The sequence below is a fragment of the Homo sapiens genome, chromosome 17 (genome assembly GCF_000001405.40).
Source record: "Homo sapiens chromosome 17, GRCh38.p14 Primary Assembly".
Lineage (NCBI taxonomy): Eukaryota > Metazoa > Chordata > Mammalia > Primates > Hominidae > Homo > Homo sapiens.
Window position 1 is genome coordinate 76518772 of NC_000017.11, and position 133613 is coordinate 76652384.

General features: G+C 50.3%; 5 protein-coding genes, 1 long non-coding RNA gene, 3 other non-coding genes and 1 pseudogene across 26 annotated transcripts, besides 26 other annotated features; 5 read left to right on the top strand and 5 right to left on the bottom strand.

The window, feature by feature from the left end:
- Positions 3262-3419: a silencer, noted in NCBI's record as "fragment chr17:74518115-74518272 (GRCh37/hg19 assembly coordinates)". NCBI's record gives its function as "represses an EF-1alpha promoter that drives an FKBP-Casp9 reporter gene in an ReSE screen in K562 erythroleukemia cells {active_cell/tissue: K562}" and the evidence as "EXISTENCE:reporter gene assay evidence [ECO:0000049][PMID:32094911]".
- CYGB (cytoglobin) lies at positions 8585-32422 on the bottom strand. 3 transcript variants are annotated; one of them, NM_134268.5, is made up of 4 exons: positions 18629-18938; positions 12689-12920; positions 12208-12371; positions 8585-9840 (listed from the first exon to the last, which is right to left on the bottom strand). In NM_134268.5, exons 1-4 carry the CDS (start codon positions 18769-18771, stop codon positions 9807-9809), a joined length of 573 nt encoding a protein of 190 aa, NP_599030.1. In that variant the 5' UTR covers positions 18772-18938; the 3' UTR covers positions 8585-9806. The 3 variants fall into 3 exon arrangements, with proteins under 3 accessions (NP_599030.1, XP_016879605.1, XP_005257062.1); XM_017024116.2 differs by lacking the exons at positions 8585-9840; positions 18629-18938 and adding exons at positions 9847-11250; positions 32091-32422; XM_005257005.4 differs by lacking the exon at positions 8585-9840 and adding an exon at positions 9847-11250.
- Positions 8815-34809, top strand: PRCD (photoreceptor disc component). 8 transcript variants are annotated; one of them, XM_047436658.1, is made up of 9 exons: positions 21273-21444; positions 21734-21802; positions 23782-23862; positions 24258-24350; positions 25032-25161; positions 25461-25599; positions 26759-26865; positions 27125-27360; positions 34338-34809. In XM_047436658.1, exons 1-3 carry the CDS (start codon positions 21371-21373, stop codon positions 23801-23803), a joined length of 165 nt encoding a protein of 54 aa, XP_047292614.1. In that variant the 5' UTR covers positions 21273-21370; the 3' UTR covers positions 23804-23862; positions 24258-24350; positions 25032-25161; positions 25461-25599; positions 26759-26865; positions 27125-27360; positions 34338-34809. The 8 variants fall into 8 exon arrangements, 7 of the variants coding, with proteins under 7 accessions (XP_047292614.1, XP_016880503.1, XP_016880502.1 ...); XM_017025014.2 differs by adding an exon at positions 28535-28601 and having other exon boundaries at positions 25032-27360; XM_017025013.2 differs by having other exon boundaries at positions 25032-25599; positions 26759-28601.
- Positions 9036-9185: an enhancer, noted in NCBI's record as "active region_12810". NCBI's record gives its function as "activates an Ori minimal core promoter by ATAC-STARR-seq in GM12878 lymphoblastoid cells {active_cell/tissue: GM12878}" and the evidence as "EXISTENCE:reporter gene assay evidence [ECO:0000049][PMID:35858748]".
- Positions 11136-11869: an enhancer, noted in NCBI's record as "H3K4me1 hESC enhancer chr17:74525989-74526722 (GRCh37/hg19 assembly coordinates)". NCBI's record gives its function as "activates a minimal SCP1, AML or CMV promoter by ChIP-STARR-seq in naive H9 embryonic stem cells {active_cell/tissue: H9 hESC(naive)}" and the evidence as "EXISTENCE:reporter gene assay evidence [ECO:0000049][PMID:30033119]".
- Positions 11870-12603: an enhancer, noted in NCBI's record as "H3K27ac-H3K4me1 hESC enhancer chr17:74526723-74527456 (GRCh37/hg19 assembly coordinates)". NCBI's record gives its function as "activates a minimal SCP1, AML or CMV promoter by ChIP-STARR-seq in naive H9 embryonic stem cells {active_cell/tissue: H9 hESC(naive)}" and the evidence as "EXISTENCE:reporter gene assay evidence [ECO:0000049][PMID:30033119]".
- Positions 28539-29042: an enhancer, noted in NCBI's record as "H3K4me1 hESC enhancer chr17:74543392-74543895 (GRCh37/hg19 assembly coordinates)". NCBI's record gives its function as "activates a minimal SCP1, AML or CMV promoter by ChIP-STARR-seq in naive H9 embryonic stem cells {active_cell/tissue: H9 hESC(naive)}" and the evidence as "EXISTENCE:reporter gene assay evidence [ECO:0000049][PMID:30033119]".
- Positions 38024-38123: an enhancer, noted in NCBI's record as "active region_12811". NCBI's record gives its function as "activates an Ori minimal core promoter by ATAC-STARR-seq in GM12878 lymphoblastoid cells {active_cell/tissue: GM12878}" and the evidence as "EXISTENCE:reporter gene assay evidence [ECO:0000049][PMID:35858748]".
- Positions 38613-39413: an enhancer, noted in NCBI's record as "NANOG-H3K27ac-H3K4me1 hESC enhancer chr17:74553466-74554266 (GRCh37/hg19 assembly coordinates)". NCBI's record gives its function as "activates a minimal SCP1, AML or CMV promoter by ChIP-STARR-seq in naive H9 embryonic stem cells {active_cell/tissue: H9 hESC(naive)}" and the evidence as "EXISTENCE:reporter gene assay evidence [ECO:0000049][PMID:30033119]".
- Positions 38814-39073: an enhancer, noted in NCBI's record as "active region_12812". NCBI's record gives its function as "activates an Ori minimal core promoter by ATAC-STARR-seq in GM12878 lymphoblastoid cells {active_cell/tissue: GM12878}" and the evidence as "EXISTENCE:reporter gene assay evidence [ECO:0000049][PMID:35858748]".
- Positions 38993-46577, top strand: SNHG16 (small nucleolar RNA host gene 16). 4 transcript variants are annotated; one of them, NR_038108.1, is made up of 4 exons: positions 38993-39086; positions 40174-40272; positions 42517-42631; positions 44348-46577. It is a non-coding gene; the product is annotated as a small nucleolar RNA host gene 16 (long non-coding RNA). The 4 variants fall into 4 exon arrangements; NR_038109.1 differs by having other exon boundaries at positions 42517-42627; NR_038110.1 differs by lacking the exon at positions 40174-40272.
- Positions 39414-40215: an enhancer, noted in NCBI's record as "NANOG-H3K27ac-H3K4me1 hESC enhancer chr17:74554267-74555068 (GRCh37/hg19 assembly coordinates)". NCBI's record gives its function as "activates a minimal SCP1, AML or CMV promoter by ChIP-STARR-seq in naive H9 embryonic stem cells {active_cell/tissue: H9 hESC(naive)}" and the evidence as "EXISTENCE:reporter gene assay evidence [ECO:0000049][PMID:30033119]".
- On the top strand, positions 40019-40098 carry SNORD1C (small nucleolar RNA, C/D box 1C). The gene has a single exon (NR_004397.2). It is a non-coding gene; the product is annotated as a small nucleolar RNA, C/D box 1C (small nucleolar RNA).
- On the top strand, positions 42337-42422 carry SNORD1B (small nucleolar RNA, C/D box 1B). The gene has a single exon (NR_004396.1). It is a non-coding gene; the product is annotated as a small nucleolar RNA, C/D box 1B (small nucleolar RNA).
- Positions 42862-42935, top strand: SNORD1A (small nucleolar RNA, C/D box 1A). The gene has a single exon (NR_004395.1). It is a non-coding gene; the product is annotated as a small nucleolar RNA, C/D box 1A (small nucleolar RNA).
- Positions 46578-46605: 28 nt separating the features above from the next.
- Positions 46606-67089, bottom strand: ST6GALNAC2 (ST6 N-acetylgalactosaminide alpha-2,6-sialyltransferase 2). Its single transcript, NM_006456.3, has 9 exons — positions 66913-67089; positions 59985-60045; positions 55594-55768; positions 54424-54592; positions 53866-54004; positions 51794-51897; positions 49942-50025; positions 48682-48781; positions 46606-47500 (listed from the first exon to the last, which is right to left on the bottom strand). Exons 1-9 carry the CDS (start codon positions 67035-67037, stop codon positions 47333-47335), a joined length of 1125 nt encoding a protein of 374 aa, NP_006447.2. The 5' UTR covers positions 67038-67089; the 3' UTR covers positions 46606-47332.
- Positions 47987-48487: an enhancer, noted in NCBI's record as "H3K27ac hESC enhancer chr17:74562840-74563340 (GRCh37/hg19 assembly coordinates)". NCBI's record gives its function as "activates a minimal SCP1, AML or CMV promoter by ChIP-STARR-seq in naive H9 embryonic stem cells {active_cell/tissue: H9 hESC(naive)}" and the evidence as "EXISTENCE:reporter gene assay evidence [ECO:0000049][PMID:30033119]".
- Positions 48488-48988: an enhancer, noted in NCBI's record as "H3K27ac hESC enhancer chr17:74563341-74563841 (GRCh37/hg19 assembly coordinates)". NCBI's record gives its function as "activates a minimal SCP1, AML or CMV promoter by ChIP-STARR-seq in naive H9 embryonic stem cells {active_cell/tissue: H9 hESC(naive)}" and the evidence as "EXISTENCE:reporter gene assay evidence [ECO:0000049][PMID:30033119]".
- LOC122455342 (testis-specific serine/proline-rich protein) lies at positions 50026-50877 on the bottom strand. Its single transcript, NM_001395979.2, has one exon. It carries the CDS (start codon positions 50875-50877, stop codon positions 50026-50028), a length of 852 nt encoding a protein of 283 aa, NP_001382908.1.
- Positions 50746-51247: an enhancer, noted in NCBI's record as "H3K4me1 hESC enhancer chr17:74565599-74566100 (GRCh37/hg19 assembly coordinates)". NCBI's record gives its function as "activates a minimal SCP1, AML or CMV promoter by ChIP-STARR-seq in naive H9 embryonic stem cells {active_cell/tissue: H9 hESC(naive)}" and the evidence as "EXISTENCE:reporter gene assay evidence [ECO:0000049][PMID:30033119]".
- Positions 66846-67185: a silencer, noted in NCBI's record as "silent region_9022". NCBI's record gives its function as "represses an Ori minimal core promoter by ATAC-STARR-seq in GM12878 lymphoblastoid cells {active_cell/tissue: GM12878}" and the evidence as "EXISTENCE:reporter gene assay evidence [ECO:0000049][PMID:35858748]".
- Positions 67236-67525: a silencer, noted in NCBI's record as "silent region_9023". NCBI's record gives its function as "represses an Ori minimal core promoter by ATAC-STARR-seq in GM12878 lymphoblastoid cells {active_cell/tissue: GM12878}" and the evidence as "EXISTENCE:reporter gene assay evidence [ECO:0000049][PMID:35858748]".
- Positions 67236-68075: a biological region, named in NCBI's record as "H3K4me1 hESC enhancer GRCh37_chr17:74582247-74582928".
- Positions 67394-68075: an enhancer, noted in NCBI's record as "H3K4me1 hESC enhancer chr17:74582247-74582928 (GRCh37/hg19 assembly coordinates)". NCBI's record gives its function as "activates a minimal SCP1, AML or CMV promoter by ChIP-STARR-seq in naive H9 embryonic stem cells {active_cell/tissue: H9 hESC(naive)}" and the evidence as "EXISTENCE:reporter gene assay evidence [ECO:0000049][PMID:30033119]".
- Positions 68076-68756: an enhancer, noted in NCBI's record as "H3K4me1 hESC enhancer chr17:74582929-74583609 (GRCh37/hg19 assembly coordinates)". NCBI's record gives its function as "activates a minimal SCP1, AML or CMV promoter by ChIP-STARR-seq in naive H9 embryonic stem cells {active_cell/tissue: H9 hESC(naive)}" and the evidence as "EXISTENCE:reporter gene assay evidence [ECO:0000049][PMID:30033119]".
- Positions 82316-82610: a silencer, noted in NCBI's record as "tiled region #4376; K562 Repressive DNase matched - State 5:Enh". NCBI's record gives its function as "represses a minimal TATA promoter and a strong SV40 promoter by Sharpr-MPRA in K562 cells {active_cell/tissue: K562}" and the evidence as "EXISTENCE:reporter gene assay evidence [ECO:0000049][PMID:27701403]".
- Positions 82316-84081: a biological region, named in NCBI's record as "CDK7 strongly-dependent group 2 enhancer GRCh37_chr17:74597314-74598513".
- Positions 82461-83660: an enhancer, noted in NCBI's record as "CDK7 strongly-dependent group 2 enhancer chr17:74597314-74598513 (GRCh37/hg19 assembly coordinates)". NCBI's record gives its function as "activates an origin of replication core promoter dependent on BRD2, BRD4, P300/CBP, MED14 and CDK7 cofactors, with strong dependence on CDK7, by STARR-seq in HCT116 cells {active_cell/tissue: HCT116}" and the evidence as "EXISTENCE:reporter gene assay evidence [ECO:0000049][PMID:35650434]".
- Positions 82987-83534: an enhancer, noted in NCBI's record as "H3K27ac-H3K4me1 hESC enhancer chr17:74597840-74598387 (GRCh37/hg19 assembly coordinates)". NCBI's record gives its function as "activates a minimal SCP1, AML or CMV promoter by ChIP-STARR-seq in naive H9 embryonic stem cells {active_cell/tissue: H9 hESC(naive)}" and the evidence as "EXISTENCE:reporter gene assay evidence [ECO:0000049][PMID:30033119]".
- Positions 83535-84081: an enhancer, noted in NCBI's record as "H3K27ac-H3K4me1 hESC enhancer chr17:74598388-74598934 (GRCh37/hg19 assembly coordinates)". NCBI's record gives its function as "activates a minimal SCP1, AML or CMV promoter by ChIP-STARR-seq in naive H9 embryonic stem cells {active_cell/tissue: H9 hESC(naive)}" and the evidence as "EXISTENCE:reporter gene assay evidence [ECO:0000049][PMID:30033119]".
- Positions 87220-87740: an enhancer, noted in NCBI's record as "NANOG hESC enhancer chr17:74602073-74602593 (GRCh37/hg19 assembly coordinates)". NCBI's record gives its function as "activates a minimal SCP1, AML or CMV promoter by ChIP-STARR-seq in naive H9 embryonic stem cells {active_cell/tissue: H9 hESC(naive)}" and the evidence as "EXISTENCE:reporter gene assay evidence [ECO:0000049][PMID:30033119]".
- Positions 92328-92834: an enhancer, noted in NCBI's record as "OCT4-NANOG-H3K27ac hESC enhancer chr17:74607181-74607687 (GRCh37/hg19 assembly coordinates)". NCBI's record gives its function as "activates a minimal SCP1, AML or CMV promoter by ChIP-STARR-seq in primed H9 embryonic stem cells {active_cell/tissue: H9 hESC(primed)}" and the evidence as "EXISTENCE:reporter gene assay evidence [ECO:0000049][PMID:30033119]".
- Positions 93343-93849: an enhancer, noted in NCBI's record as "H3K27ac-H3K4me1 hESC enhancer chr17:74608196-74608702 (GRCh37/hg19 assembly coordinates)". NCBI's record gives its function as "activates a minimal SCP1, AML or CMV promoter by ChIP-STARR-seq in naive H9 embryonic stem cells {active_cell/tissue: H9 hESC(naive)}" and the evidence as "EXISTENCE:reporter gene assay evidence [ECO:0000049][PMID:30033119]".
- ST6GALNAC1 (ST6 N-acetylgalactosaminide alpha-2,6-sialyltransferase 1) lies at positions 98636-124986 on the bottom strand. 6 transcript variants are annotated; one of them, NM_001289107.2, is made up of 10 exons: positions 124737-124986; positions 118829-118965; positions 110241-110940; positions 108644-108812; positions 108296-108467; positions 107880-108018; positions 107518-107621; positions 107235-107324; positions 107048-107147; positions 105992-106756 (listed from the first exon to the last, which is right to left on the bottom strand). In NM_001289107.2, exons 3-10 carry the CDS (start codon positions 110673-110675, stop codon positions 106559-106561), a joined length of 1407 nt encoding a protein of 468 aa, NP_001276036.1. In that variant the 5' UTR covers positions 110676-110940; positions 118829-118965; positions 124737-124986; the 3' UTR covers positions 105992-106558. The 6 variants fall into 6 exon arrangements, 5 of the variants coding, with proteins under 5 accessions (XP_011523298.1, XP_011523297.1, NP_001276036.1 ...); XM_011524996.3 differs by lacking the exons at positions 105992-106756; positions 118829-118965 and adding an exon at positions 98636-99619; XM_011524995.4 differs by lacking the exons at positions 105992-106756; positions 118829-118965 and adding an exon at positions 100242-100387.
- Positions 108166-108667: an enhancer, noted in NCBI's record as "H3K4me1 hESC enhancer chr17:74623019-74623520 (GRCh37/hg19 assembly coordinates)". NCBI's record gives its function as "activates a minimal SCP1, AML or CMV promoter by ChIP-STARR-seq in naive H9 embryonic stem cells {active_cell/tissue: H9 hESC(naive)}" and the evidence as "EXISTENCE:reporter gene assay evidence [ECO:0000049][PMID:30033119]".
- Positions 132638-133314, bottom strand: PTMAP13 (prothymosin alpha pseudogene 13; annotated as a pseudogene).

The window sequence follows — 133613 nt, forward strand, 5'->3', positions numbered from 1 at the left end:
GCCATCACACCCGGTCAATATCCCCTCCTTTTCTTTTTTGAGGACTTCCCTCCAGCAGTCTTGCCCCCGCCTCCTGGCCCCCTGCATTGCCATCTCTCTCTCTCTCTCTGTCAGGGATCAGGCCACACAGAGGGGCTGTCATCTCCCTCTCCTGACCCCATGTCCTCCTGCACCTCAGCCTCCTATCTCTCCCTGACCACCATCGTTTACCCATACTTCCCACCCAGACCTCTCCCCTCCAGTCTCTGAATCAGCCAGGTCACGGTCCTGGGAACCACCCTGCCATCTGTCCTCACTGCTCTGGACCTAAGCAGAGTGCCCACACAGCTGCCCACTGGCCCAAAATGCTGTCCTTGCAGCCTCCTGGTTTTCCTCCCCCTCCCTGGCCCCTATTCTCCATGATGCCCCCTCCTCCATCCTCCCTCCCACTGACCTTCTCCTTCTGATCCCCTATCCCCCTGGCTTCCCCCCCACATCCTTCCTCCACCTGGCGTCCCCTCCCCCTGCTTCCCTCTCTCCCTGGTCCTCCCTCTCCTTGCCCTCTCCCTAGTCCCCCTTCTCCCTCAGCTGCCCCTCCCTGGTGCCCCCTCTGCCTGATCCTTCCTATCCCCCCATCTCCCTGATCCTCCTCCTTCCTAATCCTCCCTCTCCCGATCCTCCCTCTCCCTGGTCCCTTTATTCCGGACTCAGGGCTGATGGCTCCAGGGCTCTGTCCTCGCCCCTCTTTTCTTCCCACACTCTTTTCTCAGTGAGCTCATCCAATCCCAAATTTAAATCCCAGCCCTGACGTCTCTGTCCTGATTCAGGCTGGAGCCTCCAGTTGCTTCCTGGACCCTCATGCTTCGTGTGGACAAAGCGGAACCTCTGCCAAAGCCTCCTCTCCCCTGGCTATTCCCCCTCGAAAGTGGAGACTCTGTTTGCCAAGTTAAACAGGCCAGAAGCCCTGGAGTCCCCCTCAACTGTCCTCTCTTTCACCCCTCACATCCCATCCATCAGTAAATCACATTAAACGGGGCGTGGTGGCTCCTGTCTGTATTCCCAGCTACTTGAGTGGCAGAGGTGGGAGGATCGCTTAAGCCCAGGAGTTCCAGGCCGGCTTGGGCAACATAGTGAGACCCCATGACTATTATTTAAAAAGAGACTGGCCGGGCGAGGTGGCTCATGCCTGTAGTCCCAGCACTTTGGGAGGGCGAAGCGGGAGGATCCTGACCTATGAGGTCAGGAGTTTGAGACCAGCCTGGCCAACATGGTAAAACCCCGTTTCTACTAAAACTACAAAAACTAGCTAGGTACAGTGGCATGTGCCTGTAATTCCAGCTACGTGAGAGGCTGAGGTGGAAGAATTGCTTGAACCCAGTGGGCGGAGGTTGCAGTGAGCCGAGATCGCACCACTGCACTCAAGGCTGGACAACAGAGTGAGACTCTGTCTCCAAAAAAAAAAAAAAAAAAAAAAAGACTAAATGAGGTCCTGTTTCTCCTCTCAAACCCCTCCATGAGAGAAGAGGGAGGTTGCGTACATGGACGTGGACACCACAGAGGAGGGGGCTTGTCCAGAAGGGGAGTCAAAGAAGGTTCTGGGAAAGAGGCGCAGAGCGGCTCAAGGCTCCGTGAGGAAGGGAGACCATGTCAGCAGTGGAGACCCTGGGGGCGAGTGAGCAGAGACTGGGAGCTAGAGAAAGCCAAATCTGTGACGAAGAACATGCCAGGTAAGACCAGGCAAGTGTGTTGGCGCCAGGTCGTGGGGCCCTCGATGGCTAAGGAGCTGGGACTGTCTTTGGGAGGTGACCTGGAGCCACTGGAGATCCTGGAACAGGAGCAGTGGTGGCCACAGAGCTGGCGGCCTGTGCAGGATGGACTGGGGAAGGCAGGGAGGCCACCCCGTGCTTAGGCCTGAAGCAACCAGGGCAGTGGAAGGAACAAATAAAGACGGGCGGACAGGCTGGTAGGACTGCAACTGGTTGCTGTGGGGTGGGGGCAGAGAGGACCTATGATCAAGAAGTTAAAACTGCCGGGCACAGTGGCTCACACCTGTAATCCCAGCACTTTGGGAGGCCGAGGAGAGTGGATTGCTTGAGCCCAGTAGTTCAAGACCAGCCTGGGCAACACAGCAAAAACCCATCTCTACAAAAAAACACAAAAATGAGCCGGGCATGGTGCCACGTGCCTATAGTCCCAGCTACTTGGGAGACTGAGGTGGGAGGATTGCTTGAGCCCAGGAAGTGGAGGTTACAGTGAGCCGAGATTTCGCCACTTTGCTCCAGCCTGGGAGACAGAGTGAGACCCGGGGGATGATGTCTCCGTTCTTCCCCCAGGAAATAGTGAAATGGGACCTTGGTACTGGTGCGGTAGTAGGGGGCAGTTTCTGGACCACATGGCCAGGGCTGATCAGACCCCAGGTGGGCCCCAGGCAGGCTTACAGGGTGGCCTCCAATGAGAGCTTTGTCCACCCCAGCCGCTGAGAAAGGCTGGATCCAACAGTGTTTCTACAGCGTTTTTTTCACAGAGGAGATTGAGAGCTGGTCACTCCGTGATGGAAGGAAGGGAAAGTGGAGAAGCCCGCCCAACATGAGTGGTGTCCCAGGGACTTAAGGCTGCAGTGGGGGTGCGCAAAAGACAATGGGGGCCCTGATAATTATCAGAGGGTCAGGAGATGGTTGGGCCGGGAGCTGCCTTCCCCTAGTCTGCTGTTCAGTTCCCAGGCTCCTGGGCAGCTGCGCCGGTCTCTCCTTCTAGCAAGGCTGGGTCATGTGGCTTTCCCTGATCCCCAGAGACTGGACTCCCTTATTTCCAAGTATGTCTTTACTGTGCACTCCCCACACTCACTTTGTTTTTTGTTTTTTTGTTTGTTTGTTTTTTGAGACAGTCTCACTCTGTCGCCCAAGTTGGAGTGCCCTGGTGCCATCTCGGCTCACTGCAACCTCTGTCTCCTGGGTTCAAGTGATTCTCGTGCCTCAGCCTCCTGAGTAGCTGGAATTACAGGCGCTCACCACCACGCCTGGCTAATTTTTTTGTATTTTTAGTAGAGACGGGTTTCACCATATTGGCCAGGCTGGTCTCGAACTCCTGACCTCGGGTTTCACAATGTTGGTCAGGCTGGTATCAAACTGCTGACCTCAGGTGATCCTCCCGCCTCGGCCTCCCAAAGTGTTGGAATTACAGGCGTGAGCTGCCGTGCCCAGCCTCCCCACCCTCACTCTGGGAGCCCAAATAGGCCTTTGCTCCTTGCCACCAAAAGCTCCTGCCCCAGTGTCTTCAGCCCTAAGGGCCAAGTCCAAACTCATACTCTGCTGCAATCAATTCTTTTACCAAAGGCATCCAATGAGCAACTATGAAACCTGCTGCCCTGTGGGTGGGTGGGGGCGACTCTCTGGAGGTCAAGAGGAGTGTGTGCTGGGCACGGTGGCTCATGTCTATAATATCAGCACTTTGGGAGGCTGAGGAGGGAGGATCGGTTGAACCCAGGAGTTTGAGGTTGCAGTGAGCTGTGATCGCGACACTGCACTCCAGCCTGGGCAACAGAGCCAGACAGTGTCTCAAATAAATAAATAAATAAGATTTAAAAATGAGTGTTCTTTGGCTGAGGTCCCATGAACGTGCTACAGTAAGACACTACAATAAGACAGAACCTGGAATAGGGTGCAGCGAGTGAGGTGCTGGCCTGGGGCCCAAAATTTAAGGGGCCTAGTAATCAAGAGAAATAATATTGAAATACAATACTTAAAAAAATCAATGTTAAAACAAAAATATCAATGATGAAGAGAAATTGATTTTACTTTTTTGTTTTTGAGATGGAGTCTCGCTCCGTCGCCCAGGCTGGAGTGCAGTGTCATGATCTCAGCTCACTGCAACCTCCCCCTCCCGGGTTCAAGCGATTCTCCTGCCTCAGCCTCCCCAGTAGCTGGGACTACAGGCTTGTGCCACCACGCCTGGCAAATTTTTGTATTTTTAGTCGAGACAGGGTTTCGCCGTGTTAGCCAGGATGGTCTTGATCTCCTGACCTCATGATTTTCCTGCCTAGGCCTCCCAAAGTGCTGGGATTACAGGGGCGAGCCACTGCGCCCGGCCCAGATAAAATCATTTTACTTTATTTTATGTTTTGAGATGGGGTCTTGTTCTATTGCCCAGGCTAGAGTGCAGTAGCACGATCACAGCTCACTGTAGCCTGGACCTCCTGTGCTCAGGCAATTCTCCCACCTCGGCCTCCCAAAGTGCTGGGATTACAGGCGTTCTTTAAAAAAAAATTGACCATTTATTAACTTTTTCCACTTGGTTCCAACTATGGGGGTGACATTTTCCTGAGTGTGTACAAGGCTGCACAGAGAATCCCCCACTTCCTTCTCCTGCAAATAAACTGGGAAGGGATTCCTCCAGCTTCCTCGGTCTCAGGCTGCAGCGCGGCTGCAGCTCCCGAAAGTGAGGGAGCAAGTGGTCACCCCAGGAGGGTAATGGGATCCGCGGCGCAGGAGGCGGCTCCCGGGTGAGGATCCCTCCGCGGCCAGCAGGGGACGCTGTGGGGCTGCGCCGCCAGGACCGTTTTGCCAGGGAAGAAGCCATCGCGCACCTGGGTTCGTGACACCCGCGTCGCTCACAGCCCCAGCTCGCCCGGGGAGCTGACCCACTTGCTCAGCTCCTGGGCGAGATAGCTAACTCTGGGTGTAGAGAACAAAACCAAAGCCGAGACGTTGCTCCTTACCCACTAGTCCCCTGCACCCAGGCATAGCCCACCCAGAATACCACACCTTCCCCCAGCAAGGCCTCTGGGGTATCCTGTTTGTCCCAGGTCCAAGTAGCATCCCCAGCCCGGGTCTGGCTGATTCGCTAATTGCCAGTGTCCTCTCTATTGGGAATGGAGAGCAGGAAGAACCTTCCAGAAGGGCCACATTCTCGAAGGATTCCAGTTTTGATGAGTTCAGAAGCCCCTTCACCATTCTCAAGCCAAGTGGTATGAAATGAGGAGGGGGGCCTTTCTTCCCTGATCGTCTCCCTCACCCCCGACCTCAGATGCCCCTTTTCCTCTGATAGTCCCTACGGCCCATGGCTCTGTGATCCCCATTGGCTCCGGTTCCAGCTCTGGCTTGCCTGGGCCCACCAGGGGCCCTGGGCCCAGGACTTAGAAGCTCTCCTGGGTTCCTTCTATTTCTTTTCTTTTCTTTCTTTCTTTCTTTTTTTTGTTTTTGAGACAGAGTCTTGCTCTTGTTGCCCAGGCTGGAGTGCAATGGCACAATCTCGGCTCACTGCAACCTCCGCCTCCTGAGTTCAAGTGATTCTCCTGCCTCAGCCTCCCAAGTAGCTGGGATTACAGGCGCCTGCCACCACGCCCGGCTAATTTTTGTATTTTTAGTAGAGACGGGGTTTCGCCATGTTGGCCAGGCTGGTCTCGAACTCGTGACTTCGTGATCCTCCTGCCTCAGCCTCCCAAAGTGCTGAGATTACAGGCGTGAGCCACTATGCCCAGCCTCTTTTCTTTTCCTTTTTCTTTTCTTTCTTTTCTTTTTTTTTTTTTTTTTTTTTGAGACGGAGTCTCATTCTGTCGCCCAGGCTGGAGTGCAATGGCGTGATCTCGGCTCGCTGCAACCTCCGCCTCCTGAGTTCAAGTGATTCTCCTCCCTCAGCCTCCTGAGTAGCTGGGATTACAGGCGCCCGCCATCACACCTGGCTAATTTTTGTATTTTTAGTAGAGACAGGGTTTCAGTAGAGACACGGTTTCACCATGTTGGCAAGGCTGGTCTGGAACTCCTGACCTCAAGTGATCCACCTGCCTCGGCTTCCCAAAGTGCTGGTATTACAGGCATGAGCCACCGCGCCCAGCTGGTTCCTTCTATTTCTTTTGCTTTGCCTTCCGACGTGGCCCTGATGGCCTGACAGTCACTGTCCCCTGCACTGTGGCGTCCATCCTCCTCCTCCTCGTACCTGCCTTGCAAGGCAGGCTTCATGTTCACTCCTGCAGTGAACATGAGGCAGGAAGAGACCGCATAAGTTAGAGGTGACTGTGGCTCAGAAAGGCTGCGTGACTTGCCCAAGGTCACATAGCAGTGAGAGATGGAGTGTGGGCCCAGAGCCAGCACGCTGTCTTTTGGCATTGCCTCCCTGGAAAGGCGGGGCCCGCACTGTCCTCTCTGCCCTGCACTGTTTTAGTTCACACAGCTCACTCTTGGCCCGTGCCGGGTATTTGTCTTGCTTTCTAAGAGTGTTTATTTATTGATTCTTTGGATTTCTACTTAGTTCCTCCCCTGTGCCAGGCCCAGGAGACAAAGGCGGAGGCTGCACTCAAGGAGTTCATGGTCTGGGAGACAAGACTCTTCCTGCGTGTCAGCTGAGTCTTCCCAGGCAGCCCGCAGGACTCCCAAGGGGCAGAGGCTGTTTCCTGCTTCTCCTGCAGCCCACCCGGGGCTGGTGACCTCCTGGTCCCTTCTCAGGGAGCTGCTGCTGCTGCCGCCTCCATCGTCGGGTGGGGGCTGGGCAGGCCTGACCCAGCAGACTATGGGGTGAAGGATAGAGGGCTGAGGAAGGGGTCTGGGAGCTGAGAGCTCAGGGAAGGTGTTGGGGGTTTAAAGCTGATGAAAGCAGTCTTCCTTTCTCAAACACCCAAGGGCTGATCCACCGCATGTAACTTGAGCAGCAGGGCCGGGCCCTCAGCTTTGCCTGTGCGCAGCCTCCGGTGTTCAGGTGTAGAAGGTCAAGGTTCAGGCCAGGCACGGTGGCTCACGCCTATAATCCCAGCACTTTGGGAGGCCGAGGTGGGCGGATCACCTGAAGTCAGGAGATCAAGACCATCGTGGCCAACATGCTGAAACCCCGTCTCTGCTAAAAAATACAAAAATTAGCCGGGCGTGGTGGCACATGCTTGTAATCCCAGCTACTTGGGAGGCTGAGGCAAGAGAATCGCTTGAACCCAGGAGGCAGAGGTTGCGGTGAGCTGAGATTGTGCCATTGCACTCCAGCCTGAGCAACAACAGCAAAACTCCGTCTCAAAAATAAATAAATAAATAAATAAAAGAAGGTCAAGGTTCAAGGTTCAATCCTTGGATCTATCACTAAAGCACTGGGACAAACAGGGCCCTTCTGCCTTCTGTCTGGATATCTCGCCTCTGATTCCTTCATCTCTATTGTACCCTTGCTGGGAGGCGATTTCCAGAACCAAATCTTAAAAACCTCCTGACTTTTTTTTTTTTTTTAAGACGGAGTCTCGCTCTGTCCCCCAGGCTGGAGTGCAGTGGCCAGATCTCGGCTCACTGCAAGCTCCGCCTCCCGGGTTCACGCCATTCTCCTGCCTCAGCCTCCCGAGTAGCTGGGACTACAGGTGCCCGCCACCACGCCCGGCTAATTTTTTGTATTTTTAGTAGAGACGGGGTTTCACCGTGTTAGCCAGGATGGTCTCGATCTCCTGACTTCGTGATCTGCCCGCCTCAGCCTCCCAAAGTGCTGGGATTACAGGTGTCAGCCACCACACCCGGCCTTGTTTTTTTTTTTTTTTTTTGAGACTGAGTGTTGCTCTGTTGCCCAGGCTGGAGTGCAGTGGCCCGATCTCAGCTCACTGCAACCTCCTCCTCCTGGGTTCAAGCGATTCTCCTGCCTCAGCCTCTTGAGTAGCGGGACTACAGGCACGCGCCACCACGCCTGGCTAATTTTTGTATTTTTAGTAGCGATGCGGTTTCACCATGTTGGCCAGGATGGTCTTGATCTCCTGACCTCAAGTGATCTGCCCACCTCGGCCTCCCAAAGTGCTGGGATTACAGGTGTGAGGCACCGTGCCCGGCCTTGCCTCCTGACCTTTTAACAAGGCTGACCTCCCCCAACCCCCACAAAACCCCAGTTCCAGTTTCCAGCCCTGCGTTCCTGATGAACCAGGTGAGGAACCCACAGCAATCTTAATCCCCAATTTAGAGAGAAGCCCAGGGGGAGCCAAAGGTGAGACACAGGGGATGGGGCGCCCTTGGTGTGGGACAGGGGATGGGGCACCCTTGGTGTGGGACAGGGGATGGGGCGCCCTTGGTGTGGGAGAGGGGATGGGGCGCCCTTGGTGTGGGACAGGGGATGGGGCGCCCTTGGTGTGGGAGAGGGGATGGGCCGCCCTTGGTGTGGGACAGGGGATGGGGCGCCCTTGGTGTGGGACAGGGGATGGGGCGCCCTTGGTGTGGGAGAGGGGATGGGGCGCCCTTGGTGTGGGAGAGGGGATGGGGTGCCCTTGGTAGTGGGACAGGGGATGGGGCGCCCTTGTTGTGGGACAGGGGATGGGGCGCCCTTGGTGTGGGAGAGGGGATGGGGTGCCCTTGGTAGTGGGACAGGGGATGGGGTGCCCTTGGTAGTGGGACAGGGGATGGGGCGCCCTTGGTGTGGGAGAGGGGATGGGGTGCCCTTGGTAGTGGGACAGGGGATGGGGCGCCCTTGGTAGTGGGACAGGGGATGGGGCGCCCTTGGTGTGGGAGAGGGGATGGGGCGCCCTTGGTGTGGGACAGTGGATGGGGCGCCCTTGGTGTGGGAGGTCAGGGGAGGACTTTCAGGAAAAAGGCCTGCGTCCAGAACCGGGGATGGGGGACAGAGGTGAGGGAAGGTGGCAGGAAGAGACTGCACGAGTGTGCACAGGTACAGCAAGAACGGGTCTGTTTAATGACACAGCTGGGTCTGGTTACAAACATCAGAAACTAGAAAAGGAGGACGGGCGGTTGCACAGATGAGGATGAGGATGAAGATGAGGATGAGGATGGGCCAGGAGGGGACACAGCAGGAGCCACAGCAGCAAAACATCCTTGAAGACGACACACGTGACCAAGGGGCACACACGGGGGGCCCCCCTGGCAAGCCTGACGCAGATGAATAGACAGGGCCGACTGCCGGCCAGGAGGAGGGTGGGGTGGGGAAAGCCCTCGGCCCTCGGAGCTGAGGGTGAGACCCAGGCATGTGGTCCCGCCGACCTGCTGCCCAGCAGCCCGGATCCCCCGGGGCTGCCCTGGTGGCCAAGGCAGGTGGAGCTAGCGGTCGAGGTTTCTGGACTGAGGCCCCTCCCCCAGTGCGGTCATCCCACCCAGAACTTCGCTCTGCCCCTGCCCATTCTAGGACAGCCGGTGAGTCAGTTCCTCTGAGGGAGTAGGGGGAGCCCACTCCTTTCTGCCTGGAAGTGGAATTCAGGAATGTGGGGAGCTGGTCTGAGAAGGGGCTGGGCTTTGCCGCCAAGCCGGGTTGCCCCAGCCCTGCCCCTCCAGGCCCAGGTCCTCTGCGCTGCTGTGGGATTTCCTCTTTGCCAGAACACTCTGTTCTCTGCACAACCGGAACCCCTCCCTGCCCCACTCACAGGTGGGCCAAACCGAGGCTTCTGGGCGCCGCGGATACACATTCTAGATATGTATGTGTGTATATATATATGTATATATATATTTATATATAGCTCGTATATAGAATATATCTGTATATATGGTAGATGTGTGCGTGATACTCTAGATGGTGATGTGGAGACCTGCATGCTGGCCGGGCTGATAGAAACGGGGCTGGTTTATTCCCTAAGGGACTCCTAGACCTGTCCCGCTTCCTGCCAGCCGCTCAGCTAGGTCTCTCTCTAACAGTGAGTAGAAAAGCTAAGAAGAGTGGGCCCCGCTCTGCCCGCCGCGCTGGGGTCAGCATCCAGGCAGCCAGCGCCGCCTCCCAGCAGCTCCAGGGGGGGACCCTGGCCGCCACAGAGGCCTCCTTCGGGGAAGTTGAGTCAGGGATTCCTCCAGCTTCCTTGGCACCCAGAAATGGAGCGTCAAGGAGGGTCTTCAGAACTCGGCCTTCTGCTCGAGGTGCTGCCAGGGAGGGGGGTGGAGTTAGGGGTCCTACGGCCCCGAAGAGGGCAGTGTGGCCGGTGGGCTGTGGACGAGATAGGAAGGGAAGGACAAACGTTACCAGAGGCAGGGAAGGACCCTCGGGGGAAAGGGGGAGGACCTGGGGCTGGCGAGGCTCACTTCCTGCCAAGAGATCCGGCACAGTGCAGTTGAAAGCAACCGTGAGACCCAAGTTCTAGTCTCCGTCCTGCTACGAACGTGCTGTGTGATCTCAGGCAAGTCTACTGGCCCATGGGAGCTCCGGATCTTTTTCTCTAAAATGTGAATAATGTCTGTCTTGTGACATAAACTGGGTAAAAAAGTGTTTCACAAACTGCAAAGCACGATACCAATGTGAGCTCTTTTTCCATTAATTCTGAAACGTGGCGCATTCTGTCCGGCCTGTCTCGTCCCTCCTCGGGCCACCCATCTGTATTCTCGTATTCTCGGTACACACAGCGCCCCCTGCAGTCATTGCGCCCCCCCCCCACCCCCCACCCACGCAAAGGCGCACACCCTGGAGCAGAGACGGCTCAATAAACAGTGGCGCCTGGCCCACCCCTGCTTCCCTGATAAGAGAAGTTGGGCGAGGGCCTTCTAGGACTCTACTCTGTAACTCCATCCTACCCTCGAGCCCATGGGGACCCTGGCAGCAGGGAGGCTCTGCAGGCTCAGGCCAGGGACACTAGGGGTGGGCTAGAGGGTGTAAAGGGATGAGGGGACCACCCCACCACTTGACAGCTGGGAGTAACCCCCATGGGGTGCCAGTTTCCACGGTAGCCCATCTCCATTCAGTCCACAAGGAGCAGAAGTGGGCGGAGGAGGAGACTTCGGCCGTTTCAAAATGTTTGGGGTTTGGAGAGATCTTAGTCCCTAGGGCAGGGTGGGGAGGGCAGGACGGGCAGCGTGCTGGGGAACTTGGGCCATGTGTTTCTGATTCACTGGGGCTCGCGCCCAGCCAGCTCTCTTTCCAGTCTCTCTTGGCCCTTGTAAAAAAGCCCTTTTCTCTGGAAGCAGGAAGTCTTGTGTCCTGGCTGTAAACAAACTCATCTTTGGCAGCAGAGCCTGCGTGGGGAGAGGGGTGGGAGGGCAGGCAAGCCCCCTCCCCTCCTCTTCCCCTGTCTTTTCCCTGGACCCTCTGGGTGACAGCTGGTGGGGGGTGAGGGGGCAACCACTGCTCTCCACGCCCTGCCAGTGCCCTCCTCTGGTGGGCCAACATCTGCTTGTTTCCCATTGACTCCCAGGTCTCAGGCAGGCCAGGGCCCAGCTGTGCACATCTGGAGTTGGCTTGGCTCCAGCCAGCAGTTCCCGAGGACTCCACTCTCTTGGGGTGGTGCTGACGGGAGAGGGGGGAGGGGAGCAGGAGCCAGCCCGGGGCCAGTGTGGTCAGCAGCAGGAAGGGCAGGAGGCCTGGCGTCCCCAGCTGCCCTCAGGGGACCTCCTCCAGGAGCTGTGCCTGTGAACAGAAGGGCCGGCAGTCTTGGGGGCCCGTGCAGAGCCCGGCGGGAGACGCCGCCTTTTCCATGGGAAACTGCTGGGAATGTTTCTCTACCACGGGAATGTTTCTCTACCACGCGTGTCCCGGGCTGCTGGCTGACCTCTGCTTCCCATTCCCGCCTCCGCTCCTCTCCTCCTTCCTACTCCAGCCCTGCCTCCGCCTCTCCATTCAGCTCCCAGAGTCAGCCTCCCCTTGGGGGCCCAGGGAGGCCGAGTGTTCCCAACCGCCACATCTGGGGGCTAGCCCTCCCCTCACGCTCCGAGTCAGCAGGAGTCACAGAGGGCGGCCACCCTCCTTGAGCCACCTCCTGGGCCCAGAACTGGAAGCCCAGCCTCCAGGTCAGCCTGGAAGTAAACATGCCCCTGCTCGTGTGCGTGTGAGCGACACCCATGTAGCTTCCTCGTGGGCTGGGGTGTGTGTGTGTGTGTATGTGTCCTCGTGATCCTCCGGGCTCTAGCCCTATTGAGGCAGAGGGCATTTAGCAGCACTGGTCGGCATGAGATGAAAAAACAGCCCCTTGTGATTGGCACCCAGGGAGGAAGTGGCTGGGCTGACCTGGGCTGCCTCCGAGCCTGATGATCGGACCTTACCGCCAGGAGCCTCTGGCGCCTCTCTGCCTGGGCAGCTGTGGCTTTGGGTGCTCTGAGCTCTCCCTGGCTCTAGGGAAGGGGAAGGCTCTTTGGGAGGATTTTTGCTCAGGGCTCATGGCTCTGAGCAGCCTGAAGTCACAGGGGAGCCATCTTGAAGGCCTTTCCTATTATGCCTGTTCTTACATGTCAGACCCCAGGGTTGGCCTGCCTCAAGTGTGCCTGCCCAGGTGATCAGCCCCAGGGCCTCAGGAGATATGGGAGACCTCGGGGACAGCAGAGGACATGGCGGGGAGGCTGCCCAGCCCACCCTCGCCCGCCTCCTCACGTGGTGGCGTTGGGGACCTGCTGCACCCAGCCCACTTCCTTGTAGGCAGCGGTCACGTGGCTGTAGATGAGGCCACGCAGCTTGGCCCAGGCTCTCTGCGTCTCAGGTGGGAAGTCACTGGCAAATTCCTCGGCGACCACCTCCAGAATGACCCCAGAGAGGATCTGGGGGCAAAGGGAGGAAGGGGGAGTGAACGCCCGGGCGCCCTGCGTCCTGCAACCCCCAGGCCCCTCCGCCCCACGTGTGGCCGAGAGGATCATTCCTAACGCAACAGTCTGGCAGCTTTGGGAACCCCGTGCTCTCAGGACAAGGGTTGCCCTGGACCCAGCCCCTCCATCCTGCTGCCGGGCACTGCCCCTCCCTCTCGCAGCCACTCCGGGGATCACCTCTGTTGCTCCAGAGAGCCGTCGCAGAGCCTGCGAGCTGCAGATGGCCATGACGCGTGGGCGGTGGGGGCTCTGCAGCAGATGGGGGCGCATACCTTGAAGTACACCGGTTCCACCTTGTGCTTGAGGGCGTGGGCTTTCCCCACAAGGGCGAGCACAGAGGACACCTTGTCGGGGTCATGCAGGTTCTCCACGACAGTGTTGAGGGCCCCCATGACTCGGCAGGCGTGCTTCCGCAGCTGGGGGCTCCGCTCCATCTCCAGGGGATCCTCCATGTGCTTGAACTGGCTGAAGTACTGCTTGGCCGAGGGGAAGTTCACAAAGAACCTGGCAAGAGGAACAGGGGTGGTCGCTGAAGCTGGAGGCTGCCTCGGGCCCACCCTGAAGCTTCCAGGATAGTGGGGGCTGAAGAAGTGGACCGCAGTGCTCCCCACCCCCGCACCGTCACTGTTTTCACTACCATCAGTAGACCTCAGCATAGACCCTCCTCCCTCTGGCCAAGCCGGCTCACCCCTACCAAGTCTGGCCATGTCTATCTGCCAGGCTTGCTCAGGCTGGCGGCTTCATCTCCTAGGCCTCTGTCTTCCTCGCTTCTTGCTTCCTTCCCAAACTCTACACCCCCTTCAAGCCCTGCTCTAGTCATAGCCGAGAGGGTAAGAACTCAGGTTCTGGAATCATGAGTTGATCTGAAATTAAATCCTCTCTAGTTGGACTGAAATTGTTCTGACTCTCCCAAAATACTGCTTTCATGAAGTCATGCTTATGCTCAAAAACATTCAATGGCTCCCTATTGTCTGCCAAAGTGAAACTCCTTAACCGGGCATTCCAGACTTCTGAACTGTCCCCCACCCGCTTCTTCAAACTCATGTCCACATTCCCCACTATACTCGCATCATCCCTGTCCTGGCTCAGCGGCTTTACTTACAGTTGGGAAAATGTTCCTCGGGTGAGCCACATTCCTTTCTACTACCCTTTTCCTGTGTCAGACATGCCTTACCTGGAGCAGGCTGGCCCAGGGGAAATGCTTTGCCCCTGAGGCCATTGGCACTACTCAGGTGACCTTCCCTGCCCTCCTTCCAGCGTGTCAGACTGGATCCCAAGGCTCTCACGCACCCTCTGACCCCCTGCCCTAGCTGGGGCCCTGCAGTGTGAAAAATGACAATGGCTTTTTTTTTTTTTTTTTTTGAGATGGAGTCTCACTCTGTCATCCAGGCTGGAGTGTGGTGGTGCAATCTTGGCTCGCTGCAACCTCTGCCTCCTGGGTTCAAGTGATTCTCTTGCCTCAGCTTCCTGAGTAGCTGGGACTACAGGCATCCATCACCACGCCCGGCTAGCTAATTTTTTGTATTTTTAGTAGAGACAGGGTTTCACCATGTTGGCCAGGCTGGTCTCAAATTCCTGACCTCAGGCGATCCGCCTGCCTCAGCCTCCCAAAGTGCTGGGATTACAGGTGTGAGCCACCACGCCCGGCCGACAATGACTTTTTCACCTCCCCTCCCTGTCGGGGCTGGATGTCATGTGAGACATGGGCACCGACTCAATCAGAACTTAAATAACTTAAGTGAATCCCCAGAAAATGTATGGAGTGGCCTGGACCTGTTCTTCCAGGTTGTTCTGCCCCTTCGTGTGTCCCCTTTGCGATCAGAGAGAGCTGATAATTTGCGGAAGTAGCCCTTTGGCCAGGAGTCGAGTCTCAGATGTGAGGGCTGGAACAGATGCGGAGAGGGCATCTGGCCGGGTCATCCCTGCTGCTGGTGGAACTGCTATTGGCGGGGAAGTTTGCACAGTGACCAGGGCACAGTCTGTGTGGAGACTCAGGAGGGCCCCTCTCAGAGGCCAACTGTGACCTTGGGCAAACCGCTTCACAAGCTCCCTGTTTGCAGAAGGGCAAGAGGAGGGCCCCCGCTCACTGCTTCATGGATACACGGGTGAGGACACGTGAGGCGACGGGTCTGAAAATACATTGAATTTTCTGGAGAAGCACTGTAATGAGGGACAAATGTGAAAAACCCAATTTGGACTTAAACAAGCATCTCAGACTTTGGAGGTTTTACAATTGCAATAAAAAATAATGATATGGCCGGGCACGGTGGCTCACGCCTATAATCCTAGCACTTTACGAGGCCGAGGCGGGTGGATTGCTTGAGCTCAGGCATTTGAGACCAGCCTGGGCAATGTGGCAAACCCTGTCTCTACAAAATACAAAAAATTAGCCAGGTGTGGTGGCACACACCTTTGATTCCAGCTACTCAGGGGCCTAAAGTGGGAGGATCACTTGAACCCGGGAGGCCAAGGCTGCAGGGAGCCAAGATTGTGCCATTGCACTCCAGCCTGGGTGACAGAGTGAGACCCTGAATCCAAAGAAATAATGATAATAATAATAATAAAAGGTCAGGTGTGGTGGCTCATGCCTGTAGAACTTTGGGAGGCCAAGGCAGGAAGATCACTTGAGGCCAGGAGTTTGAGACCAGCCTGGGCAACATAGTGAGATCCTGTCTCCAGAAAAAAAGAAAAAAATTGGCTGGGTGTGGTGGTGCCCGTCTGTAGTCCTAGCTACTTGGGAGGCTGCAGCAGGAAGATCCGATCGCATCACGAGCCCAGGATTGGAGGCTGCCATGAGCCATGATGGCGCCACCGTACTCCAGCTTGGGTGACAGAGCAAGACCCTGACAAAATAATAACAATGATATATATATTTGCCTGCTGTGTTACAATGTTATTGTACCTTTTTTCTTTTTCTTTCTTTCTTCTTTCTTTCTTTCTTTCTCTCTCTCTTTCTCTTTCTCTCTCTCTCTCTCTCTCTCTCTCTCTCTTTCTTTCTTTCTTTCTTGAGACAGAATCTTACTCTGTTGCCCAGGCTGCAGTGCACTGGTGCAATCTTGGCTCACTGCAACCTCTGCCTCCTGGGTTCAAGGGATTCTCCTGTCTCAGCCTCACAAAGTTAGCTGGGATTACAGGTGCCCGCCACCACACCCGGCTAATTTTTGTGTTTTTAGTAGAGACGGGGTTTCGCCATGCTGGCCAGGCTGGTGTCGAACTCCTGACCTCCGGTGATCTGCCTGCCTCGGCCTCACAAAGTGCTGGGATTACAGGTGTGAGCCACGGTGCCCGGCCTGTTATTGTATTTAATTGCCACAGCTAAGCGGGTATTACCTCTATTTTACTGATGAGGAAACAACAGGGAACATTTATTGAGCACTTACTGTACGATCTCACGAATCCTTGCAATTCTCTCCTGAGGTAGGCACTGTTTTAATCCCCATCCTATGAATTAGGAATTGATGTCCAAGATTGCCCAACAAAGTAGATGGCAGTGCCAGGAAGGGGCCCAGGCAGGCCCGCTTTGACAGTTTCCCTACACTGCCTGGAGAGACAGCTGTGCCAGGGGATCGTGGCCTGGTAACCAGGTGTCTCCTGCCTCAACACCCACCACCGGGTTGTGGCCCTGAGGAATGACAGTCTCAGGGAGTCCCCACCCAGACCCTCCACGGTTCTGTGGCCCCTGGGGCCCATGTGCCTGGCTCCTTCCTCCTGGCTCTGCGGTGTTTCCACCTGAGACCCTCCCGGTCTCAGCCTGTGCTGCCAGGGAGGAGCCTCCACAGCCAGCCCTGGGGAGTTTCTCAGCTCCCAGAGGCATCTGGGCTTCCAAGAGAGCCTGAAATAGGCCTGTCTGAGTGTGAGGAGGAAGGTGTCAGAGTTACAACCAGCAGGGAGGGTGGGTGTTCCCTCTTGGTCTCCTCCCTGGCAGGGAATGGAAGTGTGGGGTCTGCCTCAGGCTCTAAAGCAACGCCTCCTCCACCCCCACCAATGTGGCAACTTCTCCAGGTTGGGGGTGTGGAAGTGCAGCTGCCTCCTTCCTGCCCTGCAGGCTCATAAGGGCTGAGGGTGCTGGCCTGGCGCAGTGGGGAGGGCAGAGGTGAGAGTGCTGGCCAGAGGGCTGCAGCTGGGGTCTTGACCTTGAGGATGTGTATGTTGTGTGTGGGAAGACAGGGTGCTGTGTCAAGACTGACGGGCCCAGGATCTGAGAAGGGACCTTCAGGAGCCCTTATCCCCCTTTCTTCCCCTTCCCCCACTGACCAGGCCCTGGACAGAGACAGGAGGAGAGAAAAAGGAAAGCAAGGCCCTGTGGGGCTTGGGCTGGCAGGGAGTGGCTGAGACAAAGCTGGGCCAGGCTGTCCTGGGGCTGGGCTCTAGTCCACAAAGAAGTGGAGTCAGAGTGGTGAGGGGTTACTCTGGGCACTGAGTGCATTGGTAATGACCTCCCCCAGCCCAGGCCCAGGCCCCTCTAAGAGACAGGAGTGGGGAACTGGAAGAGGGGTGTAGAGAGAGAAAGAAATCCTTGCTGAAAACTCGGACTGCCCAGACATGGCCCTGGCCTCGGTGTTTCGTTTCTCCCTTGGCATCTGCCCTACCCTGGTCCCCTTCCTGGGGAGGTTCAATGGTGTTCCATGATGTGGACGGTGAGCACTTCCTCCACGTATCCGCACAGGTACCTGGCAGGGGTTGGGACACAAAACCTCCAAGGTCCTGAGGACCCTGCCTCGCTTCTTCATGGTGACCCATGAGTGTGCCAGACGCATGCAAGGCCGGTGGGCTGCAGGTGCTGACACACGGCTGACGGCACCCTCCGAGGACGCAGTCTGGCACATCTGCGGCTCTGCTACCCACAATGTGCTTGTGTGGGTGCCAGCACCTGTGGGGATTGGTGGTTCCGAGCGTCTGAGGCCCTAGTATCCCAATGTCCCTCTTAGCTTCCTGCCACTCCCGACTGTGTTTCTGGGCTTGGGGGCTGCTGAGATAGCTGCCCCATCCTCAGGAGCGCTCCTCTAACTCCTTAGAAGTGCTTCCTGCTCTTTTTCCTCCAAAATCTGCTTCTGAGTTGGAATCAGGGCATATCATGGTGGAGCTGGGTCGGTCCCAGGCTTGGGAGAGGCCACAGGGAGAAGAAGCTGGAGATGGAGCAGGCCTGGTAGTCAAGGATGCACTAAAGCTGCCCTTCCAGAGCGAGGCTTCACCCCATCTGCACATGACAAGGCTGCCCTGCTCTGTCCTAGATTTGACCGCTTTCCTCTGCCAAGAAGAGGGGCTTGAGGGTGAGCATGGTCTGGGGCTCCTCTGCCTGCACCCCCAGGGACCAGCACGTGTGGAAAGAGAGCATGGATTTGTAGCTAGAGTCAGTGACTAGCTTTCGAGACTTGGACACATCACCTCTATAAGGATGGTGTGTGTGCTCTAAGCCTAGGTGTGTGAAGAACGGGGCGCTCTGTGTTTGTGGGTCTCTTGGGGGCATGTAGTGCCTGAATGACCCCTAAGCCCAAGCCACTGCATTTCCTCCCTAGGTGGGAGGTTTTAGGGTTAGGCCCTGTCTCCTGAAGCTTCTCTCTTCTTCCCCTCACCCTCCAAACTCAGCAGGGATTGTATCCTAGGGGACTGTTTGCTTCTCCACTCACCTGTGCCTGCCCTGGGCGCTCCTGCTGGCCCGTGCCCTCCAGCGGGAAGGGGGCAGCTGGGAACACTGGACCCCCCGGGCTCTCCTCTTTCTCAACCTCTGCTCTTTGCTCTCTGTTCTTCCAAGAGGCTTTGAATCCCGCAAGCCGCTGAGCTGGAGACAGGGTTCTGCTCCTCTTTGTCCCGCTTCTTGGCTGAGCCTCGGTTTTCCCATCTCTAAAATGGGGAGCCCCTGCTATACTACCTTTGAAAGGCCAGAAAAATGTGTGTGTCTGACAGTTTGGCTGGGTGTCTGGGGTGGCTGGCCGAGCAAGGAGTTCTGAGGCCGGGGAGAGGAGGGGGACCGAGGTGCTCTCCTGCATCTGGTTCCTAGATCCTGGTGAACACCGCGCCGGAGCCAGGGAAGGCTCAACCCAGGCTTCGTTCACCCCAAGGCGCCCCACGCCGCCTGCTCCGCCGACCTCGGACCGGCCCCATTCGCGGCTGGGGAGGTGGCGCTGGAGCTCGGACCCGGGCCCAGCCCTCCTCTGCCCGGAGCCGCTGCCGCCCTCCCTGCCCAGGGCCCGGCCGGGCCGGGCGACACCTACCTCACCAGGATGGCCACCCCCACGTCCTCGCAGTTGGCATAGAGCCGGGCCCACATAGCCTGCACCGCCTTCCTCTCCGCCTCGGACAGCTCCTCGCTCCGCTCCCTGCGCTCGATCTCCATCTCGCCTGGCACTTTCTCCATGAGCAGCTCCAAGCCCAGCCCGGCTTTGCTCGGCGGCGGCGGTGGCGGGGCGCGGGGCGCGGGGCGCGGGGCGCCGGGAGCCGGGGCCGGCTGCGTGCGCGGCGGGCGGGCGAGGGGTAGAGCGCGGAGGGAGGGAGCGTGTGTCTGTGCGCGCCGGGTGTGTGTGTGTGTGTGCGTGCGTGTGTGCAGGGTATATGTGCGGGGGGCGGGGGACAGCCAGCGGTGGGGCGGGGATGTGGTCTGCTGGAAAATGTTTAAAAAAACAAATCCGCTCCAAACCCCCAGCCCCGTGTGGGTAAGAGCCAATGCCGGCAAGGTGAAGGCTGCGCGGGGTGGGGGCGACGCGACTGCCGCCCGCCCACCCGCAGGCCACGGCGGAGTTGCACCGCGGGGCGGGGCTCGGGTAGGTGTGGCCGGGGCGCTGGGGGTCCCGGGAGGAATGGGCGGTCACGCGGCGCTGGGCGGCGCGGGCCGCACAGGAGTGCGCTGGGGCGGGCGCGGGCCGGGAGCGCTGGGTTCCGGGTCCCAGTGCTTGCGGCGTCGCGAGTGTGCGCGTGCGGACCCTTCCCGCGGCGGGGAACTGACTCAAAGTCCAACACTCCCGAGCTTTCGCGGCGAGGCCGACCGCCAGCCCGCCCGTGGGGGCGAACAGGAGCCCCTCCGGCGGCCGCCGTGGACCTAGCTGGGCTCCCCTCGCCCGGGCCTCTCCCCGCGCCCCCGAGCCAGCCGCTGGGGGCCGCGGCGCCACTCCCACGGCTCTGGACGCCCAGGCTCTGGGGGGTTAGCACGGGGGTCGTCCCCCTGCCCGCCCACCGCCCCGGCTGTCGGAACTTGAGCGCACCTCCGACCTCGGGCGCCAGAGGCCTGCGCCCCCTCTCCTTCCGCCCAGCACCTCCATGCCCTCGGTGCACGAACGCGGCGGCGGCGGCCAGAAGTCCCCCGTGGCTTATGAATGACACGGACAGGCAAGAACCAGCCGCTGCCCTGAATTCTAGCCCAGCTGGTGGCGGAGGAAGTCCAGAGAGGCACCGGATAGGGCAGACAGGACCTGGCAGACAAAAAGTCTTGAGGAAGGCGCAGGCTGCTGGGGACATCTCAGCCGCCACCAAGGGCCCGATTCCGGGCCTGGGGGAGGCAAATCCTTCCTCCTGGTGGGCCCTATCCAGGGCAGTGTGAGATTGGGCCAGAGGTGGGGGGAGAATCCCATGGTGCCTGCCCTGCAGCGGCTGCTCAGTCCTGGGGACAGCCTGAGGCCAGACAGGGCCTGGCAGTGTTGGGAAGAGATGTCACTCAGGCTCCCGGCGACCCCTGTCCTCGCTCAAGACTTGATGTCCCATTGCCCAAGCATTGCTAAGGGTTGGCTCTGCGCTTTCACTATGGTTCATGTATTTATTCTTAAAATCCGACTTTAAGGTCCGGGGGAGGCGAGGAGAACTCACCCTGGCCAGCCTCAGCTGCAGCCTGGGCCCCTCCTGGGAGCTCAGGGTTCAGGTGCCTGGGGGACCCTGAGGCAGTGCCTCTGACACTGTCTCCCCCTTGTTGAGGGAATGAAAATCTAATGCCTCCTGGGGGTCTTGGAGGGGCTGGAGGGGAGCGGGTGGGTTCAGGTTCTCACACCACTCCCAGACCCATGTCTCAGCGTGGCCATGGCTGGCTCCATGCTCCACACACACACTGAACAGCTTCTCAAAGTTGGTGTGACCAAGTGGCTGCCCAACAGGTCCCCTTGGGATGTGGAAAGAAAATAGGAGAAATCGTGTAACTATTTCTTTTCATCTCATCCTTTGCAAATGTAATATAGTCGTATGGTGTAGGAATGAATCTGTACAGTAGTCTAGCATATAATTTGTAAGTGGCTGCACCTGTCTATTTTGTGAGTGCACACTTGAATTCTGCCTTTTACTGAAGAGGGCGTGTAATCAGAAAAGTTTGGAGAGGATTGTCCAGAGGGTAAAACTGCCAGCCCTTCACTGTTGAGTCTCCCGTCTCTCTGGCTTCATTATCCAATATTCCTCCCCTTTCTTCCTCCTCTCCTGATGCTTCCACGGTGACATCATTGCTTCACCTCCATTCACCTTGCAGTTACTGGCAGATGCTCCATGCTTTCATGTCAGTAGCTTCGGCAGCGTCTTCTGTCTGAGGGCTCATCCTGCCTTGTGCACTGCAAATTCAGAGGCCCTTGCTCCTCTTTAAACGTTGCCCTGATGCCTGCAACTCTGAAAGTGCCCTGTAGGCGCCTTGAATAACTCCTGGGTCACTCTACTGCAGTCATTGTACTTGACAGCACATTTGTTTAGAGTGGCAGCTCCTTGCAAGCAAGGCCCAGTCTCATCAGATCGAGACTCCGAATACGTGCTCAATGCCACAGTGCATGCCTTGACCCTACCGCTGGAGGGGAGAACCTGGGCCCAGTGAGCTTAATCAGTCCTCACAAGGTCGGGGCCGCTGACCCACTAATCAGCTTGAGCCTCCTAATCCATCCCCAGCAGGAACCGCAGGACAGACGGCAGTGGCTCCTGAGAGCTGGCTGGGGCCATTTTGGCCCCTCGCCTGTGGCCTTCTGCAGACTTGGCCTGGGAGGGGATGGGGCAGCTGCGCCATGTGCACCACCCTTTTCCTGCTCAGCACCCTGGCCATGCTCTGGCGCCGCCGATTTGCCAACCGAGTCCAACCGTGAGAAACTGACCGGGCTATGGCTGGCGGTTGGTCGGGGGGGGGGGGCATGGGGCTGGGCTGCCACCAAGCTGAAGGTGGGCAGGGGCTGCGTGAACCTTCAGCGGGGCTGGGAGGGCATTTTGAGGAACCCTTGAGAGAGCACAGTCTCAGAGCAGGGGGACTTAGAGCTTCAAAGGCTCTAGTTGCAGCCTCTACTCCCATAGCCCAATGCGGCCTGGACCTGTGGAGGGACAGTGAGGGGCTGGGCACAGCCATAGCTCTTCCTCCCTACTCTTGCCTCCCACAGAGAGCCCAGCGACGTGGATGGGGCAGCTAGGGGCAGCAGCTTGGATGCGGACCCTCAGTCCTCAGGCAGGTAAGGCAGGAGTCTGGGCTGGGGGAGGGAGGGTGCTGCCAAGGAAGCTGTGGCTGTGCATGCCTGGGGGTGCACGTGTGTGCCTGTGCGCGCCTGTGCGTGCACCGTATCCTGGCCCTTGCCCTAAGCACCCTGCTCCCTGTCCGCCTGCTGGGCAGGCTGGATGTCTGTTTTCTGCGGTTGGGAATGGGAACCCTCAGCTCGCTCCTCTGGACCAAAGCCGCTGTGCCTCTCATCTCCAGCACGGGGCGGTCCCCCGGGGCACCTTCTGTCAGAAGGCACAGGGGAGTGGAAGGAGGGATGAGGCAGGAGTAGCTCTGTGTGGCTTTGCTCGCCTTTCCTTGCCCTTCCCCCTCCTCCTCCTCTGCCCCCGCCCTGCCTCAGCTAGGCTGCCTGAGCCTCCAGCAGGATTCGCTGTCCAGTCCCCAATAGAAGGCGCGGGAGGAGCATGACATCATCAGCATAGAGTGCCATTGGCTGGGCAGACCCTGCGGGCAGGACGCTGTCTCCAGTGGCCAGAAAGTTAACTCTTCCCTAGGCTGGAGCCATGTGGTCTTTAGGGGGTGAAGTTGGGGGAACTTCCAGACTTTTCCTTCCCTGGGTGACCAGTGTCGTTCGATGATAGGGGCGCCTATCCCAACCAAACACTGGAAAAAATCAGCAAATCTTTATGAAGTTCCCATGCATGAGGGGTTCCTTCTGTGCCTATGGACTCACCTAGCGTGGGAGACCTGTCTGAAGAGTGACTTTTTTGCTCCCAGTGAAACAAAGAGTAAAAAAGATCCGATGACATCTTTGGGTCAGGGCGCACTGGCAGGAGGGTGTCTCCACACAGGGAAGACTCAGGTGGCGGGTACTGTGACCATCCATGTCTCTTTCTGAGTGGGGACCTGCCAGCAATGTGTCCCTTAGATATGCGGAAACTGGCAACCGAGAGAACTTCCGTCTTTCTGTCTCCTGTCGTCTGAGTCCTGGGATTCTGAGTCCTGAGATTCTGATGATCAGAAGGCCCAATGGGAAGCCCTGGGCCTGTACAGGAAGCGGAGGCATTTCTGCGACACCTCAACTCGATAGGCCAGCTGGCATCATCATAATAGTGCCTAATTGATATCACTAGTTAAATCAGCTACAATGACCACCCCTGGGCCTCCCCCGATAGGAGGCCCTCAAATGCTGGGTGGTCCACGCTATTGAGCCCGGGTCTAGAGTTGGGCAGGGAGAATTTAAATTCTGGCTTCCCTCTTACTAATGGAAAGACTATGGGGGAAATTTATGCAATCAGTTTATTTATATGTAAACTAGGATTAATAACAGTGGTTGTGAGGTTTTGGTGAGGGTGCAGAGTGATTGCTCCATAAATGCTAGCAGCTGTCTTGTTTCATGCTCGGGACCTGTGCTTTAGTTTTCTCCAGAGGTTTCCTACCTATTAAGTCACTCGGGAGGCTCAGTAACCCCAGAGGATTGGCAGGACATGTGTTTTTAATCTTTGGTTAATGGTTGTGGAAACTGAGGGACAGGGAGATTTAGGTGGCTTGCTCCAGATCATCTATCTCATTTGTGGCTAATGCGGGATGCTCAGGCCCGATTCCAGGCAGGGTCTCTTCTACATGAAATGGGCCTGGACCTCCTGGCAGGAGAGAAAAGGCCAAATCTGAGGACCATCTGGCCAGGCCTGGCCTGGCGTGACTTAGCCAGAAGGAAGCAGTTGCCTATTAACTCCTTGGGACCCAGTTAACTGGAAAAATTGGTCTGACATCGAGGAACCACCTGCCGATGGTGGCTGCCGTGGAAGGCTGGCAGTGGGGGTGACATTTCTACTCTCCAGTCACACTGTCCTAAATGCCAACTGATTCCTTAGGTGGTCCTGCCCCTCAATATTGGGGTGAATTGATAGGGATGGGAGGAGGAGGAAGAGGAGAGTCAGAAACATGGGAAGGTCGTGCCCTTCAATCCTGACCCCAGTGCTTTCCTCTGTTTAGGGAGAAAGAACCTCTGAAGTAAGCCCTCACCTCTGCAGGTGGGGCTCAGGCCCAGAGACTGGGATCAGCTGGCTCAGGCAGGTAGGGCAGGGCTGGGAGCCGGGGAGGGCAGAGGGCAAGGCTTGGGACAGGCAGGAAGCAACAGGCAAGTCCCGGCCATGTGGGAGGATAGCAGGCAGTGTTCAGCTCTTGCCACTGATGGAGGTTCAAAGTAGGCGGATGGACTCATGCCTTTGGCTGCTACCTTGAGCCTGTTGTGGTCCGGGCCATGGGGCAAGGATGAGTTTGAAGAGAACCAGGTGTAGTTTGACCACATTTTCTAGGCTTGGGGATGGCGAGGTGGTCGTGCTGGGGCATGAGGGCAGTGTCGGAGGACGCCCAAGGGAGAGGCGGTGCTCGGAAACATCCACTCTGAAATGCGAGTCCCATCCCCAGGTGTGGGAGAAGTGCTGATCTGCTCTGGTTTTCTGTTTCAGCTCAGGTCCTGGTTCGTCCCCTAGCCCAGGAGGATGCTGTGGGAGCTGCAGCAGCGGCAAGAGGGAGAATGGGGGGAAGCAGCACTAGAGAAGGTAGACGCCTCCCTCTCAGCCCGGGACCTGCCAGTCTCCCCTTCCCCCAGGCCCTGGGTGTGGGCTCCTGAGCAGGACCTGGCTGGGCCTGGCAGAAAGAGCAGACGTGCTCGCTGCTCTCGGACGGGCTTCCTTCCCTCTGAGTTCCTGAGGCTCCTCTGAGGGACTGCTGAGCCTGAGAAAGCCTAGGATGAGGGACTTGCTGGGTCCACCAGGCTAATTCTGGGGCAGCCAGCAGCCCAGGCAAGAGGCAGGAATAAGTAAGGAGTGAGGAGACCCCAGAAGCAAGGGACGGCTGATAGCTCACATTTACTAAGCAAGGGCTTCCATTCATTCTGTAATTTAATCTTCAGTCACCCACAGAGCCTGGTAATGTTATTATCCACAATTTCTAAATGGGGAAACACAGAGACAGGTTAAATAATTTGCCCAACATCACCTAGCTAGGAAGTGGAGGCTCCCAGGCTCACACTGGAGCTGCAGAGCCCACGCTCCTACCCACCATGGCAGGCGGCCTCCCCCTGGAACCTAACAGTTTGCAGGGGTTGGGGGTGGTTTGCTGGCCTGGCCAACTGCCTGTCAGCCCAGGAGCTATTCTGTTAAGCCGCCACTTGTGGTCCGAGGTGCTGGTGTCGGTTTGCCACAGTGGCACTCGCTTTTGTGTCATTTGCCTTTCCCCAGTTCCCAGAGCTCATCCTGTCACTGGCTGCTCTGCTGAAATTATCAATAAGAAATGCCAGTTGGATCTGTGACATGTCTGCCTGCAGCTGGATGGGAGCAACGGACAGCTTGTCCTCCGAATGTGTTTTCTGTATGTGTGCAAGCGCGTGTGTTCCAAACGGGCAGTAGCGTGTGGGAAGGAAAAAGCCTGACACTTGTTTTTATCAATTTGCTGATGCTCAGTCCCGGCGGCTGCCTCCTTTGCCCCCAGCTGCTCTGCCATTTCTCTCTTTTCAATCCTGCATGATCCTGAGCAGAGATAAAAGCAGATTTCCGCTTCTGCTCCCAGATCCAGGAGCAGACCCTGCAGGCAGCTGCTCCTGATGTCTCACAGCTATTAGTCTTCAAAAACCCCCCGTGCCTCTGTGCACACGCGTCTCTCCTCCCCAGCCAGCCCCCCTCCCAGCCCAGCGGCGATGTCTCTGCCTGGCTGGCCCGTGCCCTTGACTTCCAGGCAGTAGAAGATGGAGTTCTCTAGACAGCAGCACTTCAGCCGCCACTCTGCCTCTGAAGGGAAGGAAGGGAAAGGGTGAGGGATGCCGCAGAGCAGAGGGAACCGCTGGGGAGGCGCTCAGGGTGGGGGAGGAGGTGCACCCCGCTGGGGAGGGCCTGCTGGTACCTCGGGGAGCCTGGCTGGGGTGTGTGCGAAGGCAGTTCTGTGGGAGCCTCTCAAAGTAGGGCAGGCAGGAGGCAGGGGGAAAGTCACACTAGGGAAGGAGCCTGCAGAGGCAAAGCCAGAGCGCCAGCCTGACCCAGGCCGTGAGCCCGTGATCGCCTGTCTCAGCTCCTGTCAGCCTGTCTCTCTCTTTGGAGGCATCGGCCTTCCTGGTGACAGGCCTGTCAGGCTGAGGGCCAGAGGGCACTGTTCCCGGGACCCAGTCTGTGTTCCCCGATCCTATCTGCATTTATTCTCTATTTGCCATGTTCCTGTCACCTCATCCTTGCTGCCATTTCCGAGTTGCTCATCTCCTTCCACTGGTCTGAGGAATTGTCAGGCCAAGGTCATGGAGCTGGCTCACGGCCCAGACGCACTTCCCCAGGGCAGCGCCCCTCCACGCCACTGTTCCGAGAACCTGCGCAGGAGGTGGTGGCTGCTCCAGGGATCCATCCAGAGGAAGGGCGGGAAAAAGAGAGGAAGGGGCTGCTGGCGGCCAGCGGGGCTGTGGCTGCCTGGGCTTGGAGGTTGCCTGGGCAGCTGGGGTGCCATGTGGGCCGGGTGGGGGGGCTGTCTCCCCCAGGGAGCAGGCTGGCTTTGGTGGGAGCAGATTGTGTTTACACCTTCCCCGCACACCCAGCCCACGCTCGCCTCTTATTCCCGGGGCCTCTCCCACCCCTGGGCTCTCTGCGCAGTCTGCACATTTGCAGCTCCTGCTGCAGAAAGTTACCTCTCTCAGCCTAGAGCTCCCCACAGAAGGCTCCTGGGACCCGGGTGCCCCTTCCTTGGCCCACTGGCTCCCATCACAGGGCTTAGTGTGAAGCTCAGGGCAAGGGTGGACCTTTAAATGGGGGAATTAAATCCTGACTATGACACTGTCCCCACTGAGGCTGAGTCCTTTTTCATCCCTTTCCTTGCAAAGAGCCGCTGCTTGGGAATGGGAGCAGGAGTGCTCAGGGGCTTGGGAGAGGGCAGATAAAGGGCAGCTAGAGAGGGAGAGCTGAGCCAAAGGGTGGGGTCCCTTCTGGTCTAGGGTGCTGGCTACTGTGAAATAACAAGAGTCCAAGAGCAAGGTGTCCAGAGTCAGAGCTCCTGGGTTTGAACCTTGTTCCACCAGCACATCCTACCTCTGTGGCCTGGGTAAGTTTCTGAACACCTCTGTGCCTCAGTTTCTTTAGCTGTAGGATGGAGATCCTACTGGTATCTGTCTCTTAGAGTTGTAAGGGTTGATTAGATAACGTGTGGAAGATGCTTAGCATGTTGGGTAAGTGTCCCATATATGTGAGCTGGCACAATCCGGTTTGAACTGTAAATTACTGAACAGTGGTAGATTCAGGACGGCTAGAGTTCCTCACATCCTCACTCTCTGGTCCTTCCTGCCGTCTCTCCACATACACAGAGCTGGGCGACCGGTAGTTCTGCAACAGATCAGAGGATGGCAGAGGGTGGCATTGCTGGGGTGGGGAAGCCCCCTGTAAGCCTGTACTGGAGAAGACCACCACTGCCTCTCTGTGCCCAGAACCATGTCCCAACCTCCAGTGGTGACCTCGACCTGGACAGCGCCACTCCCAGCTGGCTCTGCTTCCGGAATGAACCTCAGCTCCTTGACAAGACGGGAGGCGCTGCCCTGCTGTGGTACCTTCCTCCGTGTGAATGCTAATATCTCTGCTGGGGGAGCCTGAGTGACGGGGAAAGGCTGCTTGGAGCTGCAGGGCGGCTGAGGGCAGCAACCAGGAGCAGGGAGGTGCTGCTCCTGCAACTGAGGCTCAGAGCGGCTGCCAGTCTCTCCTGGAGACTGGAGCATGACCAGGGAACTAATGAGGCGGTGGGGGTGTGGTGGGAGCCAGGGAAGTAGCCACTGCAGCTGTGGCTGTCCACTGTCACCCTGGGGTGTAGATGTCACCTTGGGGAGTACCCACCCATTCCAAGTGTGCGGTTGTGTGTGTGTGTGGTTTGTGTGTGTGTGTGTGTGTGTGCGCGCAGTCCTGGGCAAGGGCAAACAGTACAGGTGGTGGGCCAAGACTAGATGGGTAGGGCACAGTGCCCACTATGAGACAGGCACAATGGCGAGAGAGCAAACCCTGCTGGTTCCTCAGGCTCCCGTAGCCTCTCTGTGGGGGGCCTCACTGTTAGGAAGAAGCCCAAGACCTAGAGCTAGAGGAAGATAATGCTTCTTTGTGAACCTCAGAAGAACAGTTTGGTTCGCACGGAAGCTTATGTTAACATAATGATGATACTAATCGTATGATTAATAACCACTAACATGCATTGGGCGCTTACTATGTGCTAGGCACTGTGCCAGCTGCTGTATTTTACGCACTGTTTCATTTATGCGGCAGGAACTGTTATCATTTATCCAATAAGGAAAGTGAGGTTCACAGAACTTGCTCAAGGTCACTCATAGCTGGCAGTGAAGCCAGGACCTGAGCCTGGGAAATCTGACACCAAAGCTTGGGATAGAGGGGGCCCAAGTCTCGAGTTGGGGGCCGTGAGGAAATTTTGATTGTGACCTGTCTACAAGGCACAAGGAATGGAGCTGTGGTCCCGCCCAGCCTGCCTTTGCAAGTGGGCTGGTGTTGGCCAGGGTCATTGCCACCAATCTGTCTTCAGGAACTCACATTCAAGGGCAGACCAGACTCTAGGCCCTGAGAGGCTGGTTCTTGCCTGCCAGGTGAGGGGGAGAGGAGAGCTGCCCCTTTAGGACCCCTCAGTCTTCCTCAGGAAGGATGTGGTGGCCTCTGGCAGGGATGACAGACAGCGAGGTCATCACCCACAGTCACTGCAACTGCCACTCTGTTGCCTCCTTCAGCCAGGGGCAGGGCCCTGGGGAGAGGACAGGATGGCAGCCAGCAGCCCAGCTGGAGATGCGGAGCCTGGTGAGGAAGGTTGTTTTGATTTGTTTTTGCAGGGGGAGGGTGCAGGCCATGGAGACCAAGGAGGTGGCTTTCAGGGGGATCCGCTGACAGTGGGAAGCCAGTCCTTGTGCCTAAGGAGCACAGACCCTCTCTGTGTGACACATGTGCCCCCTAGTGGGGATGATGACTGTAGTGGGGGACTGAGAAAATTTTTAAAAATTTACTAACAGACTCAGCCTGTGCACCTGGGGAGGAGAGGCCAATCCTGTCCCTATGTGAACACACACACATTCACACACACACACACACACATATTCACACACAGAGACACCCACATTCACACACACAGACACACACACACAGAGACACATACATTCACACACACACATACACAAACACAGTCATATACCTATACAAACATATAATACACACACAGACATACACACATTCACAGAGACACACATTCACACACACACACACAACACACATTCACACACACACAGACATACACATATACATATTCACACACATACACATACACACAGACACACATAACACATTCACACACACATACACATATACAAACATATTCACACACATATACACACACATACACATAAACATACACATACATACACATTCACACACACATTCACACATACACATGCATACACAGACATACACATATACGAACATTCACACACATACACACAGACATACATGTACACACACAAATAAAACAGACACACAGAAACACACACACATAATCACAGATACACATGCATACACAGACATACACATTCACACATACACACACACATATACACCGACACATACACATTTACACACATACAGACATATACACTTATAGACACACATAGCATACACATACACACAGTCACACACACAGATACACATAAACATACATACACACAGAGAGACATACACATACACAAATACACACAGTATCATATGCAGAGGCAGAAGCCATTTGAACTAAGCATTAAAATAAATTAATGTGTTCATTTGGTCATTTATTTAACAAGCGTGTCCTGGGAACCTGCAATGTACAAACCCTGTATCAGGTGTCAGGAGTGACACTCGAGGAGAGACAGACCCTGCCCTGCTGGTTGGTCCTATAGGAAGGCCCCAGCCTCGGTGGCCTAGTTCTGCCAGCCCAACCCTGCCTGTCCCTGTGACCTTTAGTTCTCTGGACCTCGGTTTCCTCATTTGATAAACATTTGTCAAGCCCAGGTGGGCTGGAGTGAGGACGCAGAGGACTAATGATCTCCTCAGGAAAAGAACAGTTTAGTAAAATGAAGGGGATGGACCAGAAGCTCTCTGGGGGCCCCACCGACTTTCCCAATCGAAAGCAACTGTAATGAACTGTGTCTGGAGTGCTGTGTGCCAGGCACTGTGGATCCAGAAACGGATTAAGACCTTCTGCCACAAACAACCAGAAAACTGGGCAAGATATAAGCAGCAGACACTTGACAACAGGCAGCACACAGGACAGTGACCCCATGACTGCCTCAGCTTCTGCCTGGAGACAGTTCCCTGACTGTGCCTTGGGGAGGGGAAACCCAAGCGGACCACAGTGGCTTTGCTAAGGTGAGGAGGAGACAGAATCAGAGGTCAAGACAGTGTGAGATTCATAAGGATATACACACAGATCAATGGAATCCAAAAACAGATGCAGAAAGGCAATCCAATGGAGAAAGAAAGGTCCTTTCAACAGGATACAAAAAGCACTAACCAGAAAAGAAAAATCAATACACTGGACTTTATCAAAATTAAACCTCTGCTCTTGGAAAGACTAGGAGTAAATATTTGCCAAACAAAAATCTGAGAAAGGACTTGTATCCGGAATACATAAAGAACTTTTACAATTCGATAATAAGATGGCCCAATAAAAAAGTGGGGAAAGATTTTAATAGACACTACAACAAAAAATAAACATACAGCTAAAATACATAGAAAGTTGTTCGACATGCGGCTGGGCGCGGTGGCTCACGCCTGTAATACCAGCACTTTGGGAAAGAAGAAAGATACTCCACATGCAAATCAAAAGCCCAATGACATACCACTACATGCCTACCAGAGTGGTTACAGCTGAAGGCCGACCATAGTAAGTACTGTCCAAGATGTCACCCTGTCATACACGGCTGGGGACTGGTGAAGTGTTACAACCACTTGGGAAACCAGCATGGTGGTTCCTTATAAAGTTATCCCAGAGGAATGAAAACTTACATCCACAAAAAAGACTGCAAAGATGTTCATGGCAGCTTTATTACTAACAGCTCCAAACTGGAAACAACCCAAATATTCCTCGACGTGGGAACAGATAAACACACTGAGATATATAAAGATAGAATAATACTCAGCAATGAAAAGGAAATGAACTGCTGATGCCGACGACATGGGTAAATTGAGAGAAGCCAGACACAAAAGAGCCCCTACTGTGTGATGATGACATGTACACGGAATTCTAGAACAGGCAGAACCGACTGATAGTGACAGAAGGCATCAGTGGTTGACTGGGGCCGGGGTTAGATATTGTGGGGGTTGACTGCAAGGGTAAGAAGGTTTTTGTTTTTTTGTTTGTTTTTTTTTCTTTTTTTTGAGATGGAGTCTCACTTTGTCACCCAGGCTGGAGTGCAGTGGCATGATCTTGGCTCACTGCAACCTCCACCTCCTGAGTTCAAGCAATTCTCCTGCCTCAGCCTCCTGAGTAGTAGGGACTACCAGCTTACACTACCACGCCCAGCTGATGTTTGTATTTTTAGTAGAGACGGGGTTTCATCATATTGGCCAGGCTGGTCTTGAACTCCTGACCTCAAGTGATCCACCCGCCTCGGCCTCCCAAAGTGGTGGGATTACAGGTGTGAGCCACCGTGCCCAGCCTAGAAGGTTCTTTTTTTTTTTTTGAGATGGAGTTTTGCTCTCATCACCTAGGCTGGAGTGCAATGGTGCGATCTCGGCTCATTGCAACCTCGCCTCCCAGGTTCAAGTGATTCTCCTGCCTCAGCCTCCTGAGTAGCTGGGATTACAGATGCCCACCACCACGCCCAGCTAATTTTTTGTATTTTTAGTAGAGACGGGGTTTCGCCACGTTGGCCAGGCTGGTCTCAAACTCCTGACCTCAGGTGATCCACCGGCCTCAGCCTCCCAAAGTGCTGGGATTACAGGCATGAGCCACCGCACCCGCCTAAGAAGGTGCTTTTGAGGTGACAACAGTGTTCTAAATCTTAACTGGGATTGTGGTTACATGGGTCTATACACTTATTGGACTACTGAACCATACATTGTAAATGGTTATACTGTATTGTATGTAAGTTACACGAGAATAAAGATGATTTAGAGAGTTAGAAACAAAACAAGAATGAAGAATGATGCTTGTTTTGCTCACCATCTAGCAGAAAAGCCAGACATACAAATAATCATCAAACAGTGGGATGAGTGTTCAAAGTATGTTGAAATAACACGAACTCCCATTTATCAAGTGCTTACCTTGCGCCAGGCGCTGTGCTAAGTGCCCCGAAGCACTGATTTAACGAAGTCCCGTGATGTTTGGATGATCCTCCTCCTCCTCCTCATTTTACAGATGAGAAAATAAGACTCAGAGAGAAGTGAGGTGACCTTTGCCAAGGTTACTCAGCTAGAATCAGCAGAGCTGGGACTTTCCTCCAAGTCCTCCTGGGTTGCAGACAATGTGCTAATCCACCTGCCACCAGGAAGGTGCCACGATGAAACAGCTCGGGAATTGTTGCAGCGTCTCAGTCAAAACTTCGCAGGAAGTATTTAAGTACAAGCTGGAATTTGCAGAGCAGAGAAGAGAATGCAGTGAAGGGACTTTCAAGGCAACAGGAACAAACACCACCACAAGCAAAGGTTATGCAACAGCTGTGAGAAGGCAAGGGTTTCTGGGCATGGAGAGACATGCCCAGGAAATAACAGAAGAGATCCATGGAGCATTATATCGTCTTCAAATTCATTTATTTTTATTTTTAAAAAATCAATTTTTGAGTAATACTCTAGAGGCAGTGGCTCTGCCAAGCAGGGAAGTCAAATGCATCGCTTTTTTTCCTGTACACTGTTGGCAAGCACAGATAATCCACAACTCCAACGCCATCTATTCTCAATGCGTAGGGTCTGTGTTATATTTCTCCTCTTCCAGAAAGTTAAAGCTCGGTGAAACTTAAAGCAGTGATCCCAGGTTTTTAAATTTTTATATTTTTACTTTTCTTCCATCTGCCTGGTCATCTGCATGATCCCAGCTTTCTGAACAGGATTTGTGACACTGTTTCACGGTCCTAAGAACTCTCAGGAAAAAATCCTCTATATTTTCATGACAGGTTTTCTAGGTGGGTGAATTAAAGTCTCTGGAGTTAAGCAAAAACGGTCCACTGTCATAGCGTAATTTTTTTAGGAAACATGGCATGGTGGCTGAGACCATGGGTTTTTAGGCTGGATTGTTTGAGTTCAGATCGCAGTGCCTTCACTTATGAGTTCCTTTAACCTTTCTGCACCTTGACTTCCTCAGCTGTGAAATGGGAAGGTGGGGGGGTGGGGGATAATGACAGGGCTGTCATGAGAATCAGATGAGACAGTGAATAAAAGGTGCTTCCAGAGTACCTGCCACAGAGTAAACACTTCATATACACATAGCTGTTATGATTTCCGGAAGGAGGCTTGCACACATGAGCTCATTTTCTGTATTCTGCCATGATCCATTCTTCTGGGAAGAATTATTTTTAAAAGATATCATTTAGGATGATTTGACTGAAACAGAACACCCAACTTAAAATGACTTAATAAGATTTCTTTTTAAAATCTCACTTTTTATTTATTTATTTTTTTTGAGATGGAGTCTCGCTCTGTCGCCCAGGCTGGAGTGCAGTGGTACGATCTCCACTCACTGCAAGCTCTGCCTCCCGGGTTCAAGCCATTCTCCTGCCTCAGCCTCCTGAGTAGCTGGGACTACAGGCACCCGCCACCACGCCTGGCTAATTTTTTTTTTTGTATTTTTAGTAGAGATGGGGTTTCACTGTGTTAGCCAGGATGGTCTCAATCTCCTGACCTCGTGATCCACCCTCCTCGGCCTCCCAAAGTGCTGGGATTACAGGCGTGAGCCACTGCACCCAGCCTAAAATCTCACATTTTGTAATTCACTCAAACTGAGATGCCATTGCTTGTAAGACACATCCTGCATTTTAGAATATGAAAATGCGACCAGCTGTGATGGCTCATGCTTGTGATTCCAGCACTTTGGGAGGCTGAAGTGGGTGGGTTACCTGAGGTCAGGAGTTCGAGACCAGCCTGGCCAGAATGGTGAAACTCTGTCTCTACCAAAAATACAAAAATTAGCTGGGTGTGATGGTGCACACCTGTAATCCCAGCTACTTGGGAGGCTGAGGCAGGAGAATCACATGAATCCAGGAGGTAGAGGTTGCAGTGAGCTGAGATCATGCCACTGCATTCCAGCCTGGGCGACAAGAGCAAAGCTCTGTCTCAAAAAAAAAAAAAAAAAATATATATATATATATAAAAATATATATATATAAAACATGTATATGTGTATATATATGTATACATGTATACATATATATGTGTGTGTATATATATATGAAATGTATAAATGTGTCTCTGAATCAAAACGAGGTCTGAAGTTCAGGGGTGTTGGGACTGGCGGTTTCTGCGGGTCAGCAGCATCACTGAGGACTCATGTTCTTTCTTCTCTCTACTCTGCCATCGCAGTCCTTCAGCTCCTACTTAATGGAAGCCTCGCAGATGCAAGATGGCTCCAGCAGGCCCAGCATCACTTCTTCTCAGTGTCCCAAAGCCAGAAGAGAGGCTGTTGTTTTTAAAAGCAGGAAAACTTTCCTAAACTTGGCCAGAATTGCATCACAGACCCTTTCCTAAAACAATTTCCAGCAAAGGGAATAGACTTACCATGTCTGGTACAGATGAATCAAGGTTTGCCCCTGGGGGCTGGGGAGGGGCTTGTCCCGCTGAAGCAGACTCTTGCCCAGCAGCTGAACGAAGCCTAGGTTCACCAGACGGAGGAAGAGACTGGCCACTAACAGTGCCTGACACACAGATGTGCTTCCTGTGATATCGCTGCTGCCACCGTTCCAAATGTAAGCAGTTGGCTGTCTGGGATACTACCTACCTTCTTTTGTGTTCTTATTAATAAAATTAAAGATTGCTTTCTGGGTAGAGAAATTAACCTCAATATTCTAAAGACTGTTTTATTTTTATGTATTTATTTTTTTGAGACAAGGTCTTGCTCTGTCATCCAGGCTGGAGGGCAGTGATGAAGTCATGGCTCACTGCACAGCCTCAATCTCACGGGCCCCAGCAATCCTCCCACCTCAGCCTCCCATCCAGCTGGGACCACAGGCATGTGCCACCACACCTGGCTGTTTCTCATTTTTTATTGGTAGAGACGGGGGTCTCCCTATGTTGCTCAGGCTGGTCTTGAACTCCTGGGCTCAAGTGATCCTCCTGCCTTGGCCAACCAAAGTGTTGGGATTATAGGCATGAGCCACTGCGACCAGCCCAAAGACTGTTTTCTATTACTGTGGGTTTCAGATACCATGTCTTAAACGCTGTCAGTGACCACCCCAATACAGCAGGCCAGCTGACTGGATTTTCCCTTTGTACTCAGAGCCTGGGTCCCTGAAAAGCGCTGGGGACTTTTGCTTTCCTGTTTGTAAAGAGTCACTAGACTGTGACTCTTTCCATGTCAATAAATAGAGGTCTGCACTAGCCTGGTATAAAGGCTGTATAATAATTCCACGGTAGGTAAAACTCAAATGTCCTAGCTCTCACCAGCAATGAGTGCAAATGAGATCACAGTAACATCCACATTTCAGTCTCAACAGCTCTGAGCCCTTGCCGGCTCATTCAGGAATTCTGATGCATTCTCTGAAGTCCCCCTAGTTATTTCTGGGTTGGCTGCACAGTGTACTTTACATGTGCTCGGCACAAGGCCTCTCATTGTATTTCGCTCCAGCCTCTTGGCCACTGCCCAGCTGCCCTGGCATCCCCATCTGCCATGAACCTGCTGTTGGGGAAGCGATGTCCAGTCAGGTGTGAAAGCAACTTGGTGGCCTGCGGCAGAGTGAAGAGCTGTAAAGAATGGCCCTCACTATACACTGGGTGGCATCCAGGCCCAATACAGCCCTGCTAGAGCCCAGAGCCTCCATCTTCCACACATCAGCTCTGCAGCCTCCCATCCTCACTCTTCCTGCCACGAAGTGGCTCAAATGGCAGAGCAGGTGCCCATTGTTCCCCCTTTCAACCTCATTTCTGATTTTGTCCCCAACCACCCCTACAAACACATGAAAATCTTCTTCCTTCTCCCTTCCTCCCCGAAAACAAAAGTCCTTATACATAAGGTCACCTTATTCATTAGCGGTAAAAGCATGGATTCTACAGGCTGGGAGCAAACCCTGACCCTGCCAGTTACTGGTTATGTGAATTTGGGCAAGTTACCGAATTTCCCAGTGCTTCTGTTTCCTTATCCGTAAAATGGGGACAGTGATAGTGTTACCGGAGAGGAGTCCTGATCCAGACCCCAAAAGAGGGTTCTTGGATCTTGAGCAAGAAGGAATTTGGGATGTCTATAGACTAAAGTGAAAGCAAGTTTATTAGAAAAGTAAAGGAATAAAAGAATGGCTACTTGGCCAGGCATGGTGGCTCAAGCCTATAATCCTAGCACTTTGGGAGGCTGAGGCAGGCAGATCACTTGAGGTCAGGAGTTCGAGACCAGCCTGGCCAACATGGTGAAACCCTGTTGCTACTAAAAATACAAAAATTAGCCGGGCGTGGTGGCGTGCGCCTGTAATCCAGCTACTCGGGAGGCTGAAGCAGGAGAATTGCTTGAACCCAGGAGGTGGAGGCTGCAGTGAGCCGAGACAGCAGCACCACTGCAGCCTGGGTGACAGAGCGAGACTCTGTCTCAAAAAAAAAAAAAAAAAAAAGGCTACTCCACAGAGCAGCCCTGAGGGCTGCTGGTTGCCCATTTTTATGGTTATTTCTTGATTATATCCTAAACAAGGGGTGGATTATTTACGCCTCCCATTTTTAGACCACATAGGGTAACTTCCTGATGTTGCCATGGCATTTGTAAACTGTCATGGCGCTGGTGGGAGTGTAGCAGTGAGGACGACCAGAGGTCACTCTCATCGCCATCTTGGTTTTGGTTTTGGTGGGCTTATTTACTGCAAACTGTTTTATCAGCAAGGTCTTTATGGCCTGTATCTTGTGCCGACCTCCTGTCTCATCCTGTGACTTAGAATGCCTTAACCGTCCGGGAATGCAGCCCAGTAGGTTTCAGCCTCGTTTCACCCAGCTCCTATTCAAGATGGAGTTTTCTGGTTCCAATGCCTCTGACAGTAGTACTTCATCGCATTGTGAGGATTAAACGAGTTCATACATGTACAGAAACCAGTATAGGGAATGGCACCTGGTAAGTGCTATGAAGTATTAGCTATCATTACTATCTTGTCTACAGTAGGTCACCAGCCCGCTAGCAGCTTTTGGGAAATTCCACACTTAGAATTCCCACTGTAAGTCTCAAATGAAAGGAACTATGTTTGCAGGGATAGAACACATTCTTCCTTTCAGTATTACACAAAATAACGTGTCTTCAAGGGTAAGGTAGAGAAACCTAATGGCCAGAATTACTGCTGAATGAATTAATGATTATTTGCTGAAGACTTACTGTGAGCATAGCAGGTAAATACCAAACCCTGCACTGTTAAGAAATTAAAAAGAAAAAAATAAAAATAAAAAGAGGCTGGGCGTGGTGGCTCACGCCTGTAATCCCAGCACTTTGGGAGGCTGAGACGGGTGGATCACCTGAGGTCAGGAGTTTGAGAACAGCCTAACATGGAGAAACCCCATCTCTACTAAAAATACAAAATTAGCTGGGCGTGGTGGCGCATGCCTGTAATCCCAGCTACTCAGGAGGCTGAGGCAGGAGAATCACTTGAGCTTGGGAGGCGGAGGTTGCCGTGAGCCGAGATCGTGCCATTGCATTCCAGCCTGGGCAACAAGAGCAAAAGTCCATCTCAAAAAAAAAAAAAAAAAAAAATAATAATAATAATAAAAAGAGACTTCTGCTCTTGAAGAGCTTACAATCAAATGAAAGGAGGTAAACATAAGCAAATGTGGTAATTTGAAGATAAGTATCTGCAACATATTACCATCTGCAGGACAATATAACCCACACCGAAGGCCACAGAGATCACTGTTAATGGGTGGATGAGAACAGGGAGACTGGAATGGAGAAAAGGCTCTCGGTCTTGCAAACTTAAACTAGCTTTCAAATAGGTGCAAATTCTGGCCCTGATTGTTGATGTCGTTTTTGCCTTATTTTTATTTCAAAAACGAAGCCAGACCGGGCGCAGTGGCTCACCTTTGTAATCCCAGCACTTTGGGAGGCCAAAACAGGAGGACTGCTTGAGGCCAGGAGTTTGAGACCAACCCGGGCAACATAGTGAGACCTCATCTCTGCAAAATAAAAATAATCAGCTGGGCGTGGTGGCGCTCGCCTGTCGTCCCGGCCACTCAGGAGGCTGAGGCGGGAGGATCACTTGAGCCCGGGAGGTCCAGGCTACAATAAGTTATGATTGCACCACTGCACTCCAGCCTGCGTGCCAGGGTGAAACCTTATCTCAAAAACAAACCAAAAAAACCCAGAAACAAAAAAAAATGAAGCCAAGGTGTTTGCCTGAAAAATAACACTCAGAAGAGCAGTGGGTGTTACATCATTCTCCGTTCTTTTCGTAATTCAGCTCGTGACACTTGCCTTTTTTTCTCTTCTCGGAATGCCCCGGGCCCCTGGGCAGCCGCGGAGGCCGAGCCCCGTCGCTCTCCAGCGCTCCTTGCCGCCCGCGCCTCGGCTTCACCGGCCTCGCCCCAAACTTAAAAACACCTGAGCAGGAGGTTGAACGATTCCCTCGGAATCTCTCCTCTTCACTAACCCAGCGAACCACCCCAAATGCCCCTATCCTCCCCCAAATAAAATCCGCAGAGCAATTAACAAAGATACTCGGCCAAGCCCCGGTTTCCTCATCTGTCCCTGCCCCCTCGAACTTTCTGTGCTTCCCCAGTCTCGACCAGGGACAAACTGTGTTGAAGCTCAATGACTTTCTGGCAGAAGTGAACCTCCAGCTTCGTTTTCTGACAGCCGTGGTTCTTCACAGGCCTGGTTTCCCACTCCGGACCCTCCACTGCCCCTGGTGGCGGCCACCATCTTACCCCCAGCTCCAGGGTCGCGCTGAGGACGCGGCCAGCCCCCAGCCGCCGTAGTTTTGAACTACATTTCCCACCAGCCCTTTCTCAACATCGCGAGAGTTCCGGAGAGATTGCCGAGAAGACTTGCGCGCAGGGGCGGTCTCGCGTTCTTTTCGAGGTCGGCCGCGTGGCTGGAAGACATGGCCACTCCAGTCGGTGTTGAGCACGGCGAGCAGTCTCAGGCCTTTAGTGATGATGGTAAGGCTGCCTGGGTGGGAAAACGGGGTCTTCCTTGACACGACACTAACATACTTGGCTTCCCTTCCTCAGAGACGAAGTGGTGACGATAATCTCGGTTTCTCCCTCATAGGGTGGTTAGGAGGGTTAAAAGTACTGGATGAGAAAATGCTTTCCAAACGTTGAGAAAATGTTACTATGTGAAGGGAGAGAGCTCAAGCCCGTCCTCGGCGTCATAGGGCCGGCTTCTGCGGGGGAGAGCGCCTAACAACCTGGGCAGCCCCGTGCGCCTCCGCCGCGCGTGTGCTGAGCGTCATGCCCAGGGGTCTTCGGTGCCCGCGCACGGGCAGACTCTGACGATGGTGGTTCTTAATTCAGCATCAGGAGTGTTAACGTGTGAAGACGTGATTCCGCTTGGAGTGTCTTGAGGACGGCCCCAATCGGTAGTTCATATTTAGCTTTACAGATAGGAGTCAATAGGATTGTAAACTTCTGGAAAGCCGTAGTTTTAACAACGAGCCTTTTTTCCTCCCCCAGAGGCCTTTCTTTGTTTGGCATCTGCAGAGACGGTGAAAAGCAGAGCTCCAGGTTGAAGGATCAGAGTAATAGATGGAGCCCTTAACATGAGTAAGAGTGGGTGCAGGCAGGGCCTGAGTGGTCACTAGAAATGAGAAAGCACAGTTGGTGCCATCACATACATTCACCTCCTGCTTTATTCTGAAGTTCAAGTATGAGAATACGTGTTGACATACAAGCCAGCTATGGTAAGAAATTACTCAAAATTCAGAATGCTAATTATTTTAATGATAAAAATGAGTAGCGTCTTTGCCCGTGTGATTTGGGGCCACTAGGTGTCATTGTAACCAGCGTGGATCCTCGTTAGGGCATGCAGGGATGAAAGAGACATGGCAAATGAATTTTGGATCGCTAGGATTTAGGAATCTTTGTTATTGGCTGAGCTGAGGATGATTTAAAGTTATCCCTGTCTGAAATGGTATCTTTTGTGAGGAGGTCTGACTTGCTGAGGCTCAGCTGTTTAATACAAATCTGGAGAATAAACCTTAAGGTGGTTTCTGTTAGAATGAAGCCTGTTATCCTTCTCTTTTAGATTAAAGGTGGTGGCTGTGGCCTTGAAAACAGTCATGTGAAAACTCATCACCTTAAGGTGTTAAGTGTAAGGATCTTCATGATGAAATTTCTGTAAATGGTGAGATTTTTAGTACTTTCATAGACTTGAATATGCTTATGGTCCTCTTTAAGTATTGGTTTGTTAGTTTTGGGGATGTGTTGGTCTTCCAGGGTTACGATTGCCCAGATAATGGAAGTAGTATGGAATTCCTTTTGATAGGGTCCTTGCCAAGCACTCTCATAAAGAGCATTTTTTGTTTGTTTGTTTTGAGACAGAGTTTTGCTCTTGTTGCCCAGGCTGGAGTGCGATGGTGCGATCTTGGCTCAGCGCAACCTCTGCCTCCTGGGTTCAAGCTAGTCTCCTGCCTCAGCCTCCCAAGTAGCTGGGATTACAGGCATGCACCACCACGCCTAGCTAATTTTGTGTTTTTAGTAGAGACGGGGTTTCTCCATGTTGGTCAGGCTGGTCTTGAACTCCCGACTTAAGGTGATCTGTGCTGGGATTACAGGCGTGAGCCACCTTGCCTGGCCATAAATAGTATTTCTAATATCAACCCCATATGAGGTAAATTTTTTTCCCCACTCTGCTGCTGAGTAAGTAAAAGTGAGGCGTAAAGAGTTCTTTTGCCCAAAGTTATACAAGCAGTTACTGAGTTAGACTGGCAGTTCTGAACTGGGGAGCGATGGTGTTCCTGGCATCTGGTGAATGCTACTATTAATAAATACCCTGGCTGGGCCTGGATATTTATCTCATGCCTGTAATCCCAGCACTTTGGGAGGCCGAAGCAGATGGATCACCTGAGGTCAGGAGTTCGAGTTCGAGACCAGCCTGGCCAACATGGTGAAACCTTGTCTCTACTAAAAATACAAAAATTAGCTGGGTGTGGTGGCGGGCACCTGTAATCCTAGCTACTTGGGAGACTAAGGCAGGAGAATCTCTTGAACCCAGGAGGCAGAGGTTTGCAGTGAGCTGAGATGGCACCATTGTACTCCAGTCTAGGCGACAAGAGCGAAACTCTGTAAATAAATAAATAAATAAATATCCTACAATGCATACAACAGCCTGCATGAGGAATAATTGATCCACCCAGTATGTCAGTAGAGCTGAGGTTGAGAAACTCCTGTATACCACACGTTAGGCTAACTAGAGATCTGAGCTCTAGTCTCAGCCTATTTTCTCACCAGAGTCTTGTTTCTTCATTTGTGAAACAGGGTTAGTGATTTCCAAACTTGATTATTACATCAGAGCCACCTACAAAGTGTTAAAATATACACATTCCTGGGCCTCACCTCCAGGCATGGGTGAGAATGGCTCTGGAGTGGAGTCCAGGAATCATGTGGCCAGTCCAAGAGCAAGTGGGTAGTAACTAGATCAGGGGTGTCAATCTTTTGGCTTCCCTGTGCCACATTGGAAGAATTGTCTTGGGTCACACATAAAATAAACTAACACTAATGATAGCTGATGAGCTAAAAAAAAAAAATCTCATAATATTTTGAGAAAGTTTACAAATTTGTTGGGCTGCATTCAAAGCCGTCCTAAAGTTTACAAATTTGTGTTGGGCTGCATTCAAAGCCGTCCTGAGCCACATGCAGGCTGTGGGTTAGACAAGCTTGAAGTAGATGATCTGATCTGTTTTTAGTGCAAGGATTTTATTATAGTGAGATTATAGTGCTGGCTATTTTTAAGTAGCTCTTGGGCAAATCTCTAATCCTCTGTCTTAAAAAACTGAAAGCCTGGAGGGCACGGTGGCTGACACCTGTAATCCCAGCACTTGGGGAGGCCGAGGCAGGTGGATCATCTGAGGTCGGGAGTTCGAGACCAGCCTGACCAACATGGAGAAACTCCGTCTCTACTAAAAATACAAAATTAGCCTGGCGTGGTGGCGCATGCTTGTAATCCCAACTTACTTGGGAGTCTGAGGCAGGAGAATCACTTGAACCCGGGAGGTGGAGGTTGCAGTGAGCCGAGATCGCGTCATTGCACTCCAGCCTGGGCAACAAGAGTGAAACTACTTTTCAAAAAAAGAAAGTCACATGCTTGCTCCACAAAGAATTTGCGTGAGGGAAGTGAACAATTTGATGAGAAAAAAATAGTTTGCGTGTGCTGTGGCTGTTAGTGCTATGGTCCAGCAGGTTGGTGGGAGCTGAGTCCATGATGATTTCAAGTTATCCCTGTCTGAAGGCAAAGAAAGGCCTTTCTGTGTGGAATTTGAATATCTGAAACTCAGTTTCCCAAGTTTGCCTTACAGAAATTTTAAGTTACTTGAGAGTTACTCTGTGTGTATCTTCTTAAGTAGTTTTTTTTCTTAATTTCTCTTCCCAGGTGCAGTCAGCCTCAGTTTCCAAAGCCGGAAAAGGATCCTCTAGTAGCCACGGTGTGGCAGCTGCTCTGAACCAGGACCTGGACCCGGACCCAAAGTGCCATGTCTTTAATGTGAGTAAGTAGACGAACTGGTAAACAGGCTTGGTTTGGTTTGGGGGAGTGGTAATCTTTTTTGCTTCCCCTGCTCTGGACTTAAAGCAATGGGGGCAGGGAGACTTTAGTAGCATTTTGTTGCTAGGTGTCTGCAATAAGAGACGAAACTGAACTGCTTTGCCGGAAACAAGTGAAATGATTGCTTTCCTGTTTGTAAGATTTGTTTACATCTTTCGTATCCGTAAGAAGTCCCACAAGCCTATGATGGTTAGTTATCCCTGTCTGAAAATCTGGACTGAGGGAAATAATCTATTCTGAGGCTTAAGGGTTTGGCTCCATGGTTTTTTTTTTGTTTTTGTTTTTTTTCCCCTTTTTTTTTCCCTCAGCATATCCTGCTGAGAGCCCAGTCTAGAGCATCATTCCTCTAAAACGTGAAAAGCAAATGAGTGATTGTCCTGCTTTCTCTAGTCCTTTGATTATGGCTCTGAGGATACAGGCTGTATGAGGTGGCAGGAATGCACAAGTACCCAGGATTTGATTTATGCCCTTATTGTGGAATGAAAGTGCTTGTTACATATTTCAAGAAAATGAATGCGCTCTTAGAAACAGATTGGAATGTAGGATGTATGCCAGCTTGTGGCAATGAGAATGCTTAATGACTCTGACCTTGCCTCTGCTCCAGGGTCCTGACATTTAGGGGAAACCACGGCTGTTTGGTTTCTATGTGCTTTGTTAAGGACGCCAGGGAGGTCTCCTAAGTTTGTAGCTTAGATCCTGTCTGAATGTCACGACTGGCATGTGAGCAAGAAAGAAACCAAGTGGTGCTGGAGAGTGGGGTGCCCAGCTTTGTTCCCACTGGAATGCCAGGCTTGAAGTGCACACAGATTGCCTTTCTTTTCTGTTGAAAGGGGAGGTGTGGGCCGGGCGCGGTGGCTCACGCCTGTAATCCCAGCACTTTGGGAGGCCGAGGCGGGTGGATCATGAGGTCAGGAGATCGAGACCATCCTGGCTAACAAGGTGAAACCCCGTCTCTACTAAAAATACAAAAAAATTAGCCGGGCGCGGTGGCGGGCGCCTGTAGTCCCAGCTACTCGGGAGGCTGAGGCAGGAGAATGGCGTGAACCCGGGAAGCGGAGCTTGCAGTGAGCCGAGATTGCGCCACTGCAGTCCGCAGTCCTGCCTGGGTGACAGAGCGAGACTCCGTCTCAAAAAAAAAAAAAAAAAAAAGAAAGGGGAGGTGTGTGCAAACTCTTTGTATTTAAGGTTGTGTTTTTGCTGGACACCAAAGAAGCTGTATTCTGGGTGAGATTTAATGAGCCTAAAAACTGGCCCCAGTAGTTTACAGCCTGCAAGTAAAACAGTGAAAAGGGTAGCTTATCAAGTGGTTATTGTCTGCTGAGTGGACTTGACTACAGAACTCAAGTAAACCATAAGATTTGACTTGAAATGTTTCTATCCAGAGGGAGTGCTTTCTGATAGTTGTTTACTGGCCTCTTACCAGAAACTGCTCCCTCAGAGATACTGTCTCCTTAAAATGAGTCATCCTGGATCTCCACCAGCCTGCACCAAAATGGTGTGATAGTGCCCCGTTACGCTCCCCCAACGCGCACATGCCTGCCGGTGGTGAGAGTGAGTGCTCTTGGACTGACTGCCTGTTCTCCCAAATTAGTTGTTATATAGCATTCAGTTTTGAGTCACTTCCTTGGCTGTTACTTCAAATTATTCTTCTGTTTTATAGGTTAGCTCCCAGCGATGCCAGATGGGATCAGCACAGCCCTGCCTCTGCTGCTAATTGTTCCTCTAAAGTAATCGCCATGCGTTCTTTGGGCTTCATCTTTAAAGGAATGAAGCAACTGAGATTATTCTGGAAAACCTTTTGGCAGTTAGTGAAATTAGAGTACAACTAAGAACATTTTCAGACCTCCACTGTGGATGACCTGGGTATAATCTCACAAATCGATGGGACTGCAAGGATTGTAAACTGAAATGAACATGATTATACTCTGTTGGAAGAGCCTAAGAGGAAACTGATGCCATGAGTTTCAGAGAGTAATGCTTAACCCCAGTTACACAGGATGCCGTCTTGTGTTTCCTCTTGTTTAGTTACCCACTACAGTGATTTTGTGATCTGCTAATGGGTTGCCACCCACAACCATTGCTTTAGCACTTTTACTTCAAATCAATGAAGGATTGATAAAAGTTCTCCTGGTGTCTCCGCAGAGTGCCTTCCAGGAACAGATCTTTGCATAGAATATCAGTGGTTTCCTTTTTTGTTTCAAATAGTGGTCAGAAAATACCCAGTGTTGACTCACCAAGGCAATCAGCTTCCTTTTTCCCTTTTTTTGTTTTTTTTTTAACATTTTATATTTTTGCTTTATTTTATTTTATTTTATTTTATTTTATTTTATTTTATTTTATTTTTTGAGACGGAGTTCCACTCTGTCGCCAGGCTGGAGTGAAGTGGTACAATCTTGGCTCACTGCAACCTCCACCTCCCGGGTTCAAGCAATTCTCCTGGCTCAGCCTCCTGAGTGCTGGGACTACAGGCGCGTACCTTCTTTAGTAGAGACTGGGTTTCACCATGTTGGCCAGGATGGTCTCTATCTCCTGACCTTGTGATCTGCCTGCCTCAGCTTCCCAAAGTGCTGAGATGACAGGTGTGAGCCATCAGACCCAGCATTTTTTTTTTTAATTTAAATTTAAATTTTTTTTCATTTTTTTGAGAGGTTTTTTTTGTTTTGTTTTGTTGTTGTTGTTGTTGTTGTTTTTGAGACAGTCTTGCTCTGTCACCCAGGCTGGGAGTGCAGTGGCATGATCTCTGCAACCTCTACCTCCCAGGTTCAAGCAATTCTTGTGCCTCAGCCTCCCAAGTAACTGGGACTACAGGTGCACGCTACCACACCTGGCTGATTTTTTTTGTTTTAGTAGAGACAGGGTTTCAACCATGTTGCCCAGGTTGGTCTCAAACTCCTGAGCTCAGGCAATCCACCCGCCTTGGCCTCCCAAAGTGCTAGGATTACAGGTGTGAGCCACCACACCCAGCTATTTTTTCTTTCGTTTTTTAATTTTAAAGTTGGGGGGGGGTCTCAATTTGTTACCCTGGCTGGTCTCGAACTCCCGGACTTAAGCGATCCTCTGGCTCCAAGCCCACTACCAGTCTCAGGTTTCTTTACTAAAAGATCACTACCTTTTTTTCTCTTATCTGCTGCCATGTGAGATGTGGCTTTCACCTTCCGCCATGATTGTGAGGCCTTCCCAGCCATGTAGAACTGTAAGTCCAATAAACCTCTTTTGTAAATTAAAAAAAAAAAATCACTATTTAAGATACTAGGATGGATTGTGACTGTTGAGGAGTACTTACATATCCTACATTTGACTACATTATTTCCAAACCAAGTATTCCATCCAAAGGAACATACTGCTATCATAGAGACCAAGGAGGGACTGTTTAAGGTTGCCAAGGTGAAGCGAGCTGAGAGGCTTTGTCCTCGTGCCAGTAACTCTGAAATCTCTCTTAATTCCTGCTGTCCAGGCAGCAGAATGCCATGGTTTCCCCAAGTAGGTAGCTGCTTTAGCAGTTAAAGCCCAAATGTCTGTTCTGTTGATCAGAGGTCTCTGAATTTCTGAAGTGGTGTTTCGTTTCTGGTGACTGAGTTAATCCTTTACAATCCCTCTTGTAAAGTGTGCTAATAGAAAGAATCCACCTTTCAAAGCTGCAGAACCAGACCGTGCCCTAAATTGACCAACGTAACTGATGTGCCTCAGGAAGTCTCTTGCCAGCTGTCCCTGTGAAGACCCCCCTCCTCCCCCCCAGCTGCTGCCTTGCACACTGAAGCATCTCAGACTGTGCAAAGCCGTGTAGTCATCAAGACAGTAAATCCCAGGGCTTGGTTAAGTGCTGTGTGATAACTTGTTTGGATGAGACTTAACTTAAAACCACTTACAATAAACTTGGGAAACTACCGTCAGCTGAGTTCAAATTTACTGACGCCATGATATGAGGATGAAGGTTTATTACCTGGTGACATCATCCTGTTGGTGACAAGGTGGTGATACATCTCTAATGGGACTTCCCTCAGTGGCAGGCAGGCTGCCAAGCAACTAACCCCCATCAAGTGCCAGACCCTCCCAGTGTTCTGAGAGTCATCTCCATGCTAAACAGCCTGCGTTTTATATGATTTCTCTACCCAGCCAAAAAAAAAAAAATGGTCCATCATGTACGCAGTTATCTAGTCTTAAGTTATATTCTGGCTTTTTTCTCCCACTTTATTATGGAGCAGAAGTAAGCCTATCATGTTCTTAGAAAGGCTCTTAAGAGGTGTCCTGGAGTCCTTGAATCACTTTAGCATCTGGGGTAGGATGTGCCACCAGGAGGATTTGGGCTGGAGCGTGTGTGTTTGCCTTTGACCTGGACTGCTGTCTGATCTTGCTGAACACTCCACCGACATTTCCTAAAGTTGCTCAGTGCCAATCCAGCAAAGCAGTCCATTTTCCCTTGGCCAAGATTGAGATGTATTGTTTTAGATACAGAAGAGTTCTTGGATGAGCCAAGGACAAGCTGGGGTGTCCTATATTGAACAGACCTCGATGAAAATCTTGAATTCACCCCAGTGCCCTCTGTTGGCAAGGGAAGGTGAAGATTGAAAAGTTAAAAAAGCTTTTGGCCACTTGAGAGGATCAGGGCCGCAACTCTTGAAGAAGCAAAGGGCTCAGTGCATTGGGGTCAGCGCTGGTACAGCTGAAGGATGCCGGCCTTGTGCAGGTCCCTCCACAGGGCAGCTTCCAGGGACAGATCGTGGTTTGCATAAAATATCAATGGCTTCATTTTTCGTTCGAAATAGTGGTCGGAAAATTTCCAGTAGTTGCTTGTGATGAATCCATAGGCACTGACCTGGGCAAGGATAGTCGCTGGATTAGTATTTGTTGAGCGTCTAGTGTGTACAGACACTTGGGTGAAGTGACATGAGTTTAGAAAGGTGTCCGTCTGCTGAGGTGAGGATAATGGTCTAGGGCTTATTCCCACTTAGCAAGTGGGGAGATGGATTCAGGGGTGACTCACTGTGTCCCCACTTGGCATAGCTGGTGATTGCCAGAGCTGGATTTGGAACTCAAGGGTGGAGGCAAAAGCCCATTACTACTCTCTCCATCCTAACTGGGGACTGCAGTCAAGACACTCCTGCATCAGAATAGGAAAAGGCCCTGTGTGGTGGCTCACGCCTGTAATCCCAACACTGGGAAGCTGAGGTGGGAGGATCACTTGAGCTTGGAAGTTTGAGACCAGCCTGGGCAACATGGTAAGACCCTGTCTCTACAAAAAGTAAAAAAAAAAAAAAAGAGCTGGGCGTGGCAGTACATGCCTGTGATCCCAGCTACCCAGCTACTTGGGAAGCTGAGGCAGGAGGATCATCACACCACTGCACTTAAGCCTGGGTGACAGAGTTGAGACCCTGTCTCAAAAAAGAGGGAAAAGATTTAGGTGTGAGTCGTGGAGAGGCATTTGGCCCCCAGCTCTCCATACCAGCTTTAGCATGGGTCACGGCCTCTCCTTGAAAGCTGCTGCTTGGCCCCTGCCTCCATGAGCTTCACGTGGGTCATATCCCATCAGGAATGACTCTTAACGGTGATTTCAAAGTAGTTGCATGTGGGAGGCTAAACCTGCTGCCCTACCCCAGCTCTAGGATGTCCCCATAAAAGAATGTCCCTATTTGGCCCAGTATGTTGAGGACTTTGGCTTTCACAAGGGCAGTTTGATGATTTGAGCCTTAAATACCATACTGAGTGGCTGCCTTGGAGAAGAGTGAAAGAAGGAAGCCTGGGGCAGGTGTCAGGAGCCAAGGCAAGCCTGAGGCAGGTGTCCGGAGCCAAGGCAAGGCTGGCCCAGGACCTGTCCTTCAAAGGCCCCAGGGTTGTGGGCAAGGAAGTGAGCAGTACCAGCAGCACTCTTGGAACTGGGGATTCCACGAACAGAGGCCAAGAGTCCCAGCTCCGAGGTAAGGGATATCAGGGGATCCTGTTGGGTTCTGTTATCCTGTGTTCTGCCGGCATGGGCTTCTGGAAGAGAAGGCCTCTTACCTGGTCACAGGTATGCAAAGCTGTCAGCAGCATGAGAGCCCCGGTACTAGGCATATATAGGTCTCCAAAATGTGTGTTAATCAACTTTGATTTCAAGAACCTGGAAGCAAAAAGAGACATTTCAGCTCACTAGCTTGATGGCTATCATCACACTTCACAACTACACATTCAAATAGGTGGGAAAACTTCAAAAACTGAGGGCCTTCTACTCCAGTCAGTTCTTTATTCGGTCCAAGTGGACTAAATACAAAGATCTTTGAGACCTTAGGTAAGGTTGGGGGAGGGGGTGGTGAGAAAGGAACCACAGGTTCCCCCTTTTGGCAACAGCTTGTTTTCACCCCAAGCTACTAAGTAACCACACTGCCAAGGGCATAGGTGGCCTGTTTATTTAGCCTGAGACTGCAGTTTCTCTCTACTCCACATCTTGATTAAGTAGGAATCACGTGTGAGGGACAGGGAGCTCAGACCCTGTGACCGGACCCACACAGTCCAAGAGTGAGGCCAGGGTGTGACCACGGGCTCTGCCCTCAGGCCTGAGTTCACATCGAGCTGTGCCAGGCCGATCACCTGACCTCTCAGAGCCTGTCTTCCTCTGTAGCACGGGACTAATTAGAGGGGCTTCATTTGCCTCCCCACATCCACACACCCCTCTCCAACTGCTCCCTGCCCTGGGATTCGAGCCTCTGGTCCACAGCAGGGTTTCTCAGTCTCAGTGCTGTTGACACTTGGGGCCAGGTGCTTCTTGTGATGTTCAGCAGCATCCCTGGCCTCTACCCACTGATGGCACTTGCCGCCACCACCCTTGTGACAACCCCAGACGAGGACCATATGCACATCCACATTGAGAACCCCTGGCAGGAGGGAGGGAAGGGGGTTGAGGCTGGTCCCCGGGTTCCTTCCGGCACCTTGTGTTGGCTGTGTTTGGGCCTGAAGGTTCTGATGCCCTGCTGCTGACGGCGCCACTGCTGCTGTGCACCTTATGGTCCCAGCTCCCAGTCTGTGCCTTTGTATAAACCTCCTTGAGTTATCCTGAGTTTCCTGTCCATTTCCTGGTGACTGACATATATCACCCTCCCTCTATCAAGGTGCTAAATAAAACAGTAAATGAAGTGACAGTGCTTTGCACACAGCACTCGGGACAGTGGAGCTCTGGTTATCGGTCAGTGCGTGGGGCTCGTGCGAGGGCGCTGACTGGATGTGGGTGGGTGTGTAAAAGGGGGAAGGAAGGGGACGCTGTTCTTCAGGCACCCCACTCCGTACCTTTCTGTCAGGTAGCTGATGAAGTCCGGATGTAGCAGCTTGAATTTACTGGCAGAGGCTTCTGGTCCAAAATAGGCGTGCGGCCTAGGACCCATGATAGAAGTGGACAGAGCGCCCAGAGCCGTCGTATTGCAAGGGGGAGATGGAGGGGAGGGTCAGGGCGCCGGAGTAGCCGCGGTACCCTGAGCGGTAGGAGCGGGGCTGGGAGTAGTAGCGGGAGAAGGGGGTGTAGAAGGTGGCAGGCAGTACGTTGGGGACCACGTGCGGCTTCCCGCTCACCAGGACCTCCACGGGCGGGGTGTAGGAGAGAGAGGAGGGGGGCATGAACAGACCGGGGGGAGTTGGGAAGGGGCAGTTAAACTGGGGGTGGTGGGGGGGCGGGGGAAGGAGAGGTAAGTAGAGTGAGTCAGGAGGGGGTGGGGGCTTCCGGGCAGGGCAGGGAGAGGGACAGGCAAAGCATGGGTTTTGGGGAAGTGGTGCTGTGGGGGGCTGGAAAAAGGGGGGCTCCTTCAGAAAGCGGGGCACATAGGGGGTGATATAGGACGGGATGTTCTGAATTGGCCCGATATAGGAAGATGAGGTGGCAGGGCTGTAGAAGGAGGACTTGGGGGGCACAGCGGGGGTTAGGGAAGGGTTTCGAGAGAGGGATTTGAAACCAGACTGGGAGGGAGATTTGGAGGTGGGTGGGGTGGGGGTTTGGGCAGCCCCGCGGGGCACGTGTTGGACCTGAGGACTGGGGTTCAGGGACGAAGTCCGGGAAGAGGGCTGTGAGGCATTTGGGGTGGGAGGGTGGGAGGGGGGCCGGGAGGAAGAGCCCCGAGTGGGGGAGGGGGAAGGGGCAGGCTGCTGGCCTGGAGGGGTGACAATGTTGTTGGAACGGGACTGGGAGGGAGACTGGGTAGGGGATGGATTAGGGGTGTGGGAAGGGGAGCTCATTGGTGTTGGGGAGGCTTAGGTCCACCCGATGTCTCTGAGGCAGCCCCTAAGGGCCCAAGCCCAGCGTGTCACAAAGCCCAGCTCAGACCAGCAGTGGAAGCAATTGTTGGGTAATCACCAAGCGGGGGTGGGGTGGGCCTGGCTTTAGAACCCTTAACCCATAAGGACCACCTGTAAAGCTGCTCTGTGGGGGGTGGGGAAGATGTCCTCAGCGAGACGCCGAGATAGGAGGGCTGGTTGTCTGGGCCACAGCAGTGGCGTCGATTTTTAGGGACCTGATCTCAGGGACAAGAAATTGTCTCAGAACCCCCGGGAGGAGGTTCAGATGAGGGTCAGGTCGTGGCTCAAGAGAGCTGGACCCAGGCCTGCTGTGCAGGAAGGTGGGAAAGAAGACAAAGGGCCCATTGTTTCCGCCTCTCAGGACACTGGGCCTCGAGTCTGCTCTCCCGTTTCATGGGCATGACCCTGGGAAGGATGCCCAGCAGGAGGAGTGGCCCAGACTGGCCCCAACTCTTGTTTCCAGCACAGTGTGCTCAGTGGGACAGCGGACCCAGCCCAGTCTGTGACCCGGAGCCGCTGGCGGCTGGGCTGGGCAGGGAGAGTGCAGCCCAAAGCCGAGAAGCCAGACCTGCTCACCCCATTCAGAAGAGCTGCCTCTCCCACCCCCAGCCCACTGCCCCCAGAGGGCTACTGGGAACCCGGAGGGTCACCTGGGCTTTCCAGGGGTAGACAAAAAGTAGAATTTCCCAGTGCTGTTATGTGAATAATTGGGGATGATTGAATTCTTAGGGCTGTTCTTACTGCCCTTCACCCACCTCCTCTTACCCCATGATGGGCCCTGGGAGCAAAAAGGAGATAACCACAGTGTCCCTTGCCCCTCTGCCACGCCCCACACCACCACGGCCTGGCTGCTCACCTGTCCCCTTTATCTAGGCCCTCAGGGACAGGCACGCCCAGAATGGCCGATCTCAGCATCACATAGTCGCGGATGTCTGAGGGGATGAAGATATACTGCAGGTCCTGTCAGAATAGAGACAATGAGCCCAGAGGGGAACCAGGACATGTTTAGCTCCTCAGTGTGGACAGCCCTCCACCCAACCTTGCCCCCTGAGCCGACTGGAGAATTTCCCTTAAATACCTTTCATTCCCACCCAGAGGTGCTGTACTGGTTTCAGTGTAGGTCCACAAATCCTCTAATGCTCCTTCAGGAGGTGGCACCCAATTGCCATCCCCTGGAGTATGGGCTGGACTTAGCGACTCATGCACAGGATTTTTCTGATAAAGAGGAAAGTGATGGTGTGTGGCTTAGAGACTAGGTCATAAAAGGCACTGTGGCTTCCTTTACGTTCTCAGATCACTCACTCTGGATGAAGTTAGCTGCCATGTCGTGAGGACACTCAAATAGCCTACAGAGGGCCCAAGTGGCAAGGGCCCGTGAGACGCCATCTTGATGTCAGCTCCAGTCAAGCTTTTGGGTCTCTCAGATGATGCAGCCCATCATCTGCACCTGGGCCAAAACCTCCCACTAAGCTCCCCACAAATTCCTGACCCATTGAAACCACAAGATAGTCAATATTTGTTGTTTAAAGCCACCAAGTTTTGAGGTCATTTGTTACACAGTAATAGATAACTCGTACATGTACTGTGGCTACACTGAAACTAAGGCCAGGCGCGGTGGCTTACGCCTATAATCCCAACACTTTGGGTGGCCGAGGCAGACGGATCATTTGAGGTCAGGAGTTCAAGACCAGCCTGGCCAACATGGTGAAACCCCATCTCCACTAAAAATACAAAAATTAGCCAGGCGTGGTGGTGCGTGCCTGTAATCCCAGCTTCTTGAGAGGCTGAGGCAGGAGAATCGCTTGAACCCAGGAGGCAGACATTGCAGTGAGCTGAGATTGCACCATTGCACTCCAGCCTGGGTGACAGAGTGAGACTCCGTCTCAAAACAAAACAAAAGTCTAAAGCTGCTCTATTTTGTTCCACTTCACAGAAGAGAGGTTCTAGTGTGAGGACTCAGTGTGGCATAGACACTATGGTAGGACACTCCTTAAGCCCCTGGTCAGGGGAGGAAGCTTCTAGAAACCCAACTCAGCTTCCTCCGGCACTGCAGATCCCCTTTTCCTGAGATCCCCTAACCCTGTGGCTGTGGCACCCACAGCCCCTGAGGAGGGAAGCTTTGAGTTAACGGCCTTTGGGTGTGGGTGGAGGAACCTGGAGGCCAGCAGGTAGGGCCAGATGCTAGCTCGCATGCAGTGGCTGCCACCTGGGACACGTCCCTCAGTGTCTCTGACCCTCAATTTCCCACACAGGGCTATTGTGAGATTTCAAGAGGCCACACATCATTCTTCCAGGGGCCAGTGTGGGGAAATGGAAACAACCCCAGCGCTGGGGTCAGAGGGTCCTAGATCTAGATGGTTCCAGCTGGGTGACCCTGGACATGTTCCTGAACCTCTCAGCGTCCCTGCTTTGTCATCTGGAAATGGGTACACGGGTCCCACTCAGGGCTGCTGTGGTGACCGTGTGTGTGCCCTGTAACATGCTGGGAGGAGGAACTCCATAAATCCCCTTCTCCTGGGAGTCTGAGCTCCCCAAAGAATGCCAGCTCTCGAGGTGGGGGGTACTCTGGGTGCAAATCCTGACCCTACCGCTGACTCACTGAATGAAAGGCACCAGGCTTTTATCCCCACACCAGTAAAACCATGGGTTGCACGGTCTCTGTAAAGTGCCTGGCAAGTCACAAGCGTTGGGTAAATGCTGGCCATTCACATCCCATACTGCAGAGGAGTCCCGTGACGCCTGAATCAGCAGGGAGTCCGGGACCAGATCCCCCCTCACCTTCAGTGGCTGTATCTTGCATCCAGAATCCTGGCACCCCCTCAGCATCCACTGGACCAGGGTGTGTGAGCCCTGTGGCCCCCACTGAGGGGACTCCAGGAACAATGGTGCCATTGTCAACCACAATGGCATGCCCGCCAGAGGCCTCACCTGTCCTTGTGGCACGGAGGTGAAGCCCAGATTCCAGTAGGAGACGAGGGAGTTCTTCATCGTGTTCACAGTGAAACCATAGAAGGAAGTCTTGGTGCCCACATCGCGCTCGAAGCCTTTGATCACAGCTCCATTGAGTCTGGTTGGCACAGAGGCCCATCAGTGTCTGCGGTTACACCAGGCCGTCTGTTCTGCTTCCATCTCCACGGCTCTGCCTGGCCTATCCCCCTGCCTCTGTATGACCACTCCTTCTGCCCATGGCAGTACCAGTGCCCAGTTGTCAACCAGACCCCCACTCCTCCAGACCTCAAGGGGTGACGCCCTGTGAGTGGGTAGAGCTGGCCCTGGCGGCTGCTTCCTCCTGGGTCCCCTGCATGGGCACCCATGCTCCGTCCTCAGGGCCTACTGTTTGTTTTTGCCTTGTCCATGCCCGTGTGCTGGTCACAACTGCTGAGCCGCCCAGGCCACTGCTGCCATAGCCCACTGCCCCTGGGGGAGACACCCCCACCCTCCAGGCAACTCTCCCTCCCGCCCCTCCCCAGCTCCTACCCCTCATACCTGAATACATAGTCATGGGCATCGATGTTGGGACCCTGGCGGGACCCATTCAGAATGCCTCCGTTGCCCACCACGGCACACCGGATACACTTTGGAGGGGTGTCCCTGGGCGGGGCAAACAGCTTGGCACTCTCTGAGCCGTTCAGAAGGCTCAGGGTGGAGGCGATGACTGTGGGTGCAGATGGGGAGCAGCCATGAGGAGGGCTGGCATCGGGGGCACCTGGGGCCTTCCCTAGGCTGGTTCTGGTGCCCCATCTCCCCTGAGGCCTGACCCTAGCCCCTCCCAAGAAGCACAGAGGGTGGGAGGGGAAGGAGATGTCTGTGGGGGGAGAATTGAAAAGCTGACAGTGGAAGAGGGGGCTTGGCGGCCTTCACTTGTCTTAAGAACTTGAATACCTTATCTTCTTAAGACTGGTGCTAGAGAAGTGAGCTCAGGGCTTAAAAAAGACTGGGCTGGGCACGGTGGCTCACACCTGTAATACCAGAACTTTGGAAGGGTGAGGTGGGTGAATCACTTGAGGCCAGGAGTTCGAGACCAGCCTGGGCAACATGGTGAAACCATGTCTCTATTAAAAATACAAAAATTAGCCAGGCGTGGTGGTGCGTGCCTAATCCCAGCTACTTGGGAGGCTGAGGCACAAGAATCACTTGAACCCGGGAGGCGGAGGTTGTAGTGAGCTGAGATTGTGCCATTGCACTCCAGCCTGAGTGACAGAGCGAGACTCCATCTCAAAAATAAAAAAGACTGTATATTGCAAAAGAAAAGAATCGGAGGCCTGTGGGGGTTTGGGTGCAGGTATAATGTAGAGGGGGCTCTGGGCCTGCAGTGTGGGGGTTCCTGCAGCAGCAACCGTGAGTGAGGTGGTTTGAGGCCCCACAGCCTCTGTCCTTGGCCACCATTGGACGCTGCAGCCTTTCTTGCCAGGGAGGCCCCAGGATGGTGAGGCCCACTGGCGGGGGCAGCCCCATGACTCTCACTGACCCCTGGGTGCTTGGACGGAGGAGGGAGGTGAGGCAGGAGTTGCATAGCTGGGGCTTCTGGGAGGAGAGAGGGGGACAGGGAGACCTGGCATCACCAGTGCTATGAGGGCAGAGAGGCCTGGCCTACTTCAGGGCAAAGAGCAGGAAGCTAAGGCAGAAGGCAGGTGAGAGACAGCGGGCGCGGGTTACCTTGGTGAGAGAGCCCCCGCCAGCCATACGGGGCTTTGTGTTGGCTCAGGCGGTCCCAGAGCGCTGGGGTGAAGAGGTCCCCCCACAGCAGCACTGGAATGGAGAGATTGAACAGGCCACGGAAGTGGGGGTGCCGCTGAATGGCCAGGTGAAGCAGGTGTCGGCAGGCCTGGCCCTGTGGGTGAGAAGGTGAGGGCTGAGCCCCGTTAGGTAGGGGCTGGGGTGGGTGGGGCCCTGCAGACCCTGCAGGGGAGTTGCGAGTTGTGAGGGAAGGCCTGCCCTGTCCCCTCCAGATTGGGGCCATCCTTGCATTTTTTTTTTTCTTTTTTTGAGACAGAGTCTCGCTCTGTCGCCCAGGCTGGAGTGCAGTGGCCCCATCTCGGCTCACTGCAAGCTCCGTCTCCCGGGTTCACGCCATTCTCCTGCCTCAGCCTGCCGAGTAGCTGGGTCTACAGGCGCCCGCCACCACGCCCGGCTAATTTTTTGTATTTTTAGTAGAGACGGGGTTTCACCATGTTAGCCAGGGTGGTCTTGATCTCCTGACCTCGTGATCCACCCGCCTCGGCCTCCCAAAGTGCTGGGATTACAGGCGTGAGCCACCGCGCCTGGCCCATCCTTGCATTTTTGAACTGAGCTGGCAGCTAGGGGGTCTGGGAACTTTCTGGATTTAGCCTGCCTAGCTCTTCCTCTCCCAGAGGCCATGTCCCCTTGGCCTGGTGGTTCTGGCCTCACACTCCTTCATCTCACGCTTGAGCAAACTCTGGGGCATTTTCTGATGTATGGGTCTGACCTGCCTGCCCTTTGGTGGAGTAGTTTCAGCCTGGGCTGAGCTGAGGCTGTCACCCTGGATGCAAAACCCTAACCCTACTGGTACTCGCTGTATAATTTGTGTGTGAACAGGCTGCCAGGAAGATCCGTGATAGTCTTTCTTTCCAGTGGTGCCTTTAGGGAGTGGAAGTGTCCCCCCAAAATTCATTACCCAGAGCCTTGGAATGTGACCTTAGTTGGAACTAGGGTCTTTGGAGATGGAATTAGTTAGGAGGAGGTCATATAGGGTGAGGTCAGGCCCTAACTAGCATCCGTGGAAAGAGGCCGGGTGATGATGAAGCAGGGATCTGTGCGATGCACCATAAGCCAAAGAGCAGTGGAGCCGCCAGAGCTGGGAAAAGGCAGGGGAGGCTTTCTTCGAGCCTTCGGAGGGAGCGTGGCCCTGCCAGCACCTTGATTCTGGGCTTCTGGGCTCCAGAACTGTGACGATTCAATTTCTGTGGATCGAAGCCCCCCAGGCTGTGATCATTTGTTCCAGCAGCCACGGGGAAGGAACACAGCACCTCTGTACTTGTGGGCCTTGAGGGAGGGTGAGGTCAGGAAACAGGCCCCAGCCTTGTCTGCCCGTGACCCCACAAGTTCAGAATCACACACAGTCATGGCCTGGGTGGGCCTTCTATTACTCCTGAATGGGGCTCTTTGTTAAGCCATTCGTTTGATCAAAAGACAAAGCAGGAAATAGCTGTACAGTAATTTCTGCTATAATGCAACTTATGAGTGGCTAAATATCACCATGCTATGCAAAGCTATGCAATCATGATCATGGGGTAGCTGGGCATGGGGGCTCACCCCTCTAATGCCAGCGCTTTGGGAGGTCAAGGCGGGAGGATAACTTGAGGCCAGGAGTTTCCAGATTAGCTTGGTCAACATAACAAGACCCCATGTCTGCAAAAAAATGTTTTTTCATTAGCCAGGCATGGTGGCCCAGACCTATGGTCCCAGCTACTTGGGAAGCTGAGGTGGGAGGATTGCTTGAACCTGGGAGATTGAGGCTGCAGTGAGCTACTGAGACTGCACTGCAGCCTGGGCAACAGAGTGAGACCCCATCTCAAAAACAAAACAAAACAACAATAGCAAAACGAAAAACCACGGGCCTATGAGAACATGGGATGAGTGACATAACACTGAAACGCTGTCAGGAATGCGTAAAACCAAAGATACAAATCGAAGAAAGACAGAAGCACAGTTTTACTGATGTCCCGTGGTTAAAGAATACTTGAGATTGATGTGGAAGTGGGTGTGGAAGTGGGTGTCGGAAGGGGGCAGTTTGTGTGATATTGTGAAATGGTGGAAAGAAGTTGTCTGAAATCGGAGGGAATTGTGCCACCAGACTCACTAGGGCAGGTGAACCCATAACACACTCGGTGAAGCTGATGGAGATTTCAGGTGTGCATGTGTGTACTTTTTGTGTATTCCTACATGGCTCTGCTGAGTTGGGTGTGGTTTCTATGTTAACCTAGAGTTTTCACTGACAAAACCACTCAAAAAAAAATCCAGGCCGGGCACGGTGGCTCATGCCTATAATCCCAGCACTTTGGGAAGCAGAGGTGGGTGGATCACCTAAGTTCAGGGGTTTGAGACCAGCCTGAGCAACGTGGTGAAACCCTGTCTGTACTAAAAATACAAAATTAGCCTGGTGTGGTGGCACATCCCTGTAATTCCAGCTACTTGGGGGGCTGAGGCACAAGAATTGCTTGAACGTGGGAGGCGGAGGTTGCAGTGAGCCAAGATGGCGCCATTGCACTCCAGCCTGGGCAACAAGAGCGAAACTCCATCTCAAAAAAAAAAAAAAATGCAAAATGTATGTGATGCTCAGATTGTTTCCTAATATGTCAATCTTGTTGGAACAAATTAACAAATTCTTTTTTTTCTTTTTTTTTTTTTTTTTTTTGAGACGGAGTTTCGCTCTTGTTGCCCAGGCTGGAGTACAATGGCATGATCTCAGCTAACTGCAACCTCCACCTCCCAGGTTCAAGTGATTCTCCTGCCTTAGCCTCCCAAGTAGCTGGGATTACAGGCGCCTGCCACCATGCCTGGCTAATTTTTTGTATTTTTTGTAGAGACAGGGTTTCACCATGTTGACCAGGCTGGTCTTGAACTCCTGATCTCAGGTGATCCACCCACCTCGGCCTCCCAAAAGTGCTGGGATTACAGGCATGAGCCACTGCGCCTGGCCGTTTTTGTCTTCTTATATGTGTCCAAAAGCCACCTCAGACCCTTTGGTTTAGACCAGGTGGGGACATACGTCAGTTAGCAATGAACAGCTCAAGGCTCAAGGTGGAAAAGAGTTTAGGAAGCTTGAAGATGACCTGGTCCAAGCACTCCTAAGGTGCTCAAGGCCTCTCTTCAGCCTGCCGGCCAAGTGCCCATTGGCCTCTGTATTTTTTTTTTTTTTTTTTTTGAGACGGAGTTTCGCTCTGTCACTCACGGTGGAGTGCAGTGGCACGATCTCAGCTCACTGCAACCTCCGTCTCCTGGGTTCAAGCAATTCTGCCTCAGTCTCCCAAGTAGCTGGGATTACAGGAGCCCGCCACCATGCCTGCCTAATTTTTTGTATTTTAGTAGAGATGGGGTTTCACTGTGTTGCCCAGGCTGGTCTCGAACTCCTGAACTCAGGCAATCTGCCCACCTCGGCCCCCCAAAGTGCTGGGATTACAGGTGTGAGCCACCACGTCCAGCGGCCTCTGTTCCTAAGACAGGGCCCCCATCACCTGCCCGGGCTACTTGCTGTGTCTCTGAACAGCTTGGCTGTCGCTAAGCTCTAGCATGCAGTGAAATCTTTCTCCTAGAGGCCCCAGTCAGCATGTCCCATTTTAGTCTCTTGGGCATGGAAAACACCTCTTAAGCCTGTATTAATCCAGAACAACACAGTCATCATCCTGCTTATCGGCAGCACATGGAGCCAGGGTGGGGTGGAGTGGGATGAGGTTGGGGAGGTTGTATCGCGCAATGGTTCTGAGCCAGGTTCCAGACAAGAGGCTCAAACTCCAGGACTACCTCTTACTACCTAAGCGGGGTACTTAACTTCTTGGTGCCTCATTTTGCTCATTTGTAAGGGCCACATTCTAGGGTTGCTGCGAGGCTTCCGTGAGAGAACGCAGGTAAAGTCCCAAAATTAATGCTGTCTGTTACTTACGGTTATAAGGCAGGGCCCTGAAGCTTCTCAAACCTTCTGGGCAAGCAAGGGCATCTTTTCAGAGCTTGGAGTTTGCTCCAGGGTGAGCAGTTTAAATGTGACTTTTATAGGAAGTAGATATTTTGAGGAGTAGAATATAAAATTCACAGGACTATTTAAGATACAATCTTAAGACTCCAAAGAACTGTTCAGCTGGCTACACCCCATGAGTACATATTTATTCATCCTTCTCTGCTGTTGGGCCACAAGAAACCCTATTGGTCAGGTCTGAGAGGCCCTGAAGGGACGGATGCTCAGCTGTAACTTAGGGCGTTCCAAAGAGCTCCTGCCCAGCAATCTCATGAGAGTGTTCTCGTTTGCTCTTCTTCCCTCCTCCCCACTAATTTGAGGGTGCTCAAAACTGCCACAGGGTAGTCGACCACTCTACCTTTCCTGTCCAAGAATTCGATGCCTTGGATTGAAAGAATGCTTCAAATGATGTGGTGTCCCTGGGGGAAAAAGCAGAAAAAAGCAGGGGTCAGCAGCTCTGACCTACCCCTTGGAAGCTTTTGGACTGACCGACCCCCTTAGCTCTAGGGGCGGACAAAGTCTGTCTGTGCCCATCGTGGTGGCTCACATCTGTAATCCCAGTGCTTTGCTGGAGTACAGTGGTGCAATCTCGGCTCACTGCAACCTCTGCCTCCTGGGTTCAAGTGATTCTCCTGCCTCAGCCTCCTGAGTAGCTGGGATTACAGGCATGCGCCACCACACCCAGCTAATTTTGTATTTTTAGTAGAGACGGGGTTTTTCCATGTTGGTCAGGCTGGTCTCGAACTCCCGACTTCAGGTGATCTGCCCACCTTGGCCTTCCAAAGTGCTGGGATTACAGGCGTAAGCCACTGCGCCCAGCTCTGTGCTCTTATTCTTGCCATGTCTTTCTCTTTAGGCACACAGGATACTGTCACTTTCTTATGTTTTGCCTCACTGTGTAAACTCAAAGATCAAGGCGTCCCTCAGCAAGTGGCAGAAATGTGGAGTTTATAGGAACAGTGAGATGGTGGCTTAAAATATATGAAAATAGAAAAGATTGCCAGCCACCTGGAACTGTGACCATCTGAAGGATCTCCCTGACAGGGCCCCAGAGGCAGGCATTAGGTCTGAGATGACTGGGCCTTCCTTCCCCTTTGTGTGGGTCACGCCCACCACTCCTGAAGTACAATCCTGGTTAAGGTTATGGCTCTTGCTATGGTTTGAATGAGTCCCCCAAAGTTTATGTGTTGGAAACTGAATCCCCAATGCAACAGTGTTGAGAGATGAGACCTTTAAGAGGTGATTAGGTCACTTGGGCTCTGCCTTCATGAATGGATTAATTTGGTTATTGCAAGAGTGGGTTAGTTATTGTGGAGTGGGTTCCTGATACAAGGATGAATCCAGCCTCTCTTCTCTGGAGCATACGTGCTCTCTTGTCTTTCTGCCTTCCATCTATGAGGATGCAGCAAGAAGGCCCTCTCCAGACACAGACCCTATGACCTGGGACTTCCCAGCCTCCAGAACCATAAGAGGTAACTCTCTGTTTTTTGTAAATGATCCAACTCAGGTGTTCTGTGATAGCAGCACAAAACAGACTAAGACAGCTCTGAAACCTCACTTCCTGGGTTTGCAACCTGTCTCCACCACTTGGCTGCTGTGTGATCTTGGGCAGTTGCTGAACTTCTCAGAACCTCAGTCTCTGCATTTATACAATAGGGATAATCATATTGAGCTCCTTTGATTGTTAGGAGGGTTCAAACAGAGACTGTATGTTAGCACATATAAAAAGTGTCCTCTAGGTGGCCAGGCACGGTGGCTCATGCCTGTAATCCCAGTACTTTGGGAGACCGAGGTGGGTGGATCACGAGGTCAGGAGTTCGAGACCAACCTGGCCAACATGGTGAAACCCCATCTCTACTAAAAATACAAAAATTAGCTGGCATGTTGGCACATGCCTGTAATCCCAGCTACTTGGGAAGCTGAGGCAGGAGAATCGCTTGAAACCGGAAGGTGGAGGTTGTGGTGAGCTGAGATCACACCACTGCATTCCAGCCTGGGTGAAAGAGTGAAACTCCTGGCCGGGTGCGGTGGCTCACGTCTGTAATCCCAGCACTTTGGGAGGCCTAGGCGGGTGGATCACAAGTTCAGGAGATCGAGACCATCCTGGCTAACACGGTAAAACCCCATCTCTACTAAAAATACAAAAAAATTAGCCAGGTGTGGCGGCGGGTGCCTGTAGTCTCAGCTACTTAGGAGGCTGAGGCCCAGGCTACTCGGGAGGCTGAGGCAGGAGAATGGCGTGAACCTGGGAGGTGGAGCTCGTAGTAAGGGGAGATCGCACCACTGCACTCCAGCCTGGGTGACAGAGTGAGACTCCATCTCAAAAAAAAAAAGAGTGAAAGTTTGTCTCAAAAAGAAAATAAAAGAAAAATGTGTTCTCTAAATATTATTTTTACCTCCTAAAGGAGGAAGAGAAAGGATCTTGCTGTGTCAGCCTCTATTATTAGTGTCCCTTCTAGAGGGCAGTAAGGGGATAGTGTTACTATCCCCTCCCAATGCCCAATTCCCAGGCGCTAGGTGGCCCCTGAATCAGGGCAGAAGGAAAACATGAAGGAAGGAATAGGGGTCCTTACCCTTTCAAAAGGTGGCCAGGCTTCTCTCAGACCCCTCCCTTCACCCCAGCAGCCACAGGTGGAGGGGACTCTGGGTTGGCAGCTTGCAAGAGAAACAAAGGTCTCTTGTTACCTGCTTCTAGGTGCTGAGATGCCTGAGCCACAAGGGAACCCAGGATCTGCCTCCCTTTGGTTTCCAGGTTTCCTATAAGACCCTGGAGGGACGGCCCAGAAAGAGCAGAGTTGATCCCTTCCCCCATCCCTCCCTTGCCCCTTGGACTGTCCACTTGTCTGCCCACATAATCCCGTAGTTCCTGCTCATGAGCACAATATGACCCCCTCTGGGAAGGAACTAGGACGGTGGTGCTCAGCCTAGGTTGCCTATGAGAACCCCCAGGGAGGCTTGAAAAACCCCATTGCTCAGCCCCGAAATCCTGAGATTCTGATCTGACTGTTCTGGGGTCGGGGGAGGGCATTGGTGAGTCCAGTCCCTACCCTCCCACCCCAACCAGGTGATTCTGCTGTGCAGCCAGGCTGGAGAGCCTGACGGAGGAGCTGCGGGACAGGGCAGAGTTGAGACGGGTGGGGGACAGGGGTAGAGCTGTAAAGGAGATGATGGGGAACCCCCAAGTTCAGTTTTGCTGCCCTGAACTACCCACCCTCAGGGAGGCCTGGTGTGACTTTAGAGTATCCCTGGTGCTCAGCCACTTCTCCCAGCCCCGCTCCTACTGATCCTTCCAGCCCCTCCCTCTCAGGAATCCAAGTGCCTGGGACACCTGGGAGGGCGTAGGAAGGGGACCAGCCTGCACATGCCCTTCTGGGAGGTTTTACCAGCCTGAGGAGGTATACAGACCATGTGCTGCGTTTTTCAGAAAGCTAATTTTACTCACAACTTAGATCATATTCTCTTTTTTATTTTTATTTTTATTTTTTTTAAGATGGAGTCTCGCTCTGTCACCAGGCTGGAGTAGTACAGTGGTGCATCTTGGCTCACTGCAACCTCCACCTCCTGGGTTCAAGCGATTCTCCTGCCTCAGCTTCCCAAGTAGCTGGGACTACAGGCGCATGCCACCATGCCCAGCTAAGTTTTGTATTTTTAGTAGAGACGAGTTTCACCATGTTGGCCACGATGGTCTTGATCTCTTGACCTTGTGATCCACCCGCCTCGGCCTCCCAAAGTACTGGGGTTACAAGCGTGAGCCACCGTGCCCAGCCTTTTTTTTTTTTTTTTTTTTTTTTTGAGACAGGGTCTCACTTTGTCACTCAGGCTGGAGTGCAGTGGCAGGATCTTGGCTCACTACAGCCTTGACCTCCTGGGCTCAAGCGATCCTCCCATCTCAGTCCCCCAAGTAGCTGTGGCTTACAGGCATGTGTCACCATGCCTGGCTATTTTTTTTTTTTTTGGTATTTTTAGTAGAAACGGGGTTTTGCCATGTTTCAAACTCCTGGGCTCAAGCAATCTGCCTGCCTCAGCCTCCCAAAGTGCTAGGATTATAGGCACGAGCCACCATGCCCGGCCTTCATATTCTTAATACTTAGCCCTAAAATGTTCTCTTTTTAAAAACATAACGTTGACAATGGATAGTAACTGGCAGCCCTATGTTGATTCTCACTCTCCTATTAAACAACAACAACAACTTTTAATAGAAATGCCCATGTGGGGACCCACTGATCCAGATTCTGCCATGAGGAAATGCCCAGACTGGGCTCCACTCTAATCTGCACTAAAGAGCCCTCTCCTTGGGCTCTGTAGACCCTGTCCCAGATGCCCATCTTCCTGGACTGTCCCCTGTAGCCAGGCATGTCCATTTGCAGTCCCAAGCTGGGGAAGCTCATGTGGCCTGCCGGCTCTGCCCAGAATGCCGTCCACCTCCCACTCTCTCCCAGACTAAATATCCACCTCCCACAGCAAGGCTGAGTCCTGACCTGCCCCGCATTGGGGTTTAAGCTACAGTGCAAATACAGAGAAACAGCAGGAAAGGGCCAGGTGCTTGAGTCATACTACATTTTGAAAAGAGGAAAGATCTTTTTTTTAAAAAAGCATTGTTGCATTATAATAGAAGTATAGTAAACTTCATACTTAAAGTCTATTAGATACCCTGAAACAATTTTAATTTGTGTTTTTTAAAAAATGTATTACTCGGGGCTGGGCGCGGTGGCTCACGCCTATAATCCCAGCACTTTGGGAGGCCCAGGTGGACGGATCACGAGGTCAGGAGATCGAGACCATCCTGGCTAACACGGTGAAAACCTGTCTGTACTAAAACATACAAAAAATCAGCTGGGCATGGTGGCGGGCACCTGTAGACCCAGCTACTCGGGAGGCTGAGGTAGGAGAATGGCATGAACCCGGGAGACAGAGCTTGCAGTGAGCCGAGATGGGGCCACTGCACTCCAGCCTGGGCGACAGAGGGAGACTCTGTCCCAAAAAAAAAAAGAAGATAATGTATTACTTGGGAGGCTGAGGTGGGAGAATCATTTTAGCTCAGGAGGTGGAGGTTACAGTGAGCCAAGATAGACCCACTGTACTGCAAGCCTGGGTGACAGAGTGAGACTGTCCCCAAAAGATTATTTTTATAAGAAAAGGAATTCATTTCTTACAGTTATGGAGGCTGGGAAGTCCAAGGTCGAGGAACCACATTTGGTGAAGGCCTTTTTTTTTTTTTTTTCTTTTCTGCTCCTTGTGGAGCAGGGCTACCCCATAGGCAGTGGTCCAGGGCAGCCAGAGGGCCTTGGTGTTGGTGGGGCAGGACGTCACATGCAGAGTGGGGCTGAGTTGCTAGATCAGGTCTCTTCCTTTTTGTAAAATTATTTTTAATTGGCACATACTTGCACATATGTATAGGGTACAGTGTGATATTTCTTTTTTTTTTTTTTGAGATGGAGTCTCGCTCTGTCACCAGGCTGGAGTGCAGTGGCGCGATCTTGGCTCACTGCAAGCTCCACCTCCCAGGTTCACGCCATTCTCCTGCCTCAGCCTCCCGAGTAGCTGGGACTACAGGTGCCCGCCACCACGCCCAGCTAATTTTTTGTATTTTTTAGTAGAGACGGGGTTTCACCGTGTTAGCCAGGTGAAAGCCAGGTCAGGAGGATCTCCTGACCTCGTGATCCGCCTGCCTCGGCCTCCCAAAATGCTGAGACTACAGGCGTGAGCCACCGCGCCCGGCCACAGTGTGATATTTCAATACGTGTATGTAATGTGTAATAATCAAACCAGCTAATTAGCATATCCATCACCTCGAACTTTTTTTTTTTTTTCTGGAGACAGGACCTTGCTGTATTGCCCAGGCTGGAGTGCAGTGGCGCGATCACAGCTCACTGCAGCCTCGACCTCCCAGACTCAAGGGATCTTCTTGGTCAGCTCCCGGAATAGATAGATGGAAGCACAGGCATGCACCACCATCCCCGGATAAGTTTTGTATTTTTGGTAGAGACGAGGTTTCGCCATGTTGCCCAGGCTTATATCAAACATGTATTATTTCTTTGCATTGAGATACTTTGTGTTTTAAACATCTTTACATAAAAGTGACAAGGATTCCTTTTCTTTTGAGACAGGGTCTCTCTCTGTCAACCAGGCTGGAATGCAGTAGTGCAATCACAGCTCACAGCCTCGAATTCCTGGCCTCAAGCTATCCTCCCACCTCCGCCTCCCAGAGTGCTGGGACTACAGGCGTTAAGTCACCGTGGCGGGGCAAGCACCCTTTGTTCTAAGAGTGCTGGACTCCTGATCACTGGCAAGCTGTTTCACATTGTTCTGCAACTTTTGGTGTATCCTTTGACAGCATCTGTGGAGACCAGATACTTATTTTGTTTTCATCCCGTTAGCCCCCCAGCAAGGTTGGTAGGGGGTGCGCAGATGGAAAAGCTCCAGGAAGGGAAAGGCTGGGGCTGGAGGCCTCTCCCTGAGGCTGCCGGGCCCTTCCCTCCTCCCAAACCCAGACTTCGCACGGCTTGGTCCGCCTTTCTTAAGCTAAGCGAAATCGTTTTGCGGCTTCTTCAGTCACCGGAACCACCACCTGCTAGAGGCCGGCTCCCAGGTTCTCCTCGTGGGACACCCAGGAAAGTGCCTAGGGAGGAGGAGGGAGTGGAGCGCAGGACGCGGCGCGGGGAGGAGAACGCGGATGGAGCCAGGAGTCACCCCTCTTTCCCTCGGGCGCCCGCCTCTTCGCGGATCGCGCCCGCACTGGGCTTATCCAGACACGGCGAGCGGAAGCCGGGGAGAAGGGAGCGGGCGCGGGGCGGACAGAGACCGCAGCGGGCGGGAAAGGCGACTGGCCGCGGCCCGACGGAGGGTCCCCGCGAAGTTGGAAACCGGAGACTTGGGCCCCTGCCCAAAAAGCAGAATCTGACGTTACCGAGGGAGAGTTCCCGACAAAAAAGGAAGTTTTTATCTGCTTCGGGGACCCAGCCAGATTTCGACAATAGAAAGTGTACTTATCAGGCCGGGGAGGACTTCACCAACAAGGGGCACCGGGGCGGGTCGCCAGTGCACAGGGGCGAGGTCTTCCTTGGACCCAGGCAAAGGCCGCGGGGTCCGGGCAGCGCGAGGTCAAGGCTGGGAGAGGGTTCTGGCGACAAAGGGCCGCGGCCGAGTCCTCGCTGAGAGCTGCCCCAGAGGGGTCCACGCGGAGGTTGGGCTGAGGGCTGCGGGCCGCCGGGGAGCCCTGGGCTGGGGACCCTCCCCGCGCCCTGGTCGCCCCTGCGCCCTCCCGCTCTGCGCTCGGCAGCCCCTACCTGGCTCCGGCCGCTGGCCCCGGGTACCGCTGCACCGCCGAGAAGTACAGGGCAAAGAGGAGCCCCGAGCAGGCAGCCGTGAGCAGGAGCAGCAGCCAGAAGAACGACCCGCGCGGGAGCCCCATACAGCCCCGGCCCGCGAGCGCCCCGTCCGCTGACGTCCCAGGCAGAAGGGAGAGAACCGGGTGGGCCGGGTGGCACTTGCGGAGGCGGCCGTCTTGCCCTGCCCCGCCCTGCCCGCCGGGTGCCTGCGGCGCCTGCCCGCCCGGCAGCTCCCTCTCGGCCCCGGCTGAGTGGCCAGAGGCTGCCGCACCCTCGGGAGCTGGGCGGCGGGTCCCCCGGGGCTGGAGTGTCGTCCCGGCGCCCAGAGCGCGCGCTCCTTTGGCCCTGCCCCCTGCCCGGGGGACTTCGGCAGCGGCCACTCCTGCCACTGCGCTCTCTCCAGAGCCCAGCCCCGGGAGGCCGCCAGTCTCGGGTTGGGCAGGGCGCTTTCCTCGCGCCGTCCGGGGCTAGCTAGGCGCGGGTAGACGCCGCCACCTGCTGCGCTGGCTGCGCTCTGCCCTCTGCGGGCCCGGCACTCGGCCTCTAGACTCTGTGGCGGGTGGGCGGCGGCCGGGAGGAGATGTGCCCGGCTCCCTCCAAAGGACCCTCAGATCTGTCAGTCTGCGGACGCCAGGACAGCTGGGAGGGGGCGGGCAGGGTGGAGGAGCAAAACCCGACAGCTCAGTCTCTGGGCTGGCGGTAGAGGGGGGAAAAGGGGGTGAGGTGGGGAGCTTGCCGTGATGGGTTTCGTGGGGGAGCTAAGGCTGTCAGCGCTTATTTGGTAACCATCCAGGGTGGCCAGTCCCCTCAATCGCATTGAGTTCCTTTCACAGAACGAGGCCAGTCAGAGAGACCACCTGAAATGTTCAGCACAACGGGTTCCCAAACTTATTGGCACCAGGGACTGGTTTCCTGGAAGACAATTTTTCCACGGAGGGGGGTGGGGGTGGGGGGGTTGGGGATGAAACTGTTCCACCTCAGATCATCAGGCATGAGTTAAGATGCTCTCATAAGGAGCCCGCAACCTAGATCCCTGGCATGCGCATTTCACAAAAGGGTTCGCACTCCTTTGAGACTCTAATGCCGAGGCTGATCTGAAGGAGGCGGAGCTCAGGCGGTAATGCTCCTTCCCCCTCCACTCACCTCCTGCTGCGATGCCCTGTTCCTAACAGGTCTCGGACCAGGCTTGGGATTGGGGACCCCTGGTCTAGCAGGCTCCAGCATCAGAAAGGGCTGGGAAGCTCAGCACCCGTGCTCTCTAAGTGGAACACTCCCTGGCAGTGAGTGATGGATGAGATGGGTGTGCTTCAGTGGCCACTGTTCGGCAAGCTGTGACATGCGGCAGGCTGTGACATGCCCCAGACTCCCAACTGTCAGCAGGCTGCAAGGATGAGAGGGACCTAGGCTACCGTGTCACGGGCCTTTGGCTCTAATCTGTTCTTCATGTATCCGAGGAAGTCTGGGTGCAGCAACAGGTACCTGTCTGATTGCAAGGCTTCCCGAAAACCTCCCAGGGCCTGGGCCTGTGGTCAGGAATGGCCATTCAGTCCATCCAGTCTCAGTACTCCTACCAAGTCAGGGTCACTGGAGGTCACTCACATTGGGCCAGTTCTTTCCTTCACCCCAAGACTGCTCAGCAGAGCCAGACTCATCTTGCTACCCCGCAGATGGGCACTACTTGGAATTTATGGTGTCACGACTTTCATTTCAATCTTTATGGGTTTACTTGTCAAAATTCCTGTAGATGTTACTTATCCCCTGATCACTGGCTTCTCACATTTCCTCAGACCTTCTCTCTGTGCCCATAAATATCCCTCCTAGCCCTTGCTCTCAGTAAGTGCCTTACCCTCTACTTCATGGAGAAAAGGAGAATCATTCATTAGTAATTTATTCAACTTCCACTTACAAACCTACAAACTTGGCCCCCACACACAGCCCAGCCTCTCCCTGCCGGGACTCTAGTCTTTTTTTTTTTTTTTTTTTTTGAAACAGCCTGTTACCCAGGCTGGAGTGCAGAGGCGTGATCTCGGCTCACTGCAACTTCCACCTCCCAGGTTCAAGCGATTCTCCTGCCTCAGCCTCCCCAGTAGCTGGGATTACAGGAGTGCACCCCCATGCCCAGCTTTTTTTTTTTGTATTTTTAGTAGGGATGGGGGCTTTACCACGTTGGCCAGGCTGGTCTCAAACTCCTGACCTCAGGTGATCTGCCCACCTTGGCCTCCCAAACTGCTGGGATTACATGTGCGAGCCACTGCGCCAGGCCTCAGGACTCCAGTCTTAAGAGCTGGGGAGAGGGTGCTCTCCTCCTGTGTGGGAGTTAACCCCCTATCTGTGTTAATAATCCAGGTCCACCTCCAATGCCTTAAATGGCAGTACTCCCCTCACACCAAGATCTCCTATCCACCCACCTGGAGTTCTCCTTCCTCCCATCTTCAGCCTCACAGGACCTCCAGGGTCTCCATCCTTCCCTTTTCTCCCAGTGGGCCAACCCTCTCTCAGCAGCTTTCTTTCCTATCTAGGCAGGACTCCCTGGGTTATAATCTGAGCTACTCCTGCATCAGTAACCCAGATTCTCTTGTGTTCCTGGCTTTCTTCCCAGCAAAACTCTGACCTGGATTCACTCTTGCCTCTGCCTCTCCTGTGCTGCCTGTCCCTGGCCTGGCTGAGTGCTGCAGGGGTCAGGGGTCAGGTGTAGCTCATTCCAGAGTGTGAATTGGGAACACAAGTTTGGCCTCAGCTGGCTCTCAACATCAGCCATTTCCTTATCCTTGCTCAGCTCCAGCTTCTATCCTGCTCAACAATGATTCTAGAACTTACTTCTTTCCTCAAGCCTCCTCTTTTCCCAGCCATACCTGTGAGAAAATGCAGCCCATCAGGAGTGACCTTCAACTTCCCATGCCCCCAAGTTCAAAGTCATCTTTTGTTAAGAACTGTGCAGATTTTGCTCTCCTTACAAGCTAACCAATGAAACTGCCATAGTTCTGTGGATGCTGGTAGAAGACACAAGACTACTGGATCAGAGACAAAGGACTTTATTACTCATGGTGCAGCAAGCAACATAGGCATCATGTTTGTGTCACTTCTCTTTACTCCTCAAGCCCCATGAGAGTGATACAGAGAGGCCCAGGTGAGTGTTGCACACACAATGGGTTTGCAGCACAGCTGAGAATCCCTGAGATAAGGAAACCAGAATCTTTTATAATGGGCTGCAAGCAAACCTGCTCTTGTCCAAGAGGGAGACATTATCTTTATTACGTTGGATAGTGAGGAAATCTGCCCTCTGCTCCAGAGGGAGGCACTATCTTTATCTTCCAAGGCAGTCTGCTGTACCAACAATCTTTTTTTTTTTTTTTCTTTTTTAGACAGAGTCTCGCTCTGTCGCCAGGCTGGGGTGCAGTGGCACGATCTCGGCTCACTGCAAGCTCCACCTCCCGGGTTCACGCCATTCTCCTGCCTCAGCCTCCCAAGTAGCTGGGACTACAGGCGCCCGCCACCACATCTGGCTAATTTTTTGTATTTTTAGTAGAGATGGGGTTTCACCATGTTACCCAGGATGAACTCGATCTCCTGACCTCGTGATCCGCCCGCCTCGGCCTCCCAAAGTGCTGGGATTACAGGCGTGAGCCACTGCACCTGGCCTATACCAACGTTCTTGAAAAGAGCCTGGAACAAAAGGTCAGTTGGTCCCTCTGCTCACAGCATGATCCTGCCCATGCACCCTCACCTTATTGCTCCAGACTCTCCTCCTTCCAGGGAGAGCCAGCCTCTTCACTGTGACCTCCCATTCTTCAGCTCTTGCTTCAGCAGCCCTCCCTGCCCCCTCTGCAAGGTCCTTATCACAGCCTATGAACATGCCCCAAATAGCTCATCCTAAAAAGCAAAGCAAAGCAAAACAAACAAAAAACGCCATGGAGCTGGCCCCCTTCATAGCTACTCTCTTTTTCTTTCATCCAAGTTCTTGGTAGAGAGTCTATTCTGTCTCTGCTTCTTTTTGCATCTGACTTCCTTACCTACGATGCCATTGAAATTGTACCCACTGAAGTCACTAGCAACCATCATCCTTCCAAAGGGAGTCCACATTTTCCAGTTCTAATTCTGCTGCATCTGTCTCTCTGAATTTGACACTTAGCTCCCAGTAATTCCAGCCTGCAACTCTTTGTTCTCATGGTTTCAACAACCAGCTTTCTGTTTGTGACTCCTGAATTAGTCTCCATCTGAGGCCCAGATCTCTATCAGCTGCAAACCTGTTCAGCTGTGTATAAAGGCATCCCTGGAGACCTGCGTTACTTTTTTCTTTCTTTCTTACTGTTTTTTTTTCTTTCTTACTGTTTTTTTTTTTTTTTTTTTTTTGAGTCAGAGTCTCACTCTTGTTGTTCAGACTGTAGTACAGTGGTGAAATCATGGCTCCTGCAGTCTTTTTCTTTTTTTTTGAGACGGAGTCTCACTCTGTTGTCCAAGCTGGAGTGCAGTGGCATGATCTTGGCTCACTGCAACCTCCACCTCCTGAGTTCAAGCTGCCTTGATTCTCCTGCCTCAGCCTCCCAAGTAGCTAGGACCACAGGCGTGTGCTACCATGCCCAGCTAAGTTTTTGTATTTTTAGTAGAGATGGGATTTCACCATGTTAGCCAGGATGGTCTTGATCTCCTGACCTCATGATTTGCCCGCCTCAGCCTCCCAAAGTGCTGGGATTACAGGCGTGAGCCACCGTGCCCAGCTGGCTCCTGCAGTCTTAAACTCCTGGGCTCAAGCGATCCTCCTGCCTTAGCCTCCCAAGTAGCCAGGTCTATAGGCATGTGCCACTATACCCATCTAATTTATTTTTGTTTTAATTTTTGCAGAGACAGGGTCTTGCAGACACAGAGGGCCTACTTCTCATGGGTTTTTCAGGGCTAACTATGGGACTTGAGTATGTGTGGATTTGGTTTGGTTATACGGGCAGTCCTGGAACCAATCCCCCATGGATAATAAGGGATGACTGTATGTAAATACAATTATATAATATATAATTATAAAATTATACTTTTTATAATTACAGAATTTCCTTTACCAGAGTTGTTTTTTTTTTTTTTTGTCTCATGTGTATTTGAATCTTGTTTCAGCCTGAAGATTCCTTTAGTATTTCTTGTAATGTGTGTCTGCTAGCAATAAATCCTCTTACTTTCTGTTTACTTAGAAGTGTCTAGGCACCTGCCACCACACCTGGCTAATTTTTGTATTTTTAGTAGAGACAGGGTTTCACCACGTTGACCAGGCTGGAGTCCACTTTCACTAGAAAGTGGGGCTATAGAGTTCCTCATGCTGGCAGTTCATCTTTTGCAATTTTTTTTTTAAACAGTCTCACTGTATTGCCCAGGCTGGAGTGCAGTGGCGCAATCTCAGCTCACTGCAACCTCCACCTCCCGGGCTCAAACGATTCTCCTGCCTCAGCCTCCAGAGTAGCTGGGATTACAGGCACCTGCCACCACACCCGGCTAATTTTTGTATTTTTAGTAGAGATAGGGTTTCACCGTGTTGGCCAGGCTGGTCTCGAACTCCTGACTTCAAGTGATCCACTTGCCTCGGCCTCCCAAAGTGTTGGGATTACAGGCGTGAACCACCGCGCCCGGCCGCAATGGTTTTTAATTTAATGTTGACTTCCTCATTGATTTGTCATCTTAAAATTCTATTTTTTGAATCAGGAAAATTGATCTGGATGTTTGATAAATCTAAGGAATTGTTAAATTTTAAAATGTGTGGCTAGGTGCGGTGGCTCACACTGTAATCCAGCACTTTGGGAGGCTGAGGCAAGATGATATCTTGAGCCCAGGAGTTTGAGACCAGCCAGGGCAACCTAGTGAGACTCCATCTCTATTTTTAAAAAGAAAGAGGTCAGGTGCAGTGGTTCACACCTGTCATCCCAGCACTTTGGGAGGCCAAGGCGGGCAGATCACCTGAAGTCAGGAGTTTGAGACCAGCCTGGCCAATATGGCAAAACCCTGTCTCTACTAAAAATACAAAATTTAGTCTGGGGTGGGTGGCGGGCACCTGTAATCCCAGCTACTCAGGAGGCTGAGACGGGAGAATCGCTTGAACCCAGGAGGCAGAAGTTGCAGTGAGCCAAGATCACGCCACTGCACTCCAGCCTGTGAGACAGAATGAGACTCCGTCTCAAAAGAAAAGAAAGAAAGAAAATGTGTGATAGTAGCATTGTGGTTATTTTTTAAAAGTGTCCTTATTGTTAATAATACATACTGAATATTTACAAACGAATATGATACATGGAATTCTTTAAAAATAACCAAGTCTGGGCCGGAAGTGGAGAGTGGATGGGGACACAGATGAAACAAATTGGCTATGAGTGTGGCTCATTGTTGGGGCTGTATAATGGGGATATGAGGGTGCATTACAGTATTCTCTCTACTTTTGTATATATTCGAAATTTTCCCTAACAAAAACCTAAATTTTTCTTTTTAGCTGAAATATGCTTCATTAGATATTTCAAAACTATAAGGTTATCCTTAACTTCAATCAAAGTCTTTAAAAGTATATATACATGCTTTTCACATAAGATGAACTATGGATTACGGATTTGCAAAACCAAGAGATCAAAACTTCGAGTACTCTATGTTCTAAAACAACCACATGTAAGCATTTTGTAAAAACATATTTTTACTAAAATCAATTTATTTCTCAGTATCTGAAACTGGCATGAATGTCGAGCAAGTTCCTAATCAAAATGTATTAGATGTTCTAATTATGTGTCAGAGGCTGTTTTTGTCATTTCAATCAAAACCATTTTTAGATGATTGATTATTTTATGAAAAAAAGCAATGATGAAAATTGTTGCAGTTGTATTTCAAGAGTTTATAAAAAGACAAATTTATGCATTGAATTGAAGCTGAGTAGAAACCGAGTTTGGAAAAAGAAAATACAGTTGATGGCTTAAATTTGAATATGAACCGGATATTCTAGATCAGTCAGAAAATGGATTATTAGCACTTGAGATTCACGAAATTAGAGCCTACTGCTTTTCAGGGTTTAAGAAGTTTCTTTTTTATTTTTTTTTATAAACTCATTAATGGGAAGACTTTTTTTTTAACTTCTTGAAAATGTCAACATTTTGAAAAAAATGTTATTTTATCATAAATGAGAAACTAATTTTTTTTTTGAGACCGAGTTTCCCTTTTGTTGCCCAGGCTGGAGTGCAGTGGCGCGATCTTGGCTGACTGCAACCTCCACTTCCTGGGTTCAAGCGACTCTACTGCCCCAGCCTCCCAAGTAGCTGGGATTACAGGTGCACGCCACCACCCTCAGCTATTTTTGTATTTTTAGTAGAGATGGGGTTTCACCATGTTGGCCAGTCTGGTCTCAAACTCACAACCTCAGTTGATCCACCTGCCTTGGCCTCCCAAAGTGCTGGGATTACAGGTGTGAGCCACTGTGCCCGGCCAAACCATTTTTGTTTAATTTCATTTCTACATGGTCGTCAAACGTGCCTATCCAATGAAGCCTTCATAGAAGGCCCAAGAAGACAGAGTTTGGGGAGCTTCTGGATAGCGGAGCATGTGGAGGTTCCAGGAGGGCAGGGTGCCCAGGAAGGGCATGGAAGCTCCGTGTCCCTTCCCCATACCTTGCCCTATGCATTTCTTCATCTGTATCTATTGTGATATCCTTTACAATTAAACTGGTAAACATAAGTGTTTCCTGCCTCTGTGAGCCACTCTAGCAATTTAATTGAACTTGAGGAGTGAGTCATGGGAACCCAAATTTATAGCTGGTTAGTCAGTAGCACAGGTAATACAACCCCTGGGGGTTGTGATGGGAATTGGAAGTGGGAGGGAGCAGTCTTGTGGGACTGAGCCCTCAACCCGTGATCTGATGCTGTCTCCAGGCAGATGGTCTCAGAAGTGAACTGAATTAGAGGACACCCAGCTGGTGTCCGCTGCAGAATTGATTGCTTGCTTGTTGGTGGGGAGAGATCTGCACACATCTGGTCACAGAAGTCTTCTGTGTTGATTGTTGTTGAGTGAGAGCAGAGGAAAAATGCGTGTAGGAAATGCGCACGAAGGAAATGTGCACGTGTGGGAGGGTGGGGCAGGGCCGGGAGCCGGATCCTCATCTTCCCTGGGAGACATCAGTAGATAATCTAAAACATAATTGTCAACGCACACATGTAATTTCGAAGTATGGAGGTAAATGCCAAAGGCTCAGCTGGAAGATTTGAAAGTGGCTGACTCTGCATAGATGAAATAGCAGGAGAGTAGCTGGGGACTACCAATTTTGAAAAACAATATTCTCTCAGGGAATTCACAAGTTGAATTTTATCCTCAGGCCCAGCATCTAGAAAATAAGCCCAAGCTCTGATGCCTCTCATTCAGGGCTCCCAATGAGCTGGACCTCGCCTGCTGCTCTAGTAAGATTCCTGCGTTATATTTTCTGCAACAGCATCACCTACTGTCTTGTAGGCCCCACACGTGCATGTTGCTGTCTCGCCCCATTCTTGTTCCTGCATTCCTCTTTGCCTGGCTTGCTGTTTCTTCCCTCCACCCTCCACCTGCCCCACCATCACCTTTTTCTCCTGCCTTCCTGTGGATTATTTTGCTTTTAGCATTCTGTTTTTGTTTCTTGTTTGTTTGTTTTTTGAGACAGAGTCTCACTCTGTCACCCAGGCTGGTGTGCAGTGGCATGATCTCAGCTCACTGCAACCTCTGCCTCCTGGGTTCAAGCGATTCTCCCACCTCAACCTTCCGAGTAGCTGGGATTACAGGTGCGCATCACCACACCCGGATAATTTTTGTATTTTTAGTAGAGATGGGGTTTCACCACGTTGGCCAGGCTGGTCTCAAACTCTTGGCCTCAAGTGATCCACCGCCTTGGCCTCCTAAAGTTCTGGGATTACAGGCGTGAGCCACCGTGCCCGGCTCCATTGTTTTCTTTATTCCCCATGTTCCATGTTTTCTTCTTTTATCATTTCCTTCTTGTTTGAAGAGCTTCCTTTAGTTATTCTTTCAGGGCAGTTCTTCTGGGGACAATTCTCTTAGTTTTCTTCATCTTGTCTGGACGCTACTGCTTTCCTTGGGTCAGTCTATCTTCGTGGCAATACCACATTGCCTTAATTACTTTAGCTACGTAAACATCTAGATATGTGTGATGTAAGCCCTCTAGCTTTGTGGGATTTCTTCAGTATTGCCTTGGCTATTCTTGGCCTTTTGCATTTCCAAATGTTTTAGAATCAGCTTGTTATTTCTACAAGAATCCTCTTGGGATTTGGTTGGGATCACATTATAGGTTAATGTGAGTAAATGGGATATCCAGAAACATTATATATAGTTCCATGTATTTGGGTTAATTTCTCAATAATATTTCATAGTTTTCAGTATGCAATTGTGCTCATTTTTCCGTAAATGTATACCTAGGCGTTTGGTCCTTTTTTTTTTCAACTTAAACATACTTTATTTACTGATTAAGAACTTATTGTACAGAAAATGTCTTATGTGGTTGATCTTAGCTTTGTTCATGCTGACTTCAGGGGGTCTGGTTCTCTATGCTCAAGATTGTTCGATTGGCCGGGTGCGGTGGCTCATGCCTGTAATCCCAGCACTCTGGGAGGCCGAGGTGGGCGGATCACGAGGTCAGGAGATCGAGACCATCCTGGCTAACACAGTGAAACCCAGTCTCTACTAAAATATACAAAAAATTAGCCGGGCGTGTTGGCGGGTGCCTGTAGTCCCAGCTACTCGGGAGGCTGAGGCAGGAGAATGGTGTGAACCCAGGAGGCGGAGCTTGCAGTGAGCGGAGATCGAGCCACTGCACTCCAGCCTGGGCGACTGAGGGAGACTCTGTCTCAAAAAAAAAAAAAAAAAGATTGTTCGATTGCCGCTGTTGCTGTTGGTTTCTTTTCTTTCAGGCTCAAGGTGAGTACTTTCATAGATCTTAGTTTTCATTCCTTCTCTGGCAATTCTTTCCTGGATTCTTTGCTTTGCATAATTATACCTCCAGTGAAACCAGCATCCCAAAGTCACCAAGATAAATCCCCCTACTCCAACGTCACATGATCTTCTAATTCTACCTTCCTCTGCGCGCGGCTCGCCGGGCTCCAACCGGGGAGGCCATGGGAACGATTCCGAGCCTGCACCCGCCCTCTGTTTGGTGCTTTTTGATGTTATTGTAAACAACCTTGTTTTTAAAATTTCATTTCTTTATTTTTTCATTGCTGACATATAGAAATGCAATGGTTTGTTTAATTACCTGTGTATTGAGATTTTGCTAAATTCACTTTTAAATTTATGTATTTTTGGCCGGGAGCAGTGGCTCACGCCTGTAATCCCAGCACTTTGGGAGGCTGAGGCGGGCGGATCACGAGGTCAGGAGTTCGAGACCAGCCTGAGCAACATGGTGAAACCCCGTCTCTACTAAAAATACAAAAATTAGCTGGGTGTGGTGGCGCGTGCCTGTAATCCCAGCTACTCAGGGGGTTGAGGCAGGAGAATTGCTTGAACCAGGGAGGTGGAGGTTGCAGTGAGCCAAGATTGCGCCACTGCACTCCAGCCTGAGTAACAGAGCGAGACTCCACCTCAAAACAAAAAAATTATTTATTTATTTATTTTTTAGTGATGGAGTCTTGCTCTGTTGTTCTGTAGGCTGGAATGCAAGGGTACAACCACAGCTCACTGTAGCCTCAACCTCCCAGGCTCAAGTGATCCTCCCACCTCAGCCTCCCAAGGAGTAGCTGGGACCACAGGCACACACCACCATGCCTGGCTAATTTTTATGGATTTTTAGTAGAGACAGGGTTTCGCCATGTTGGCCGGGCTGGTCTCGAACTCCTGGGCTCAAGCGATCCACCTGCCTCGGCTTCCCAAAGTACTGGGATTATAGGCATGAGCTACAGTGCCTAGCCTAGTGTTTAATGAGTACAAAGTTTCTGTTATCCATGATGAAAGAGTTCTGGAGATGGACAGTGGTGACCGTTGCACAACATTATGATGTTTGCAATTGTTGAATACATAGAGGGAAGGGTCCCTCTCCTGCCAGGGAAGCTGAAGGACAGATGGCCCTCTCCCTGCTCATGGCAGCCAGAACACAAGCACAGGGCAGAGTCCGCCACCTGGGTGCTCCTGGGACTTTGAATATTGAGAGATTGATACAGAGATGCAGAGATAAAACAGAGTTTCTTTTTGTCGTTGTTGTTGAGACGGAGTCTCGCTCTGTCACCCAGGCTGGAGTGCACTGGCACGATCTCGGCTCACTGCAAGCTCCGCCTCCCGGGTTCACGCCATTCTCCTGCCTCAGCCTCCCAAGTAGCTGGGACTACAGGCGCCCACCACCACATCTGGCTAATTTTTTGTATTTTTAGTAGAGATGGGGTTTCACTGTGTTAGCCAGGATGGTCTCGATCTCCTGACCTCGTGATCCGCCCGCCTTGGCCTCCCAAAGTGCTGGGATTACAGGCGTGAGCCACCGCGCCTGGCCAAGATAAACAGAGTTTCTTACAACTGTGCATGGATAGATCAAGAGTCCACTGGGCTGGTGGCAGATCCCTGGTGGCAGCAATACAATGGCGTTGTCCCAAATGGACAGTTCCAGCAGCAAGATCTTGGATGTAGTCTCACTGCCTGGTCACATGACCACTTATTTGAAGTCAACTTTATACCTTATGAAAGCACTCAGAACTGGATTAAGAAACAGAGGACGTAACTGAGACTTTATGTGTGTGTAGGCGTGGGTGTGTGGTGAGGGCAGTGCCACCCAGTGACCTCCAGCTGGTACTCTGAAACTGTGCATGCCTCCCCAGCCTCCAATCTACTCTGGCTGAGTCCTCTTGGGAAACTCCCAGAGGCTGCACTTTCCCCCAGAATGCAAGACCAGGCAAGCTCTCCTTTTTGCTGCTGGTCCCTAGTGACAATCTCTCACCTCAGCACCAAAACAAAGCAAGTCCTCACCTGCTCCTTTCCCCAGGGAGCCCTGGATCTCAGATGTACTTGCCAAGTCCTGTGTGATTGCCTCCCTGGCTGCTGTCTTACTTCAGAGAGGCAGTTGTGGGGACAGACAGAGTCAGGGACATCTGCTCCAGCCACTGTTCCCCGAGAATCCCGTAGCTGGGTTCCCTTGGAATAAAAAAAGGAAGTGGGGAGGAATGCCAAGGAAGAGGACACTTCGAACATCTCTGAGCTTCACACACTCCAAACGGCAGTAGAGCACTTAAGAGAGGGGACTCCAAAGCCCAACAATCTCAGCTCTATTTGTTAACCGTGTGAACCCAGGGGAAATTACTTAGACTCTCTATGCGTCAGTTTCCTCATCTATAGCACAGAAATGATGATAGTACCAACTTCAAGAGGATTGCTGTGCTCATTAAATGTGCTTGCAACAGTTCTGGAAACAGGAAGCACTATACAAACGTTGGCTGATACAGTCCTGAACAGACTGAAAAGTGATGTGTTGGGGACAGACCTAGGCCTTGAGAAAGACTGGGCTCTTTGTGGAGGAAGAACTACACTGCCAGGCATTGGACAGGGGAAGAGCTGGACTCTGCCTGCAAATCTGGTGTCACCAGATGTGTTGGATTGCTGACAAAGATGGCATTGAATGCACAGCCCTTTGCAATGTGACTTTGTCACTCCTCCTAACAAGAGGCTGAGTCTGTTTACCCACCTGCAGAATGTCGGCAGCTGCATGGGTAACCCCAAGCCAGAGCAGAAGGAAGCTGATCCCAGCACAAATTGCTGATCTGTAAAATCATAAGCAAATACATGGTCATTCTTTTAAACCTTCAGATTTTGGAAGACTTGGAGGGCAGCTTCACAGGTAGTGAAGTTGTTCTTGGGCCCTGTCTTTAGGGTAGAGCTGCTGCTTACACCTGGGGAGCCCCAGGAGTGGTGACATTTTCTTCCTGGGCTCCAACAGGTGCCTCATGATGTGCTGTTTGTTCATCCCTTACCCACAAAGATGGAAGCTGTTATTTCTTATATCACTTCTCTGTTTTGTTTTTTTTTTTTGTTTTTTGTTTTTTCTGAAGCAAGCTCTTACTCTGTCGCCCAGGCTGGAGTGCAGCGGTGCCATCCCAGCTCACTGACCTCCCAGGCTCAATCATCCACCTGCCTCAGCCTCCTGAGTAGCTGGGACTAAGGTATGCACCACTACACTCAGCTAGTTTTTTGTATTTTTTTGTGCAGATAGGGTTTCGCCATGTTGCCCAGGCTGGTCTCAAACTCCTGGGCTCAAGCGATCTGTCTGCCTCAGACACCCAAAGAGATTACAGGCATGAGCTCCCGTGCCTGGCCATCACATACTTCTTGAAAAACTCTAGATGCTGGACCTGGTTGCTGGGCAAATACAAAGCTGTAAGCAGGTTAAAAGAGAATGGCTAATTTGGGAGGACTGCACAACCAGAGGAAGGGAGACCAAAGGAAAGGAGACACCCAGAACTGTCTCCTACTGAAGGAGAATGAGGAAAGGACCAGGTGGGAACTTTAATCAAACAATTATAAGTGTCCTTGCCGGGCGCAATGGCTCACGCCTGTAATCCCAGCACTTTGGGAGGCCAAGGCAGGCCGATCACCTGAGGTCAGGAGTTTGAGACCAGCCTGGCCAACATGGTGAAAACTCGTCTGTACTAAAAATACAAAAATTAGTTGGGTGTGGTGGTGCGCACCGTAATCCTAGCTACTCAGGAGTGTGAGGCAGGAGAATCACTTGAACCCGGGAGGCAGAGGTTGCAGTGAGCTGAGATCGCACCATTGCACTCCAGCCTGGGTGACAGAGCAAGATTCTATCTCAATAATAATAATAATAATAATAATAATAAGCATCCTTGGGCCGGGTGCGGTGGCTCATGCCTGTAATCCCAGCACTTTGGGAGGCCAAGGTGGGCGGATCACCTGAGGTCAGGAGTTCAAGACCAGCCTGACCAACATGGCGAAACCCCTTCTCTACTAAAAATATAAAAATTAGCTGGGCATGGTGGCAGACACCTATAATCCCAGCTACTTGGGAGACTGAGGCAGGAGAATCGCTTGAACCCGGGAGGTGGAGGTTGCAGTGAGCTGAGATTGGCCCAATGTACTCTAGCCTGGGTGACAAGAGGGAAATTTCATTTCAAAAAAAAAAAAAAAAAGGAAGTGTTGCAAGCTTCCAAGGGCAAACGCATTTCCGTAGAAGGGAAAGAGAATTAACCTAACATTGGACTCTCTCTTGTTTCTAACATGAGAAGCTGGAGAACAATTTGGCAAGAGGACAAGTTTCTTGTGAGACGCGTGGGTATATTTATACATTCACAAATGCCCCCAGCCAGAAGTGATGTGTGTCTCCACGCCCAGCTAAGCACTGTGATGAATGATTCTGCTCTGGTTGTCTAAATGGTGTCTGCCTAAGTGAGAAACCTACCTATTCCCTTGGCCCAAACCCCTTTCTTGCCAAGCCTCTCTTCTGTACCCAAATTGTATCGCCTGACATGGTCCTGATTTCACTAGCCCCTGACTCTGAGACAATGATACTCATTGCTGTTTTCTAATACCCCCGAAGCAACGAGCAAGGTTAGACGAGTCCGATGAATCTGTAAGAGAGGAATTCTCCACCCATGCCTGGGGTTGGCTGTGTCAAGAGTTTGTCTTTCATCTCCTCCTACGCTCAGGAGTGCTGTGTCTGTGCAAAATGGCAGGGCGTGCAGACCCTGTTTCTTCCTGCCCTCGCGCTCAGCTAAGGGTAGACACCATATCGTGCATCACCTTGGGTGTGCTATTTGCCTTGAGTTTTTTTTTAGGTGGGGCTGGGGGGACAGGGTCTTACTCTGTCACCCAGCTTGGAGTACAGTGGCGCCGTGATCATGGCTCACTGCAGTCTTGAACTCCTGGGCTCAAGCTATCCTTCCACCTCAGCCTCCTGAGTAGCTAGGACTATAGATGCGCACCACCACACCTGGCTAATTTTTGTACTTTTAGTAGAGATGGGGTTTTGCCATGTTGCCCAGACTGGTCTTGAACTCCTGAGCTCAAGGAATCCGTTTGCCTTGGCCTCCCAAAATACTAGGATACAGGCATAAGCCACCACACCCAACCTGCCTTGAGATTCTGAGGAAGCTGGTGTGTGCGTGAGTGTGTGTGTGTGAGTGTGTGTGTGTGTTTGTGTATGTGAAGGGGGTCGGGGTCAGGCCTCTAGTTCCCTGTTCCCCAGTGCCAACACAGAACTATTCTTTGTGCCCACCCAGTATGTGATAATCCAGAAAATGCCACATTTTTGTATAAACCGATTTGCAAACAATTTTGTAGATAAGTATAAATCCTCAAGCTTGGTACAGTGTACTTTTCTCCTTCTGTGAACACAATGTTTGACTTTAAGCTTTCCTTTAAATACCAGTCAAAGCAGGGAATAGTGACTTATGCCTGTAATCCCAGTACTTTGGGAGGCCGAGGTGGGCCGATCGCTTGAGCCCAAGAGTTCGAGACAAGCCTAGGCGACATCGTGAGACCCTGTCTCTACCAAAAAGAGAGAAAAAAAGTTAACTGGGTGTGGTGGCACATATGCAGGAAGCTAAGGTGGGAGGATCGTTTGAGCCTGGGAGTTCAAGGCTGCAGAGAGCTGCAATAGCGCCACTGCACTCCAGCCTGGGTGATGGGGTGAGACCCTCTCTCAAAAATAAATACATACAGTCAACAGGACATGTGAGGACTGCCATGGAGACCAGCATGAATGCAACACTATCCTCTGAGTACACTTTAGACTTTCCATTACTATCACCAGAAAGGGGTCCCAATCCAGACCCCAAGAGAGGGTTCTGGGATCTCATGCAATAAAGAATTTAGGGTGAGTCCAGAGTAAAGTGAAAGCAAGTTTGTTAGAGAAGTAAAGAAACAAAAGAATAGCTATTCCATAGGCAGAGCAGCCCCAAGAGCTGCTGGGTGGCTATTTTTTTTATTTATTTTTATTTTTAGTAGAGATGGGGTTTCATGGTGTTAGCCTGGATGGTCTCAATCTCCTGACCTTGTGATCCACCCGCCTCCGCCTCCCAGTGGGTGGCTATTTTTATGGTTATCTCTTGATCATATGCTAAACGAGGAGTGGATTATTATGTTTTCCAGGAAACGGGTGGGGATTTTTTGGAAATGAGGTTTCCTCCCCCTTTTAGACCATATAAGGTAACTTCTGAACGTTGCCATGGCATTTCTAAGCTTTCATGGTGCCGGTGGGAGTGACTTTAGCATGCTAATGCATTATAATTAGCATATAATGGGCAGTGAGGACTATTAGAGGTTACATTTGTTGCCATCTTGGTTTTGGCTGGCTTCTTTACTGCATCCTGTTTTATCAGCAGGGTCTTTGTGACCTGTATCTTGCGAGCTCCTATCTCACCCTATGACTAAGAATGTCTAACCCCCTAGGAATGCAGTACAGCAGGTCTCAACCTCATTTTACCCAGTCCCTATTCAAGATGGAGTCACTCTGGTTGAAGTGCCTGTAACATTACTAACACAAATATCTGTCCTGCTTCTGAATCTCTCTTGATCTCTCCAATGCACCCTCGACCCAGGAGCAACTTTTGGACCCTTTGCCTACTCCTCACTGCAAAAAAGAACAAGATCAAAAACTGCTGATCCTAGGCTGGGCATGGTGGCTCACACCTGTAATCCCAGCATTTTGGGAGGCCAAGGCAGGCGGACCGCCTGAGGTCGAGAGTTTGAGACCAGCCTGGCCAACATGGCGAAATCCCGTCTCTACTAAAAATACAAAAATTAGCCAGGTGTGGTGGCAGGCACCTGTAATCCCAGCTACTCGGGAGGCTGAGGCAGGAGAATCACTTGTACCTGGGAGGCAGAGGTTGCAGTGAGCCCAGATCGTGCCATTACATTCCAGCCTTGGCGAGAGAACAAGACTTTGTCTCAAAAAAAAAACAAAAAACCCAAAAAAACTGCTGACCCAGAAGCAGAGAATTGCGAGACGTGTTAGATCTGTACTTTAACCTTTTAAATCCTCTAAAACAGCTGAATTAGTTGTCTAAGTCCCAGGCATGTGAGAAAAGAGGAAAAATAATGTTAAATCCGTGAGTAACTGTGTGAGCCCTTGCACCAGTGACTCTGAAAGGCGGAAGAGAAAGAGAGACTGGGGTTGTTGAAAGATAAATTATGCTGCAACGTTTAATGGATAAGCCATGGTTTACCCACCGGTAAAACACTCAATTCCTGGCCCAGGCTTTGAATCATTGCAAGGGCACTCCTTGGGAAGAGGACATAGTTGGAGGCTGTTAGTCTGTTTTTACATTGCTATAAATACCTGACAGTGGATAATTTATAAAGAAAAGAGGTTTAATTGGCTCATTGTTCTGCAGGCTGTACAGGAAGCATGGTGCCCACATCTGCTTGGCTTCTGGTGAGGCCTCAGGGAGCTCTTATTCATGGCGGAAGGTGAAGTGGGAGCAGGCATGTCACTTGGAGAGAGAGCAATAGAGAGAAGGGAGAGGTCCCAGACTCTTAAACAACCAGACCTTGCATGAACTAACTGAGCAAAACTCACTTATCACCAAGGGGATGTTGCTGAGCCATTCATGAAGGATCTACCCCATGATCGAATCACCCCCCATCAGGCCCCACATCTAACATTAGGAATCATGTTTCAACATGAGGTTTGGAGGGGACACACATCCAAACCATATCAGAGGCCGTAGAGTTTGGAAGCCTGAACTTGCACTTGGGGTTTTTGGTCTAAGCTGGAAGGAGTCAAGAAAAAGGATGGGGCTGGGCGCGGTGACTCACACCTGTAATCCCAGCACTTTGGGAGGCTGAGGTGGGCAGATCACTTGAGGTCAGGAGTTCAAGACCAGCCTGGTTAAGATGGTGGAACTCCGTCTCTACTAAAAATACAAAAATTAGCCAGGCGTGGTGGTGCACACCTGTGATCCCAGCTACTCAGGAGGCTGAGGCAGGAGAATTGCTTGAACACAGGAGGCAGAGGTTGCAGCGAGCCAAGATCACACTATTGCACTCCAGCCTGGGTGGCAAGAGCAAGACTCCATCTCAAAAAAAAAAAAAAAAAAAAAGAGAGACAGAGATGGGAACTATGATTTTTTAAATAATTTTTTTTTTACTTTTTTTTTTTTTTTGAGACGGAGTCTCTGCTCACTACAACCTTTGCTTCCCAGGCTCAAGAAATTCTCCCGCCTCAGCCTCCTGAGTAGCTTGGATTACATGTGCCCGCCACCATGCCCAGCTAATTTTTGTATTTTTAGTAGAGACGGGGTTTCACCATGTTGGCCAGGCTGGTCTCGAACTCCTGACCTCAAATGATCCTTCTGCCTTGGCATCCCAAAGTGCTGGGATTACATGTGTGAGCCACTGTGCCCCACCTAATTTTTTTTTTTTTTAAATAATAGAGAAGGGGTTTTGCCATATTGCCCAGGCTGGTCTCAAGCAATCCTCCCACCTCAGCCTCCCAAAATGTTGGGATTACAGGTGTGAGCCTCCATACCTGGCCAGAGTGGGAGCTATGTTTTTTTTTTTTTTTTTTTTTTTTTGAAATGGAGTCTCACTATATCACCCAGGCTGGAGTATGTAGTGGCACTATCTCGGTTCACTGCAATCTCTGCCTCCCAGGTTCAAGTGATTCTCTTGCCTCAGCCTCCCAAGTAGCTGGGATTATAGGTGCCTGCCACCAAGCTCGGCTAATTCTTTGTATTTTTAGAAGAGACAGGTTTCGTTATGTTGGCCAGGCTGGTCTCAAACTCCTAACCTCAGGTGATCTGCCCCCTTCTGTCTCCCAAAGTGCTGGGATTCCAGGCGTGAGCCACCGCATCTGGCCAGAGTGGGAGCTATACTTTATGGCAGCCTCTTTTATTGAACAGATTATATGTTCCTGTCCACATTTTATTTCAAATTTATAAGAGAACTAGGCTTCTAAGAAAGTCAGTTCTAAATGTATTTCTGGTAGAGTTTTCATAGCAAGAAAGAGAGACTAGATGGCCAGGCGTGGTGGCTCACACCTGTAGTCCCAGCACTTTGGGAGGCTGAGGCAGGCAGATCATGAGGTCAGGAGACCAAGACCATCCTGGCTAACACGGTGAAACCCCGTCTCTACTAAAAACACAAAAAATTAGTTGGGCGTGGTGGGGGGGCGCCTGTAGTCCCAGCTACTTGGGAGGCTGAGGCAGGAGAATGGCATGAACCCGGGAGGCAGAGCTTGCAGTGAGCCAAGATTGTGCCACTGCACTCCAGCCTAGGGACAGAGCGAGACTCTGTCTCAAAAAAAAAAAAAAAAAAAAAAGAGAGACTAGATAATACCATGTGACCATATATAAGAAAGGGATGTCTGTTTCGGCTGTTTCAGGGTTGGGCTTATTCCCAGAATTAGAGGCAACTGTGTGAGTTAAAACCACCTAGAAAGGCCTTCGTATTAGGTGTCCTCTCCCAGAAGTAGAGCCTGAGCCAGGAATTTGGGGCATGTGGTTTACTGAGGGAGGGCTCATCAGGAAGCATCTATAAGGGAGAGAAGAAAAGGATAATCGAGTGAAGTCTCAGGTAAAGGCTTGGCTTGACCTGCCAAGATCTCAAGCATAGATCCCAACACAGAATTGTCCTGTCCCCTTTTGTACCCCTTAAGTGAGACATCAACTCCCCAGGAGTGGGGATGGGGTGGAATGTCCCAAGCACGTCAGGGTGACAGGCTCTCCAGGAGCCTCCAGAGAAGGTCACAGGTGTCAGCCATTAGCCTGGGTAGTGTTTTGCTGGCTGATAAAGGGCATTTGGGTGGGTCCCTGGCAATAGTCTGTTATTCACATAAGCCAGAGTTCTGCTTTTGAGAGTGTATCAGGAAATTATGGAACTATGGTATTAGAAATGCTAACTACAGAGATGTCATCTTTTTTTGAGGCTGAAGACAATGATCCGTCTCAGAAGCAGGTGACTTATTCCCCCTTCCCCCAATCTTGTGTGTTTCTTTGGACAGTGTCCTAGATGGTAGCATTAATTGCACCTCTGTTATGCCACCAGCTCTATCTTGGTAAGCTTCTGAAGCACAAGTTAATTAAATGAGTGTAGCTGATGAATGCTAAATGATAATGTGTTGGTTTTTTTTCTTCCTGCCTGACATGTAAGATAACCTGTTAGACGTGTGTAGTGATGTGTGATGGGGTGGGAGGATTCCATTTTTTGCATCTTTATTACAGTGGGTCTTAGGTACTAAAGCATTTTAAAAGATTCTCCTTATTTCCCAAGAAGACAGATAAGATGTTGGCTGCATTTTTAGGTTGTGTAATTCAGGTGATTGTTTGGTATATTCACGTTGTGAAACTATAACTTTCATGCACGTCCGTGTGAAGAGACCACCAAACAGGCTTTGGGTGAGCAACATGGCTGTTTATTTCACCTGGGTGCAGGTGGGCTGAGTCCGAAAAGAGAGTCAGCGAAGGGAGATAAGGGTGGGGCCATTTTATAGGATTTGGGTGGATAAAGGAAAATTACAGTCAAAGGGGGTTTGTTCTCTGGTGGGCAGAGTGGGGGTCACAAGGTGCTCAGCAGGGGAGCTTTTGAGCCAGAATGAGCCAGGAGAAGGAATTTCACAAGACAATGTCATCAGTTAAGGCGGGAGCAGGCCATTTTCACTTCTTTTGTGGTGGAATGTCATCAGTTGAGGCAGGAACCGGCCATCTGGATGTGTACGTGCAGGTCACAGGGGATATGATGGCTTAGCTTCGGCTCAGAGGCCTGACATTCCTGTCTTCTTATATTAATAAGAAAAATAAAATGAAATAGTGGTAAAGTGTTGGGACGGTGAAAATTTTTGGGGGTGGTGTGGAGAGATAATGGGTGATGTTTCTCAGGGCTGCTTCGAGCGGGATTAGGGGCGGCGTGGGAACCTAGAGTGGGAGAGATTAAGCTGAAGGAAGATTTTGTGGTAAGGGGTGATACTGTGGGACTATTAGAAGAAACATTTGTCATTTAGAATTATTGGTGATGGCCTGGATACGGTTTTGTATGAATTGAAAAACTAAACGGAATAAGAGAAGGAGAAAAACAGGTATTAAAGGTCTAAGAATTGGGAGGACCTAGGACATCTAATTAGAGTACCTAAGGAGATTCAGCATAGCCTTGCCAGCAAAGATTATTTATTTACTTCAAGAGTTAAGAGTGGCAGTTTGGGGATAGCACCAGGAGATATCAGCTGTGATGGCTTGGAGAAATAGTGTAAACCAGCAGTGTAAACAAGAGCAGGGAATGCATGAGTAGTTGAGAATGGTGAATAGGAGTATGACTAGACAGAAGATAGTAGGGATGACAAGTTTTTTGGGGCACAGTCTAAGTTGGTCTGGTGTCTGGAATGAGACTGGGACCAAATAAAAAGGAACGTCTATACAGGAGCTCAAATGGGCTGTACCTTGTAGCATTCTGAGGACAGGTCTGACTTCTGAGAAGGGAAAGTGGTAAAAGTATTGTCCAGTCCTTTTTAAGTTGGTGGCTGAGCTTGGTGAAGTGTTTTTAAAAGACCTTTAGTCCGTTCTACTTTTCCTGAAGACGGAGGACCGTAAGGGATATAAAGGTTTCACTGAATACTAAGAGCCTGAGAAACTGCTTGGCTGATTTGACTAATAAGGGCTGGTCTGTTATCAGACTGTATAGAGGTGGGAAGGCTAAACTGAGGAATTATGTCTGACAGAAGGGAAGAAATGACTGTGTGGCCTTCTCAGACCCTGTAGGAAAGGCCTCTACCTATCCAGTGAAAGTGTCTACCTAGACTAAGAGGTATTTTAGTTTTTGTGACTCGGTGCATGTTGAGTAAAGCTAACTTGCCAGTCCTGGGCGGGGGCAAATCCTTGAGCTTGATGTGTAGGGAAGGGAGGGGGCCTGAAGAATCCTTGAGGAGTAGCAGAATAGCAGATGGAACACTGAGAAGTTATTTCCTTGAGGATAGATTTCCACAATGGAAAGGAAATGAGGTTCTAAGAGGCGGGCTAGTGGCTTGTACTATAGCATAGCCTGCTTTTGCTGCTGTGTGGTGATTAGGCCTGCTGGAACTGCCATCAATAAATCAAGCGTGATCAGGGTGAGAAACAGGAAAGAAGGAAATGTGGGGAAATGGGAAGAACATCAGGTGGATCAGAGAGATACAGTCATGGGGGTCAGGTGTGGTATCAGGAATAATGTGGGAGGCCAGATTGAGGTCCGGGCCAGGAACAATGGTAATTGTGGGACTTAACAAAGAGTGAGTACAGCTGAAGGAGCCAGGGAGCAGAAAGTATATGCATCAGGTATGAGGAAGAAAATAATTTTGGAAGTTATGAGAAATGTAGAGAGTGAGTTGAGCATAGTTTGTTATTTTTAGGGCCTCTAAAAGTATTAAAGCAGCGGCAGCCGCTGCACGCAGACTTGAGGGCTAGGCTAAAACAGTAAGGTCAAGTTGTTTGGACAGAAAGGCTACAAGGTGCGGTCCTGGCTCTTGTGTAAGAATTCTGACCTCACTAACCATGCCTAGGAAGGAAAGGAGTTGTTGTTTTGTAAGGGATTGAGGTTTGGGAGATTAATCAGACATGATCAGCAGGGAGAGCACGTGTGTTTTTATGAGAATTATGCTGAGACAGGTAACAGATGAGGATGAAATTTGGGCTTGACTGAAGTAATGGGGGCTGTCTGTGAAGCCTTGCAGCAGTACAGCCCGGGTAATTTGCTGAGCCTAATGGATGTCAGGGTCAGTCCAAGTGAAAGCAAAGAGAGGCTGGGATGACGGGTGCAAAGGAATTGTAAAGAAAGCATGTTTGAGATCCAGAACAGAATAATGGATTGTGGAGGGAGGTATTGAGGATAGGAGAGTATATGGTTTGGTACCATGGGGTGGATAGGCAAAACAATTTGGTTGATAAGGCATAGATCCTGAACTAACTTGTAAGGCTTGTCTGGTTTTAGGATAGGTAAAATGGGGGAATTGTAAGGAGAGTTTATAGGCTTTAAAAGGCCATGCTGTAGCAGGCATGTGATAACAGGCTTTACTCCTTTCAAAGCATGCTGTGGGATGGGATATTGGCATTGAGTGGGGTAAGGGTGATTATGTTTTAATGAGATGGTAAGGGGTGCATGATTGGTCGCCAAGGAGGGAGTAGAGGTATCTTATACTTGTGGGTTAAGGTGGGGGGGAATACAAAAGAGGAGGACGCAAAGGAGGCTTTGGATTGGGAAGAAGGGCAGCAATGAGATGCGGCTGTGGTCCAGGAATAGTCAGGGAAGCAGATAATTTGGTTAAAATATCTCGGCCTAATAAGGGAACTGGGCAGGTGGGGATAACTAAAAAGGAGTGCTTAAAAGAGTATTGTCTAAGTTGGCACCAGAGTTGGGGAGTTTTAAGGGGTTTAGAAGCCTGGCTGTCAATACCCACAACAGTTATGGAGGCAAGGGAAACAGGCCCTTGAAAAGAAGGTAATGTGGAGTGGGTAGCCTCCGTATTGATTAAGAAGGGGACGGACTTACCTTCCACTGTGAGGGTTACCTAAAGCTCGGCATCCGTGATGGTCTACGGGGCTTCCGAGGCTATCGGGCAATGTCAGTCTTTAGCTGCTAAGCAGAGAAGGAGTCAGTCAGAGAGCCTTGGGCCAGAGTTCCAGGGGCTCTGGGAGTGGCTGCCAGGTGAGTTGAACAGTCCGATTTCCAGTGGGGTCCCGCACAGATGGGACACGGCTTGGGAGGAATCCTGGGCTGCAGGCATTCCTCGGCCTGGTGGTCAGATTTCGGGCACTTGTAGCAAGCTCCTGGGGGAGGAGGTTCCGGAGGAATGCCTGGCCGCTGAGGTTCAGGCGTTTGGAAGTTCTTGTGTGCTGGAGATGTGGCTGGGGTTTGTCTCACAGTGGAGGCAAGGAATTGCAACTTTTTTCTATTATTGTACACCTTGAAGGCGAGGTTAATTAAATCCTGTTGTGGAGTTTGAGGGCCGGAATTTAATTTTTGGAGTTTTATTTAATATCGGGAGCAGATTGGGTAATAAAATGTATATTGAGCATAAGACGGCCTTTTGACCTTTTAGGGTCTAGGGCTGTAAAGCGTCTCAGGGTTGCTGCCAAACGAGCCATGAACTGGGCTGGGTTTTTATATTTGATGAAAAAGAGCCTAAACGCTATCTGATTTGGGATAAAGAAAAAGGAGCATTAACCTTGACTATGCCTTTAGCTCCAGCCACCTTTTTAAGAGTAAATTGCTGGGCAGGTGGGGGAGGGCCAGTCACGGAACGAAACTGTAAGCTGGACCGGGTGTGAGGAGGGGAGGTGATAAAAGGATTATAGGGTGGAGGAGCGGAGGCTGAGGAAGAATTGGGACCTAGCTCGGCCTGGCGAGGAGGGGAGAGGTCAGATGGGTCTGTAGAAAAGGAAGATTAGAAAGACTCAGCGATGCTTGGGGTTGGGACTGAGGGGACAGGCGGGAGGGAAAGAAGGAAGATTTGGGATGAGTTGCACTGGGCACAGAGACTAGGAAGGGACCGATGTGTAAAAGAATGCCTGGACGTCAGGCACCTCAGACCGTTTGCCTATTTTACGACAAGAATTATTTAGATCTTGCAGGATGGAAAAATTCAAAGTGCCATTTTCTGGCTATTTGGAATTACTGTCGAGTTTGTATTGGGGTCAAGCGGCATTGCAGAAGAAAATAAGGCATTTAGGTTTTAGGTCAGGTGTGAGTTGAAGAGGTTTTAAGTTCTTGAGGACACAGGCTTAGGGAGAAGAAGGAGAAATGGAAGGTGGAAGCTTGCCCATAGTGAAGGAGGCAAGCCCAGAGAAAAGAGAGAGTAGAGACACGGAGGGAAGAGGTTCGGGGGTTCTTACCCTCCAGAAAAGCGGGAAAGGGGTCGGGGTGTGGAAATAAGGGATTGGGGGTTCTTGCCCCATAGAAAAGCGGGACTTACCGCTAAGGGTGAAGGAGAAGGGGTTGAGGGGTACTTGCCCCTCCCTCAGAAAAGCGGGACTTGCCGCTAAGGGTGAAGGACCAAGGCAGGCGTCCCTGCGTGGTCTGACACCTTTGAAACATGGGTGAATAATCAGAGAGGCGTCCCTGCAATGATTAAACACCAAGGGAAGGCTACCTTCCCAGTCTGTGACCAGCGCTGGAGTTTTGGGTCCATGGATAAAACGTGTCTCCTTTGTCTCCACCAGAATATGAAAGGAATTGAAATTGAGAGAAGGGAGAGATTGAAGTGTGGCACCAAGATTGAAAGGAGCAAGAGGTTGAGAGATAGTGAGGGAAGTTGGAGAAGAGAGTAAAAAGAGGCCGCTTACCGGATTTGAAATTGGTGAGATGTTTCTTGGGCTGGTCGGTCTGAGGACCTGAGGTCATAGGTGGATCTTTCTCACACAGCAAAGAGCAGGAGGATGGGGGATTGATCTCCCAAGGGAGGTCCCCCGATCCGAGTCACGGCACCAAATTTCATGCGCGGCCGTGTGAAGAAACCACCAAACAGGCTGTGTGTGAGCAACATGGCTGTTTATTTCACCTGGGTGCAGGCGGGCTGAGTCCGAAAAGAGAGTCAGCAAAGGGAGATAAGGGTGGGGCCGTTTTATAGGATTTGGGTGGATAAAGGAAAATTACAGTCAAAGGGGTTTGTTCTCTGGCGGGCAGAGCGGGGTGGGGGGAGGCGGGAAGGTCACAAGGTGCTCAGCAGGGGAGCTTTTGAGCCAGGATGAGCCAGGAGAAGGAATTTCACAAGACAATGTCATCAGTTAAGGCGGGAACAGGCCATTTTCACTTCTTTTGTGGTGGAACGTCATCAGTTAAGGCAGGAACCGGCCATCTGGATGTGTACGTGCAGGTCACAGGGGATATGATGGCTTAGCTTCAGCTCAGAGGCCTGACAATAACCACTATCTTCTTGCTGTTTATTCTCACAGCTCCCTGCCCCTCCCTAATTGCATCACACTGCATGCTTAGCTTAATTGTCTGTCTTCCCTTAGACTGTGAGTGAGTCTATGAGGACAGGAACTGTCTGCCTTCCTAATCAATTTTCAGCACCTTGCCCAGCCTGGCACATGACAGGCACTGAACAGAAATTTGTTGAATAAAGGCCCTGAGCAGTGGCTCATGCCAGTAATCCCAGAACTTTGGGAGGCTGTGGAAGGAGGATTGCTTGAGCCAGGAGTTTGAGACCAGCCTGGCAAACATACTGACAGCCTCCTTATGCTTTATTTTAAAACATTATCCAGGCATGGTGGCGTGCACCTGTGATCCCAGCTACTCAGGAGGCTGAGGTGGGAGGGTGGCTCGAGCCCAGGAGATTGAGGCTGCAGTGAGCTGTGATCACACCACTTCACTCTGTTATGGGCGGGTCTTTGTTCTTAGAGCTCCCAAGATGGGGTGGGGCTGCTCCCAAGATGGCAGCAAGCCTTTTGTTCTCTGACCTGGGGTCCTTGGCCTCACAGATTCCAAGGACTTGGGCCATACAGTGAGTGTTGTAGCTCTATTAGAAGCCGTGGGTCATGGAAGAGAACTGTGGCACCCAGTGACTAGTGTTCAGCTCAATTAGGACGAACCCGGGACTTAGCCATGCAGGAACAATGGCGAGCCTTTAGCCCGATTGGGAGCAGCAACGGGCACCTCACTTGATCAGAAACACAGCGGACACCCTGCCAGAAGTCAATGGTGGGTCTGGGATGGTGGCGAACAGCAGTGGTGGTGAACAGCAGTTGTGGACTGTGAGCAAAAGCTCAGCTTGAGCAGTAACAAACATGGGCCAGGAGAGTGTGCAGTTGCAAGATTTAACAGTGAAAACAGAGCTCCCATACAATGTGAGGGGTCCCAAAGGGGGTTGCCACTCCCTGCTCGAATGCCTGGATTTATATCCTGATCATTGTCCCTCCCCCTGTGCTCTCAGGTGATATATGATTTAACTATTTCTTTACCTCCTGCTTTGGCCTAATTTGTATTTTAGTGAGGCCTCTTTACTACCTGATTGGTTGGGAGTGACCTCAGTTACAAGCCGCATGTTTAAAGGTAGGTACAGTCACCTTTCCCAGCTAGGCTTAGGAATTCTTAGTCGGCCTAGGAAATCCAGCTAGTCCTGTCTCTCAACTCCAGCCTGGGCAACAGAGCAAGACCCTGTTTCAAAACAAAACAAAAAAGAAAAAAATTTGCTGGGTGAATAAGTAACTGAAAAGAATGGAAAGCAGATCTTCCAGGCTGTGCTGGGTTGAATAGCGTCCCCACAAATTCACGTCTGCTCAGAAGCTGTGAATATGACCTTACAGGGTCTTTGCAGAGGTAATCAAGCTGAAATGAGGGCACAGTGGATTCGTTTGGGCCCTAATCCAATGACTGGAGGCCTTACAGAAAGAGGGAAATTGGGGCAGGAACATACACCTGGGAGCAGGGGGAGGCAGAGGTTGGAGTGACAACCTGGGCACCAGGAGCTAGGAGAGAGGCATGGCCCTGAGTCTCCAGAAGGGCCTCCGAGGGCCAGGGGCTGAGGAAAGGCAGGTGCACTGAACAACTCAACAACCCTGCCGCTTACAAGTCAGTCCCTTTGCGGGGCCTTGCAGACCCGGGGAGGGAACAGCCGTGCTGGCTGCACTCGCCAGGGATAACTATGGCTTGCTTCTCATTGGACGAAGTGCCCGTCAATCACACAAAGGCTCAGGATGGGCCTCACTGTGACTTCTGGGCCTTTTTTCTTTGGTCAAGTAAAGGGGCGGGACCTGATTGGCTACAGGTTTGAGGACAGTTGTCTCCCTCTCTAGACTGGAAGGAGACTGGCAGTGGCTAAAGCGCCTGAGCTGATGACTTCTGACGCCCCAGAGTGGCGCTGAGGAGCATTTGCAGGTTTTTGGAATTTCCGATCAAAGGTGGAGGCAGGGTTTACACCCAAACCTAGAACAAATCACCCGTTCTCTTTCCTGATTTCCCTTTCTGAGTAACTGAGATTATAACCTCCAGGGCGGCTTTCCTAAGACTTCTGGACCTGACAAGATTCTTCTAGAATTCCTCAGCTGCCAGGTGCTCTCACCTTCCCTCAATCTCAATGAGAAGCAGAATAACCAGATGTACAAAGAATTTGAATTCCAGTTGTACAAGTATAGAGAGACAGCTGCCAAAGAGCTGTGTAGGAACATGGACTTTGAGCATCTCAGAGAGCGGCCCTCTGGCATGTGGCTTTCCTGCCGGGGAGGCTGGTGGCAGCTGCCACATCAGGTCTCAGTGGGCAGAGATGAAGTCTTTGCAAACATAAAAAAATAAAATAAAACTGTCTCTTTTGTATTTCCCCACCCAGAAAAACAGCCTTGACATATGCTGTTGTGTCCAAAATTGGTGGATTCCTGACTTCACTGACCTCAAGAAGGAAGCCACAGACCCTCACGGTGAGTGTTACAGTTCTTAAAGACGGTGTGTCCGGGGTTTGTGCCTTCTGATAGGCAGTGAGTGTTACAATTCTTAAAGATGGTGTGTCCAGCGTTTGTGCCTTCTGATATTCAGACGTGTTCAAAGTTTATCCTTTCTGGTGGGTTTGTGGTTTTGGTGGCTTCAGGAATGAAGCTGCAGACCTTCCAACTGAGTATTAACAGCTCTTAAGGTGGCGTGTCTGGAGTTGTTCATTCCTCCCAGTGGGTTTATGGTCTCGCTGGCTTCAGGAGTAAAGCTGTAGACTTTCGTGGTGAGTGTTACAGCTCATTAAGGCGGTGCAGACTGAAAGACTCAGCAGCAGCAAGATTTATTGCAAAGAGCAAAACAAACAAAGCACCCACAATTCACAAGGGAACCCCAGTAGGTTGCCACTGCTGACTCGGGCAGCCTGCTTTTATTCCCTTATCTGACCCCACCCACATCCTGCTGATTGGCCCATTTTACAGAGAGCTGATTGGTCCACTTTACAGAGCGCTGATTGGTCCGTTTTACAGAGAGCTGATTGGTCCGTTTTGACAGGGTGCTGATTGGTACGTTTACAATCCCTGAGCTAGACACAGAGTGCTGATTGGTGTATTTACAATCCTCTAGCTAGATGTAAAAGTTCTCCAAGTGCCCACTAGATTAGCTAGACACGGAGCACTGGTTAGTGCGTTTGCAAACCTTGAGCTAGACACAGAGTGTTGATTGGTGCATTTACAAACCCTGAGCTAGACACAGAGTGCTGATTGGTGCATATAGAATCCTCTGGCTAAACATAAAAGTTCTCCAGGTCTCCACCTGACTCCAGAGCCCATCTGGCTTCCCCTAGTGGATCCTGCACCAGAACTGCAGGCGGAGCTGCCCGCCAGTCCCACGCTGCGTGCCTGCACTCCTCAGCCCTTGGGCGGTCGATTGGACCGGGCACCACAGAGCATGGGGTGACGCCTGTTGGGGAGGCTCGGGCCCTGTGGGAGCCCACCGTGGGGGGGCTTGGGCATGGTGGGCTGCAGGTCCTGAGCCCTGCCCCATGGGGAGGTGGCTGAGGCCTGGCAAGAATTCAAGCGTGGTGCGGGCAGGCCGGCAGTGCTGGGGGACCTGGTGCTGCCTCCTCCCCTGCTGGCCTGGGTGCTAAGATGCTCACTCCCTGGGGCCAGCGCCGGCCAGCCGCTCTGAGTGTGGGGCCTGCTGAGCCGGCGCCCATCCAGCACTCCCGCTGGCCCACGAGGGCCATGCGCGGCCCTGGTTCCTGCCCGTGCCTCTCCCTCCACACCTCCCTGCAAGCAGAGGGAGCCGGCTCCGGCCTCGGCCAGCCCAGAGAGGGGCTCCCACAGTGCAGTGGCGGGCTGAAGGGCTTCTCAAGTGTGGCCAGAGTGGGCACTGAGGCCAAGGAGGCACTGAGAGCAAGTGAGGGCTGCCAGCACGCTGTCACCTCTCACTGTGGAGACAAGATCGGTGAACAGGTGGTAACGGAATATGAATGGAAAACCCTGGAGGCGTTTGGGCTTCAGCTCTAGGGCCAGGAGCTGCCTGGCTGTGGTTTTAATACCTGACTTCCAAATGTGACGTTTTCCTGGAGGAACACAGCTCTGTTTACTATGATGGAATTCAGCATAGCTGTTGTAGGGGAAGAAAAAGCATTTTTTTTCTTCACCTCTCATAAGTTGTTAGCTGATCTGGCCTCCTGGAATAAAAAGACAGATTAACAAGAGAAAGACAAGGCCTGGCGTGGTGGCTCACACCTGTAATTCCAGCATTTTGGGAGGCCAAGGCGGGCGGATCACTTGAGGTCAGGAGTTCGAGACTGGCCTGGCCAACATGGTGAAACCCCATCTCTACTAAAAATACAAAAATTAGCCAGATGTGGTGGCACGCGCCTGTAATTCCAGCTACACGGGAGGCTGAGGCAGGTGGATCGCTTGAACCCAGGAGGTGGAGGTTGCAGTGAGCCAAGATTATACCATTGCACTCCAGCCTGGGCAACAGAGCAAGACTCTGTCTCAAAAGACAAAATTAGCTATATGAAAAAAAAAGACTCTGTCTCAAAAAAAACACAAACGAAAAAAACAAGAGAAAGAGCGAGACCCTGTCTCAAACAGCAATGACAACAACATCCCAAAAAATAAGAGAGAGGTTTGTCAACATGCACATTTCCTGTGCACGTGGGAGACGCCCAGGGAGTGCCTGGTTCTCGAAGTGGCTTTGAATCGCAGCTCGTGTTGCATCTTCCACAGAGAACAGTACCTCTTTTTTTTTTTTTTTTTTTTTTTGAGACCGAGTCTCTCTCTGTTGGCCAGGCTGGAGTGCAATGGCACGATCTCGGCTCACTGCAACCTCCACCTCCCTGGTTCACGCGATTCTCCTGCCTCAGCCTCCTGAGTAGCTGGGATTACAAGCGCCCACCACAATGCCCGGCTAATTTTTGTGCTTTTAGTAGAGATGGGGTTTCGCCATGTTGGTCAGGCTGCTCTCGAACTCCTGACCTCGTGATCTGCCCGCCTCAGCCTCCCAAAGTGCTGGGATTACAGGTGTGAGCCACTGCGCCCGGCTAGAGAACAGTACATCTTTAGAGAAGTCACCAGGGGAGAGGACTTTGGGTGTTGAGGGGCAGTCCCTTGGGGAAGGCACGGAGCTGGCAGGTGCAGGCTGGTTGGGGAAGCCTGTTCCTGTGGGTGCCTCTGGAGCCGGCTCCAGGCCCACAAGGGCGCAAAGATGTCTTCAGTGGTTCAGCTTTGCTCTCTGTGGTAGAAAGGGGAGTAGGATGGCTTCTGTCTCTGTAAATTGATGTCCTGCTTTTATTATTATTATTATTGAGACAGAGTCTTGCTTTGTCACCCAGGCTGGAGTGCAGTGGCACGATCTCGGCTCACTGCAACCTCTGCCCCCCGGGTTCAAGCAATTCTGCTTCAGCCTCCTGAATAGCTGGGATTACAGGCAACCACCACCACGCCCGGCTAATTTTTGTATTTTTAGTAGAGATGGGGTTTCACCATGTTGGCCAGGCTGGTCTCGGACTCCTGACCTCGGGTGATCTGCCCACCTCGGCCTCCCTAAGTGCTGGGATTACAGGTGTGAGCCACCACGCTGGGCCTTGTCTTGCTTTTAGGCAAACAGGGTGGGCAGAGCTTTCTGGACCTGCCGCTTCAGAACTGCCCTGAGCTCAACAAGCCTGTGTATTTTGGAGTGGCATCCTCTGGCCTCCCACACTGTATTTCTTGGGGAACCTCAGCCTCTAGGTGCCTTTGCCACAGTCATAGGCCATGGTCTGCACAGTGTTTGGGAGGAGAATGGGAGAGACCTGGATGGAGTCTTGGCTTGTGGCAGTTCTCTCCAGTGATGCGGTCAAACCCATCTGATAAAGACCATGGGGGACACGTCCATATGTCCACAAATTAGGTTTATTAGCTTATTCTAGCAGGGGAGTTACTGGCTCCCATTCAAGGCACTGTGGGCCACCTCCCCATGCAAAAGAAGGGACATGTGGTTATAGGATTTGGGGAAGGATGGAATGGGGGTAAAATGTAAATGAAGCAGTTCTTTGATAGGTTTAAAACAAATATAGTGAGAGCCTGTCTCTACAAAAAGTTTTTAAAAATTATCAGGTGTGGTGACATGCACCTGTGATCACAGTTGCTCGGGAGGCTGAGGTGAGAGGGTCACCTGAGCCCAAGAGGTCAAGGCTGCAGTGAGCTGCGATCACGCCACTGCACTCCAGCCTGGGCAACAGAGCAAGACTCTGTCTCAAAAAAAAAAAAAAGAAAGAAAAAAAATTTGCTGGATGAATAACTTCAGACTGGAGTTGAAGGCCTGGCCCTCAAAATTGACTCAAGGTCCTGTCTGTTTGACATAGTTAAGAAAAATGTAGAATGTTGTGCTCATTCTGGTTATCTGAAGCTCTGCACCTGGGTTGGGATTGGGGCTGTTTCTCTGGGTCAAGGGACCCGCATGCTGCTGAGGCAAGACTGGGATGTTCCATCTTCCAGGCAAGAGTGGCTTGTTCCATTCTCACTGATGTGACTTCAAACAGCAAACTTGTCATGGCCTTTGATTTTAGCAGCCAAGGTTTCCCCGTTCTATGTCCTTAATGTTAATGAACAGAGCCACATTTTTATGTGTTCACAGATGAAAAGCAGGTCAGACAATAAGCAGGTGGTTTCATCAGGCTATCAGTATGGGGTATCAGGCTATTATTATTCCCTCTAGACTTCTATTTCTTCTTATGTTTGTAGAGAAGAAGCAGATACAGCTAGGAGGGCTGAGGAGAATGCGGGTGTGGGGGCAGGCTGGCATGACATGAATTTGCCAACTTGTCTGTCATGTTTCAGAGAGATTCTTTAATCTTCCCCTTTATTGTACAAACCATCTGGAGGACAGAAAAAACAATTTATCAATAGGAAAGATAATTCGTGGTAAATGTGTATGTAATTTTAGGTTGATCTTGAACTGTATTGAAAGCTATAAATTTTTTGGCTGGGCACAATGGCTCATGTTTGTAATCCCAGCACTTTGGGAGGTTGAGATGGGTGGATCACTTGAGCCCAGGAGTTCAAGACCAGCCTGGGCAACATAGTGAAACTCCATCTCTACTAAAAAATACAAAAAAATTAGCCGGGCGTGGTGGCAGGCGCATGTAGTCCCAGCTACTCGGGAGGCTGAGGCAGGAGAATCGCTTGAGCCCAGGAGGTGGAGGTTGCAGTGAGCTGAGATCGCGCCACTGCACTCCAGCCTGGGCAACAGAGCGAGACTCCATATCAAAAAAAAAAAAAATTAGCTGGGCCTGGTGGTGTGCGCCTGTAGTCCCAGCTACTCAGGAGGCTGAGATGGGAGGATCGCTTGAACCTAGGAGGTGGAGGTTGCAGTGCGCTGAGATCACGCCACTGCACTCCAGACTGGATGACAGAGTGAGACCCTGCCTCAAAAGAAAAAGATTTTCTTTCTTATGTATGTGTGTATGTATTTATTTATATCAGTGTGGACTCCTAGATTACCATTTGTTGAATGTGTTGAAATTCATTACCATCATTACCAATTTTCATTCTCAAATCATCTTGTATTGAGCCAGTGGGAGCGTCTTCAGGCTGGCTTCTGTGTTCTTTTGATGTGTTCCATTCTTTAAGCACGTCCTTACTTTCTAGAACAATAAAATGTTCCAGGTTCATTTTGTACCTTCCCTACCCCAGCCCTGGAATCAGCCATTTCTCTCTAAGAAGTCCTGGTTGCTTATAGTGAAGAATGCTATCTAGGAACCCAAGATTACGTGTACTCACTGTTAGCGGAGTTTCGTTGCTTCTAGACTCTATTCACTGACGGATCTAGGGAATGTATGTATACGTGTGTGCATGTTTATAGGCAGATTCCCACCCATAGAATTCTTTCTTTAGATCTAAAACCACAAGTTCATACTGATACCTTGAATTCTAGTCCAACACCAGAGGGTTCATTGTTCATTATAGACTTGCCTCTTTCCATAATTGTAACTTTTTTTGACAATGAGAAACAGGAGTCCCATTTTCCTTAACATATTTTCTTAATTGTTGAAACCTGTAATTCATTGAAAGTGGCTTCAGAATGATAAAGCAGTGTGAAAAACAAACCTACCCACCAACTAGAGTTCAATGTTTGTTATCCTTTTTGTCTTTATTCTGAGGATATATAATTGAAATATTGTTTTGCCCATTCTGTGGGGTTATAAATTAGATTTTAATAATGTTAGTTTTTTTTTTTTTTTTTTTTTTTTAGGCAGAGTCTCACTCTGTCGCCAGGCTGGAGTGCAATGGCGCAATCTTGCTCATGGCAACCTCTGCCTCTCAAGTTCAAGCGATTCTCCTGCCTCAGCTTCCCAAGTAGCTGGGATTACAGGCATGCACCGCCACACCCGGCTAATTTTTGTATTTTTAGTAGTGACAGGGTTTCACCATGTTGGCCAGGCTGGTCTCGAACTCCTGACCTCAGGTGATCCGCCTGCCTCGGCCTCCCAAAGTGCTGGGATTACAGGCATGAGTCACTGTGCCCGGCCTTTTTAAAAATTTTTTATACAGAGTCTTGCTCTGTCACCCAGGCTGGAGTGCAATGGTGCGATCTTGGCTCATTGCAACCTCTGCCCCTCGGGTTCAAGCAATTCTTCTGCCTCAGCCTCATGAGTAGCTGGGATTACAGGCACGTGCCACCATGCCCAGCTAATTTTGTATTTTTAGTGGAGACGGGGTTTCTTTGTGTTGGTCAGGCTGGTCTTGAACTCTCGACCTCAGGTGATCTGCCTGCCTCGGTCTCCCAAAGTGCTGGGATTACAGGTGTGAGCCACCGCACCCAGCCTTATTGTTAGGTTTATTTGTTTCTCTTTGTATTCAATTTTAGTATTTTTCCCCATCCTGTTGATTTCATTATTTTTTGGGTATGTAAAGTGCAAAGGCAAAACTGCAAAAAGGTATACTGGGAGTAGTGCCACTGCCTCTGCTGACCCTTATTCAATCTCTTATCCCTTCCGCCCTATTCCTATTTAGCCCCCTTAGGTAACCAATCTCATTAGGTTTTGGTAAATCTTTTCTTTGTGTTCCTTTTTTTTTTTTGAGATGAAGTCTTGCTCTGTCACCCAGGCTGAAATGCAGTGGCACGATCTTGGCTCACTGCAACCTCCGTCTCCCAGGTTCAAGTGATTCTCCTCCCTCAGCCTCCTGAATAGCTGGGACTACAGGCGTGTGCCACCATGCCCAGCTATTTTTTTTAATTTTTATTTTGTATTTTTTGTAGAGATCCTCATCTTCTTTGCCATGTTGGTCAAGCTGGTCTTGAACTCCTAACCCCAAGTGATCCACCCGCCTCGGCCTCCCAAAGTACTGGGATTACAGGCATGAGCCACCATGCCTGGTCGCATATTTCTTATTCTATCTTGTACAAGGCATAAGTACTGTTGAATTAAATTTGTCCTAAGGCTGCCTCTGTAGATAGAGAACTGTAACCTAACTTGGTTTGTAAACAAACTACAACCTAAAGCTGAGAGAATATTCTTGTAACAAATAGCCAAGTCTTGGTCAATCTTAGCAGCTGGGCTTTCAACCAGTCACAGACTGTAAACTGTTCAGATTTGTCCAAAGAAGACAAAAGTGGAGCCGTAACCAATCCAGCTGTTTCTTTTCTTCTCTTTTCTTTCTTTCTTTCTTTCTTTTTTTTTTTTTTTGAGATGGAGTCTCACTCTGTCACCAGGCTGGAGTGCAGTGGCACGATCTGGGCTCACTGCAACCTCCGCCTTTTGGGTTCAAGCAATTCTCCTGCCTCAGCCTCCCGAGTAGCTGGGACTACAGGTGCACGCCACCACGCCCAGCTAATTTTTGTACTTTTAGTAGGGATGGGGTTTCACCATGCTGGCCAGAATGGTCTCGATCTCTTGACCTGGTAATCTGCCTGCCTTGGCCTCCCAAAGTGCTGGGATTACAGGCATAAGCCACCGCACCCGGGCTTCTTTTTATTTTTGAGATGGAGTTTCGCTCTGTCACCAGGCTAGAGTGCAGTGGCATGATCTCGGCTCAGTGCAACCTGTGCCTCCCAGGTTCAAGCAATGCTCCTGCCTCAGCCTCCCAAGTAGCTGGAATTACAGGCGCCCACCACCACACCCGGCTAATTTTTGTATTTTTAGTAGAGGTGGGGTTTCATCATTTGGCCAGGCTAGTCTCGAACTCCTGACCTCAGGTGATCCGCCCGCCTCGGCTTCCCAAAGTGTTGGCATTACAGGCGTGAGCCATCACACCTGGCCCAATCCAGCTGTTTCTGTACATCACTTCCCTTTTCTGTCTATAAGTACTGCCTACCCAGGTTGCTGGGTAGAGCTCTCTGAACCTTTACTGGTTCAGGGTGCTGCCTGATTCATTGTTTCTTTGCTCAAAAAACCTTCTAAATTTAATTTGTTTAAAGTCTTTCTTTTCTTTTTTTTTTTTTTTGTTGTTTTTGTTTTTGTTTAATAGAGACCAGGGTCTTGTTATGTTGCCCAGGCTGGTCTTGAAATCCTGGCCTCTAGTGATCCTCCTGCCTCAGCCTCCCAAAGTCCTGGGATTACAGGTGTGAGCCACTGCGCCTGGCCTGCATTTCTCACTATGAGTCAAACTGAACATTTTTTTCACATGTCTAAGAATCATTTTTACATCTTTTTTGGGGAGTTGCTGTTCATATATATATATATATTTTTGCCTATTTTTCTATTAGGTTTTTGGTCTATTTTCCTCAAAGTCCTTTACTATATATATATATATTAACCATTTATCTGTGATATATGTGGCAAATATTTTCTCCCACTTTTTAATTTGTCTTTTGACCTCCTGGTGATTTTTTTCACCATGCAACATTTTATTATTATTATTATTATTTTGAGACAGAGTCTCACCCTGTTACCAGGCTGGAGTGCAGTGGCGTGATCTTGGCTCACTGCAACCTCGGCTTCCCGGGTTCAAGTAATTCTTCTGCCTCAGCTTCCTGAGTAGCTGGGACTACAGGTGCACGCCACCATGCCCAGCTAATTTTTGTATTTTTAGTAGAGATGGGGTTTCGCCATGTTGGCCAGAATGGTCTCAATCTCTTGACCTCATGATCGGCCCACCTTGGCCTCCCAAAGTGCTGGGATTATAGGCGTGAGCCACCGCGCCTGGCCCATTTTATTAATTTTATGTAGTAAAATTTACCAGTCTGGTATTGCCTTTGGATTGTGAGTCCTAGTTAGAAATCTTTTTCTTACGTTCTAGTCAAAGAGCTACTCACCCATGAATTCTTAGAACTCTTGTCATTTCTTTTTTTTTTTTTTTGAGACAGTCTTGCTCTATCGCCCAGGCTGGAGTGCAATGTCGCGATCTCTGCTCACTGCAACCTCTGCCTCCTGGGTTCAAGCGATTCTCCTGCCTCAGCCTCCAGAGTAGCTGGGATTACAGGCATGCGCCACCAGGCCTGGCTAATTTTTTGTATTTTTATTAAAGATAGCATTTCACCATATTGGCCAGGCTGGTCTTGAACTCCCGACCTTGTGATCCGCCTGCCTCGGCCTCTGTCATTTCATTTTTTTACATTTAGATCTCTGAACCATCTGGAATTTAATTGTTGATGGGAGTTACAGACCTAGTTTGATTTCTTTCTAAATGACCACCTGGCTGTCTGAGCACCATTAATCACAATGCTTGGGTCTATTTCTGGACCTTCTGTTCCATTTCACTGGTCTGTCTATTCCTGCTTCAGTACCACACTGTTTTAATTATAGAGACTTTATAGTATGTCTGAATATTTGGTAGAGGTAGACCTCTCTCATAGCTTTTCTTTCGCAGGTATTCCTAGCTCTTCTTACATTTTTATCCTTCCGTATGAATGTGTGTATCAGTTTAGGCTCTAGAAAAAATGTTTTGGCATTTTACTAGAATCGCACTAAGTTTATTAATTAACTTGAGGAGAACTGACATATTTATGATATTGAGTCATCTTTTCCAAGAACAAAAGATGACTTGGCTTATTTGGGTCTACTTCTGTGTCTTTCAGGAGTGTTAATGTTTTCCTCATACAGACTTTGTTGCTCTTGTAAATGGGTTTTCTCTACATTACATCCTCTACTTGATTATCATTTATGTTTATGACAGTTACTGATTTCCGTATGCCAATCTTATATCCTGCTAACTTACTATAATATGTAGCCTATTTATCACAGTTTTCCTCTTCTTTTCCAATCCTTATGCCTCTAATTGACCTATCTTTTCTAATTCTATTGGCTTATACTAGCAGAGTGATCTAACCCATCAGTATATTCTACTTTGGACTCGAGTAACACTCGGTGAGGCTCAGTCGTTAAGTTTAGGTAGCCTGAGTTTAAATTTGAGGAGGCCAATATGGGAGTAAGGGGGCTCTCTGCCCATGGCTACTCATTTTCTCTCCTGCTCTGACCTGATGTGATGTCCACCCTGTCAAAGTCGTTGTGACTAGAGCTTTGTGGGGGAAAAGCATTTATTGCTTTTTATTGCTGAAGTAAGGAGCCTGGGGTGCCGCGGAGGACAGGGCGCCGCGAGCAGGGCGCCGAGCTGCCGCCACCTGCCGCCCGGAGCTGGCACTGCACCCTTTTAGTGCAAAGCAAATCCCTGTCCCATTGGTCCCCTCCTTCCCTAACCATGAAATCTAAAGCGAAGCTCCCCTCTCTCCCTTCCACTCTCCTACCGAGGGTCCTTTATTCTATTTATTTATTTATTTGTTTATTTATTTATTATTTTTATTTTTGTTATTTTTTTGAGACGGAGTCTTGCTCTGTCGCCCAGGCTGGAGTGCAGTGGTGTAATCTTGGCTCACTGCAACTCTGCCCCCCAGGTTCAAGTGATTCTCCTGTCTCAGCCTCCCAAGTAGCTGGGATTACAGGCGCCCGCCACCACGCCCGGCTTACTTTTGTATTTTTAGTAGAGACGGGGTTTCACCATGTTGGCCAGGCTGGTCTAGATCTCCTGTCCTCAAGTGATCTGCCTGCCTTGGCCTCCCAAAGTGCTGGGATTACAGGCCACCGTGCCTGGCCACTTTATTCTGTTTAGAGTTGTTAGGGTTGTTCCAGGCTCCAGAGTCCAAATCCTGCAGATAGAGCTCAAAGGGTAAGGTGAACTGAAATGTCTTTGGCTTAGCTCAATTCTCGTCATGGGGGTTTGAAAAAGAAAGCAGGTTAATGGGGAGAATAGAAGAATGAAAGGGACCATGTGCAAAACTGGTCCCTATCCATGGAGTAACAACTAGTTGCATCTTCACTGTAGAAAATTTATTTGCCTTTCCATGGACAACAATCATTTGTATTATTATCAGTTTTCTACAACACGTAGAGTTGTCAAATAGCTTAAAGACAAGGACAAGTATAGACCCTTCTAGAATCAGATAACTCCTAGAAAGGTCTTCTAGACAATCTGTAGTGAAGTTAAGTAATACCTTCAAGATTTCACAACTGTAAACTCGATCTGGAATTCAAACCAGATCTATATGTTTCTGTAAATCCAGGCTCTTTTTTCTGTATCAAGAAGCTTTTGGACTGGAAGAGTGTTTTTCAGCAGGAATTGTGGTATTGGCCACCCATCACCCCATTTAATTAAAAATCCCTGGCCTCAGGACCTACAGCAATGTACTGAAGAACTTCAGAACCTCAATTAGCCATTTGCCATCTTGAGAGAGTCTTGTCCATGGTTCAAGTGTTCCCTTGGAACTCCTGAAGGGCTTGGAGCTTAGTCTGAGCCATGGGAAATGGCCAAAGAGTCTCAAGATTCCCACTGTATCCTGTGCCTTGGAGCAGGCAAGGAGACCATGGCAGCCCTGGCCCCGGTCAGTTCTTGGCTTTGGCAGTTCCGGGACCAGGACGCTGGTACAGCCGGATTATCCCTTCATCGTGTAGCCGCTTCCAGACTTCTCTCTCCAGCTTGAAGTCATGGTTTATGTAAAAGATCAGCCGCTTCCATGATGTATCATAGTAGTGATCAGAAAAGCGCTCATGGCCCTCAGTGATGAAGCCATAAGCACTCACCTACATCACGGTTGGAGGAGAAACACGGCCTGTAGTTGCTGTTGCCCAGGCTTCTTCTCATGGCTAATTCTGTGTTGAGGGGTGGGGGTTCTTTTCCCTGGCTCCGTCCCTAGGGGTCTGGGTGCAGGTCCCTGGATACGCACGCATAACTGCATGCACCCATACTCATGCCCACCCTCTTTCCCAGCAGATGTGGGCACCCAGCCCATGCACTGTCCTATGCTGAACAGGCCCAGGAATAGCCCAGGAGCTGTTTCTCCAGGTATTTCTGCAGCTGCAGTGGAGCCTTACCTGGTCACAGAGCTGAAGGGCAGTGAGCAGCAGGAGGGCCCCAGTGGTGGGGCGGTATATCCTCCAGTGGGCACCATCCAGGGTCTTAGACCTCAGAAACCTGTGAAATGCCCCAAACCCCCAACTGTCAGGAGGCTGCAAGGATAACAGGGACCTGGGCTACGTGTCACGTGCTTTCTGCTCTAACCTGTTCTTCATGTATCGGAGAAAGTCTGGGTGCAGCAACAGGTACCTGTCCATGTGCAGGGCTTCCCGAAAAGCTTCCTGGGGTCTGTGCCTGTGGTTAGGAAGGGGTCATTCAGACTCAGCTCCCTTACCTGGTCTGGGGTGGGCCAAGTCAGGGTCATGAGCATGACTGGTATCCCATCTCCAGGTGATAGCTAAGGCTGTCCCCACCTGTCCAACCCTTTAGAGCCACTCATGACATGGCTCAGCCTGGGATAAGGGGATGGCAGGAGGACAGTGGGTACCTGAACCAGAAAAGGTTTTTTGACATCACCGTCTGATTCATAAGCAGTGCTTCCAGCCACTCATAGTCCCGGGTGCCTTCCAGGAAGTGCAAGTAGCGGACGTCCTGAGGACCAAGGACAGGGAGTGGTCCAAAAGTACTGCCTTCAGGACCACCACCGAGGGTGGCCCAGCTCTGACTCCGACTGCCCACTTGCTCTGCTCTGGACTGGTCTGACTGTCCTCCCCACTCCTGCCCTTATAGGAGGGGAGCCTGTACCAACCACAGACTCCATCCGGATGAAAGCCTCTCCTCTCCCTTCTCACCTCCTGTGCTCCCTCATCCAGAGTCTGGGTGTGGCCAGGCTCCTTCCTCTTTGCTCACCTTCCCAAGAGGCACGTTCTTGAAACCCCGATTGCCCAATATAAGGAGTGACTGGGTCAGGGAGAAGGCGGTAAAGCCGTAGAAGGATGTCCGAGTCCCCACATCCTGTTCGTAGCCTTTAATGAGAGCTCCGCTCAATCTGTGCAGAAAGACACAATCAGACGGGACAGGTGAGCAGAGGAGGGAGATTTGTGTAGGTGGATGGGGAAAGGAAGGAGAAATGGGGGAGGCAGCAGTTATGTGCGGAAATTCTCTCGAGAGCCCAGGAATTCCACCTTCCAGATGCAGGCGTGGAACATCCTATGGGTCTCTCAGAAGAGTCCATGTCTGCAGAAGAGGGGCAAGAGAGGGGCTGGAGGGGGGCTGGAGGGGGCAGGAGAGGGGCTGGAGAGGGAGCTTGGGTGGGGACAGCTTACCGGAACACGTAGTCGTGACTGTCTATCTCCTGGCCCATGTGGGAGTTGTTCAGGATGCCCCCGTTGCCCACCACGGCACAGGTGATGCACCGGAGGCTCCCAGCGGGGAGGCTGGCCAGGAGCAGCTGCTGCTGGGGCACTGGAGGGAAGCGTGTCACGACCTTCTGCACCACTGGAACAAGAGTGGGGGTGCTCCATTCAGAGCCCTGGGAGGGACAGGAGTCCGACCCATCATTCCTCCCAGGTCTGGCAAACCCCAGGGAAGAGGCAGACCAGAAAGCCAGCTGCCCTCTGCCCTCTGCCCCGGCCTACTGCGCACCCACACCTTCCCCTGGGTTAAGGACTCACAGGAGTAGTTGAGCTCCATGAAGCCAAAGGGTGGTGCAAAGTGTTCCAGGCGGTCCCACTCACTCTGGTTGAAGTGTCTGGAGTCCAGGAAGAGAGTGAGGTTGGGCAGAAAGAGTTTCTGGAGCCACAGCGACTTGGAGGCTTTGATCTTCACAGAGTCAGGGCAAGTCTATATACAGGAGGACGAAGTCAGGAAGGGAGAGACCCAGAAAGGCCATCGGCCAGGGGCTGCACCACTGCAGCAAGGGCTGGGGCTCGCAGTTTGGAAGGCGCGGCCTCTGCTACCTCTTCCATTCTGTTCTCAGGGTCTGCTTACCCTCCCCTTCCCATTGTCTGGGCTCATTGTGGTCCTGAGGGTTCTGGGAAATGGGTGTTCTCGGCCATCGAGGCAAATGCACCTAGGCCGGGTGTGGTGGCTCACGCCTGTAATCCTAGCACTTTGGGAGGCCGAGGCGGGTGGATCACAAGGTCAGGAGATCGAGACCATCCTGGCTAACACGGTGAAACCCCGTCTCTACTAAAAATACAAAAAATTAGCCGGGCGTGGTGGCGGGCGCCTGTAGTTCCAGCTACTCGGGAGGCTGAGGCAGGAGAATGGCGTGAACCCGGGAAGCGGAGCTTGCAGTGAGCCGAGATTGCGCCACTGCACTCCAGCCTGGGCGACAGAGCGAGAGTCCATCTCAAAAAAAAAAAAAAAAAAAAATGCAAATGCACCTTTGTAAGTGTGAGAGGGGCCGCATCCTGGGAATGTGGCATGTGTCCAGTGTGCTGTCAGGGCCATGCTTCCAGTCATATGTGTGTAAATGTGTGCATTTTATGGGCCTTCTCCCTCCCTCCCTCCCTCCCTCCCTCCCTCCTTCCTTCCTTCCTTCCTTCCGTCTTTCCTTCCTTCCTTCCGACAGGGTCTCACTCTGTTGCCCAGGCGGGAGTGCAGTGGTGCCATCATAGCTCACTTTAACCTCAAGTGATCCTCCCGCCTCAGCCTCCTGAGTAGCTGGGACTACAGGCATATGCCACTATACCCAGCAACATACACATTTTGGACACTGCCCCTCTGCAAGGACAGGTGAGAAGGACCATGTGGGTGGGTGTGGTTCAGTCAGACTGTTTCCTTAGGGTTGGGAGAGAGCGAAGGCTGTGGAATTGACTTTGCAGGGAAGACAAGGCATTCCTGGAGGACAGAGCTGGGCATGAGGTTGGGGTGTCCTTGTCTGTGAGTCCCTCCCCTGCAGCCCCCGCGAGAGGATGGGGATTCAGGGGCCAAGCCCCAGAGTAGATCACACTCTGTCACCCCAGATGGATGACCTCCAGGCCTCAGGAGCTCCAGGGCAGGCCCCATCTCACTCACCCCTCTTACGCTGTCCACACCAGGGGTCCGGGGCCTGCCTGCTCCTCCTCCCCCATTGTGGCCATCATTGGAAAGACAAGTGGGGCAGAGTCTTGTAGGGCTGAGCTCTGCCTCATAATGAGCTTGGGGCAGGACAAGACAAAGTCTAGAAGCAGAGCCCAGGAGGTGAGGAGAGGGTGGGCTGGGCTTCCTCTCAGGAGGGGCTTCAGAGCTGGGAGCCAGAGGGAAGGCGTGGTGGCAAAAACTCACCGTCTGAAGGCCTCCTATTTCGAAGCTGTATTTTTCCTCAAAATCCCACCGAGGCTCAGATTTGAAGTTGGCGGCCTTCAGTCTTTGGTTTCTCTGCGTCGTGGGGCTCTGGAAAGGGGCAGGGGGTGGGGTGGCCTGAGGTTTCTTCTCCTTAGGTGGGATGACTGCTGTGGTCACTCCTTTCTGTCTCGTCCTTGTTGACACTGCTCCTGTGGGAGCCAGCATTCTGTGCTGACTTTTGGGAATGAGCGTCTTGGCTGTGGTTGCCGCTTTGCCCTGGTGCTTCTCTGACACCGTCCTGGAGGCCGTCAGCTTCCTGGTCTGGCCCCCATTTCCTTGGGTCGTCTTTGTGTCCTGGCTCTTCCATGATTGTGCCTCTGTCCTGCCAGAGGCCATCCCTGCATCTTGCCCTCTGGGTGACAGTGTGTTCACCATGGTTTTCTCTTTTTCTGGGCTCTTCCATGCTGCCCTCTGTGCTGTGTGGGGCACCTTGTCCTGCTCCTCCGGCGGTGCCTGGTTGGCCTCCTTTCCTCTGTCTCCGGTGGTGTGGGCCTTGGGCTGGGTTTGTGTGTTGAGGGCATTGTTCTCTGGCACTGGCTCTGCATAGATGGTTGTCCTCCTTGCCCTTGTGGGTGCCTGGGACTTAGGCTTTGCCAGGGACTGTAGAGACCTTTCTTTAATGTTCTCTGTGCGTTGATGCCTAGGGACAGAGATAACCTTTGATGAAGGCTGAAGATTGTGGAAACAGGTCAGAAGCATAAGTAGTTTTTTGTTTTTTTTTTTTTTTTTGAGACACAGTCTTGCTCTGTCACCCAGGCTGGAGTGCAGTGGTACGATTTCAGCTCACTGCAACCTCCATCTCCTGGGTTCAAGTCATTCTCCTGCCCCACCCCCCTGAGTAGCTGAGATTACAGGCACCCGCCACCATGCCTGGCTAATTTTTGTATTTTTAGTAGAGATGGGGGTTTCACCATGCTGGCCAGGCTGGTCTTGAACTCCTGACCTGCCCAGTGATCCACCTGCCTCGGCCTCCCAAAGTGTTGGGATGACACGTGTGAGCCACCGTGCCTGGCCAGAAAATAGATTCAAACAAAAGCGGAATAGAATTTGAGATATGTACATAGGACATACAGGAGAGCATCTCATCCGACAAACGTTTACTAAATGTCTATTCTGTGCAGTGTGCTGTGCAGGCACTGGGAATACAAATTGGAATAAGACACAGACCTTGGACCTATGTGATACACGATTATTGTTATTCGAGGCAGGAAACAAAGGTCTTTGATCACTGGAGAAAGGCAGGGCCGGCCAAGGCAATATGGGAAGCAGGCTGATTACCTATGCAAGCCCTTCCTCCATTAAGGCCTCCTAGCCTGAGCTGCAGCTGACCCTGGGTGGTATTTCCAGCCTTTCTCAGCCTCAAAGCAACACATTTATTCAGGGTCTCCAGCGGGGGCACTCTCTATTCTGACCTTGAAACTGAAGCCTAAACTTCCCAAGGGTGTTAGGAAAGGGCTGACAGCTGACAGTTCTTCCTCCTTACCTCCCAGGGATCCTTCCTCCTTGAAACCCTTCTTTTTTTTTTTTTTTTTGAGACGGAGTCTGGCTCTGTCACCCAAGCTGGAGTGCAGTGGCGCGATCTTGGCTCACTGCACCCTCCATCTCCCTGGTTCAAGCAATTCCCCTGCCTCAGCCTTCCGAGTAGCTGGGATTACAGCGCATGCCACCACGCCTGGCTCTTTTTTTTTTTTGTATTTTTAGTAGAGATGGGGTTTCACCATGTTGGCCAGAATGGTCTTGATCTCTTGATCTCGTGATCTGCCCACCTTGGCCTCCCAAGGTGCTGGGATTTTACAGGCGTGAGCCACCGCGCCCAATTTTTTTTTTTTTTTTTTCTTTAAGAGACAGAGTCTTGCTCTGTCGCCCAGGTTGGAGTGCAGTGGCACAATCACAGCTCACTACAGCCTCAAACTCCTGGGCTCAAGCGATCCTGTGGCCTCAGCCTCTCGAGTAGCTGGGACTACAGGCATGCACCACCATGCCCAGCTAATCTCTGTGTGTGTGTGTGTGTGTGTGTGTGTGTGTGCACGCGTGCGCGAGCACTTGTGTGTGTTTAGAGACTGGATCTCACTCTGTTACCCAGGCTGGTCTCAAATTCCTCACCTCAAGTGATCCTCCACCCTTGGCCTCCCAGAATGTTGGTATTAAAGGCGTGAGCCACCGCGTCTGGCCTAAACACACACATTTTTAACTGGACTTGCATAGAAAATGCCTCTGCCTTTGTTATATGACTCAAAGAAGTAGCTTGGATGAGAGATATTTCTAACCAGAAAGGAGAGATGGGCCTCAGGACAGGGTTGGACTGAGATATGGAGCATCCCGAAAAGGCTAATGGGCTTCAAACCCTAATTCTTTCTGTATTTTTCATTTTCAACTAAGAAAAAGAAAAGGAAAAATTTATTATAAGAATAGAAAGTGTTTCAAGGAACCCAAGAGCAGGAAGTAGTTGAGCCTCTGGGGGGGCTTGGAACCAGGAATCGCTCTCTAAGGCTTTGTCTCTATCTCACCTCTCCCTCTGAATCAGCTTTCTTCTACTCTTTCTGTCTCTGCAGACAGGCCTCCTCTGCTCTCCAACCCACAGGCTGGTGGAAGATGGCCACCCCATAACACCTGTACTGGGGACTGTGGACTCCCTTTTCTCCCAATTTTTCACTCTAGCAGAAGACTGTGGCCCCCTTGGGTCCTATCTCCATCCCTTTCCAGGGGTCTCGGTCACATACTACATGACATTCTGGGGCCCACTCTGTGCATGGGAGGAGGACACTTTCAAGAGAAAGAGGGGGTTATTGGTTCATGAACTGGGAAGACACCCCCAAAATATCCATTCTGAAAGAATGCCACTCAACACAGAGTGAGAAACCTGAGTGAGTGAAGAACACATTCTTGATCAATTCATTCCACATTTGCCTAGTAGAAGGTCTGAGTGCTGTGTGGGTGTGTGTGAGGCTCACCACTCCCCTTGGTCTGACTACTCAGTGTAACCTCTAAGCTCACGTGGGCCATTCAGCAAAAACCAAGCTGTTCACCCGGTTTAACAAACAGCTCTTGTTACCCAGCAAAGCCTCTTGGTGGATTCACCCTGACCTCCACTTCCCAACCCCCAGCCTCAAGAAGCCTATGGAAACTTCCCTTCCAAACTCCGGCAGCCCTCGGCAGAGAGGAATTCTGCTGAATGACATTTTCCCTATCTCGAACATTTTCATGGATGTAGCTGCCTGGCTGGCAGGCACCTTAACTTGGCCGTGGCGGGGAGAGATGATGAGGCAGGGGTGGTTTTTGACATCACACATCTCAGGCCACACATAGCATGGACAGCTGGCCGTCTGCTTAGTGGCCACACTGACCCTGAAGAGGTAATGCACTCCTCTCTGGAACCCTGTCTAGCAGCAGGAATGGCGCAGTGACTCCTGGAAGGCCTATTCAACCGCAAATCTACAATTGATTGATGACTCCTTTAGGTTTTGCAGGAAGTCACAGCAATAATCCAGGTAGTGACAAAATTATGTAATTAAGTTTCATTTAATTCCCTATAATTAAATACACCTGTGATTGCTAGGGCTGTGGGTGTTGAGATAGACATTTCCTTATTCTCATGCACAGTATTTACTAAATGCTCAAATTGTATCCATATGCTGAGTGCCCCATATTCAACGCGTTCGGCCCTGTGTGGTCCTGACCCTGTGAGCTGGGCTGGGGTGTGGGAAGGCTTTCTTCTATTAATGACTTCTAGTCCAGAGGCACAGGCAAATTAATCATGGGTCATACCAAAACAAAAAGCGACTTAACTGCATAATTCTGATCTACTAGGGAAGTAAAAATATAAAATGTTGCACTTTAATAAATGAATTTATTGGCTGGGTGAGGTGGCTCATGCCTATAGAGCCAGCATTTTGGGAGGCCGAGGCGGGCAGATCACCTGAGGTCAGGAGTTCAAGACCAGCCTGGCCAACATGGCAAAACCCCGTCTCTACTAAAAATGCAAAAAAAATTAGTTTGGTGTGTTGGCACGCACCTGTAATCCCAGCTATTCCGGAGGCTGAGGCACGAGAGTTGCTCGAACCTGGGCGGCAGAGGTTGCAGTGAGCTGAGATAGCACTACTGCACTCCAGCCTGGGTGACAGAGCAAGACTCCATCTCAATTAAAAAATAATAATAATGGCCAGGCGTGGTGGCTCACGCCTGTAATCCCAGCACTTTGGGAGGCCGAGGTGGGTGGATCACCTGAGGTCGGGAGTTCGAGACCAGCCTGACCAGCATGGAGAAACCCCATCTCTACTAAAAATACAAAATTAGCCGGGCATGGTGGCACATGCCTGTAATCCCAGCTACTCGGGAGGCTGAGGCAGAAGAATCGCTTGAACCTGGAAGGCGGAGGTTGCGGTGAACCGAGATCGTGCCATTGCACTTCAGCCTGGGCAACAAGAGCGAAACTCCATCTCAAATAATAATAATAATTAAAAATCAATCAATCAATTTATCATGAACAAGAATCGCACAATAAAAGAAACAGGAAAATAGTTATCTGGCAACATCCTCCCTCTCTGTATATATATATTTTCTTTTTTTTTGAGACTGAGTCTCTGTTGTCTAGGCTGGTGGCACGTTCACAGCTCATTGCAGCCTCGACCTCCCGGGCTCAAACGAGTCTCCTGCCTTGGCCTCCTGAGTAGCTGGGACTACAGGTGCATGTGCCCCCAGGCCCAGCTGCCTTCTATATTCTTCAGTGTACATCACCAAGGGGAACCTGGAAGTGAAGAAATGGCAAAAGGTTCAAAGTTCGTTTATGCCTGCAGCCATGAAACACCTATTGGCCAGAGAGCGGTATTTTCCAAGAATACAGTACGAGAGATAACACAGGAATGTTGAAGTTGACTAGGATATTGAAGAGGCTGAAACTGAATTTTGAAAAAATACCCCAAGGAAAGGTCACTCACTAACAAAGCCAGTATGAGTAGAAGATTATTTTATGGAGGAGGATAAGAAAAGAGCTGAAAAGACTCCTTTGATTCGCTAAATAATTTTGCACCTGGGCTCCCGCCTTCTATGGCATGGAGAGCGAGCGGAAGTGGCTGCAGGTGAGTTGCGCCTGGTATGTGGGAATGGCTGGTCACACAGAATCGCCTCTACTTACGTCCTTAAGTCCTGGGCTCTTTCTCAGTCCCCACCATCAACTTTGCCCTCATTTTATCTCAGGCCCCCTGGCTGGGTGAGCTTTCCTCTTCCAGGTTACATGTTTGGTTCCCACAGCTTTGATGCTGCTTCTCCTTGAAAGGAGGACAAACTAACACTTCGCTCTGCCCTGTGTCCCTCTCCACTCCCTGCTGTGGAGCTCTCTACCTTGAACTGCTCCTGCCTCCTGTGCCCCACATTGTTAGCTGGGCCTGGAGTTCCCAAGACCCCCTTGGTGTCCACGAGGGCTATTCCAGCCTCCTTTTGGTATTTGATCAGTTCTTCGGGGTCTCCTGTCTTATGTGAGATAGAAACCAGCCATTCTGCTTTTTCTTTTCCAACTCTAAAGTTGGCCAGGCGTGGTGCCTCACGCCTGTAATCCCAGCACTTTGGGAGGCCGGGGGTGGGGGTGGGGGGTGGATCACCTGAGGTCAGGAGTTCGAGACCAGCCTGGCCAACATGGTGAAACCCCATCTCTATTAAAAATACAAAAATTAGCTGGGCATGGTGGTGCATGCCTGTAATCCCAGCTACTTGGGAGGCTGAGGCAGGAGAATCGCTTGAACTCGGGAGGCAGAGGTTGCAGTGAGCTGAGATCGTACCACTGCACTCCAGCCTGAGTGATACAGCAAGACTCTGTCTCAAAAAAAACAAAAACAAAAAACAAACTCCAAAGTTTATCTTCCTTGGAAAATCCTGAAAGTTTTCTAAAAGTGAATGAATGCTTTATTTTTACGACTTTACTTTGACTTTAGATGTGTCTATACGCTGCTTCCATGACTAAAAGCTGTATGATTGCCTTAATTATCTTTGTATGCTGGAAAAAAATGGCAGAAATCCATTTTCTCTTGTTATTCTGAGTGTTCTTTTCTCAAATCAAAGCCTGTGTGGTGGTTTTCAGCCACCTCAATCTTAGTGGGGAGATTCTAGTGGGGATGTTATTATGTTCTGGGACTCGAGAGAAAACAGAAGGAAAATGAGTCAGTTGCTGCTCATCATACTTCAGTGGCTGGATACAGCTTCCAGAGCTCCCCCTGAACAGACAGGTCCCCAGCATTCTCAGAGATGCCCTTCGCCTAGCTGAATTCACTGTGGGCCAGAATGCCAGTCAGCTGGTTTGAAAGTTAGATGTCCTACGCCTGTAATCCCAGCACTTTGGGAGGCTGAAGCAGGCGGATCACTTGAGGTCAGGAATTCGAGACCAGCCTGGCCAACATGGCGAAACCCTGTCTCTACTAAAAATACAAACGGCTGGGTGTGGTGGTGCACGCCTGTAATCCCAGCTACTCTGGAGGCTGAGGCAGGAGAATTGTTTGAGCCTGCGAGGTGGAGGTTGCAGTGAGCAGGGATCGCATCACTGCACTCCAGTCTGGGCAGCAAAGAGAGACTCTGTCTCAAAACAACAACAACAATAACAACAACAAACCAACTAAATGAGACATCTTATGGAAAGTTCTACGAGAACTTGACAACACAATGCAATGTTTATTCTGCAATATTCATTGAGTAGCCATGACATGACAGGCATTCAGAGGTATCTGCTAGAGATTAAAGATAAAAAAAGCAATGGTCACTGGTTTTAAGAGGCTCACAGTCTATAAGAGAAACAGACATGAGTATAAGCAGCTGCCTTAAAGTGTCATCGGTATGATATTAGTCATACGTGTGCGAGGCAGTGGTGACAGCCTAGGGAGGCAGTTCTGCTCGGGGGGATACTTTGGTATGTAGGGGTTACCTAAGCTGAGTCTTTTTCTCCTGAGTCTTCAGAAGTGAACTTTTATGAATTATTTTTATTTTTATAAAAGCAATGTGTGCTTATTACGGAAAAAGCAGAAACTGCCTTAAAACATGAAAGGATAGCAACCTCCTATTATCCCAGTCCCTTCAAAGAATCTACTGTTAGTACCTCAGGGCATGAACAGCCGCATCCCTTTTCTACGCCTGTCATGCTTTTGAATACAATTATATACTATTTTGAAATGTTATTTGTTTCCCTCTCCACCCCACCCCCATACCTCCAGCAGTTAAGATTTGGTTTCATGTTCAAGATGTAGTGAAACAGATCAATCTTGGAGAAGTTATGAGGGGGAAGGACTTTACTACTTCTTACCATCATTGTCCTTCCCCTGGAAAGATCCTTTACTCTGGTGGGTGGCGGAAATGAGAGAAGGAGGGATCTGTGAGTTCCAAGGTCAGAGGACCCTGCTTCCTGGCAGTGTTCCAAAGGTCTAACAAGACCCCTGGAAAAAAAAAGAATCCTGAGCCTAGGAAGACAGGACCACAGACAGTGTCAGAAAAGTCTCACACGGAGCTGAGATCACGCCACTGCACTCCAGCCTGGATGGCAAAACGAGACTCCGTTTCAAAAAAAGAAAAGTCCTCCCGCCCGGCCAGCCTCCCCGTCCGGGAGGTGGGGGTAGCCCCCACCCAGCCGCCGCCCCGTCTGGGAGGTCGGGGGCGCCTCTGACCGCCGCCCCGTCTGGGAAGTGAGGAGCCCCTCTGCCCGGCCGCCACCCCATCTGGGAGGTGTACCCAACAGCTCATTGAGAACGGGCCATGATGACGATGGCGGTTTTGTCGAATAGAAAAGGGGGAAATGTGGGGAAAAGAAAGAGAGATCAGATTGTTACTGTGTCTGTGTAGAAAGAAGTAGACATAGGAGACTCCATTTTGTTCTGTACTAAGAAAAATTCTTCTGCCTTGGGATCCTGTTGATCTATGACCTTACCCCCAACCCCGTGCTCTCTGAAACATGTGCTGTGTCCACTCAGGGTTGAATGGATTAAGGGCGGTGCAAGATGTGCTTTGTTAAACAGATGCTTGAAGGCAGCATGCTCGTTAAGAGTCATCACCACTCCCTAATCTCAAGTTCCCAGGGACACAAACACTGCGGAAGGCCGCAGGGCCCTCTGCCTAGGAAAACCAGAGACCTTTGTTCACATGTTTATCTGCTGACCTTCCCTCCACTATTGTCCTATGACCCTGCCAAATCCCCCTCTCCGAGAAACACCCAAGAATGATCAATAAATACTAAAAAAAAAAAAAAAAAAAAAAAAAGATTCCCATCACACCCTAAACCTAAAAGGTTTAGGATAAATAAAGATGTGAATTAAAAAAAAAAAAAAAAGACATAGAACAGTCACCACAAGGGTCCCTCATGTTGTCCTTTTATAGCCACAGCCACTTTCTTCCTACACCACCCCCTCCTCAACCCCTAGAAACACCACTCATCTGTTCTGTATTTTTATAATTTTATCATTTCAAGAATGTTATTTGAATGCAATCATACAATTATGTAAGCTTTTGGTACTGGCTTTTCAAAAAAACAGAACAAAAAAAACCCAAAAAAAGTCTCTCACACATAAGCCAGGTGGACCTGAAAGAGCCAAGGGGCAGGAACAATGGCTGTTTCAGCAGCTACTCAATAGCGAAGGGTCAGCGTCCCACTCCCATGCCTTGGCACCGCATCAGATGTCCTGGAGCCCTTGATACCATCCTGCAGAGGGGCAAGAAGAGCTGAGATTAAGTTTTCCTGAAGCTTGGTGGATGGGAGTTCAGAATCAGAAATCAGGAGGTGATAGAAAATAAAGTTCTGTTCTTTTCTTTTTGGACACAGAGTCTCACTCTGTCGTCCAGGCTAGAGTGCAGTGGCATGATCTCGGCTCACTGGAAGCCAGTGCCCAGGTTCAAGCGATTCTTGTGCCTCAACCCCCTGAGTAGCTGGGATTACATGCATGTGCCACCGTGCCCGGCTAATTTTCATATTTTTAGTAGAGATGGAATTTTGCCATGCTGGCCAGGCTGGAGAACATAAAGTGACAACAAGAAAATGACAAACAGAACCCATAGGTCTGTTTTTACAGCTCACTCTTTTTTTTTTTTTTTTTTAATGGAACGCTTTACGAATTTGCACGTCATCCTTGTGCAGGGGCCATGCTACACAGCTCACTCTTAATTACCATCTCTAAAGCTAAAACAAGCATAGATCTTCCAAAACATATTTATACCAGACTATGGAAGCCAAGCAGAGACATAGTCTTAGATGACATCTACACATCACTGAACAAATGATGCACGTGGGTGCGTCTTAAGATGATATGAGAGATGGCCCGATGGGTTTGAAATCATAGAATTGTATTTTTTATTTTTTTTTTGAGACAGAGTCTTGCTGTGTCACCCAGGCTGGAGTGCAGTAGAGCAATCTTAGCTCACTGCAACCTCTGCCTCCCGAGTTCAAGCGATTCTCCTGTGATAAAAGCGATAATACTCAGCCTCCTGAGTAGCTGGGATTACAGGCAACCGCCACCACGCCTGGCTAACTTTTGTATTTTTATTTATTGATTATTATTATTTTTCTGAGACGGAGTTTCACTCTTGCTGCCCAGGCTGGAGTACTGTGGCATGCTCTCGGCTCACAGCAAGCTCTGCCTCCCGGATTCAGGCAATTCTCCCTGCCTCAGCCTCCCAAGTAGCTGGAATTACAGGCACCGGACCATGCCCGGCTAATTTTTGTATTTTTTAGGAGAGACAGGGTTTCACCATGTTAGTCAGGCTGGTCTCGAACTCCTGACCTCAGGTGATCTGCCCACCTCGGTCTCCCAAAGTGCTGGGATTTAGGCGTGAGCCACTGTGCCTGGCCTCAGAATTGTCTTGAAGTTCTTCTGCTACACTCCTCCCACCATCCTATTTGTTGCCAAGTCCAGCTGATCTGACTTCTTCTCAGTCCTTTCTTCCTGTTCAAACTGTCCTCGCTCACGGTCTCATTAATGCTATCCTAAACCGTTGCAATGGTCTCTAAACTATCCCCTCTAAAACCACGTTCCCCCGATCATCCATCCTGTAATCTATTGACAGAGTACTCTGCATAAAGCATGAATTTACTCAAGTTAACTCCCTTACTCTAAAGTTTTTGAGAGCCATAAAGTTTAAACGTTTTGGCCTGTTTTTTAAGGTGACAAATTCATTCTTTCATCAACAAGCATTTATAAAGCACCTCCACTGGGTCCAGGCCCTGTTCATAGCACTGAGGAAACACAGACAAATAAGACAATGCCGGCCGGGTGCGGTGGCCCATGCTGTAATCCCAGCACTTTGGGAGGCTGAGGCAGGTAGATCACTTGAGGCCAGGAGTTCAAGACCAGCCTGGCCAACATGGCAAAACCCTGTCTCCACTAAAAGTACAATAATTAGCCGAGCGTGGTGGCGTGCGTCTGTAGTCCCAGCTACTCTGGAGGCTGAGGCAGGCTAATCACTTGAACCTGGGAGGTGAGGTTGCAATGAGCCAAGATCGCGCCACTGCACTCCAGCCTGGGTGACAGACCCAGACTCCATCTCGAAAAATAAATGAAGAAATTACATAATTCATGTAATCTCACAAATTCATATAATTACATGATAAACACACACACACACACACACACACACACACACACACACACACACACACACACACACACTAGGTGTTCTACCTGGCTCTAAGCTCTTTTATTCCACCAAGCCAGCCAGGCCAGAGCTCAGACCTTGGCTGCTGGAGGTAGGGAGTGGGGGTGGGAGACGTGGGGGATGAGATGAGGGGGAGATTGGGGAAGCTGGAGAGAGGCGGGCAGTAAAAATCATAGGCACTGAGAAAACTCCTCTTTTTTCAAGTCGTTAACTCCTCTGGTATGGTTACTTAAGTGAGCGCCTGTCTTGGAGGGTGGGGCTAGGGGGTCCCTGCCTGCCCTGAGGTTCTTTCGGCTTCTGTCTGATGTTGGGGGCCCCTGCTGACTTGGTGGTCTCTGCACATTAGTAAATGTGGTTTCTCTGGGGAAGGGTTCTCCTTTACACTGAGAATCCCCGCAGGAGGGTCCTTTCTAGGATCACGTCTCCCACTGCCCCCTGCGGCATTTAGTGTCCCCAAACACTGTTCTGGAGTGAGTGTCCCATTATTGCTCCGGCAGGTAACTGGGCAGTTGAGGGTTCTGGTCTCTGCCCTCCCACCGGGAAGTGCTGAACTTTCCTTCCACTGCCTTCTGGGCTGTGAAGACCTGGGAGGGAGGGGCAGGGTGGTTCTGCCTCTTCCCAGGTACATTACATCGTGGACAGTTCCAACAACTTCCTGCCTTCAGAAATCTCTAGACCAGAACCAGGCATCGCTCTACTTAACATTTGCCCCTTAACTCCAGGGCATGTGGCATCTGCTGGGAAGGCCAGGCCCGGTCACTATGAGTGACTCTCAGGCAGCCCATTCCCACCCCAAAACATCGCCCCAGGAGGACTCTAACCCTCTGAGTTTCTCTCCTCCCCTGTCTTCTTATCTAAGCTAGCTTGTCTTGGGTTTTTGTCAGTTGCGATCAAGTGTTCCAACAAATACAAACCTATATTCACATCATACACAAAAGAAAATTTCTGATGGATTCTTATTAAGCTTAAAGAACAAAAGTACAGAAATATTAATAGAAAGTGTAAAAGAAAATGTATATAATATTAGGGTTGGGAATGACCTTCCTAAAAATTGCACAAAGTCCGGTGACCACAAAGGAAAAGATGGACACATGTTATTGATGTAACAATTACTTCTGTATGACAAAAGATATCACAAACAGTGAAATAAAACCAAACAAATATCAGGCTGAAGAAGATATTTTGAAACAGGAATTAAAAGAAATTAAAGAATGTGTAAGCAAAAACTCAGATGTATGTAAAAAAAACCCAATTCCCTCTAAGAAACAAAAAGAGGTGGAATCCTTTAAAAATTAATTGCCTGTTTTTCTGTCTGTGGCCAGTGAGCCTTATCTCTCCCTTTCCCAGGCATTGTGAAGACCTTGTCTCTGCAGCTGTGTAGCTGCAAGGTCACTAGGCAGATAAACTCAAGTCGTAAAACATATTTTTCCTTGAAAAGTAAGAAATGATGTAATGCATGTCTCAATTGAGTAACTGTCTTTGTTTCTTGCTTCTGTAATATGCTTCCCCCTGCACAGATCTCCCCCTGCCCCACGAAATGCTTAAAAGGTAACCTGACGCTTTGTTCGGGGCTCAGTTTTTTTGGATGTTAATGTGACTGGGCCAGTGCACCTTAATAATGATAATAAATCCTCCTCAACCCTTCAGTCTCTCTGATTCCTAAATTATCCCACTGCATTTAGAAGTATTGTAACATATATGATAAAAAGGTTAATATCCCTAATATACAAAAAGCTCCTACAAATATGAAAAAAATAATAAAAAGGAAGAAAAGATATGAACAGGTCATTCATAGAAAAGTACAAATGACTAAGAAAGTTAAGATTCTCAATACATCAGTGATCTGAGAAATGCAAATTAAAAAGAGAAACACTTTCACCTATCTGATGATTAAGACTTCAAAACCCTAATGAAAGCCAGTGTGGTCCTGGGAGGTAAAGTAAACTTGCACCTGTCAGTGTAGCATTCTGAGACAACAATTCAATGGTGTCCACTGACATTTCATGTAAACATATGCATTGTCTTGGCAATTCCACTTCAAGAAATCTACCCGGAAATCACTTACGCAAGTGCTCAAAGGTATGTGAGAAACTTGATAGGGGTTGGTTAAGTAAACAGTACCTACCCTGTGGAATGCTAAGCAACTGTTGAAAGAAGGGAGTGGACCTGTATGTCCCGACATGGAAAGATGTCCATGATATAGTGTGACTTACAAGGTCAACCTGTGGAACAATATGTAGCATGAGATACATATATATGTATATATACGTATATATGAGATATATATATAAGCTCTCTTGTGCATATATATGTAAATCTATATGATATATATGTGTATATATCTATATCTATATATACAATATATCTATATATACATATCTCTCATGCTACATATTGACATATAGTATATCAATATATAGCGTATATATTGTATATATATCTCCATACTATATATAGATATCTATATCTCCATCTATCTATCCATCTATCTGTCCATCTATCTGCCTATCTCTCTATCTCTCTCTCTCTCTATCTGCCTATCTATCTATCTATCTATCTATCATCTATCTATCGGGCTTGTATAGCATAAAGGTAATGAGCACAGGGTATGGCACCAAAATGCCTGGGTTTGAATCTTGGCCCTGCCGCATACTAGCAGGGTGACCTTGGGAGAATCACTTCAGTTCTGTGTATCTCAGTGTCCTAATAATGAGAATTAGTGAGTTAACGTATATCAAGCACTTAGAATAGGGGCTAGCTCATAGTAAATACTATAGCAGTGTTAGCTACATAATAATAGAATTCCGTGTACCCTCAAGTGTCAAGAGTGGTCACCTTGAAGAGTGGATAGAGGTGGAGGTATAATAGGGAGACCCTCACTTCCTGCTTCACCTTTCTGTATTTTTTTTAACTCTATGAGAACCTGCATTACTTTCAACGTTTAGGAACAGTGAAATGAAATTATTGGCTGGGCGCAGTGGCTCACGCCTGTCATCCCAGCGCTTTGGGAGGCCGAGGTGGGTAGATCACTTGAGGTCGGGAGTTCAAGACCAGCCTGGCCAACATGGTGAAAACCTGTCTCTACTAAAAATACAAAAACTTAGCCAGGCCTGGTGGCATGCGCCTGTAGTCCCAGCTACTCAGGAAGCTGAGGCTTGAACCTGGGAGGTGGAGGTTGCAGTGAGCTGAGATCATGCCACTGCACTCCAGCACTCCGGCAGCAGAGTGAGACTCCGTCTCAAAAAAAAAAAAAAAAAAAAGAGGGCCTCTCACTGCTGGAGATGTGTGTATTTTCTAAGAAAAATGGTCTAGAAGGTATTTTTGAAGGATTAACTTGGCGTCCACAATTGAAACTGCATCCCTAAGAGGGAGGCTCTCCATTTTAACTGACAAACTTAGGGTGAGTCCGGGTCTGAAACAAGTGGAACACACAGCATGGCTCTTTCGCTTCAGGACGTAGAGAATGGCATGTAAGAACTAACCCAGTGCTGCTGCCATTACTCACAGTCCCAGAGGGGAAAGCAGTCATGTCTTCTGTCTGCACTCTGCAGACCTAACCCATCAGTTCTCAAACTCCTGTACGTGTCCCACAGTATCTGGACATGTCCATCCCATGCGTCTTGGTTGCCCACTGCCACCCTTTCTGTTCCCTGCAAGTCTTCCCATTAGTCTTTCTTCCCAGTGCTTCTTGAGAACACTCCTGACCCCTGACACTCCCATGTGGACACACAGGTGGCTCAGACTTCCCCAGTCCTCCCTGGGCTATCATTTTTCTGTTTCCTCAAATGAATGAAATATGAGGAGTGGAAAGGACAAGAATCTTACCTGGAAGGCTTTGTTTGAGGCTCCTTAATAAAAGAGGGCAAGGCGAAGAGAAAGAAGACCAGGACAGCCAGAAGCAAGGACCACTGGACGCCTTGGCTCAGGTGCCTGCATCTCCACAGGCAGGACCTCATGGTGGTGGGTCGGGTTCTAGAGGAAGGTTCTGCATGTCCTGGGGCCTTGATGTAGGCAGCTGGGAGTCTCACCGCTCAGGTTTCCTGGCCAGGAAGTGCACACCCTTTGTCTTAACAATGAGCCACTCCGGCAAGTGCTGAGTTTATCAGTCTCTGCCTGGGAAGGGAGGAACCGCCTTCACTGCTGTATGAAGGCTTATAAGCTGGCGTGGCTTAAAGGAAGGGAAACTCCTTGTGTTCAAACATGTTTACCTTCCTTTTTTGTCTTTGAAGCCAATATCTGAAAGTCAAGCTTTATGAGAAATATAACCACATTATATGCAGTCTCATCTTGGTCAGGTTACTTAACCCATCTGCCGCCATATAAATGGAAAAAAGCAGTTATCTTCCTTTTGGGATTATCATGAAGACACCTTGAGGCCACCATGCACAGGGCTTTGTTTGTGGTAGGCACCCAACACACATGTTCAACACTTTAGCTCAACCTTCTCTGTTTCTCTTCTGAAATCATGACCATTACAACAATGACCAGCACGTATGAGGGCTCACTCTGAGCTGGGCAGTGGGGAGTCTTCACAGGCACTCATGGAACCCTCACAGCCACTCTAGGGGCTGGGTACTGTCATCACCTCCATTTGACAGAGGAGGAAATGGCCTCCAAGAACAAGCTGCCAGCCCAAGAGCACATGGTGAGCCACTGGCTTGGGGTCCAGATCCAACTGACCTAGAGATTGCATTCTTTTTTTAAGAAATAGAGATGGGTCTCAGTATGTTGCCCAGGCTGGTCTCAAACTCCTGGACTTAAGTGATCCTCCCACCTCAGCCTCCCAAAGTGCTGGGATTACAGGCATCGGCCACCATGCCCAGCCATGATTGCATTTTTCTTTCTTTTTTTTTTTTGAGACATTCTCACTCGTTGCCAGCCTGGAGTGCAGTGGCGCAATCTTGGCTCACTGCAACCTCCGCCTCCCGGGCTCAAGTGATTCTCCTGCCTCAGCCTCCTGAGTAGCTGGGACTACAGGCACCCAACACCACACCCGGCTAATTTTTGTATTTTTAGTGGAGACGGGGTTTCACCATGCTGGCCAGGATGGTCTCGATCTTCTGACCTCATGATCCACCTGCCTCGGCCTCCCAAAGTGCTAGGATTACAGGTGTGAGCCACCGTGCCTGGCCGATTGCATTCGTATCCACTGCTTAGTAGCACCTACGAGAAATCATTAACTCTACCTTGATCAAAGCAATGCAAAACAAAACCCACATAATTCTTGGGAAAAAAAAGTACACCTCAGAGGAAAAACATCAAGACCATTTGTAGAAAACTTTAAAAATTCAGAGAAGCAGCCCTCCATAAAGTACTGTGAGTTAGTAATTTTATAAAAATATTGTCCAGGGTGTTGAACTGTGGGAGAGGTTTTGGAGCCTGGGCTCACTGTTCACACCTGGCGGTGGGCATTTCTCCTAACGTACAGTTTTCAGTTCTGTACACAAGGCTCTTGGCCTTCACCCATGGCACGCACCGATAAATGATTAAACCACCTTCCTCAAGGAGGACGAAAAAGGCAGGAACATACGTCTGAGCAGCTGAGGGTAATACAGACGACTGATGGTTTCCTTTATCCCCTACTGTACACTGCAACTCACAGCACTGTTTCAAGTCATGGTGGCAAGGAGAAACATCTCTGTTAGTACTGACTCAACCTCTCTCTTTCTCTCTCACCGTGCCTAACCTACAGATGCTCATATGTTAACTCTATAAACATTTTCTGAATTGATCTGTATCAAGTCATAACTCTTTGTCCTAACTGGCCCCTTATCCTGAGTTCCTTTATGCACTTGACATGTACAATTATATTCCTGTATCCTGGTGCCTGCTTGCAACGCTATGCAAATAAGTGCACAGTGAAAAGGCATGTTCTTACCCACAGTACTAGTGTGACTAAATAGAGTATCTCTTTCATCGTGCCCTGTGTTCTGAAGAAGGCACTGGCTGTCAGTGCTCGCTGCCTTCCGCAGGGCATGGAGATCCAGCTGAGCTCCTGGGTGCAAGCTGAGCTACTGTGGACAATCTGTCCCTCTCGCCACATTAGAGGCAGGTTGAACTTGAAGACCTTGTGGCCAACTGGTGTGGCAGGATAATCCAGAGTCCTAGTTTCCTGGTTCTCAGGTTCCAGCCCACTGCTGCTGTAGCATGTGCCTGGGCAGAATGTGGGATCCAGAGAAGTGTGTGTTTTAGGAGAAATTGACTTTCCAATTATTTTGTTTTTGCTTTTTGAGACAAGGCCTCTTTCTGTCATCCAGGCTGGAGTGCAGTGGTGCAATCATAGTTCACTGAAGCCTTGAATTCCTGAGCTCACAAGATCCTCCTGCGGCAGCCTCCCTCCAAAGTAGCTGGGATTACAGGTGGGTGCCACCACACCTGGCAAATTTTTTTTGTAGAGATGGGGGGGTCTTGCTATGTCGTGCAGTCTGGTCTTGATCTCCTGGTCTCAAGCGACCCCACTTCAGCCTCCCAAAGTGCTGGGAGCACTTCATGTGAGCCGCCACGCCCAGCTGCCAATTATTTTTTAAACATCGTCACAATTTTGTGTTTGGTAAGATCTACCTTTCTCTCCTTTTTATTGTTTTATTTTATTTTATTCTCTTAAGCTCAATGGCAAAAACTTTTTCTCCTTTTTAAACTAAAGCTTTGAGCTTGAGTCTTTGAACTTTAGTATACATCAGCTGATGGGACATGTGAGAACTTACATGCAGATAAGAGTTGTTAAAAGATAATTTTCAGTAAAAGGTAAAATCATTACTCAAATAGATAGAAGACATAAAAATGTGCTAAAGATTTGATTCTACTCATGAGAGGACCAGGCAGATATAATAACCAGTTCAAAAGAGAAGTGCATGAGCACAAAGTAATTTAGATTGTTTTTCATTTGCTTCTTTCAAGATTTTTCTCTATCTTTGGCTTTCAGTATTTTGACTATGATGTGTCTGTGTGGGTCTTCCTGCATTTATTCACTTGGAGTTTCTGGGATCTATGTATTAGTGTTTTTCAACAAATTTCAGAAGTTTTCAGGTATTATTTGTTTGAATATTTTTTTCTCTCTATCTCTGCCTCTTGAGCATTCTTTCCTAGGATGAGTATGTTGGTGTGCTTAACAGTATTCTACATTTCTCTGAGGCTCTGTTCATTTTTACTTATTATTTTTCGTAGTGTTCTTCATCTGTATTAATCTGTCTTCATGTTGGCTGATTCTTCCTTCTGCCAACTCAAATCTACTATTGAGCCCCTCTAGTGAATTTTTCATTTTGATTATTTATTTTTCAACTTCAGAATTTTCATTTACTTAATAATTTTGTTCTATCTTTTTAGTGAACATTCTCTATTTCATGAGTCATTATTATCATGCCTTTCTTTAATCTTCAATTCTTTAAACATGGTTTACATTAAAAACTTTTTTTTTTGGAGACAAGGTCTTGCTCTGTCACTCAGGCTGAAGTGCAGTGGCGTGATGATAGGTCACTGTAACCTTGAACTCCTGGCCTCACGTGATCCTTTCTCCCCAACCTCCCTAGTAGTTAAGACTACAGGCTAATTTATTTAAATATATATATATTTTGTAGAAACAGGTTTTCACTGTGTTGCCCAGGCTGGTCTTGAACTCCTGGCCTTAAGCAATCCTCCTGCCTAGAACTCCTGAAGCATTGAGATTATAGGCGTGAACCACTATGCCTGGTCTACTTCGATTTTTAAAACATATTCATAATAGCTGCTTTGGAGTCTTTTTCCAATGTGTCCAATATTTAGGTCCCTTCAAAAGCACTTTTTATTGCCTGACTTCTTTTCCTGTGTATTTGTCACAGTTTTTTTGCGTGTCATAATTTTTTGTTGAAAACCAGACATTTTAGATAATATATTGTAGCACCTCTAGATGCTGAATTCCCCACTACACTGGGGCTTGTTGGTGGAACTGTTGTTTCCTTGGGCATTTGTTTATTTAATTCTGAACTAATTCTATGAAGCCTATTTCCTGGTTTGTGTGCAGAGTGTATAATTTCTGATGTTTCTGCTGAGTTTCTTTCTTTTCTCCTTTTTTTTTTTTTTTTTTTTTTTGAGACAGAGTCGTGCTCTTTCACCAGGCTGCAGTGCACTGGCGCGATCTCGGCTCACTGTAACCTCTGCCTCCCAGGTTCAAGCGATTCTCCTGCCTCAGCCTCCCGAGTGGCTGGAACTACAGGCGCGTGCCACCATGCCCAGCTAATTTTTGTATTTTCAGTAGAGACAGGGTTTCACCATGTTGGCCAGGATGATCTCAATCTCCTGACCTCGTGATCCACCCACCTCGGCCTCCCAAAGTGCTGGGATTACAGGTGTGAGCCACCGCGCCCAGTCTTCTGCTGAGTTTCTTAACCACTGTGTCTGGTACACAGTTTCCACCCTACAAGTGGGGTCTGGGTTGGGGAAGGGAGCCCCAGCCCTCTTGGCCACACCTGCATGGAATACAGTTTTTGCAACGCAGAGCTGGAAGAGATGAGAGACACCAGTGACACACCCTTCTTAGAGTGAAACTGCAGCCTGGAGTGGAGGCAGAGGGAGCCCCCCATCTTCTTGGGAAGCGACACCTGCTTGGGAAGAAGATAGGAGTGGGATGTGACTCAGGTGCCACAGACTGTTTATTCTTACTGGTATTCAGGAGATTTTCTTGAATAAATATTTCTTCATTTGCTGTATGTCCTTAGGACAACATAATTTTATTTCAATTATTTAAATAATTTTCACCAATTAGGTCAGGTGCAGCGGCTTACACCTGTAATCCCAGCACTTTGGGAGGCTGAGGTGGGAGGATCACTTGAGCCCAGAAGTTTGAGACCAGCCTGGGCAACATGCTGAAACCCTGCCTCTACAAGAAGTACAAAAATTAGCTGGGCGTGGTGGTGCATACCTGTAGTCCCAGCTACTTGAGGGGCTGAGGTGGAAGGATCGCTTGAGCCTGGGAGATCAAATCTGCAGTGAGCTGAGATGGCACCACTGCACTCCAGCCTGGGTGACAGAGCCAGACCCTGTCTCAAACAAACAAACAAACAAACAAATAATTTTCACCAATTAAATGGCTGTTTTGTAGGGAGAGGTCTGCTGAGTTCCTCACATAGCCATCTCAGACAGGCCACGCATAACTCTTGTGGTGAACTGATATGAGCACAAAAGAAGGCCACGTGGCCTGTTGCTCCATGAAAGAGCCGTATCCACAAAGCAACCTCCAAATGCTGAAGGAGCCAACCAACCAGAGGAGGAGGCAGACAAATCCAGTTGGTCAGCATGGGATGATTTACTGGGTAAATTTACAGATAGAAAAGCATGGTCTTGGGGGGCTGCAGACATGTAGATCTCTGCAATGCAACACCTCAAATCTAGGGCTTCTATCTTGGGGAAAAGTATATGTGCTCTGGAAGGAATGTGTAGGTGGCTATGAGTATCACTACGCCTATGATGTCTGCAACAGCATCTCGGATTGTCTTGGAGGAAAAGTGAAAGTTAAAATGAATAGGTGTTCTACCTAAAGAGTAATACATCAGCTACACATTTGGAAGGTATTCTCGGACTCAGGGTCGGTCAGGCAGATTAGCGTTTAAAATAAAGTCGCTCTTGTCCCCGCGCATATGTTTCAGTATATAAAAGTTATATAGCGAATTTTAAGTCAAAGTTACTTAAATAAAACTGAAATTGTACATTTGATTTTGAAAATGTAATTAAATATTTTAAAAGCATACCTTGGAGATATTGTGGGTTTGATTCCAGACCACTGCAATTGCAGCAAAGTGAGTAACAGAAATTTTTTTATATATGTTTACACCGTAATGTTTTCTTCCTTCCTTCCTTCCCTCTCTCTCTCTTTCCTTCCTTCCCTTCCTTCCTTCTCTTCCATCCTTCCTCCCTCCCTCCCTCCCTCTCCTTCCTTCCTTCCTTCTTTCCTTCTTTCCTTCCTTCCTTCCTTCGACTGAGTTTAACTTCTGTTGCCCAGGCTGCAGTGCAGTGGCACAATCTCGGCTCACTACAACCTCTACCTCCTGGGTTCAAGCGATTCTCCTGCCAAAGCCTCCCAAGTAGCTGGGATTACAGGCGTCCATCACCACGCCCGGCTAATTTTTGTATTTTTAGTAGACACAGGGTTTCGCCATATTGGCCAGGCTTGTCTCGAACTCCTGACCTCAGGTGATCCACCCGCGTCGGCCTCCCAAAGTGCTGGGATTACAGGTGTGAGCCACCGCACCCGGCCTATAAAGTGTTTTAAAATTAACATATGTACATTGGTATTTTAGACATAATGCTATTGCACACAAAAGAAACATACACGTGTGAAACAATGTTGTCCAACAATAAACAGGAATTTTATTTTGCTGAGTCCTAAAATAAATGAAAACAAAGAATAAATAATATTACATAAACTTAGTTCATAAAGTGGCAGCAGGGTTTGAGAGGATTTACTTCAATGTTGAAAGAATTTCTAATGTGGATGGGCAAAATGGCATCAAACGTCACATTACAGAGGAAACTTTCAATCTATGCAGCAAGCTTTACTGTTGTCTTATTTTATTTTATTTTATTTTATTTTATTTTTTTGAGATGGAGTCTCATTCTGTCACCCAGGCTAGAGTGCAGTGGTGCGATCTCAGCTCACTGCCATCTCTGCCTCCTGGGTTCGAGCAATTCCCCTGCCTCAGCCTCCCGAGTAGCTGGGATTACAGGTGCACGCCAGCTCGCCTGGCTAATTTTTGTAAAATTAGAAAAAAAAAACACCACAAAAAAACAAAAACACAGCAACTTCATAGACAAAAAAGGAAAAAAAAAGAAACCTTTTCTCTTTAGCCTTTTTAACCATCTCATACAAACTAAGTACATACACAGAAAAGTTACTGGAATGCTCAGAATAAGATTGTTTTCCTGTTGTCTTTTTTTTTTTTTTTTAACAAGGTTTTTTTTTCTCCTTTGAGATTACAGTGAACATGGTCACACTACAAGTAAAGTCAGAAGTAGGACAGAGAATGCTCCAAAGGTTGGTTTGGTTATCTGAGATCATTAAAAATGGGTGGCCCTAGGCTGGGCATGATGGCTTACGACTGTAAACCCAGCTGCTTGGGAGGCTGAGGCAGGAGGATCGCTTGAACCTGGGAGGCAGAGGTTGCAGTGAGCTGAGACAGCGCCACTGCACTCCAGCCTGGGTGACACGAGAGAAACTTCGTCTCACAAAAAAAGAAAAAAAACAAAAAAAGGCTGACCCTAACAATATGTGCAAAAATATAAAATGTAAGTAAAAAACACAAATTTCCTTTTCAAGTATTTTTATGGAGGTGAATTCATACTAATAATCATAGTAATATTCCTACAATAAGATTAGTCTTTTTAAAAAAATTTTACTTTAAGTTCTGGGATACATGTGCAGAACATGCAGGTTTGTTACATAGGTATACATGTGCCATGGTGGTTTGCTGCACCTATCAACCTGTCATCTAGGTTTTAAGCCCTGCATGCATTAGGTATTTGTCCTAATGCTCTCCCTCCCCTTCCCCAACCCTCTGCCCCTGCCCCAAGAGGCCCAGGTGTGTGATGTTCCCCTCCTTGTGTCCATGTGTTCTCATTGTTCAACTCCCACTTATGAGTGAGAACATGCGGTGTTTGATTTTCTATTCCTGTGTTAATTTGCTGAGAATGATGACTTCCAGCTTCCTCCATGTCCCTGCAAAGGACATGAACTCATTCTTTTTTATGGTTGCATTTTCAGTACTTTGAAGAAAAAGAGCAGGGCCTTGGAAGTTTTGGTTCTTTTTTCCTCCCCTGTTGCAAATTCTCATGGTTTGAGTTGGGTGGTGGAGAGTGCGTGTCATCTGCGGGTGGTCTCTCTACCTGAAGGTGACTACGTTTGGATTCTGAGACAGGAAGTAGAGGGTGACTAGGTCACAGTCATTTTTTTTTTTTTTAGTTTAATTTTTCCTTTTTTGCTGTCTAGTTGTCCTCATCAATCTTCTGCTTCTTGGTATGGACATCATCATCCTTATCATCTTCAGCTACTCACTTGCCCATAGCAAACTCAGCTTCCTCGTCTTCATCTCCATCCTCTTCCTCACCATCACCTTCTTCCTCTTCTTCATCTACCTCATTGTCAACCTCCTGCTCCCAATTTTCCTCATTAGTGTTCCCATTAGCAGAGGCATCTCTTCCATTTCCGCCTCCTCCACAACTTCCTTCTTCTCCTTTAAGTCCTTGGTGGTGATCTCGGAGCTGGTGTCTATGGCTGCATCTGACATGATGGGGCATGCCGGTGATCTGATACAGGGGATTAAAAAGGAATCGAGAATTCGAGGACTCTGGTGATAAAGCTGCTGGAGTCCACGGAGGAGGAACCAAGGAGCCAGACGAGGAACAATGCAAAGATGGCTTTTCAGAGCAGCCAGTGGGGGCTGTTTTCATTTCAACAGTGTTCAGAGGAGTAGATTCCATCTCAAGAAACCCTCTTGGTGCATGCATAAGAAGCAACTTCTAATCTGTAGAAGTTTGATCATGAGATTGCAGCAACTCAGCCACATCTTCAGGCTCCACCTCTAATTCTGCTTCTCTTGCTGTTTACACCACATCTGTGGTGACTTCTTCTACTGAAGTCTTAAGTCCCTCAAAGTCATCCACCAAGGTTGGAACCAACTTCTTCCAAACTCCTGTTATGTTGATATTTTGACCTCTGCCCATGAATCATGAATGTTC

Coding starts and splice junctions, on each gene's coding strand:
- ST6GALNAC1 (NM_018414.5), bottom strand. CDS start 124,867: ATGAGGTCCTGCCTGTGGAGATGCAGGCACCTGAGCCAAGGCGTCCAG. Junction 110,941..124,736: donor CCTCAAACAAAGCCTTCCAG/GTAAGATTCTTG, acceptor CTCTGTCCCTAG/GCATCAACGCACAGAGAACA. Junction 108,019..108,295: donor AGTCACGACTACGTGTTCCG/GTAAGCTGTCCC, acceptor CTTTCTGCACAG/ATTGAGCGGAGCTCTCATTA.
- LOC122455342 (NM_001395979.2), bottom strand. CDS start 50,877: ATGAGCTCCCCTTCCCACACCCCTAATCCATCCCCTACCCAGTCTCCC.
- CYGB (XM_005257005.4), bottom strand. CDS start 18,771: ATGGAGAAAGTGCCAGGCGAGATGGAGATCGAGCGCAGGGAGCGGAGC. Junction 12,372..12,688: donor TGGAACCGGTGTACTTCAAG/GTATGCGCCCCC, acceptor CTTTGCCCCCAG/ATCCTCTCTGGGGTCATTCT. Junction 11,251..12,207: donor CAGGTCCCCAACGCCACCAC/GTGAGGAGGCGG, acceptor TTCTGTTCACAG/GCACAGCTCCTGGAGGAGGT.
- PRCD (XM_017025014.2), top strand. CDS start 21,371: ATGTGCACCACCCTTTTCCTGCTCAGCACCCTGGCCATGCTCTGGCGC. Junction 21,445..21,733: donor TTTGCCAACCGAGTCCAACC/GTGAGAAACTGA, acceptor TGCCTCCCACAG/AGAGCCCAGCGACGTGGATG. Junction 21,803..23,781: donor GACCCTCAGTCCTCAGGCAG/GTAAGGCAGGAG, acceptor TCCTCTGTTTAG/GGAGAAAGAACCTCTGAAGT.
- ST6GALNAC2 (NM_006456.3), bottom strand. CDS start 67,037: ATGGGGCTCCCGCGCGGGTCGTTCTTCTGGCTGCTGCTCCTGCTCACG. Junction 54,005..54,423: donor GCCCATGACTATGTATTCAG/GTATGAGGGGTA, acceptor TGTGCCAACCAG/ACTCAATGGAGCTGTGATCA. Junction 47,501..48,681: donor CTTTGCATACCTGTGACCAG/GTAAGAGGCCTT, acceptor ATCCTTGCCCAG/GTCAGTGCCTATGGATTCAT.